Source organism: Myotis yumanensis, unplaced genomic scaffold (assembly GCF_028538775.1).
Source record: "Myotis yumanensis isolate MYYU_CA2020_CCGP unplaced genomic scaffold, mMyoYum1.0.hap1 SCAF_4, whole genome shotgun sequence".
Classification (NCBI taxonomy): domain Eukaryota; kingdom Metazoa; phylum Chordata; class Mammalia; order Chiroptera; family Vespertilionidae; genus Myotis; species Myotis yumanensis.
Genome location: NW_027223755.1, coordinates 78,441,876 through 78,564,941, shown reverse-complemented (window position 1 = coordinate 78,564,941; position 123,066 = coordinate 78,441,876). Strand labels below are relative to the sequence as shown.

At 43.1% G+C, this 123,066-nt stretch overlaps 5 protein-coding genes across 16 annotated transcripts in view; 1 reads left to right on the top strand and 4 right to left on the bottom strand.

Annotated features, from left to right (window-relative positions):
- Positions 1-21,591, bottom strand: part of LOC139008877 (cytochrome P450 3A12-like) — a 42,936-nt gene extending 21,345 nt beyond the window's left edge. Inside the window, exons 1-7 of the mRNA XM_070412616.1 lie at positions 21,418-21,591; positions 17,286-17,379; positions 15,650-15,702; positions 11,601-11,700; positions 5,120-5,233; positions 4,782-4,870; positions 3,063-3,211 (exon numbers count right to left, since the gene is read on the bottom strand). Coding sequence (XP_070268717.1) covers positions 3,063-3,211; positions 4,782-4,870; positions 5,120-5,233; positions 11,601-11,700; positions 15,650-15,702; positions 17,286-17,379; positions 21,418-21,488 — 670 coding nt within the window. The 5' untranslated portion in view covers positions 21,489-21,591. The remainder of the gene's footprint in view (positions 1-3,062; positions 3,212-4,781; positions 4,871-5,119; positions 5,234-11,600; positions 11,701-15,649; positions 15,703-17,285; positions 17,380-21,417) is intronic.
- A 12,089-nt stretch (positions 21,592-33,680) lies between these two features.
- On the bottom strand, positions 33,681-73,915 carry ZSCAN25 (zinc finger and SCAN domain containing 25). Of its 5 annotated transcripts, none has more exons than XM_070412612.1 (7): positions 73,866-73,915; positions 72,707-72,829; positions 70,565-70,981; positions 69,212-69,413; positions 68,542-68,633; positions 67,116-67,230; positions 33,681-34,573 (listed from the first exon to the last, which is right to left on the bottom strand). In XM_070412612.1, exons 3-7 carry the CDS (start codon positions 70,949-70,951, stop codon positions 34,314-34,316), a joined length of 1,056 nt encoding a protein of 351 aa, XP_070268713.1. In that variant the 5' UTR covers positions 70,952-70,981; positions 72,707-72,829; positions 73,866-73,915; the 3' UTR covers positions 33,681-34,313. The 5 variants fall into 5 exon arrangements, with proteins under 5 accessions (XP_070268713.1, XP_070268714.1, XP_070268710.1 ...); XM_070412613.1 differs by lacking the exon at positions 33,681-34,573 and adding an exon at positions 38,026-38,399; XM_070412609.1 differs by lacking the exon at positions 33,681-34,573 and adding an exon at positions 59,147-61,608.
- Positions 53,058-54,050, top strand: LOC139008387 (olfactory receptor 1f45-like). Its single transcript, XM_070411686.1, has one exon. The coding sequence runs from the start codon at positions 53,058-53,060 to the stop codon at positions 54,048-54,050; it is 993 nt and encodes a 330-aa protein (XP_070267787.1).
- A 2,744-nt stretch (positions 73,916-76,659) lies between the features above and the next one.
- On the bottom strand, positions 76,660-94,220 carry TMEM225B (transmembrane protein 225B). Of its 2 annotated transcripts, XM_070412629.1 has the most exons (6): positions 94,203-94,220; positions 90,901-91,111; positions 89,118-89,264; positions 88,178-88,315; positions 77,077-77,277; positions 76,660-76,841 (listed from the first exon to the last, which is right to left on the bottom strand). In XM_070412629.1, exons 1-5 carry the CDS (start codon positions 94,218-94,220, stop codon positions 77,108-77,110), a joined length of 684 nt encoding a protein of 227 aa, XP_070268730.1. In that variant the 3' UTR covers positions 76,660-76,841; positions 77,077-77,107. The 2 variants fall into 2 exon arrangements, with proteins under 2 accessions (XP_070268730.1, XP_070268729.1); XM_070412628.1 differs by having other exon boundaries at positions 76,660-77,277.
- Positions 77,209-121,805, bottom strand: ZNF655 (zinc finger protein 655). 7 transcript variants are annotated; one of them, XR_011471226.1, is made up of 6 exons: positions 121,703-121,805; positions 120,630-120,792; positions 119,468-119,553; positions 118,953-119,079; positions 112,239-117,707; positions 111,236-111,583 (listed from the first exon to the last, which is right to left on the bottom strand). XR_011471226.1 is itself a non-coding variant. In XM_070412606.1 (5 exons), exons 2-5 carry the CDS (start codon positions 120,763-120,765, stop codon positions 117,511-117,513), a joined length of 546 nt encoding a protein of 181 aa, XP_070268707.1. In that variant the 5' UTR covers positions 120,766-120,792; positions 121,703-121,805; the 3' UTR covers positions 111,236-117,510. The 7 variants fall into 7 exon arrangements, 5 of the variants coding, with proteins under 5 accessions (XP_070268704.1, XP_070268705.1, XP_070268706.1 ...); XR_011471225.1 differs by lacking the exons at positions 111,236-111,583; positions 112,239-117,707; positions 118,953-119,079; positions 119,468-119,553 and adding exons at positions 77,209-77,277; positions 108,338-110,416; positions 111,123-111,227; XM_070412606.1 differs by having other exon boundaries at positions 111,236-117,707.
- Between the last annotated feature and the right edge of the window lie 1,261 nt (positions 121,806-123,066).

Below are 123,066 nucleotides of genomic sequence, written 5' to 3'. Positions count from 1 at the left end.
TACGGAGACTCGAGCGCGCGGAAAGAAGCTGGTACCTGAGGACCTGGCTTTCTTTTTGAATCGGGAGGGAGTCACAAGCTCCCGACTGTTCTGAACTCCAGTTCCGGGAAGTCTCTGGGGACCCAGGCCTCATACGGGGAGAAACTGGACTGTCTGGCAGTGGGCAGAACTCGGAACTTGAGGGCGGCTTTCCCTCAGAGGTGCTTGCAGCAATTACCGGGACACTGAGACGCGGAGCCCCTTAGGGCAGGGCTGAGGATCAGCCATAGCTGCTTGCTCCACCCTGTTGATTGCCTGAGACCGCACCCCACCCAGGCTGCGGCAGAGGATTTTGCATATGAATGCCCTGACCCTTTGCAATCTGAAAATTACCTAACAAATTGCAGCTGGGCCAGACAGACCCAGAACTTCCAAGAGAAGGCCCAAGGCCCCACAGCAGCTTGCATTGCTTCACAGCTGGGCCTCATCTGGGCACCTCCAAACCCCAAAAAAGGAAGGGGAATCTGCAGATCTCTTCGTAGCTCCTGCTGGGTAGCCTCAGGCAGAGGCTAAATTAGCACCTCCTTAGATCCAAGAGCCAGTGTACCCAGTGGTCAAAGTGGGACCATCCAATTACAACTTCTCAGATCCATAAGGGACATACTCAAAGGGCAGACTCAGTGAGCACCAAAGCCAGACTGAAGCAAGTCTTGCCCCAGAGGGGTGTCTTCAACACAGAAGTTCTCCCACTACAGACACAGCTGATTCTCATGCCAATTGGCCTGGAGGTCAATTCCTCCCAGTGATACCTACAACAATCAAGGCTTAATTACAACAAGACTGTGCACAAAGCCCACAAGGGAGTGCACCAAGAGTGTCCACCTCAGGTAATTGGGGAGGTTGAGCCACTGGGGCCTATAGGTCATCTAGCACAGAAAGCCACTCTATCAACACAGGGAAGCAGCCAAAATGTGGAGACAAAGAAACAGGTCACAAATGACAGAAATGGAGGAAAGCAAACGACTGGATATAGAGTTCAAAACCACGGTTATAAGGTTTTTCAAGAATTTTCTGGAAACCGCCGATAAATTTAGTGAGGCCCTGGAGGATATGAAAAAAGACCAACTAGAAATTAAGCATACACTGACTGAAATAAAGAATAATATACAGAGATCCCACAGCAGACAAGAGGATCCCAAGAATCAAATCAAAGATTTGAAATACGAAGAAACAAAAAAATACCCAACTGGAAAAGCAAAAAGAAAAAAGAATCCAAAAATATGAAGATAGTGTAAGGAGCCTCTGGGACATCTTCAAGGGTACCAACATCTGAATTATAGAGGTGTCAGAAGAAGAGAAAGGGCAAGATATTGAAAACCTATTTGAAGAAATCATGACAGAAAACTTCCCCTACCTGGTGAAAGAAATAGACTTACAAGTCCAGGAAGCGCAGAGAACCCCAAACAAAAGGAATCCAAAGAGGACCACACCAAGACACATCATCATTAAAATGCCAAGAGCAAAAGACAAAGAGAGAATCTTAAAAGCAGCAAGAGAAAGAAACTCAGTTACCTACAAGGGAATACCCATACGACTGTCAGCTGATTTCTCAACAGAAACTTTGCAGGCCAGAAGGGAGTGGCAAGAAATATTCAAAGTGATGAATGCCAAGAACCTACAACCAAGAGTACTTTATCCAGCAAAGCTATCATTCAGAATTGAAGGTCAGATAAAGAGCTTCACAGATAAGGAAAAGCTAAAGGAGTTCATCACCACCAAACCAGTATTATATGAAATGCTGAAAGGTATCCTTTAAGAAGAGGAAGAAGAAGAAAAAGGTAAAGATACAAATTATGAACAACAAATACACATCTATTAACAAGTGAATCTAAAAATCAAGTGAATAAATAATCTGATGAACAGAATAAACGTGCTTATAATAGAATCAGGGGCATACAAAGGGAGTGGACTAACTATTCTTGCGGGGGAAAGGGGTTGGGGATGTGGGAAGAGACTGGACAAAAATCGTGCACCTATGGATGAGGACAGTGGGGGTGGGGGGTGAGGGCAGAGGGTGGGAGGGGAACCGGGTGGAGGGGAGCTATGGGGGGGAAAAAGAGGAACAACTGTAATAATCTGAACAATAAAGATTTAATTATTTAATAAATAAATAAATAAATAAAAATAAATAAATGTAAAAAAATAAAATAAAAATAGAAATACCATAGGGGGAGTGGGTAGGGGCTGGGAGGAGAAGGACAAAGGGTGTGTGGAATGGGAAATATCTATAATACTATCAACAATAAAATATATATGTATACACACACACACACAATAAAGGTTAAAAAAATTTTAAAGTACCATATATCTAAATTGACAAAAATGTTCTAATGATTAATATAATGATGGCTGTATATATCTCTGAACAACTTATACATATTACAAAGTAATTACCAATTAAGTTTAATTAACATAAATTACCTCACATAGTTTAAAAATTTTTTTCTATCCATGTAAATGAGAACTTTAAGAATCTACACTCTTGTTTATCTTATAACTGAAATTCTGTACCTTTTGAGCACCTTCATCTAATTCCCCCATCCTCAAATCCTGCCTCTGATAACCACAAATCATTTCTTGTTTTTCTGTGAGTTTGGGTAATTTTTTAGATTTCATATATAAGTAATATCATACAGTATTTGACTTCCTCTGACTTATTTCACTTAGCATAATATCCTCAAAGTCCATTGATATTGTTGCAAAAGCTAGGATTTCCTTCCTTTTTATGGCTGAATAGTATCCATTCTATCTATGCCACATATTTTATCCATTTACCTGTCAACAGACACTAGATGGTAAAAATGATGGAACTGATCTTTTAAATGGATGAATTTTATAGTCTGTGAATTATATCTCAAATGAGCTTCTATAAAAAAAAAGAGATAAGAGAAGGTTGGAGGGAAGGAGGGAGGGAGGGAGGGAGGGAGGGAGAGAGAGAGAGAGAGAGAGAGAGAGAGAGAGAGAGAGAGAGAAGGGAAAGGAGGTAGGAAATGAAGGAGAAAGAAAAATAGTAGTCCACGTACTTATGCAGAGAACGTATGGATCGAAGAAACTAAATTTTAAGAGCTTCTGGATATGTTCCACAAAGGGATCTTGTGGGTTGTTCAGGGAGTCGATGTTCACTCCAAATGATGTGCCAGTAATCACATCCATGCTGTAGGCCCCAAACACGCTGAGTAGAGAAATAAAGACATAGAAATTTAAAATCAGCACCTCTTTACTATCCTTATCCAACACATACAATAGGAAGGACATGTAAATTCATATACCCAGACAAAGACAGGTAAAGGGCCACACAACTGTCAAAACCATCGGCTGGATCATCTAAAGAATCTATGCTCCTGTCACAGTCAATCATGAGGTGTTTATCAGATGCCAGTCATGCAACTGGCCCTGAGCTGGGTTATGGGGACACCAAGGCAAGTTAGACCCACCTGTGAGCAATAGGAGATCAGTCAGAGGGAAGGAGACCCATAATCAGGCAAATTACAGTAGTGTGTTTTGAGTCTGGACAATAGTAGCCATACTGTGCTTGAGCAGGACCAAGGGTAGGTAATGACTCTTCCCAGTGGAGTCAAGAAAGGTGACATTGATCTGGGTCTTGCCTCACCACAGTGTCTATACTCAGAGCTGATTCTGCTTCAGCACATGACAGAACAGCAGCACCCTGGTCTGAGTTGCCAGGAATGCCATCGCTCCTTCTCTGCACTCCTGCTAAAGCTCCTGAGAGACCCACTGTCCTCAAGTCCAGTGATCTCAAGTTGCCTTTAGGGCACATGCATTTCTGTAAAATTTAAGAAATAAGAATGTTCCTAGTTTAAGAAATAACAATAAAAATATCACTCCAGAATCGATTTGGGGGAATCCCATAGGTAAGTGATCATATGTCTCCAGTTTTCCCAGATCAGTCCCACTTTACTCTGTTGTTCCTACATAGTTAAAAGTATCTTACTTTAGATAATAAATGGCATGCTTTCCCTACCCATAGTCTATACAGGACCTTCTTTAATTTGAGACTAAAGAAAGGAGAAGTGGTGGGAAGGTTTAATATTTCATATTTTGCTGATATCCTCACCAAGAACATGAAGGCGTTTAAGTTGTCCCAAGTTCCACATTGTAACTTCCCAGCCCCACCCACTGCCCACCAATATGTACCAGTGCCTTACCCTGCTACTATTTCAAACTCTCTACACCAGTAATGGTGAACCTATGACACACGTGTCAGAGGTGACATGCGAACTCATTTTTTTGGTTGATTTTTCTTTGTTAAATGGCATTTAAAAATATAAAATAAATATCAAAAATGTAAGTCTTTGTTTTACTACGGTTGCAAATATCAAAAAATTTCTATATGTGACACGGCACCAGAGTTAAGTTAGGGTTTTTCAAAATGCTGACACGCCAAGCTCAAAAGGTTCACCATCACTGCTCTACACTGAAAACTTTGGTACAATCATGTTTCTACTTTCTAAACTATGTATTTTTGTCTTCAAGAATATCCAAGGTGACAACTAAGCAGACAAATTAATCCTGGTTCATGTACACAGGAGAAGATCTTTCTCTCCTGGCTGCCCTGCTTTTTGGAGGAGCCACATCCTCTTGGGTAGCCCATTGGAGTTCTAACACCACACACCCACTTCTGTCTGGTCATTACAGTAATTCAGTGGGAATTGGGCTCTGGCAGGCAGCCTGGGGGGTCTTGGAGCAGAGCTCCAAATCCCAGCAGCTGGCCTCCTACTTACTCTTTCAAGGTGATGGGCTTGCCTTTCTCTGCTTCCTTCCTCAGGTTGCTGACCAACACATCTGCATACTGGCCAATGATGGGGAACATCTAGACACAAAATACAACACCATTCAAAGTTAACTATGAAGACTCAAGACCTAGCTTTCTTAAGCATGGAGCAGTAAGTGCTATCTTATAATGAATCTTATAATGTCAATTCTAGGATATAAAGATAAAAGACCATTATTAGGAAGCTCAAATTCAGCAGGCTACCCTTGGAAAGAAACGATCTTACTTTCTACCTGTCCCCAGATATATTATTTAAGTTTCAAATTAAGTATCCTCTTATACTCTTACCTCCCTGAGCTTTCCACTGGTGAAGGTTGGAGACAGCAATGTTCGTATTCTCTTCCAAGTTTCATCCTCAGCTATAGAGATGGCACTTTTCATAAATCCCACTGGACCAACGGCCTAGAGTTTAAAGCAAAGGACATTTTGCCCTGTGTAAGTTTTGGAGTTCTCAACAGTTGAAGAAAATTTGTTAAGCGGGCATCAATTATTCAACAAATATTTTGTGACTGTCTAGTTAATTGCAGGCCCTACGCTAGATATTCAATAAATACTTATCCCAATGCCTAGCATTTCATGAAGGTGCAGGAGACATCCAGTCACTTGATGTGGTTTCCAGCCTTTATATTCCAATCTCTTTCTCAAGGCAAATGACCCATGTGTTGAAGGAACTGCTCTTCCAGGAGAATAGATAGGAACAAGACCTAGTACATCCTTCAGAGCTGTGCAGGATAGAAAGGAATTCTTGACAGATAGACAGATAGCTTTAGCAAACTGTTTGCTGCCTCAGACCAGCTCTATCTTTACTTATATCTACAGCTTGAGAAACTTGAAAAGGGGATGTTTAATATGATAGCTTTTAAATAAAATAGTAGTTAACACTTAAAAGATAAGAAATCTATTTGCTATTCTTAAACATGGAAATCCCTTTCCCTTACATTTTCTCACCAGTGATAGAAGAAAAAAATGTAATTATATTTCTCAGGTTGAGATTGACCTATCAGACCAACCTGCTTGACTCATTTCTTCCATTTTTCCAACACTTCGTTTTGTTCTAAAATGTATATTCCCAATACACATTCATGATATTTTTTTTTTAATTAAATCTTTATTGTTCAGATTATTACATTTGTTCCTCTTTTTTCCCCCCATAACTCCCCTCCTTCCAGCTCCCACCCCACCCTCCACCCTCACTCCCCACCCACTGTGTTCATCCATAGGTGCATGATTTTTGTCCAGTCACTTCCCGCATCTCCCACACCCCTTTTTCCCCCAAGAATAGTCAGTCTATTCCCTTTCTATGTCCCTGATTCTATTATAATCACCAGTTCATTCTGTACATCAGGTTATTTATTCACTTGATTCTTAGATTCATTTGTTGATAGATGCATGTTTGTTGTTCATAATTTGTATCTTTACCTTTTTCTTCTTCTTCCTCTTCTTAAAGGATACCTTTCAGCATTTCATATAATACTGGTTTGGCGGTGATGAACTCCTTTAGCTTTTCCTTATCTGTGAAGCTCTTTATCTGACCTTCAATTCTGAATGATAGCTTTGCTGGATAAAGTAATCTTGGTTGTAGGTTCTTGGTATTCAGCACTTTGAAAATTTCTTGCCATTCCCTTCTGGCCTGCAAAGTTTCTGTTGAGAAATCAGCTGACAGTCGTATGGGTATTCCCTTGTAGGTAATTGAGCCTCTTTCTCTTGCTGCTTTTAAGATTTTCTCTTTGTCTTTTGCTCTTGGCATTTTAATGATGATGTGTCTTGGTGTGGTCCTCTTTGGATTCCTTTTGTTTGGGGTTCTCTTCGCTTCTTGGACCTGTAAGTCCATTTCTTTCACCAGGTGGGGGAAGTTTTCTGCCATTATTTCTTGAAATAGGTTTTCAATATCTTGCTGTCTCTCATCTTCTGGCACTCCAATGACTCTGATATTAGACCGCTTAAAGCTGTCCCAGAGGCTCCTTACACTATCTTCACACTTTCGGATTCTTTTTTCATTTTGCTTTTCCAATTGGGTGTTTTTTGTCGAATCTTTGGTTTGATTATTGTACTCCTCTGGTCTGCTATTGGGTATAATATTCTTTATTTCAGTCCGTGTATGCTTACTTTCTAATTTCTTTATCGTAGCATCGAGGGTCTCATTAGTTTTCGTGAGGTTCTGCACAAATTTATGGCAAGCCCTCAAAATTGCGATTCTTAGCTCCATATCCTCCATTTCTGTCATGTTTTTTTGTCTCCGCATCTTTTATGCTTTCTTGGTGCACCCCCTTGTGGTCTCTGTGCGCAGTCTTGTTCTAGCCAAGCCTTAATTGTTGTAGTTAACACTAGAGGGATTTGACCCTCAGGCCGACTGGCTATAGGAATCAGCTGTGCGGAAAACGTCTGTCTTCTGGGGAGGCGCTAATCCAGCCTTTGCCTGAGGCGATCGGCAAATGGCTGTGCGCGGGCTTTGGGCGGGGCGGGATCAACAGGGCGGGCGGAGGGAGCAGTTATGGCCACGCTCAGTCCCGTTCCCAGAGGCTCTGCTTCTCAGAACCCCGGCAGCCGCTGCAAACCTCGGAGAGAAAGCTGCCCTCAGGTTCCAACTGATGCCGGGTAATCCCGCTTCTCCCGTTTGAGTCTGGGTCCCTAGAGACTCGTCCGGATCTGGAGCCCAGAGTCTGAGACTCACTCCCGACAGAAAACGACAACCGCGCCCTCAGCCACCAGCCCGCTTTCGCGCGCACCTCGGTACCTTTGTATTTTCCACACTGCGCCGCCTCTGAGCCTCGATTTGCTGTTCTCTTTCCTTCTAGTTGTAGAGTCTCTCTTCAGCCAGCCTTCCTGTGGTTCTGGGTGATGTCCGTTCAGTCTTTTAGTTGTATTTTTGAAATGGTTGTTTGCGGCAGCGGTCTCCGGTGTTTACCTACGCCGCCATCTTGGTCGACTCTCATGATATTTTTTTTAAAAAACCTCACCAACTAGAAAAAGGGAAACTTCCTCAACTTGATAAAGAGCATCTACTAAACCTAAAGGTAACATCACATGAATGAGATAAGCCTGGAGTAACATCACCTGTTGGAGTAGGAGACTCCTGCCTCCATTGCCCGCCCCCAGAAAAAAAAACAGTTACCCACACACAAAAATAGGTCTAAGAGAGCTCAGGAGTTCACTCAAGAAAATCAGCAACAGAATGGAGCAAAAAAATCCCTGAGAATAACTGTATAAAGTGGATAGGGAAAATAGTCTTATTTTGTCTGCATCATCTCATCCCCCAGGCTGGTGCTGCTCAGTGCCAAGAGGGAAGTTCCCAGCCTGGGAGACTTCCCCTTGCTGAGAAAAGAGAAATAGGGTGAGTGATAATTTTCCCCAGCCTTTCAGGGCATTGTACAAATTATCTGATTTGGGATAGATGAGAAGTCCAGAGATAGTTAAGAACACAGAAGAGCAAGAACTACCAGTATCAGCCATGTGGCATGAGTGACCACGATTTTTTGTGTCCAGCTCTGCAGAAGACCCCAGTAGCCTTTGAGGCTGAGGAAACAACTGGGCACAGATGCTGTGAAACCCCTGGAAATGTTACTGCTGACAGTCCCACGGGTTTTCACACTCACAGATTCCAGGAGCCTGAATCCTGCCCAACCACACTCCACCCCGACCAGTGCTGCCCCAACTCGTGCCACCACTGAGCAGGATCTGTGCCAGCAGACAGCCCTGGCCTCTGTGGCTGGGCATGTGTATAACACTAGCCCAGTCCCCTGCAGATTCTCAGGTGCCTAGAGCCAGCTCTGACTATTAGTGGACTACATTGACACATATGCCCACAGCTAATCCCTGCAGCCACACACCTGCACACTTTCAGCCTCCACTCCATCACCAGCTCCCACTGCCCTGCATGTCTTAGGTAGCTGCTATAGCTACATGAGTATACACTGACTGCCCAGGCACTCTAATCTATTTGTGTGCCCACAGCTGGCCCCAACCCCTGCCACTGGAACAGGATCTCACCATTGGACGTGTGTGCCTGCAGTTAGCCCCAAGAATTTGCAAACCACTAAATTTGGCTGCCACTGTTGCCTGTCCCAGTCCCTCATCACCGGACCTCTTGATGCTGTTGAAAACCCCAACCGCCCTTGCAGCCACAATGGAACAAACACAGCTCTTGCTGTCAAGGATCATATAGTTGGTTATGTTGTGAACCCCTGCTACCTGGCCAATGTTGCCCATGAGACCTGGAGCCACTACACACCCCCAGGTGGCATCCTGCATCACTAGACCAAGGGTTACTCCAGTGTGCCCCAACCCATAAGTAAAGGTCTTTCCTTATTAAAGGTACTTTGTAAAGTCTGCAAGAAGTGACTGCTTCTTCAAATGCACAGACACCATTGCAAAACTACAGTAACCACAAAGAATCAGGGAAACATGACTCCACCAAAGGAACCCAATAAACTTCTAGTAACAGACCCCAAAGAAATGAGATCACAAATGGCTTTAACAAGGTATTAAAAATACTTGTCCTACCAAGAGGGGTATCTTGGCTGTGGAGATCCCCCTAAGGAGTGAGGGGTCCCAGCACCACATCAGGCCCCCCAGCCCAGGGTCCCCGTGCTGGGGAGAGAAAATCCTCATAATTTCTGGCTGTAAAACCCAGCAGGGATTGAGGCTGAGAGGGATGGAGGCTGCTGGAGTCCCAGGCAGTTTCTCTTAAAGGATCTATGCAGGAACTAACTCAAACTCCCTCTGAGTTCCAGCACATAGGCAGCAGAAACCAGAAGAGAAAAAAGAAAAAAGAATCCAAAAAATATGAAGATAGTGTAAGGAGCCTCTGGGACAACTTCAAGTATACCAACATCCAAATTATGGGGGTACCAGAAGAAGAGAGAGAGCGAGACATTGAAAACCTATTTGAAGAAATAATGACAGAAATCTTCCCCTACCTGGTGAAAGAAATAGACTTATAAGTCCAGGAAGTGCAGAGAACCACAAACAAGAGGAATCCAAAGAGGACCACACCAAGACACCTCATAATTAAAATGCCAAGAGCAGAAGACAAAGAGAGAATCTTAAAATCAGCAAGAGAAAAACAGTTAGTTACCTACAAGGGAGTGCCCATATGACTGTCAGCTGATTGCTCAACAGAAACTGTGCAGGCTAGAAGGGAGTGGCAAGAAATATTCAAAGTGACAAATAGCAAGTACCTACAACCAAGATTACTCTACCCAGCAAAGATATCATTTAGAATTGAAGGTCAGATAAAGAGCTTCACAGACAAGAAAAAGCTAAAGGAGTTCATCACCACCAAACCAATATTATATGAAATGCTGAAAGGTATCCTTTAAGAAGAGGAAGAAGAAGAAAAAGGTAAAGATAAAAAATACGAACAACAAAGTGACAACAAATACATATCTATCAAAAATTGAATCTAAAAATCAAATGAATAAAAAATCTGATGAACAGAATAAACTGGTGGATGGAATAGAATCAGGGGCATAGAAATGGAACAGACTGATAGTTCTCAGAGGGAAAGGGGTGTGGGGGATGCGAGAAGAGATTAGACAAAGATCTTATATGCATGTATGCATTACCTATGGATACAGACAATAGGGTGGCGAGGGCCTGGGGTGGGGTGGGAACTGGGTCGAGGGGAGCTATGGGGGCGGAGGAAGAGGGACATCTGTAATAATCTCAACAATAAAGATTTTTTAAAAAGAATATCAAAAAAAAGATAAGCTACACACTATGACTATAAAAGAATAGAAAGAGAAAGCCTTATGGAGATGGAACAGTTATGTATATTCATTTATGGCAGTAGTTACACAAATCTACACACATGATAAATTTTATAAGAAATGCACAAATGAGTGCACATAAAATTATGAAATCGGAATAACCTCTATAGATATAACACTGATGTCAATTTCCTGCTTTGACATTGTACTATAGTTATATGGGATACTAGAGGCCCAGTGCATGAAAATTTGTGCATGCAGGGGGGGTCCCTCAGCCAGCCTGTGCCCTCTTGCAGTCTGGGAGCCCTCAGGAGATGTCTGACCGGGCAGGCCAATCAGGGGACGGCGCAGCCAGTGAGCGGCTGGCCCCGTCCCCCATCACCTTGCTGCTGCCACTGCTGGTGGACTCCCTCTGCAGTAGGCAACTGGGCAGGCTGATCAGGGGATGGCACCACAGGCAAGCCGCCCCCCCACCACTGTCCCCTCCTTCTGCCCACTGGCACATGCCTTAGCTGGCCTGGTACCACCTGCTTGCCAGCCCCGCCCCCTGCTGACTGGTCATTCCACTGTTCAGTCAATTTGCATATTACGATTTTATTATATAGGACTAGAGGCCCAGTGCATGAAATTCATGCACCGGGGGTGGGGGGGTGGTCCCTCAGCCCAGCCTGCACCCTCGGACATCCCTCTCACAATCCGGGACTGCTGTCTCCTAACCATCCACCTGCCTGCCTGCCTGATTGCCACTAACTACCTTCCCCTGCTGGCCTGATCGCCCCTAACTGCCCTCCCCTGCCGGCATGATCGCCCCTAACTGCCTCTGCCTTGGCCCCTGCCACCATGGTTTTGTCCGGAAGGAAGGCAGGACAACCGGAAGATGTCTGGTTGACCTGGTCTAATTAACATACCACCCTTTTATTAGTATAGATTACTATTGGGGGAAACAGAGTGAAAAAGGGATATTCCCGCATTTTTTATAACTTCCTGTTAATTTATTATTATTTCACTATGAAACTTTATAAATAAATAACAATTTAATTTTTAAAAGAATAGATACCTACCCGCCGATTTGTGAAGACAGAATAACATTCTTTTACTAGGACTGTTTTGATCACTTCTAGATCAGTGATTGCCAACACAGGCTGCCGACCATCATAGAACCTATGTCAGGAAAAACAGAGCTGATTAAATTGAACAAGCCAGTTTCTGCAGCTGGAGCCACAACTGGAAGTCTAGACTTCCATTCTAATGCTACATCATTCATATTCCTAGAGATCATTGTTAGAAATAACATTAGAACATTTAAATCCAGGTGGTGTGTAAATGGGAATTTCTTATATCATTCTTTAAAATTTTTGTATATTTAAAATATTTCATTATCAAAAAGGAAATTAGTAAATAGATGAAGGCAGATAAATTACCTGGCAACAGAAAAAAATATGTAGAGCCCACCTACTCAGTTACTTAAAAATATACTTTGGAAGTTATATAAAAACTAGGGGCCCAGTGCACGAATTCGTGCACCTTTAAAGGAACTGTGGGCTGCAAGGCTGTGGTGGGCACAGGAGCAGGTCTCGGCTCATCCACCATGCCCCTGCCCAGCCCCTCCTACTGTGGCCCCAGTCCCTCTGCTGGCAGCCCTGCTCCCACGCACTGACAGCGCCGACCCCGCTAGCACCCACTGATGGCGTGGAGCAATTAGGGCCAGCACCAGCAGCGGGTGCAAGTGGGGCTGTGCCGTCAGCGGGTTCGAGTGGTGGCTGCTGCCTCGATCACCCCTCAGGAGCAGGGAGAGGTAAAGAAGCCCTCAGGGGTGATCAGGGCCCACAGCTGCTGCTCACACCTGCTGACAGCACCGAGCAATTGGGACTGGTGCCAGGCACTGACAGCAGGTGCAAGCAGGGGCATCGCAGGCAGCAGGTGCCCCTCAGGAGCAGGGTGAGGTGGAGAAGCCCTCAGGGCGATCGGGGCTGGAAGCCACTGCTCACATCTGCTGATGGCACCGAACAATCGAGGCCGGCTCTGACACCAGCAGCAGGTTCGAGTGCCTGGTGGGACCATGGTGCATGGGAGCAAAGAATTTTCAGTAACCACCAGAGGCTCGCCCCAATGACAGCGACCAGCGCCCCACCTTGGTCTGGCGCCCCCGCTCACCTGCTCCACCATCCACCACGGCTGATGCCCACCATGTTCTGTGTGCGCCCCCTGGTGGTCAGACCACATCATAGCAACCAGTTGTTCACTTGCTCTCTTGTTCAGCCGTTCGGTCTATTTGCATATTAGGATTAGAGGCCCGGTGCACAAATTCATGCATGGGTGGGGTCCCTCAGTCTAGCCGGCAATTGGGGCCGATCGGGGCCGTCTCACCCAATCCCAATCCCAATCAGGGCCGATCGGGGCCGGCCGGCCAGGGGGAGGGACCACGGGAGGTTGGCTATGGGAGCACACTGACCACTAGGGGGTAGCTCCTACGTTAAGCATTGCCCCCTGGTGGTCAGTGTGCATCATAGTGACCAGTCAACCAGTCATTCGGTCGACCGGACATAACGGTCTCTTAGGCTTTTATAATGTAGAGATAGATATAAAAATGCATATGACATACTATTAGATGAAAAGTGTAGACATAGCCCTAGATGGTTTGGCTCAGTGGATAGAGCATCAGCCCATGGACTGAGCAGTCCTGAGTTCATTTCTGCCCAGTGGCACATACCAAAGTTGCAGGCTCAATCCCCAGCCCTAGTCAGGGTGCATGCAGAAGGCAACCAATTGATGTGTCTCTCTCACATCGATGTTTCCCCCTTTCTGTCTCTCTCCCTCCCTTCCAATCTCTAAAAATCAATGGAAAAATTCCTCAGAAAAAGAAAAGTGTAAACATACTGATAACAAATATGTAAAAATGTGTTCCCAAATAATAATGACTTGGAATGCACAAAAAGATATAGTAGGAATATGAATGATTTCTTTGCCCTATATTCTAAAATTTGTTTACAATTGCTTAAAGGAAATATTTTAACTATTAAAGAGAAGTCCTTGGTAGAATCAAATTTGGAAATATTTAAAACAAAGGACAAAAAAATCAATCAATCAATCAAAGGACAAAGAGAATAAAAAAGACAAAAGAGCGTGTACAATTTAGTTAAAAGTATTTTCTTTCCATTACTTATATTTATTGTATATGTGGGTCCTAAGTGGGCCTCAGGCCCCATGTAGGAGACATCAGCCAGCAGCAGGACAAGCCACTTTTAACACACACACCACACAAAGCTGACTCTTTCTGGGATACATCCCAATCTGGCCATCTCCTGGCTGGTTTACTATAAGTTGAATTACATGAGGTCTACTATAAGTTTAGTAACACTGTCCTCTAGCATTTTATTTTTTACTATAAATCATTTCATTAACTAGAATATAATGGGAAATTTTCCACAAGTCTTACCTATTCTTTCTTTGACTCCCTCAGAGGACTTTCTAACGGTTTTGTGATCCATATAAAAATGGATGAGGACCCCTGCACTTAATTCCGCCCATTTCCAAAAAATCTTCTGAAGCTCAGAAGGCGTAAGTGGGTGTCAAGTACATTGAGTGTTGAAGCAGTGATATAAGTAATTGCGGCGGCACTTAGATTGGTCAGATTGATTGACTATATTTCTTGGATGATTCCCTTCTCCCCATCGTGTTTTTCAAAAACACCTGGGTGGAGAGACACAAGGTTTTGGGTAACCCTCTACATTTATGACCTCACACCAGCCTTAGAGTTTGTTACAATACAGGCAACATTCAGATTCTTGGGCCCCAGCCCTGACACTACGGATTCGGTGTTGCTGGGCCCTAAGTGTGCATGTTTAACACACTCTCCAAGCTGGTTCTTATACACAGCCAAGCATGAGAACCACTTTCTTTCTTTAGAGGACGACATGCAGACCTCACAAGTGGTCAATGTTGGGAGGGCAGTTGGAGCTGGGCCAGTGGTGACCCAGTGCTGTGTGTTCCCTCTACTCCATCACGTAGCCTTTCTGGACCCTGCCAACTCAGTAGAACCTTATGGTTTCTGAGGATTTGAAAGGGGATGAAACAGTACTGAGAAGCAAAGCCTTCCCCCCTTTGCTTCTAGGACACAAACACCATGTAAAGCCTCTCCTGCGGCTCTCACCACACCTCCAGCAGCTTCAAATGAGAACAGCCGCTGCAACTGACTGAAACCACTTTGTAAAATCCTTAAGTCCATCAGCCCACCAGGAAGCAGAATGGTTTGGAAATATTCTATCTCTTCAAAGTCAGTAGAATATGGTAGATAAAGCAATACTTGTATAAACTAAACTTCTATTGAGAAGTCTTGGTTTAAACATTGTTTTAAACCCAAACTCCAAACTTGTGGAGGAAGTAAAAACAAAGCCAAGCAGATATGGTTTCCCATTCTGTTTACCTAAACCCACAGCTTTTTCAAAAGTATATAACAAATCCAAATTTGAAATTAAAGAGTTGGGCTTTTATTAATAGTCAATTATGGTCTAGCTGGTGTGGCTCAGTGGTTGAGCATCAACTTATGCACCAAGAGCTGGTTGGTTCGATTCCCCCGGTCAGGGCACATGCCCAGTTGTGGCCTGATCCCAGTAAGAGGTGTGCAGAAGGCAGCCAATCAATGATTCTATCTCATCAATATTTCTATCTCTCTGTTCCTTTCCTTTCTTTTCTCTCTCTAAAATCAATAAGGACAAAAATTTTTTAAATAACATAAAACTATGGTTTATAATGTTTTTAAAGTCAATTATGTAGGGTTATGATGGAAATATATTAGAAGGGTCTGAAGTTATGCATTTCATGCAATTAAAGGAGACTGAATGGAGGAAAAATAGAGATGAGGGGAATAATGAGACACTGGACAGAAAGTGATGCCAGGAGTCCCTAGGCCATCAAAGTCAGGAGAGTATGATAACCTGCAACTCCCCATCTTGATTCCGAATGCAGCCTGGACACCTGGTGACATCTGGGGTCCTAGAGGACAAGCCTCTAAAAGCTTTACAATAGGCTTTGAGCTGAGATTGTCCTCCACACCAGGGAGGCCCTCATCATAACAGCAAGTCTATCCAATGGGAGTTTCCCAAATACTCACCCCCACATGTTTCCATACTTTTTAAAACAGTCCATGTCAAAATCCCATATACCCTGCAAGGAGAAACAAAATTAGATTATTAACCTAAATGTACTGAACTCTACCTCTAAAATCTCATAACCCCAGAATTATTACCTCCATAGCCACTCCAGAAGTGAAGCTGAGGGAGAGTAAGAGCGCCCTGCACACTCTTTGACCTCCTGGTCAAGCATCCTTTTCATTTATCTCATGAGCCCTCTCTAGAATCCCAGCAGAACTAAGAAGTTTAAGACACCAGGGACCTCTTTTAGTCTAGCAGATTTAAACACATCTAAGGCATATTTGCTGAGTGAGAAGTGAGTGACTGAATGAATGGCAAAGTGACTCACTCCCCAATTTTCCAGCTCAACACGGAAAAGATGGGGAGATGTCACCACTCCAGAAGGACAGAGCAAATTAAAATACCTTCTCTGTGCTTTCACTTCTATAATTAAAAAACACATCCTGTGGCTAAGTTTCAGTTGTGATATTTTATGTTTTAATTATGCAAAGGAAGTTCCAGAAATGTGGGTCTTGGGGTGCATCTTCAAGGAGTTGATCTGGGAAAGGTGGAAAGGAAATTGCCTTTTCAGAGGCAAAAAGTATGGGATTTTTTAACTCAATGAGGCCCTGAAGAACTCAGCTTGGAAAATTAGAATCTGAGAATCTGGTCTACAGGAAACAAAATCTGATGCAGAACACAGTTTGCATGTAAGGCTCTGCCTGCTGGCTTTATGGACATGAGCTCATAACCTTCCATGTAGGGGTCAAGCCCTGGGCAAAGCATCAGGGCTAGATCAACCACAAACACTTTGCCAAAATTCACAATCCTTATGTCACTGAGGTCATTCTATTCAGATAAAATAAATGCTCAATAATTTTGTCCAAACATCTCCTTTCTAGTAATTTTGTGTAAGCAAATATCTGAAGTCCATAGATAAACACCATCTTACCTCAGTTATATCCACTCCCTCTCAGATTCAGCCATAGGGTGCCTCCTTTGAGGGCAGAGAAGTAAAGCAAACAGCTCTTGTTCCATCTCTCAAATCCCCAAAGACGTCATGGGGAGCAAAGGGTGGGTTAGAACCATGGGAATAACTATCAGTTCTCTAGAGAATTCAAGTATTTATGTGCAAATTACTTGGTGACTACTTGGGTGCCTAATGCTCTGAGGTTTCAAAGCTATCCAAGAGGAGTCAAGAAAAGGCTACCTAGAGCGTATCCTGTGAGCAGGAAAGTCTGACTCTAGCACATCCGACTTCATGGGGCACTACCAGGCATCCCTTCATGCTTTTCTCCTAATCCTAAGTATGGTTATGTCTTCCTGGGAACCTGCACCTCCCAGAAAGAAAATGCTCCTCACGATGCTCACACGTTGGGACAAGGCGCGAGCTGGATCAGCTGAGAGCTCTGCTGCCCCACTGAGCCAACCCCTGAGGCTCCTGACAGCGGACACTGACCCTGGGGTAAACCTGGCCTGCGCAGGGCGGGGCCTATGGTGCCCTTCTGGAAAGTGTGAGACCTCAGAACTTCCTCCTGAGCAAGGCCCTTTTACTAGGGAACTCAGCTGAGATTTGGAACCATAAGAAGCAAAAGAAGAAGCGCAAACAGCACTCACCTTGCGGTAGCCCAGAACAGTTCCCATAAAAGGTAGGGGTGTCGGCCCAGGGATTCCCAGTTTCTTAAAAAGTCCATGTGTATAGGTCCCATATCTATAAAGTGAAAGAGAAAGCCAGGTTACAGAAGTATGGATTAGGTCCTGGGGCTGGCCAGCACTGACTCAGAACTGCAACAGTCAAGCGAGGGAGTGAACGTGTAGGTGATAAGTAGTAACAACAACTCCCACAGCAATAATTACATTCACTGATCACCTCTTTTCCCACTTCTGCTGTGAGATTCAGAGAAAGTAATGGTGATTAGATAAAATCAGTTGAACTTTCCTTGGACCCAACCCCAGAATGAATACTTGACAAATGTTTCCAAAGGAGAGTGCTCCTAAGAGGCTGAGGCTGGAATGTTTTCCAGGAGATTCACTCATGGCTATTTAGTAAGTTTGTTTGTTCATAATGTTGGAGATTCTAATTCTAGGTAGAAAAAGGGAAAATAATTTCTGCTCCAATGATGATATTTTGCTTAACTTCATCCACTCAGTAACTGAGAGTTACTGCAAGCCTACTGAGGCATTGTTCTTACAGTCTGCTCAGTCACATTTATGCTTTTTCTTCCCCCTATGCCCTGACCCTGTTTTAAGCTCTGATTCCTCTTAAATATATCATCATAAAGAGGCCTTAGAATAGCCACAGTGCAGGCTATTTCTATAGAATTAAAATTGTGTTCAGGGCTTTCACTGGCATCACAGAAATGTGAGTGCCTTTCAGCTACACCCAAGTCTCTGTTGTCAGGCAATTTGATTGGCTTGAGCTCTAGAGAAGGGTGTTGACCCCTATGTTTCCTGAATGAAACTGTATAAAGGAACCTATGAGTAAAGGCTCAATTTCCAAGCCATTCTTCCCCTCACTGCATTTGTTTCTTCACCCTGTGATGCTCACCTGCTAAGCACAGTGCCAGGCTCACTCATTTTATCAAGATGGCCAGTCAGAAAGCAGTTAGTTTACTGCTTCTGGGTCAACTACCTCAAAATTGAGGCCGGTGCTAACTATGGTAGGCCTGCCTGCATTTGATCTTTCATGTGTCATGTGTGGAGTTTCACAACTGAGGGTTCTGAATCCTTGCAAGCCTTCCCACTCCAGTATTACTAAGAGATGGAAGAGTGGAGGATGAAGAGAGGCTGAGGAAAGAGGCCGCTGGCAACCATTTTAAGGATGAAGTTGCTAGGCCTACAAGTCTCACCTCATAGAGGCAAATTAGAAAAGTATGGCTGGAAAGTAGGCTCTGTATAATGGTTCAACATGCCCTAGAAGCACTTTCGGCTAAAAGGCAGCCTTCCAAACTTCAGTACCTTCCTGTTGACAGTGAAAGATGTGCTATACAACATAAAGTAAGTACCCATGAAATGTTCCAGAAAGTCAAATTAAAACCTCGTTCCTCTTCTTTGGAGGTTAACCTTTAAGAAAGCATAGGTTGCCGAAACCGGTTTGGCTCAGTGGATGGAGCGTCGGCCTGCAGACTGAAAGGTCCCAGGTTCGATCCCAGTCAAGGGCATGTACCTGGGTTGCGGGCACATCCCCAGTAGGAGGTGTGCAGGAGGCAGCTGATCGATGTTTCTAACTTTCTATCTCTCTCCCTTCCTCTCTGTAAAAAATCAATAAAATATATTTTTTTTAAAAAAAGTATAGGTTTCTAACATTGTGTACAATTTTAATAATCTATAACATTGGATGAAAAAAAGCTAAAAAACATTGCATAAAAGGACCTGTGCTGAAGGACAGCAGAGGTACTTCAGTCAAACCCTAATAGGTATTTGGATACCTTCCTCCAGAAAGTTGGTGCAATTATGTGCACTCACTTTAAAACCTAGGGTACCCTTGGTTAGTCCCACCCGAGTCCCTTCCTTTGCCATGACAGTCATGGCAAATCAATTAAACCCATTTCTGCTTCTGAACTCTCAGCATGTTACATGAACTCTCAAGTGAGGCCAAGCAATTGAATGAGTCAGCAACATTGATCCCACTGAGTGATCTAGTCTAGAGTCTAAACTCACATGGTCCCATAACAACGCATTGGGTGAGCTGGGTGAATTCCTTGGTTTCTTTTCAACTTCCATCTTTTTGGTAGAGAAATGCTGCTTTGGGTTCAAAGAAAGGGGCTAACAATAAAAACAATCATTTTTATTGCCCTTCATCGTGTTGCCATAAGAGGACACCGTCTACTCTATAGCTACTGACGCATGGCTGTCCCAGTGTCTTCTAAGGCTACAGTGTTGTTTATCCAGTGGTGCCAGTCACTAGATTCTAGTGACTGACCCATTGCCACACAGACCACACAGTGTGACTTCGATGGTGCCCTGTCTCCAGATTTCAAGCAGATGAGATGCCTACACTGTTGCCCTCTTAATGACCTACTGCAGGCCCAGGACCTGGCGTATCTGGGGAAAATGTTCTCCCACTCCATCCAGAATGCCTCTCTTATCATCACTGGCTCACAATCTTGCTTACCTGAACTGTGAGATTAAAATAACTGGTTAGGCAAGTATATTTTAAAACATACAGATAATCTATGTTATAGAAGTATATATTTGTACAATGGACTCATATTCCTGACATTATTCTAGTAGGGTGAAGTTATTTACATACTTTTGTGGACATAAATCCTGAACCAACAGCCTCTTTTATCCTACAGAAAGAACATGCTGGAAATAGTCTTAGTAAAAAACAAATCTAATATTAAATAGAATTAAATTAAACATTATCAATTAATCTTAAAATGTTATCAGAGAGAAAATATGTTGCCACAATAAACTGTATTTATAATATTTCTTTCATAGAATTGAAACAAAGTATATATTTTCTATGTCCATGTCATCATGATTTCTTACTCTTAATGAAAGAGAAATTGAGATAGAGGTCAAATGGGACATAGAGGGATCGGTCCTTCCCTACCCACATGTCCAAAATGACTTCTCACTCAACCTGTTTCATGATGCCAGGAATCTCATGCTTGAAATTAATTCCTCTGCTAGATGGTTTGATTCATCCTCCTGCACTGTAAGTTAAGGGGAAAAAATTTTAAACCCAAATTTGCTTTTGGGCTCGTGCCTTTGCAGGCAGTTAGCAGATTTCATATTGGGAGAAATAAATCTCTATAATGATGCCAACCCTCCCCCAAAGACTAGAAGAAAAAGGTGAAAGAAAAGAATACAGTTTCAAGATTTCTGCTAAATTCCTTCTGCTCTAAACTTTTCTCATTTAGGGGTAATAGTTCTGCCAGTTACAAGGTGTGGGAATTGAGTATTAGGAGGCGAGTTTTAGGGGAGAGACAGAATAGAGGAAAGAGCTAGTCTGAAGAGAAGGGGGGAAGTCTCCAGGCCCCCCCCCCCCAGTCTGGGGTGCACCCTCGTACATGGTGTAAATTATACCAGGCAGTGGGAGGGAGGAAGCAGGTACAAACCTAGTGACACAAGGGCCATTCCTTGTACACATCTCTAGCAGCAGACACAGAACTGGAAAGGTGAAGATAATGAGACAAAACCCCAGGCCACTCCCTCCTGCCTCCAGGACCCCTGGAGCTGGGAAAGGGACAAGGACAGAAGCCGGTTGTTTTTAATCTGCCTCAGCTGAATTCTGGTTAATACTGTCTAGGTCCATGGTCGACAAACTGTGGCTCTCGAGCCACATACGGCTCTTTGGCCCCTTGAGTGTGGCTCTTCCTAAGCCTTAGGAATACCCTAATTAAGTTAATAACAATGTACCTACCTATATAGTTTAAGTTTAAAAAATTTGGCTCTCAAAAGAAATTTCAATCGTACTGTTGATATTTGGCTCTGTTGACTAATGAGTTTGCCGACCACTGGTAGGTCTACCCAAACTGTCAATTAGAAAATCACCCCCAAGGAGCAAGTAATGTCCCCAAACACTCTGGTCTACAGAAATTGAGAGTTGGAGGCAAATGGGACATTAATTACCCTTTCAACAGATCAGGGTGAGAGCAATAATGATCCCGTTGGTGTTTGTAGCCCCCACCGTTTAAGCAACTTCCCCGGTTGGATCTTTAAACCAAATAAGGCAGAGAGGGGCCTGATGAGCTCCCCAAGGCCAAGATTACAGAGGCCATGAGCCTGGACAGTAACTCACAGATAGAGGAGCACCAGGCTGGTAGCCAGGAGAACCCAGGTTCCTGTGGAAAAGCTTGGGATCAGGTCCATGGCCACTTTTGTTCAAGGTTCTCTCCTCTTGAGTTTTCCTGTCAGCAAGCCTTGTGTGTTACGCTCTGCCAGCCAGCCCGTGCGTGTGTGTGTGTGCGAAGCTTCCTGCCCCTCCCCTCCCAGCTGTGATTCAGCCCGACTGGAACGTTTACAGCTGAGAAAGTGGGCGAGGCTAGAGCAGCAAGCACTTAAAGGGCCCTCTGTGCTCCAACTGCAGATGCCCGCTCCACCTTGAAAGTCGGCAAAGCATCAGGGACACTCCCACTTTGACCACCCTTGAGTTCATATTCTGTGGGAAATCAATGAACTACTCACTCCGTTTTACCAGTAAGCCCAAATGTTACAGAAAACTCAAGTAAAGCCACTGGTCTTAAACCTTTAAACTGCCCTGGACTCCATGGCTGCCTGAACTAAAAAATACTTGAAATCCTTCAAACAATCTAGGTCAGCGGTTCCCAACCTGTGGGTCGCGACCCCTTTGGAGGTCGAACGACCCTTTCACAGGGGTCGCCTAAGACCATCCTGCATATCAGGTATTTACATTACGATTCATAACAGTAGCAACATTACAGCTATGAAGTAGCAACGAAAATAATTTTATGGTTGGGTCACAACATGAGGAACTGTATTTAAAGGTCCAGAAGGTTGAGAACCACTGATCTAGGTCTACAGATCTTTACCCATGCAGTTTTCTCCCCCGGTACCCCCTTGACGACTCCTATTCACCCTTCAAAACCTAGCTCAGACAAATTCTGCTCTGTTAAAGTCTTCATAGCCAACGTCCCTGAACAGATACAATCACTTCTTCCTCTTGGTAACCTCTAGTCTCTGCAGACAATTCTATTATTGTCCTCTATCCTCTGGCACCATTGTTGGTCTCCACACCAAGTTCCCTTATCAAATTGAGGTCTTATGAAGGACACAGTCTGGTATTAATCACCATTATATCACCAGTCCTTAGCAAAACACTTTACGCATAGTGTGTATTGAGAAATGTTGACAGAGTTGAGTTGGTAGAAGTGGTATTGCTAGGTCTTCTGCATGTCCTTTCCCTGTGGCCCTTTGGTGACCACTCATCTTACTAGATGCTTAATACAACAAGAGGACCTGGCTCTGCCTCCGCCATTATTATTGCACATTCAGGCTGATCCATCAGAATTTTGTTGATGAGGAGCTCCCAAAGGAAAGGCAGGACATGGATGAGATGGAGATGGCTACACCATGCTTATCAATTCATCCTGCTTCCTGTCCCACCCCCTGCCCCCAGAGGGTCCTGCAGTAGACAGGGAGTTAGACAAATTCATGACCAAAGAATGGCTCCCTCTCTCTCTGAAAGACCACAAGTTCAAGACCAATGGGTGTGAAGAGGAGAACAGCAGCCAGATGGCCACCACTGACATGACAAATGTCATACCTTAGCCAACACTGACATGACAAAATGTCACACTATGGGCAGCACACATAGCATGCAAGACTTCAAAGAGCTTTGAATGAGCTTTTTTTTCTGGGACAAAGAAGGTTAGAGCAGATGGCTTCCTGCTTTGAGCAGTGGGGGATTTTTTTTTTATGGGCACTGAGGAGCTGATAGGAGACAGCTTGTAATACTAGTCCGTGTCACCTGATGGGAGAGATGCAAGTACTGTGCATCTATAAATTCCACTTGCTCCTTATCATCACTCAGACCCATGTTCTGTGTCTGCTTGGCCTGAGAAACCAAGAAGTATGTCAACAACAAAACCTTAAAGGTTCCCAAAAATCAAAGAAGCAGGAGACATTTAAGCTGTGTTTGTGCACTTCCTTCTCTCTTTATCCTTTCTCACTTTCAGCCCTTCTGCAGAAAGTGACACTCTTCTGTCACCAATTCTTTAGGTCCCTCTAGCCCAGTGGTTCTCAACCTTCCTAATGCCACGACCCTTTAATACAGTTCCTTATGTTGTGGTGACCCTCAACCATAAAATTATTTCCGTTGCTACTTCATAACTGTAATGTTGCTACTATTATGAATCGTAATGTAAATATCTGATATGCAGGATGTAGTTAGGCAACCCCTGTGAAAGGGTCGTTCGACCTCCAAAGGGGTCACGACCCACAGGTTGGGAACCGCTGCCTAGCCAGAAATTCTCCAAGGTTGCATAAAACTGGTCTGAGTAAGTGGATGTCTCATTGGTAAAATGCGGAAAGTCCCAACTATCTCACCCACTTCCTTTTATTTATTTGGAAGCTTGTCATGCAGCCTGAAATTTCTACCATCACAGTTTGTCATCTTAGAGTTAAATTTTGCTCCAGGAGGCACCTGTTAAATTCCATAGATCCCACTGGAAAGTGTACTGTATGAATACATTTATCTGTCTGTGTATTGATTCAAGGCCAAAGTGTGTGAATGTTATGTGTAATTATATCATCAGGCTGTGGGCTACAAGCCATATAGTCCCCATCCTTGAGAGCATCCTCCCACTGGAGGGAGAAAGACAAATAACTGTGTGCAGAATGTGGCATACCTCTGGAATCTCTGAGATAATAGAGATTATCTCTGAGATAACAGACAGGTAGGAAGAAGGGGCTGTAAGCTGGAATATTTTATAAAGGACAAACATGAAAGGTTGGAGGATGATCCTGAGGAAAGGTAGAATTAATATATTACCTCAATGTACGGTTTAAGAAGTTCTTTCATGTCTCTCTTAATTGACCCTCATGACAACCCTGTAAGATAAGTAATGTTGTATTATTTTAATTCCCACTTTACAGATGTGGAAACAAAAGCTCAGGATGGAGGAGAGTCTTTCCCAAGAAATTAAACTATGAATCCAGGGCATGGAGCCAGGTCTTGTGATTCCAAATTGTACAGTGGCATGCTGGCTCCAATTCCAGGGACCTCCAGAAACAACTTAGCAGGTTCCATGGGATGACCTCTCCTTCCACACCGCCCAGCACACTTCCACTGTAGTTGCAAACATAGTACAGAGCTGGTTGTGACCCAAAAATGACATGCACATCCTTGTATACATTACTAAGTTGTGTTTTCACTGAACTGGTCTCAGCAGAAAAAAGATGTTGCAAATAATTCTGACATATCACAATCAGAATTTTCTAGGTTTCCAGGAAAGCAGAAAGTAAAAGGTGACAAAAGCAATGAATGAAAGGTAGGCAAATTTCAGAAGACCACGTGGAAGGGAATTAATAAAATAGGAAGTGTTAAAAGAAGCAAAAGATAAGCATCTCAGAATATGTTGCAAAAGGGGATAAAGTCTTTATGGTCTAACTAACCTAATCATTGATATAACCTCCTAAGGTGTTTTGTCTGACACTAGGCTGGCCTCATCCAGGAAATCCTCTACTAGGCCACCAGAAGAGCCTTGTAAAACTTGGATCTTGTAACATTTCACTCTTGCTCAAATCCACCAACAGCTCCCATCATCCACAAGATAAAATTTAAAGGCCTCAGGAAATAAAAAATATATATAACAAAAACTATAGCATCCCATAGAAATATAGGAAAGTAGAGTTAACTAATTGACTCCAAAAGAGCAATAAAGAGATGGAAAATGGAAGACAAAAAATAAAAAAACTAACCATTCTAGGAGTTTCACCATCTGTCCAGTAGGAGAATCAGAACAAAATAATAGAAAAAATAATTCAAGAAAATTTCTCAGAGCCAAAGGGTGGGAATCTCCAGATTACAAGATCAATATTTAGCACTGCCCAAAATAGTAGCCCCTAGTCACATGGCTGGTCAAATATAAGTATAAATTAATTAAAATTAAATGAAATCAGAAATGCAGTTCCTCAGTGTTCAATAGCCTCACGTGGCTGGTGGCTACCATATTGGACAACGGAGATGGAGAACATCTGCATCAGTGCAGAAAGGTCAATTGAACAGCTCTGTCCTTGAATAATGGATGGAATCAGGGCACCAAGTCACATTATAATAAAATGTCAGAACAACAGGGACAAAAAGAAGATTCCCAAAAGCTTGCGGAAAGGGTAAGGGGAGCAGAAAATAGGTCTCATACAAAGGCTTAAAATTTAGAAAGGCGCCCTAACCGGTTTGGCTCAGTAGATAGAGCGTCGGCCTTCAGACTGAAGGGTCCCAGATTCAATTCTGGTCAAGGGCATGTACCTTGGTTGCGGGCACATCCCCAGTAGGGGGTGCGCAGGAAGCAGCTGATCGATGTTTCTAACTCTCTCTATTCCTCTCTGTAAAAAATCAATAAAATATATTTTTACAAAAAAATTAGGTTTCATGAATTTGGAGTCTCACCTCTCCTATAAAAAAAAAAGAAAGAAAATGTTTGTGGATCTAAACAGAAGCCTGGACAAGAGCCTCCTTGCTGACCTTGACTAGCCATGTGTTTGAGTTCCAAATGAACCTCCTAACAGCAGGTGTTAGAAAATCCCCAAATGTTTGGCGGAATGACCTATGAGAATGGAAAAGTGGGCCTCAAATCCTCACCTCACCCTAGACCTTGCAGGCGACTGCTCCCTTCCCTGGTTCTACAGAGGGTCCTCACGGGTCCGCTGCTGCATTTGTGGCTCTGTCAGGCCTGGGAGTCTTCCCTGCTGACCTGGACCTTTCTCACTGGCACCCAGGCCCCAGCCTCACCCTCCACGCAGCCTTGATGAGAGTGCATGCTCACTGCGGTGGGGAGGTCCCTTCAGTCTTCCTGTGACTGCCACATGCAGGTCTATAGGCTGTCTCCTCAGGTCCTATTACAGGCGGAATTGTGTCTCCTCCCCCTGCCCCCAAAATCCTTATGTTGAAGTCCCAACTCCTAGTACCTCAAAATATGACTGCAGCTGGAGAAAGAGCCTTTAAAGCAGGAATTAAGGTTAAGTGAGGTCATATGGGTGGGAACTAACACAACAGGACTGGCATCCTTAAAGAAGAGGCAATTAGTACACAGACAGATACAGAGGGGAGACCATGTGAAGAAACTGGGAGAAGACAGCTATCTGCAAGCCAATCAGAGATCTCAGAAGGCATCAACTTTCCAACAGCTTGATCTTGACTTCAATCCTCTGAACTAACTTGAATAGCCTGCATGCATGCCCCCCACACCACACAGAGACAAAGATATGTAGTTAGTTTCTTTCAAGGTAGTTAGTTTCTTTTGCGTTGCAAAGAGCAGATATATGCTTAGGTGACCTTTGATGACCTTAGGCAATAAAAGTTTATTTCAAGTACACATGAAAATATGAAGAGACAGAGACGATCAATGATATTGGAAAAGATGTCTCTGGTTCAAGTGATAGATAAATGATGAATTAAGCAGCAACAATGACATTTAATTTTCCCAAAATAAGGATTCTTGTAGGTAGACAGTGCCAGGATTGGTGCAATGATGTCATCAAAAATAAAACTCTTTTACTCTTTCAACTCTGGTATCCTCAGAGTATCTACCCTGTGGCTGCAAGATGACTGCTACAGCTCTGAGTATCACATCTTCATAAGAAAATAGGAAAACATAGGAAGGGGAGGTGGGGGTACAAGGAGTTCTCTCCCCACACACTTCTTATCATGGGTTTCACAGAAGCACTTCAAAGATTTTTCTTTATGTCCATTGGCTGGAACTGGGTCACATGTCTACTCCTGGACAAATCACTGGCAAAGGCGATGATGGTAACACTCGGCTTTGACCCCTATTGATCTTGTCACTCAAATGAAATTTCTGTTGTTTTAAGCAACCCAGCTTGTGCTAAGTTGCTATGGCAGCCCTAGGACACTAACATATGTGACATTCAAACATGCTGTGACAAAAAACGGGGGTGGCGCTCAAGTAAGAAGCACTTCTAGTGGGCACCTTCTGAAATTCCTCCTAGACTCTAGGACCTAGAGCCTTCCATCAGAGAGCCACAGCACTTAAGTGAGAGGCATGCTTGTCATCTTGGAAAGTACCAGCTCGTTACAAAAGAGCTCCAAATAATGGGAGGAACTGCAGGTGAGGTAAGCAGCATGATTCACAAGTCATATTAGCAAAACAGGGAGAGAAGAAAGAAGGTAGGGAACGCCCTGGGGAGTCACGAGGGGAGGGGGACATACAAGAAGTCATGCACTCAATAAGCATTTCTCAGACACCTGCTCTTGCCTAACACAGCCTTGAGAACTTTCAAGTGGAATAATCATTAAAAAGTCTTTCCCTGTAAGAACTCAAAATCTAGTTAAAAAGATATGCATTGATTAATTTGATTAATTGTAATTTAAAACTAGAAACAATATTATAAATCAGTACGTTTCTATCCAGATTCCTTCATTCATAAAAAAATATATATATTTATTAAGTGCCTATTCTTTACCATTCTCTGCTTTTGGCATTTGAGGTACAACATGATCAACAAAGTTCCTACTCTTAAAGAATTTGCATTCTGGAAGGAAGAGGTAGATCATAAACAAACAAGAAACATATGGCACTCAGAAGAGCAATGATGAAAATAAACCACAGCAAGGTGATAGGAAGTGAGGGAGGGTAGCTCAGAATGGTTGGTTGGCCAAAATCTCTTTGTGCTGAGTCTTGAATGACAAGGAAGTGCTCTGAGAGTGTGCAGTAAAGGGTTAACTCAACATGCCTGAGTTGTCCAAACCTGCACATGCCATAGAAAGGATTGATCCTGACCAACTCTAGGAAAACAACCTTTATTAATAAGAGTTTCTTTGAATACCTGGTGCAATGGGACAAACCAGATAGTTTATGCCAACAGTGTGAACTATGGTGGGGTCTTGGGCCATGCTGTATCAGTCTGACCTCTGGGGGCTGGAGACTGAATAACTAAGGTCAGTCACATGGGCACTCAATAAAAAACCTGGACAGCAAGGCTCAAGTGAGCTTCCCTGGTTGGCAAAATATCACACATACTGTTACACATCATTGATGAGAGATTAGGGCTGTCTGTACAACTCCCACTGGGAGGGGAACACTGGAAGTTTGGGTCCTAGGTGCCTTTTACCTTTGCTGATTTTAATCTGTTGTCTTTTTGCTGTGATAAATCAAAAGCTTTACTGAATTCAGTGAGTCCTAGCAAATCACTAAACCTGAGTGTGGTCTTCAGTACATCTAACACAGAGAGAAACTAGAGGGAAAACATCCCATGGAAAGAGAATAGCTTTTGCAAAACCCTGAGGTGATAATACAAATGAGATTTAGACCAAGAATAACCAAGGGGTCTGCCCAGCCACACAATGATGTAGAGGAAGAACTAAATCTAGAACTTAGGTCTCTTGACCAACAACCAGAGGTTTTCCCCTGAAACTGCTTAAAATTGTAGAAATGGGGCAGGCTTAGGAGTCATACAGACATAATTTCTAATCTATCACACAAGGATATATGTTTTGTTGATTTTAGAAAGAGGAAGGGAAAGGGAAAGGGGAGAGAGAGAGGAGGAGGAGAGAGAGAAACATCAATGTGAGAGAGAAACATCCATTGGTTGCCTCCCATAAGGGCCCCAAGCAGGGATCAAACCTGCAACCTGGGTATGTGCCCTGGCTATGAATCAAATCCACAACCTTTTGGTGTATGGGACAACACTCCAACCAAGTCACACTGGCCAGGGCTGTTTTTTATTTCTCTGTCAAGCACGACGCCTGGCAAGAGCAAGAGAGGTTAGGAAGACATGCTTATCCAACTGGATGATAGTGAGGGTCTTTTATGTTCACTGCTTGCCTCCTGGCCTGCCAACTGCTGATGCTGCCCTCACCTCCCATTCCAGAGCCTTCTTTGAGCCACTTCCAAGAGCCCACAGCTCTTTCCATGGAATCCAGCACCGCTCTGGAGGTCAAAGTCCTTGCATGTAGATAACACAGAATTGCTAGCTTATAACAGAGGGTATGGCTAGAGGATGAAAGACGGAGCAGTAATAAATAGGGCAGCAGGTGAGTCAGCACTCCAAGATATGCCAAAGGGTCAAGACTGACCTTCTGGATCAGCTCTTTTCAAACAGAGGTGGAAAACAGATGTTAGAATATTACAATGCCAAAGGACAAGGCCTCCCATCAGTTTCATCCAGAAGAGCTTTATAAATTGAGGCTAAGCATTCCTTCTAAGAATGTAGTCAAGGGCCACAGAGAGTCTCTGAGTCACACAGTGACCTATGAACCTCCTATGCATTGAAGGCAGGGATTGGAGAGGAGGAAATGGCAGGTCAGATCAGACGTAAGATTATAGAGGAAATAAAGGCACAATTGGAATTGTATTATATTGGGAGGAAGTCATCTTGGGAGTTCAGACCCATGATCCCACTCCAATCTGCCATTCACTTATTTGACCATGGGCAAGACCCATCCACTCTTAACTTCCTGTCTGTAATATAGGGATGTTCCCAATGCCCAGGTACTAGGTTTCTCTGAGCCAAGTTCAGAATTTCCAAAGTAGCAGACCTAGAAAATAGAAATAGAAGGCAGGGTGGTGGCTAAGATCAGTAGTCAATGGGACATGTTGAAACTCAAATCAACTCACCAATGACAACACTATTTGATATTTTCCTACAGCATTGCCTCACTGGTATAATCCTTACTGAATATTTAAAACAATGACCTCAATTTGGCATGTTAATAGAATAGAAAGTGAAGTCACAAACCAAAATTATAATAAATATAGAATTTTATATTTGTTTATATATTTACATTTACTGGAGAACTTTATTTTTGTATGGTTTTGAGTTACAGGGTAGAGGGGTGGGGAAGGAGAATCCATTTCTATTACAGTAGTAGGGAATGTTACACAGTCCCTGCCTTCTTCCTGAGAAGTATTTGAAAATTTCTGGCTTCTGTTATTGCTAAAGTAACTTCATAAGCATTGGGTTTTATTGATTAAAGTCCTCAGATAATTTAATGGGTATGAACTTATTATGTTTCACTCAACTATCACAGGTCTTTCACTTTGGTGAATATAATTTTGGGGAATGCAAATAACAATCTTCTAAGTTCAACCTCATTGTATATATTCTGAGAGAATTGAAACTGCCAAAGAAATCTTGACTTTTAGTGGCAATCTATATATATAAAAGCCTAAGCGACCATTACAACCAAACGACCAGAATGACTGGAATGACCTGTCGACCAGTTGCTATGACGTGCACTGACCATGAGGGGGCAGAAGCTCAATGCAGGAGCTGCCCCCTGGTGGTCAGTGCGCTCCCACAGCCAACCTCCCGCAGCAGACCAACGGCCCACAGTCCCTCTCCCACCTCCCCCTCCCCGCCACCGCCGGCCGGCCAGCCCCCATCGGCCCCTGGTGCTAAACCATTCATAGAGGACCTGCTTCTGGGTTGGGGTTTCGTATGTAGCAGAGCAGCTCCCTTGCTGCGAGCTATTGAAAGTCAGCTCTCAACACAAGTGTTTATCTCGCTCCCATCCTCTCTCTTCCCTGGGGGCCGCCTGTCCACTGTGGTGGTGGCACTGCAGCGAAGGAAGGAGTGGGGGAGGCAGGGAACTGCACAGTGGCAGGGCACTGATGGCAGCAGCATCTGGCATCCGTTCCTTCTGCACCCGGCCCAGCAACAGGCACCTTTGGGCCCCAGGCTGGGACAGGGAACTGGTTGTGGGTGGTGGCGGGTGTGGCTCCTTTCCCAAGGGGGCCAAGAGCCGGCTCCCTCCTAGGAACTGGGGCCAACCTCCTGTGGTCCCTCCCTCCCTTCCTTCCCCCTGCACAAATTCATGCCCCGGGCCTCTAGTCACATAATAGTGTATTCCTTGAGTGAACTAAGTTTATACTCTCAACCTACCTGAACAAACCTGATTATAATAGGAACGTCCTAAGGTTCATGTGCAAAGTTCAGTTCATCGTTTAATGTTTAACAAGGAAAATGCCAGTGAGGTTGTGCTGTAGGAAAATATCAGCTAGTGTTGTCATTGGTGAATTGATTTGAGTTGCATATTGTTCCATCTGGCTACTGATCTTAGCCACCATCCTGCCTTCTAATCTCTTTCTTTTAGGCATATTATAGGATTTAAAAGACAAAAGCATAGAACTCAGCTTGAGGAGGTCACTCATTCAACAGTCACTCCTCCTCCCATTATATTTTTCCCTTATTGCAAAGCTGCTATATGTATACAATGACTAAAAGAACTCAATTTAATGCAACCAACACATGGGTTCGCTTACAACATTTACTTCTAAAGGAACCTACCTCCATCTGTCTTCTCAAGGACTCAGGTTCACACTGCAATCCAGCTATGTTCAAAGAATCTAAGTTTAAGTGAAGTACAATATAAAAGAAGTAAAAAAACATTGCTCTAGGGACAGAACTATATTAAACATATTAATGAACATATGAACAAAAAGCAGTGACTCAGGGCTGTTATTTTTCTCCACAGCAGAAATACAGTAATCAATTCAGGCAGTTACATCTCCAGATCCTCAGGTTTTAATAAAGCATCTCATCATCATGATAAGCATGATCAAAAATCCCTGAGAGTTGTACACCTGAAACTAATAAAATAATGTATGTCCATTGTAAAAGAAAATATCTGAGAGGAGAAGGGTTCAAGATGATTAGCATAGAAAGACCCTGAGCTTACCTCCTCCCAAGGACACAACAGATTTACAGCTACATAGAAAAAAAAAATTTGCCCTAACCGGTTTGGCTCAGTGGATAGAGCATCGGCCTGTGGACTCAAGGGTCTCGGGTTCGATTCCAGTCAAGGGCATGTACCTTGGTTGCGGGCACATCCCCAATGGGGAGTGTGCAGGAGGCAGCTGATCGATGTTTCTCTCTCATAGATGTTTCTAACTCTCTATCCCTCTCCCTCCCTCTCTGTAAAAAAAATCAATAAAATATATTTTTTAAAAATTTATTTGAACTAGAAGAATAGTGCCTTCACAATAAAAGAAAATGAGATGCATTGAGAATTACAGGAGGGGCAGAGATACAGCCTTGCCTGGGACACCACCCCAGATGCAGTGACCCACAGGTGGGAGAGATTCCTCCTTTCTAAAAAAGGAGCTCTCCCTTGAGGAATGAAGGGCTCCACATCAGATACCCCAATTCTCGGGGCTGACACTGAAAAAATGAGTCCCCAAAATGTTTGGTTTTGAAAAAAAAAAAAAACAGGGATTAAGACCAGGAGAAAAAGAACTGTAGGGAATGGAGAAACTGCTCTTAAAGAGCTTGCACACAAACCCACACACCCTGAGATCCAGCACAAAAACATGAGTGTGACAAGCTCTTAGGCCAAAAGAGAGGGAGCCCTATTTACTAACTTTAAAGAGTCAGCTAGAGAGGTAGTAACCTACAAGGACTTTATCCAGAAACAAAAATGCTAGTAGACACCATTTTTGTGATTTTATTTTAACCTGCTGATGAAAGAAATGATAGGCACCAATTCAATGGGAAAAATATCCTCTGGTGAGTATTAACCTAAATAAATACATACATACATACATACTGATAGGAGGGGTGGAGATGCAAAACTGGCTGTCCCACACCCACATATGGCAGTTGAGAATCAGGAGGGATATCTCAGCTGTGGAGGTCCCTGCTGAGGAACTAGGGGTTCTAGCCCCATATTGAGCTCCTCAGCCCAGAGTACCAGTGCTAGGAAGAGGAGTCCCTACAATATCTGGTTGTAAAAATCAGCAGGGATCCCATCTGAATGAAAGGAGGGCTGCTGAGAACCCCGAGTTCATCTTATAAGGCCCAAGCACAGACTCACTCACTCCTGTGAACAGACTTCAACGCTCACTCTAAGAAGCTTCAGCAAAAGACAGAGCTTGGAAATCACCAGGGCCATACAGGGAGAAATTGAATTATGAGGTTTCGGGGAGAGAGCTAGAGGGGCAGAAGCCATTGTTCCTGTGTTGAGCGCGCGCGCGCACACACACACACACACACACACACACAAGACAGAGCTTGGAAATCACCAGGGCCATACAGGGAGAAATTGAATTATGAGGTTTCGGGGAGAGAGCTAGAGGGGCAGAAGCCATTGTTCCTGTGTTGAGCGCGCGCGCGCGCGCACACACACACACACACACACACACAGCCTACAGGTTCAGGCTAATGCAAAATCAGAATCTGCATTAATCTGGTGAACACCCCACTTGCCCACCCTGGTAACTCCCTGAGACTCTGCCCCAACTGGAGCACAGCCCAAGCCTCTTTCAATGGCTGTGCCTCATAGGCAGTCAGCCTTGGCCCACACTGCAGACACTCGTAAAAAACTTGGACTATAAGGATAGTATAAGGTATTTATTGGTGCAAGTGCAGAGCTGATTTCCATTGCGTGTTTTGCAGAGGCCAATTATCATGCTGTAATTGAGATTAAACAAATCCTTCTCCATACTGTGAGATGGAGTGAGTAGCTTTAAAATATAGGTAGGATTCGGTCCCCTCCCTTTTCAGGGTGCGATTATTACTATAAACAAATCCGTAGGGGCTTCAATCCACAAAAGAAAAAACTGTTCTTAAGTTTGCTGCTGGTGGGTGCCATTCATAAGACTTTTACATAATGGCTTAGTCGGGGGAGGTCTTAGTAATGTTAAATTCTCTTTGCCTCTCCCAGGAGCAAGCAGTGATAGTAATTGCATTTAGGTTTTCTACTTCCCTTTCCTTTGGTGTTGATGCTAGACAGAAAAACCTCTCTTTAATTCTACACACAAAGAAGTAGTTTGATTCTGCGTCATATAAAAAGGGAAGCTGGGTGGGGACACCTATGTAATTATACTTTGCCCATATACTTACTATACTAGGCGGGGGATCAGCCCACGTAAGGGATTTTATCCAGGGAGGACTTCCCCATTAGCCCTTGGTGATATTACCACACAGCTGGTGACTGCCAGCATGGCAAGAAAGACATTTTCAGGCGTTCCTGGGGTTTTGGTCTCTTCACAAATTCGTTCAGCTTTCTGGACCATCTTCTTTATCACTCCCCAAGTCATTTCTGGGCTGTTCATTGTCCACTGTGTTCCTCTTCCACTCCTTATCTTCAGTGTGTTGTCTGGGGCTGCTGCTCTCTGTGGTTGAGGTAGCCGATTGTCTGCAGCTGCAAGTTGTGGCTCCAGGTGCAAGGTCCTCATTAATCCGGCCAGTTCCTCTCTTGGATCCATGTTGCAGTTTAATATTTCTTGTGGGAATCCACACAGGTTTGGAGAAATTTTCTAGAAATATACAAGCATATCCTCCACCAAATGTTAGCAATGGGTTGGGTCCCTTCCATAAACCAGACTCTGGATCTTTCCATTTAACTAGACCACTTTCCTTTGTTTTATTCTGACACCAGTGTAACTCCATGGGTGTCGTGCCATCAGCATCACAAGTGAAAAAATTTAAAGTAATTAAGACGTGGGGCAGCCTACCCACAGGTGATTTCTCCATCATAATCCCCCCTTTTAGTTTTGCAAGTTGCGATTTTAGCCGCTGATGTTGGCATTCAATAATGGCCTGTCCCTGGGAGTTATATGGTATTCCTGTAATGTGCTGAATTTTCCACTTCTTACAAAATTGCTGGAAATGACAGCTTGTGTAAGCAGGCCTATTATCAGTTTTAATAATTGTTGGAATTCCCATGACGGCAAAAGCAGCTATGCAATGATTAATAACCTGTTTTGCCGTTTCCCCTGTAGATGCAGTAGTCCATGGGACTTTTGAAAAGGTGTCTACAGAGACATGCAATGCCCCAAGGCGTCCAAAGGGAGTATAATGTGTTACATCCATTTGCCAGATATGGTCTCTTAGCAAACCTCTAGGGTTAATTCCTGTTAGGCCCTTGAGGTAGATGTAACATGCAAGTGGGACATTCTCTGATAATCTGTTTTGCTTGCTGTCAAGTGATTGAGAATTGTCTAGACTAGAGACTCTAGACCAGTGGTTCTCAACCTTGGCTGCACATTAGGATCACCTGGGAATCTTTTTAAAATCCTGATTTCTGGGCCTCATCCTCCAGAAATTCTGTTTCTTTGTTATGAGGGTGGGGCCACAACATTAGTAACAAAGAAACAGAATTTCCGGAGGATGAGGCCCAGAAATCAGGATTTTGAAAAGATTCCCAGGTGATTCTAATGTGCAGCCAAGGTTGAGAACCACTGGTCTAGACAACGTTTTGGCAGGCTGATGTAAAAGCTGATGAGACTCTGAGGCCTGTTTTAATAAAGCAACCAATTGATCAGTATGTGCATTTCCTTTAGTTAATGGGCCGGGTAATAAACTGTGAGCCCTGATGTGAGTGATACAAAAAGGATATTGTCTCTGTTGTACAATCTGTTGAACTTGTTTATTTATTTATTTTTTTAATATATTTTATTGATTTTTTACAGAGAGGAAGGGAGAGAGAGAGTTAGAAACATCGATCAGCTGCCTCCTGCACATCTCCCACTGGGGATGTGCCCGCAACCCAGGTACATGCCCTTGACCGGAATCGAACCTGGGACCTTTCAGTCCGCAGGCCGACGCTCTATCCACTGAGCCAAACTGGTTTCGGCTGTTGAACTTGTTTAAATAGTAAAAATAAACTTTGGTCACTGAGCTTTTTTTTTTAATTTTTTTTAATTAATTAAATCTTTATTGTTCAGATTATTACAGTTGTTCCTCTTTTTCCCCCCCATAGCTCTCCACCCGGTTCCCACCCCCCCCCCCGCCCTCACCACCCCCCTTCTGTCCTCATCCATAGGTGCACAATTTTTGTCCAGTCTCTTCCCGCATCCCCCACACCCCTTTCCCCCCCAAGAATAGTCAGTCCACTCCCTTTCTATGCCCTGATTCTATTATAATCACCAGTTCATTCTGTTCATCAGATTATTTATTCACTTGATTTTTAGATTCACTTGTTGATAGATGTGCATTTGATATTCATAATTTGTATCTTTACCTTTTTCTTCTTTTTCCTCTTCTTAAAGGATACCTTTTAGCATTTCATATAATACTGGTTTGGTGGTGATGAACTCCTTTAGCTTTTCCTTATCTGTGAAGCTCTTTATCTGACCTTTAATTCTGAATGATAGCTTTGCTGGGTAGAGTAATCTTGGTTGTAGGTTCTTGGCATTCATCACTTTGAATATTTCTTGCCACTCCCTTCTGGCCTGCAAAGTTTCTGTTGAGAAATCAGCTGACAGTCGTATGGGTACTCCCTTGTAGGTAACTGACTCTCTTTCTCTTGCTGCTTTTAAGATTCTCTCTTTGTCTTTTGCTCTTGGCATTTTAATTATGATGTGTCTTGGTGTGGTCCTCTTTGGATTCCTTTTGTTTGGGGTTCTCTGCGCTTCCTGGACTTGGAAGTCTATTTCTTTCACCAGGTAGGGGAAGTTTTCTGTCATTATTTCTTCAAATAGGTTTTCAATATCTTGCTCTGTCTCTTCTTCTGGCACCCCTATAATCCGGATGTTGGTACGCTTGAAGCTGTCCCAGAGGCTCCTTACACTATCTTCGTATTTTTGGATTCATTTTTCATTTTGCTTTTCTGCTTGGGTGTTTTTTGCCTCTTCGTATTTCAAATCTTTGACTTGATACTTGCGATCCTCTAGTCTGCTGTTGGAACTCTGCATAATATCCTTTATTTCAGTCAGTGTATGCTTAATTTCTAGTTGGTCCTTTTTCATAACCTCGAGGGTCTCACTAGATTTCTTGAGGGTCTCACTACATTTATCGGCGGTCTCACCAGTCTTTTGAGTGTCTTACTAACTTTATCGGCGGTTTCTAGAAAGTTCTTGAAAAACCTTAAAAGTGTGGTTTTGAACTCTATATCCAGTAGTTTGCTTTCCTCCATTTCTGTCATTTGTGACCTCTGTTTCTTTGTCTCTGCATTTTTTATGCTTCCCTGTGTTGGTAGAATGGCTTTGTGTGCTAGGTGTCCTATAGAGCCCAGTGGCTCAGTCTCCCCAATTACCTGAGGTGGACACTCTTGGTGCACCCCTTTGTGGGCTTTGTGCACAGTCTTGTTGTAGTTATGCCTTGATTGTTGTAGGTATCACTGGGAGGAATTGACCTCCAGGCCAATTGGCTGTGAGAGTCAGCTGTGTCTACGGTGGGAGAACTTCTGTGCTGAAGACACCCTTATGAGGCAAGGCTTACTTCAGTGGGGCTTTGGTGCTCACTGAGTCTGCCCCCTGAGTGTGTCCCTTATGGATCTGAGGAGTTGTAATTGGATGGTCCCACTCTGACCACTGGGTACACTGGCTCTTGGATCTAAGGAGGTGCTAATTTAGCCTCTACCTGAGGCTACCCAGCAGGAGCTATGAAGAGATCTGCAGATTCCCCTTCCTTGTTTGGGGTTTGGAGGTGCCCAAATGAGGCCCAGCTGTGAAGCAATGCAAGCTGCTGTGGGGCCTTGGACCTTCTCTTGGAAGTTCTGGGTCGGTCTGTCCCAGCTTCAGTTTGTTAGGTAATTTTCAGATTGCAAAGGGCCAGGGCATTCATATGCAAAAGCCTCTGCTGCAGCTTGGGTGGGGTGGGGTCTCAGGGAATCAACAGGGCAGAGCAAACAGCTATGGCTAATCCTCAGCCCTGCCCTAAGGGGCCCCGCGTCTCAGTGTCCCAGTAATTGGTAATCACTGCAAGCACCTTTGAGAGAAAGCCTCCCTCGAGTTCCAAGTTCTTCCCGCTGCCAGACAGTCCAGTTTCTACCTGTATGAGTCTGGGTCCCCAGAGACTCACCCGGAACTGGAGTTCAGAGCAGTCAGGGGCTTGTGACTCCCTCCCGATTCAAAAAGACAGCCATGTCCTCAGTTGCCAGCCCTTGCCGCGTGCGCCTCCGTACCTCTGCACTTCCGCACCTCCTCTAAGTCTCAGTGTGCTTTTCTCTTTCCTTCTAGTTGTAGAATTTCCACTCAGCCAGCCTTCCTGTGGTTCTGGATGATGTCCATTTTGTCTTTTAGTTGTATTTTTGAATTTGTTGTGGGAGGCAGCAATTTCCGGTGTTTACCTATGCCACCATCTTGGTTTCTCGGTCACTGAGTCATTTTAAACGAGCAGTTTCAATTCTATTTACTAAACCTGCAGTGTAAGAAGAGTCAAAGATAATATTAAGAGGCTCTTAAAAGTCCTGTAATGTAGCCTTAATAGCTTCTAATTCAATTCTTTGTACAGAAGTATGACTAGTTTGGATGACTCAGTCTAAATTCATTGTATGATAAGCAGCTTTGCCTTTAGACCAGTGGTTCTCAACCTTCTGGCCCTTTAAATACAGTTCCTTATGTTGTGACCCAACCATAAAATTATTTTCATTGCTACTTCATAACTGTAATGTTGCTACTGTTATAATCATAATGTGAATATCTGATATGCAGGATGGTCTTAGGCGACCCCTGTGAAAGTGTCGTTCGACCGCCAAAGGGGTCACAACCCACAGGTTGAGAACCGCTGCGTTAGACAATCCATCAGTAAAAACAGTTAATGCTCCAGGAATAGATTCCTGCCTAGGGGTATAATACAGAAATTGTAATAATTTGTCTTTTAATAGGTGACAACTTAAGTTCCCCTGAATATCCACTCAGTCCAATTTGCCAATTTAAATCAGTCTGAAATAACATTTCTAATTGCTTTCCAGTGAGGGGAAGGTAAATGCATTTGGGTTCTTCTCCTCTAAGCTGTCTGCAGTGCTATGGTGAAATATCAACTGAGCTGTAAGTTCTATATATGTAACTACAGTTTTAGAGGATTGATGTCCTAGGTGGACCCATTCAACAATAGCAAGAGAGTTTTTATTTTGGAAGATGACTCCAGTGGGACTATTTGCAGTAGGATTAATCTGTCCCAATAAAGGCAATTCAGGTAGTACTCGTGCCACTTGGACTAAGGAGATTGCCTGCTCAATTCTTTGTAACTCCTTTCTAGCTTCATCTGTCAATACTCAGGGTGAGGAAAGATTAGAGTAACCTCTAAGTATATTAAATAAATTTGTCATCTCTCCTGTAGAGATTTTTAGATAAAGTCTTAACCAATTAATGTCCCCTAATAATTTTTGAAAGTCATTTAAGGTTTTAAGGCAATCTTTTTGTATTTCCACCTTTTGAGGCCTAATACATTGGTTTTCAATTATGGTACCTAGATATTTGAAAGGCATTTCTTTCTGTACTTTTTCTGGAGCAATTTTTAAGCCCCATTTAGGAGGTTCCTTTTCTAATTGAGAAAACATTGCTAAAGTCTGTTCTTCCTGGGGACTCGCTAGGAGCAAGTCATCCATGTAATGGACAATATCACACTGGGAATATTTGTCCCTTAAAGGCTGAATAGCTTGAGCTACATATTTTTGACATAAAGTAGGGCTGTAGGGCTATTGGCCATTCCTTGAGGCAAAACTTTCCATTGATATCTTTTCATAGGCTCTATATTATTAATAGATGGCACTGAAAAGGCAAATCTTTGTTTATCTTGCGGTACCAAGGGAATGGTGAAGAAATGATCCTTAAGATCTACTATTATAAGAGACCAATCTAGAGGGATTTGTGAAGGCGCTGGGAGTCCAGGCTGCAAAGCTCCCATGGTATGCATAGTAGCGTTAACGGCTCTAAGATCATGTAACAATCGCTATTTTCCTATTGCCTTCTTAGGTATAGTAAATATAGGAGTATTCCAAGGACTATTGGAAGGTCCTATATAACCAGCCTCTACTTGTTCCTGTATTAATTCATGAATATGACTTGATTTCTCCTTGGTTAATGGCCACTGATTCACCCATATAGGTCCATTGTATAGGCTCAGCGTGGGGGTTAGGAGATTGAGCAGTGACCACTCCTAAAAAGGCTAATATTCTAATCCTTGTTTTCCTGTGTGTCCTGTGGCCTGAATGGGTTCTTTAATCCCCTGATTATCTTTTCCCAAACCTTGACCAGCTTGATATTCCATCTGAGTTATTAACTCTTGTCCCTTGCCGGTAATAACACAAGCTTGTAAACCTTCTAAAACGTCTCAGCTCCATAAATTGACTGCAATTCCAGGGACTATATAGGGCTGAAACCATCCTGTTTGTCCTTCCTCATCTTGCCACTTTAACACTGCAGTGCTGCGTTGCGTGTTATCAGGGACTCCAACGCCCGTAACAGAGCCAATAGCTTCTACCATGGACCAACTTGGAGGCCAGAATTCTTGACTGATAACACTAACATCTGCTCCAGTGTCTACTAAACCTTTAAACAGTTTTCCCTCTATTCTTAGATTAATCATAGGATGGGTCTTGCTAATTTCCTGTATCCAATATATATCTAAGCTTCCAAATCCTGGTGTTCTTCTCTTCCTATTTGTAACTTCACCTTGCTGAATATAAGGTAAAAGCAGGAGCTGAGCAACTCTTTGTCCTGGAGTAATTAGCATAATATGTTTGCATTCTAACATTACCTTGATTTCTACCTCATAGTCTGAATCTATGACTCCAGGAAAAACAGTCAGTCCTTTCAGACCAGCACAGGGGGCAGTTGGGGGCGATTAGGCTGGCAGGGGGGCAGTGAGGGGTGACTAGGTGGGGGGGGGGGGGGGCAGTTAGGGGCGACTGGGCCAGCGGGGACGGGTACAGTGGGGGGCAACCTGGCCGGCAGGGGGGGCAGTAAGAGGTGACCAGGCGAACAATTTTCACTTTTTCCTAAGACTAAACCTGACATTCCTGGTGGCACCGGTTCCCAAATTCCTGTAGGAACAACTTGTCTAGCCATATCAGGGATCAGGGTGATTGTTATTGTACTATTGAGATCTAAGCTAGCACTTCCTGGAGTGAGTTGAACAAGGGAATCTACTGTGGTCCTGGCCGGGTGGAACTTCCCCTTATTTAATAACAGGGCTAGGAGAAGCCCCTCCGGCCGTTTCCCTGCAGCTGGCCATTTCCTATGTCTTGATTTAATGGCTGGCCATTTATATGAAATTCAGATATACATTGGTTGGCCCAGTGATTTCCTTTTTGACATCTGGGACATAGACCTGCCTTATCTGAATTGGGAGGCGGAATGCCACGCCTTCTCCTAGAGCGCCACTTTGTGTCCTTTTCGGTTGCTTACATTCCTTTTTAAAATGCCCTTGCTGTCCACAGTTGAAACATGATTTGTTTCTCGTTGTAATTGCAGCAGCTAATAAGCTTGCCTGAAAAATGCCTGCCCCCACATTCTGACATGCTTGAATCATTTCTGTAATGGTACTATTTTTTCTTAGAGGTGTTAGACATTTCTTACAATCAGCATTGGCATTTTCACAAGCTAATTGCACCCACCCCCCCGCCGGCCCAGTCACCCCTAACTGCCCCCCCCCACCGGCCTGGTCGCCTCTTACTGCCCCACCTGCCGGCCTGGTTGCCCCCAACTGCACCTCCCACCAGCCCAGTCACCCCTAACTGCCCCCCCACCTAGTCACCCCTCACTGCCCCCCTGCCAGCCTAATCGCCCCCAACTGCCCCCCCTTCCGGCCTGGTCACCCCTAACTGCATCCCCCTGCCGGCCCAGTCGCCCCTAACTGTCCCCCCCACCGGCCTGGTTGCCTCTTACTGCCCCCCTCTGCTGGCCTGGTCACCCCTAACTGCCCCCCTGCCAGCCTGGTCACCCACAACTGCTCCCCATGCTGGCCTGGTCACCCCCAAATGCCCCCCTGCTGGCCTGGTCACCTCTAAATGCCCCCCCTGCCAGCCTGTCACCCCTCACGGACCCCCGCCAGCTTGGTCACCCCACGAAGCCTGCTGTTCAGTCGTTTGGTCCTACCTCACTAACCCCCCTGCCGGTCTGGTCATAGGCAGCCATCTTGTGAGGGTGTGAGGGTTAACTTGCATATTACCTCTTTATTATATAGGATTTGGGAATTGTGGGTTAGCTACCTGTATAATAGGAAAAGCAAGTCTATCCTCTATTGTCATGTCCTTTAATCTTTCTTGGATAGCTCTTTGCATAGGTGATCCTATTAGTGGCGATTTAAATGTTTCAGAATCAGGACATGAAGGCCATTCCTCCAATTTATCTTTATGCTTCTCTTTAGGAGTGGAGGGTGCAAAGGGAGGAGGTCTTTCTTCTCTAAAAGGCTCTAGCAAATGCAATACCGTTTTCCACAAGGAGAAACAATTTGGAGGCAAGCTTTTCCCTTGCTGCTGAGCTTCTTTCAAGTTTTGACCTATTTTTTCCCAACATACAACATCCAATGTACCCTCATCAGAAAACCATGGATTATATCTACACTAATAAAAGAGAAACATGGTAATTGGCGTACGACCGCTACCCTTCCCATTGGCTAATCAGCGTATCCTTATGCAAATTAACTGTCAGCCAAGATGGCGGCCGGCAGCCAGGCAGCTGGAAGCTAACAGGAGGCTTGCTTGCTGTGGACTCCAACGTTCCCACCGGCCTCTGAGCTTCAGTTGGAAACATAGTAACATTTATAGAAGATAAACAAAACTCCAGAAACCTCCTGTCAGTCAGCCGGGATCTCAGAGCTGGAGTCGCAACATTGTTTCAAATACAGAAAACAAAGGTCAGAAACCTGCTTTCAGCTGAGCCTCAGAGAGAAAGCCGGCTCTCAGCTCCAGTGACAGCCATAGAAGGTAAATAAATGCCAGAATAAAAAGAAAAAAAAAAAGGAGAGGTTTGGAGCTTCAGTCGCCCGCCAGCCTGAAAACGGCCCTCAGCTCCTCACCCAGGCTGGCCAGGCACCCCAGTGGGGACCCCCACCCTGAAGCAACAAGATGGCGGCTAATTTGCATACTGAAGGCAGGCGGCAGCAGGCAAGGCTGTCTGCGGTCTGGGATCCGGATCTGTTACCCTGCCGGGCGGGATCAGCGGAGCCGTGAGGCCTCCCGGCACCAGGATCAGCGTGACAGGGGGCAGCGCCCAAACCCCCTGATTGCCCTGCCGCTCTGTGTGTGACAGGGGGCAGCGCCCCAACCCTGATCAGCCCTGCGGCTCTGTGGGTGATAGAGGGCGGCGCCCCAACCCCCTGATTGCCCTGCGGCTCTGTGTGTGACAGTGGTGGCGCCCCAACCCCCCCACGGGCCCTGCTCTATGTGAGACAGGGTAGAGCCATGCCTCCCCATCGGCCCTGCCCTGAGTGTGACAGGGTGTGGTGCCTCAACTACCCGCCCCCCCCGCCCACGGGCCCTGCTCTATGTGTGACAGGGTATGGAGCCCCAACCCCCCTGATGGGCCCTGCTCTGTGCATGACAGGGGGCGGTGCCCCAACTCTCCAATCGGCCCTGCTCTGAGCCCGACCAGGGGCTGCACCTAGGGATTGGGCCTGCCCTCTGCCACCCAGGAGCAGGCCTAAGCCAGCAGGTCGTTATCTCCCGAGGGGTCCCAGACTGCGAGGGGGCACAGGCAGGGCTGGGGGACCCCCCTCCCACCCGAGTGCACAAATTTTTGTGCACTGGGCCTCTAGTTCTATAATAATCTGTAGAAACTGTAAAAGAAGATCTTCTGACACTGCAATTCCCTTATCCTTGAGCATGCAAGCCAAAAGTCTACCAGAAAGTCTCTCCCCTTTCAACAAATTCTGCCCCATTATGATCTGGCTGAAACAAAAGAAATTACAGGAGCACTTACGGATCCATGGGCTCCCGCAGCTAACACGAGTTTTGCACACAGTTCATCTTCTACTACCAATCTGGTGATTTCCTTTTCCACTCTGGTGAATTCTTTTTCTCCAAGTCCCAGTTCAAGGGCACCAAATGTGAAGCCACGGCCCACGTGGCCTCGGGTTCAAAGACTTGGAGAAGAGCTAACGTGCAAATTAATACACAAGAAATATAAATTTGGAAATTACGGGGGAAGCCAGTTGTGATCTTGATACAAGGGACCAAGTTCCACTAAGTCTCTGTTCCCATCTGCTTTTATTTACTATAATACACAATTGCCTTTTAGGAATGCAAACAGACATATCAAAGGTGGTGTTTGATAAACAGTAAGATTATTAGGTTGGGGGAGTTTGCTTTAGGCCATTGAGTCAGCAGTAGGTAATAAAATGCAGATATTCATCCCTGTGAATATCAAAAAGCCCCATTTAGCCTTCTGACTGGACTTCTCGCATTTATATTAATTACTGTTGATCTTGGTTCCCAGCAACTATGCATGGTGCCAGAGGAGTATTAGACTTATCAGGAGTATTACTTCATAAGTTTATAAAGTCTAATCACTATGCCGTACACCTGAAACTAATACAATAATGAATGTTAACTGGCAAAGGACTTAAATAGACATTTCTCCTAAAATATACAAATGGCCAACAGGCACATGTAAAAATGCTCAACAGAACTAATCATTAGGGAAAGGCAAATCAAAACTACCATGAGATACCACCTCACATCCATTAGTATGGTATACATATTCAGATAGATAGATAGATAGATAGATAGATAGATAGATAGATAGATAGATGATAGATAGATAGAAAGAAAGAAAGAAAGAAAGAAAGAAAGAAAGAAAGAAAGAAAGAAAGAATATCCACTCCACCTCCCTCCCAGTTTATCAAGTAATTACAAGGTTTTACTTATCATGACTAAGAATGCCCTAAACAGGCAATGCTACCTTCAGAGTGAACTGCCTGTCCTGATGAGGTATTCATACATTCATGTTCTGAACCACTGTGATAGAAATAAAAAATGAAATTATTTACAGAGGGAAGAAATGAGCAGAAACAAAAAAATCCCTTTGAGGGAGGAATCTGGCATCACTTCATTACTGGAGACCTACCACTGAATTTACGGCCTTTGAATTTGTGCTGGTGTTCTGAGTTTCCTCTAGTAGAACAAAGGTTTAGCTCCTTGACTATAAATTCATATGTAGAGGGATCCAAGTCATAATGCCCCTACCATCCTCATATATTCTCTCTGACACTGTGGTCTGTGACTCTCCCAAAGTTTCACATGTATTTTGTATTTATTGATGTTCCCTCTGCAGATTTACTTCTTTGTGCCTAATAAACTTCAATAAGAAAAAACAGAAAATAGTAAGACTTGGTGAGGATGTGAATGAATTAGAACCCTGTGCACTGTAGGTGAGAATGCAAAATGGTATATCTGCTATAGAAAACAGTATAGTGGGTTCTCAAAAATTAAAAATAGAACCACCAAATGACCCAGAAATTTCACTTCTGGGTTTGTACTTAAAGGACTTGAAAACAGGGACTTGAACAGATATTGTACACCCATGTTCATAGCAGCATTATTCACAGTAGCCAAAATGTGGGAGCAACCAAAATGTCCATCAACAGATGAATAAATAAACAAAATTTATGATATCTATACAATGGGATATTATTCATCCTTAAAAAGGAAGAAAATCCTGGCACATGCTGCAACACTGATGGAGAACATTATACTAAATAAAATAATACAGAAGATGAAAAGTGTTCTGGAGATTAGAATGAATGTACTTGAGCCTAGCCAGTGTGGCTCAGTGGTTGAGCACTGACCTATGAACAAGGATGTCACTGGTTCAATTCCTGGTCAGGGAACATGCCCAGGTTGTGGGCTTGATCCCCAGTAGGGGGTGTGCAGGAGGCAGCCGATCAATGATTCCCTCTAATCATTGATGTTTCTATCTCTCTCTTCCTCTCCCTTCTTCTCTGAAATCAATATATATATATATATAAAATGAATGTACTTGACACTACTGAACTGTATACTTCAAAATGGTTAAGATGGTAAATTTGGTGTTATGTGCATTTTATTACAATGTTTTTAAATGATCATCAACATGAACACTGAAGTTCTGATCTGATTGAAGAAACAAGATAAATTCCCTGGAATGCAAATTAAAAGTAAGAAAATATTAAGATTTTCCCTGTAGACAAAAGTAACAAATTAAACCACTGAAAGCAATAACTCCCCAGTAGAAAAACCCTAAGGAGATAGTGTGTCTGGAGCTCAGGAGAATTGGGCCCAACCAGACCCAAGGCAATTCCTGCACATTTATTTTTAACAATGCCCTTTAGGTATTGCTCCCTAGAGGCCCAGGATAGCCCTGCAAATAAACTAAGTGTGAGGCCCACACCCCTCTCCTTGACCCAACAATTGGGGAATGGAGCCCTGTTCTCTTAGCCTCCTTGTTCACCCTGTCTTCCACCCAAAGGCTTGCTCCTCATCTTGCTTTCCATTGGGCCCAGGGTTTTGTCTCTGGCTGTAGGCGGCTTGTGAGCCGTCTGCCCTTCCTTAGCCAGAAGAAGCAACTCAAGAGGAGGTAGTTTCCTTGGGCAGGATTGGCAGAAGTCAAACCAACTGGACAGGTCAGTGCCAATGTAGGTACTGGAGGAGACACTCCTCTCTCAACGCCCCTAAATATTTAAGCCTAAGGACCTCTCCTCCGCCCCCACTTCTCAAAGATAAGCAGAAACACAGACCAGTAGGGGACTTGGAAATCATGCAGTGATCCAGACCCTTCACTTTACAGACAAGAAAGCAGAGTACAGACTTACTAAAATCACATAGGATTAGATTCCTGGACAACTTCTCTCAGCCCCTGCCCTCCTTCCTGACCATAGAGGCCTTGCCAGCAATTCAAACCTTATCTAATGCTTATCTTTGGCAGAGAAATCTGAATATGTTTGCTGGCACTAAGACAGGCTCAGAAAAACAGCAGTTGACTCCCTACAGTGGCCTAATTTTTACATCATCTTGAATGTAAGCAATTTAGCAGGAGAGAAAAAAAACGAGCAAAATTAAACCTCCAGCTGTTCCCATTACCTTCCAAATTAACATTTTACTTGGTGAATGTACAAACGTTCTGGCATAGATGTCGTCTGTATGTGCATGTTATCTATGTTCTGCTTTGAAGTCTGTGTCATGGACAAATATCAATAAATCAACCCATTCTTTTAATTTTAACATCTGTATAGTATTCCACTGCATTGAAACATCATAGTTGCAAAGATATTCTCCTATTGTTTTGAACCTTTGGTTGTTTTAAATCCTTTTTAAATTTAGGAACAATGTTTCAACAAATGTCTTTGAATAAATTATCTTCTTTTTCCATCTGATTTGCTTCCTGCTCTAAAGTCCTCAATGTAAAATTCCTACAATTATATACATTTACTTAATCCCTGTAAAGCTCTGTAAATTAGATAATACTTCCTACCTCTTGAGACTGGGGTAGAATTTAAAAGCTAATATTTAAATACTTAGTATACTGACTGGTATAGAGTGTATACTTATTAATTTATTCCTAATAATAACATATCTATACCCTTATTGGAAAGCATGATCATCTGAGTATATTTAAATCTTTCTATTAGAATCTATTTATATCTTACAATTCCTTTATTTATACATACTTTTTTGAACAAATATTTATGTTTTCCAAGTTTAATTAAAATCCAAATATTCAATTTTATCATAAGGGCAATGAAACCACCCTTTTCAATTCCTTTTTTGAGGGGTGGTTATTTATTTTTTATATGCCAGTAAGCAATTTACTGATTTTTATGTGATATTATAGCCTGCAACTTTGCCCAGCTAACTTATTCTTAGTGATGACTTCACTTATTTTAATAGCTTAGTTATAAGACACTTTGCATAACAGCTATGTTTTTATTTCTTTTTTCTTTTCAGGTAGCCATTAACAGCATTTCTAGTGAAATATTAAATAAGGAATGATAACAGAGAACACCCATATCTTGTTCTTCTTTTTAGGAAAAAAGTTTGTTTTCAATAAACATGCTGTTGACTCTTGTTTTTAAATACACAGTTTATCATATTAAGAAAAACACACCTAATGTTTTCAGAGTTTTAATCTATAAAGTGATGATAAATTTATCTGGATGCTTTATCTGAATCTAATTACATTATGTTGATATTTTGTTTGTGATAAACTAAGTTAATAGAGTTCTTTGAGTTTAATAGCTAATTCTTTTAATATGTTGATTTTTTCATTTGCAGATATTTTATCTGGGGCATATGCACCTATGTCTAAAATGAAATTGGTCTAAAATGTTCCTTTCATTGTCTTTGTTTAGTTTGGATTTAAAATCATATTTGCCTCTAAAAATGAATTTTTAAAAATGATAGTAATAATAATAGGCATTTTAACTGGGTGCTTACTATATGCAATGCACTGTTATATGCACATTATGGGTATTTTCTCATATAGTCCTCACAATAACCCTGCTAAGCAGATATTATTACTCTATCCATTTTACAAATTATTGTTATAATTTTCTTTGTTTTTAAATTTATTACTAAGTTAATTATTGGTTCTTGAAAAGTCAGAAAATTTTCTTCATTTGTGTAAAATGCCCTTTTATTTTTTTTTATTTTTCTTTAAATTATTTATTAGTTAAGGAATTACAAATGTGTCCACATCCCCCCCTCAAATGCCCTTTTAGAAACTATTTTATATTTTTTCATATTATATTTACATTCTTTAATTCTTTTCACACCTTTGGCTACTTACAAATATATAAAATATCCCCAAAGGTTTCTCCCAATCTCAAAGACATAGGTCACAAAGAGGACAATTTAGAACAGTTATCCATTCATTCAACAATGGTATAAAAACTATACGAGTTTCTCGTATAGTCCAGGCATAGTTCTAGAAACTGGGAATAGAGTAATACATAAAAATAAAGTTCCTGTTCTAATGAGCTTATGTTCTAGAGAAACAGAAGATAGATAGATAGATAGATAGATAGATAGATAGATAGATAGACAGACAGACAGACAGACATTAATAAAGGACTAGAATAAAAATAAAGGGAGGGACAGAGATAGAAGTACTATTTTAGATAGATGGTAGGGGAAAACCCTTAACAGAGACGATATTTGAGCAGAAATCAGAATGAAGTGAAGGAAGAGAATTACAAGCAAATGGATAACAAGTTAAAAGGCTCAGAGGTAGGAACATGCTTGATGTGTCCAGAAACAGTGAGGAGGCCATTGTGGTCAACATACAGAAAGTGAGGGGCAATTGGAGTGAGATCAGGGAGAGGGCAGAGGTGTGAGTCATCCATTGCCCCGTAAAATTTGGCAAGGTCTTTGAGTTTTGTTCTGAGATGAGAAGCCATTAGAGGATTTTGAACAGAGAATTGACATCGTCTGACATATTTCTTAATGTTCACTCTGGTTGCTATGTAGAAATTGTTGGAGGTTTGACAAGGATATAAACAGGGAGCCCATTTAAGAGACTACTGCACTAATCTGGAAGTAAATAGTGATTTGGGGGGCATGAATGTAGCAGACAACACAGAGAAAGTGGTCCCATTTTGGATATATTTCATAGGTAGAGATGACAAGATTTGCCAATATACTGGATGAGGACAGTTTTTTAAAAAGAGGAGTTAAGGATAGTGCCAAGGTTTTGGCTTGGGCAATTAGAATAAGATGGGGATGACTAAGGAAGCAGTAGGTTTGAGGACTGGAAGACCAGGGAGACAGTTTTGGACAAATTTGAGATGCCTGTTAGACATCCAAGTGGATAAGGAGAGTAGGCACTTAGGCATAAATAAGTTTGAGGTTAAAGGGGAAAATCCCAAACTGGAGATAGAAATTTGGATGGTATTTAAAGCTTTGGGAGTAATGAGACTACTTAAGGAATGAGTGTAAATCAAGAAGTCAATGGGGCATCTCAACAGCTAGAGATCAGAAGAATGAGAATGAGCAAAAGACAAAAAGAGCAAGTAACCAGTAAGGTAGGAGAGATGCCAAAACAAAACTGTGCTTCAAAACCAAGTGAAGAAAGTATCTGAAGATGGGTCAAGTGCCAAACTATGCCAACTCTGGCTCGTTGGTTTCGGTAAAATGGAGCCTGAGAACTAACCTCAGAGGTAGCAATGGCAGCCTTGACAAGGGAACTTCAGGAGAGAATGGAAAGAGGGGAACTGGAGAGTGAGTCCTGACCACATTTGGAGGACTTTTGTGGAAGGGGGGAGTAGAGAAATGAGCTAACAGCTAGAGGAAAATGTGGGTGAAGGGTAGATTTTTTTTTTTTAACTGGGAGCTGCTTGCATGCTGACAGGAATGATCCAGAAGCTAGGGGGGAAATCTTTCTGGTTTTAAGTTAGATTCTCTTAGCTTTATTTTCTTGAAATAGGAGTACTTGGGAAAAGTATTTTCCTAACAAGTGAGAAATAGTAACAAGAAAATTTTCTTCTCCCATATCTCTGGGGAAGTGGGAAGATTGCAAGGAAAAGAAAGATGGAGTCACCCTGATTTCAAAGGAATATAATCAATGAAGGGTCAGAGCTTTTGGACTATACATCCTGCGGCTCCCGTTCAAAAGCTTTGGTCAGTCTCAGAACCTACGTGCAGCCACACAAACGAGTCCTCTCTCCTCAGTACAGATGATCCTCTTCCACCACATCCCTGCTCTATATTCCCTTTCTCCTGTCCCAACAATGACCACTCCAGGAATCCCTGATCCATTTACCCAGATGCTCCAAGTTTAAGTTTACCCAATAGCATTTTTTTATATGTATAAATATTTTTATTGATTTCAGAGGAAGGGACAGGGAGAGATAAAAATATCAATGATGAGAGTGAATCATTGATTGGCTGCCTCGAGCCCCCAACCTGGGCATGTGCCCTGACCAGGAATCAAACTGTAACCTCTTGGTTCATAGGTTGATGCTCAACCACTGAGCCATACCAGTCAGGCCAGTCGTACTTCTTAAAGCAAAATTGAAGGAGCACTGCTTTGAAATCAGACTGACCTGGAATCAAATCTTGATGTCTTTGGGGAAATTATTTAAACCCTCCCAGTCTCAGTTTATTCATCTATATAATAATAATAATAATAATTATTATTATTATTATTATTATTATCTTACAGAGGTTGTTGTTAGAGTTAAATTAAATACATGCACTTGCCGAGCCCCATATTATGCCATACAGTAGGTACTCAATAAATGTCACCTCCCTGGTCTAAGGGCTATTTCCTATGTGAAAGTTTTACATTTGACTAGAAGCTTCTTAGGAGTGAGAAAAATGTTCTTTATTGTTTTCTTTTCTCTCACATAACCCAATAAAGAGCTCTTTTAGTCAGAACTGATCAAATGAAGATCTCAACCATATTAAATGTTTCCCTTCATTTTTACTTTTCACCAAATAGATTTTCATCCTCTTAGGCTCCTGCATTTCTATCTTACATTTGTCCTTTACTCAGATTTCTGACTCTGTATCACCAAACACTTGAATCCCTAAAAAAAAAAAAAAAAATCAAGTTGCCCCATCCAGGTGGCTCAGTTGGTTGGACATTGTCCCATACACCAAGAAGGCTGTGGGTTCAATTCATGGTTAGCACATATGCCTGGTTGCAGATTTGATCCCCCTCTCCCCGCAATTGGTGTGCGTACAGGAAGCAATCAATGTTTCTCTCTCTTTCTCTCTCTCTCTCTCTCATCAATGAAAGGATATCCTTGGGTGAGGATTACAAAAGCAGGGGGGGTGGGGGGAAGAAATCAAATCAGTAAAGCATTAATTCAAAATAAGTCATTTATCTCCCATGCTAAGGAATAGCTCTCAACACAGGTGAAGACCTCAATTGGGACCTGCTGCATAGCCGAAATCTCCATCTCCCCCCATACCCTCCCCAAGTGTACTGGTAAGTTCCTTTTCTCCAAGCAGGCTCTACCTCAGCAAAAAGGCAGTGTGGGTAATGTCAGCCTCCTAAGACAGTTTCCCCCTTATTATTCCCTGCCCAGTTTCCAGATGGGCCATCACTGCACTGCCATAGCTTTTCCGCCATCAGTGGTTCCCCATCACTAGTTGGCACGCTAACTCAAATTCTTTCTTTCTCCCCTCCCTCTTTCTGATTTATATTCTTATAGGACCCAAATTCTCACTATATCTTGTGAAGCAGTGAAAAATAATTTACATTATATCTAACAAAACTTCATCTGAGCTTGCACTAAACTATTTTGAACTCCAATTTAGCAGGGTCCCCATGTTGCCCTGCTTCCAGCTGTTACTTTGGGCAATGTTATACCTGTGATTTATCTTTGTTATCTACAGGGGCAACTCTCACCCTCCAGAGGCGAGTCCCTTCCTGGATAAGCCCAGACAGAAGGGCTGGCTGAACTGTCCCAGTCAGCAGGCTCTTCTGTCTAGGTTTGCCCTGACCTACTCCATCCCCAAGCATCATCACCAGGAGCAAGGTGACCCAGAGTCAGTGACGAGTGGCAGCCAGAGCACCCTGAGCCCTGGGCTCTCTGTGTGTGGGGAGACAAAATATTCAAGGGAGTTTATATACAAATAACACCCTCAGGTTCTACATATGCACCACTGTGGCTCCAAAATTCTGTTCAGAAATGGCCTTCAGGTGGTAATCTTATCAGGATTAGGAAGAAACTATATTTCCATATCTTTTTTCTTAATATTGAGACATTATTTACTCATATCAAAGAAAGTATGATGGAAATTCAAGGGGCTAAAACACCCTCAGCAACCCCCTCATTGTTACCACCACTGAGTATCTGGCTATATGTCACAAGGATTCTCTTTAGAGGGATGGGAGATGGGGTTCTGTGGGGTCTAGGATCAGTAGCATTTTGGTGATGAAATTATTAAAACCCTGACTTTGGGATCTGTTGTAGCCATAGGACTTTCCTTTGAAAGGTGAAGAGCCTTCTTTGGGGTTTGTACCAAATGAACACACAGATGTGGCCAGCTGTGAGTTGAGGGATTATTTGAAGGAGGGAGGGAGGCATGGGCACTTGCACTGTCGTTATAGCCTGTGCCTGGTCTGGATCTCCCAGCAGGACTAGTTGACCATGGAGAAAGGGAACCACACGAGTGCTTCTGAGTTCATCCTCCTAGGGCTCTCCAGCCAGCCTCAGAGGCAGGAGCTGATCTTCGGGCTCTTCCTGGTCATGTACCTGATTGGGGCAGCAGGGAACTTGCTCATCATCCTGGCCATTGGCTCAGACTCTCACCTCCACACGCCCATGTACTTCTTCCTCAGTAACCTCTCCCTGGTGGATTTCTGCTTCATCTCCGCCACAGTCCCCAAGATGCTTGTGAACATCCGGATGCAGACTCAGTTCATTTCCTATGGTGGCTGCCTAACTCAGATCTACTTCTGCATTTTGCTTGCCAACATGGACAACTTCCTCCTGACAGCAATGGCTTATGACCGCTATGTGGCCATCTGCCACCCTCTGCATTACTCCACTATGATGAGTCTGCAAATCTGTGCCCTGATGCTGGGGAGCTCCTGGCTTATCGCTAACTTCCACTCCCTGCTACACACCCTCCTCATGGCTCGACTGGAGTTCTGTGCCAGCAACGTCATCCCTTACTTCTTTTGTGACCTCATTCCCCTGCTCCAGCTCTCCTGTTCCAACACCCAACTCAACCAGCTCATGATTCTGCTGGTGGGAGGCTTGATCGTCCTCATCCCCTTCCTTGGCATTCTCGTCTCCTATGTCCACATTGTGTCTGCTGTGCTCAAGGTCCCATCTGCCAGAGGCAAACAAAAGGCCTTTTCTACCTGTGGTTCCCATCTCACTGTAGTCATCCTCTTCTATGGGACTATCACAGGGGTCTACCTGAACCCCTCATCTTCCCATTCAGCTGACAAGGATTCACTAGCTTCAGTAATGTATATGGTGGTCACTCCCATGCTGAACCCCTTCATTTACTGCCTCAGAAACAAGGACATGAAGAGAGCTCTAAGGAAACTGTTCAGTGTAAAGGCTTTATCCTGTGGGCTATGGACAGCAGAGTTCCCCCTCAGGATCTTTGTGCTGGGAAGAGGAGAATGAATCCCAGGGACAGGCTGCACATACACAGGGCAGGAGGAACACAGACTTCATTATCCTGGGTTGTCACCATGGCTATGGCTCCCTAAGTAATTTGCTAGTCCAAAATTTCTTGGGGCCTGGCCATGTAGTTCAGTTGATTAGAGCATCATCCCAATACATCAAGGTTGTAGATTTGATCCTCAGTCAGGGCACATACAAGGATTAACCAATGGCTGCATCAATAACTGAAACAAGTCCTGGCCAGTATGGTTCAGTTGGTTGTGCGCAACCAAGGCACCGAAAGGTTGCTGGTTCAATCTCCAGTCAGGGCACATGCCCAGGTTGCAGGCTCAATCCCTGGTAGGGGACATGCAGAATTTCTCTCCTCTGGAATGCTCATTCATGTTTCTATTTCTCTCTCCCTCTCCTTTCCTCTCTCTCTGAAAAAAAAATATCAATTGCCAAAACCGGTTTGGCTCAGTGGATAGAGCGTCGGCCTGCGAACTCAAGGATCCCAGGTTCGATTCCGGTCAAGGGCATGTACCTGGGTTGCGGGCACATCCCCAGTGGGGGGTGTGCAGGAGGCAGCTGATCGATGTTTCTCTCTCATCGATGTTTCTAACTCTCTATCTCTCTCCCTTCCTCTCTGTAAAAAGTCAATAAAATATATTTAAAAAAATATATATCAATTAAAAAAAAATAACTGGAACAACAAAAAAATTGATCACTCCCTTTCTCTCTCAAATCAAATTTTTTAAAAATTATTTTAAATAACAAAATTTCTTGGCCCCTGCAGACAACCCAGACTACCAAGAGGGAGATAAATTCTCCCCTAAAGACAGAACCACATGAACAGATGCAAATTCGCTTTATCCACAGACTTTCTAAAGACGGCTGAAAAGGCTACCTATTCCATATGAAAAAATCAACTCAGAAATCTGTGACCTGTGCTGATGCCTTTGCCAAAGGGGTGCTCTCTGAAAACCCCGTCACCCCCACAGTCCTCAAATACTTAACCCTATGAATCCCAATTTCCAAACTCCTCCACTCAACCCCCACTTCTTCAGCCAACATTCCCACATTCTGGGTTGAACCTAGTTCTGGGCACAGATTGGTCATTCTCCCCAAAGGTGTCCCACTCTTGGCCTTGGACCCTGCTAGATGGAGTTCCATGGCTGAAGATGCTTGAATTATCAATGCCTATAGTGACTGTTTTATTTGAGCACCTAAGCAGACCTCATACTATCTTACTTCTGTGTTCTCTTAGGAAAGAAAGGTCTGCCATCCACATAGTGGTAATGAGAAAAAAGAGGCTAGAGTTAGAGTTGATTCTCTGTGTATGAAGAACATAAAAGGAATAAGCCATCATAAACTTTAGGAATATGTTTCTCCATAAGTTGACCTGGAGAAGGAGACAAAGAGGAAAAGCCTCATAAAATGAGTTTATGGTTGGAGAAGTTGTATTTGGCTTCCTGTCAAATATTCTATGTTGTACGAAGTGAGGTAGAGCTGGAAAGAACATTACACAGAAAGTCCTAACAACTGGCTTCCAGTCCTGGCCCCTCCCATTACTAGCCATTTGACTTCAAGCCATTTGAAATTTACCAGTCTACCAAATACACCACACTTTCTCAGTTCCTACTCATGCTATTCAGCAGGCCCATCTTGCCCATTTCTATCAAAATTCTAGTTGGACCAGATAAAATAGGATGCCTTCATGAAGCCACCTCGAGTCTTCCTAGCCAAAAGAATTTCTCTCCTCTGGAATTCCATATAATTCAAATCCTATTACAACCCTTTTCATACTTTGCTTTGTATGATCCATGTTCACCCCAACTCCACTCCAAACAGGACTGTGGGTCCTTTTTAAATTTTATAAAAGGTCCTGTTCATGTTAATGAACTCATCCTCAAAAGACTATCACAGTGCTTGATTTAAAATAATGACTCAATAAAAGTATGCTGCTATAGATTATGATGAAAATGACAATGACATTCATGACAAACACTGGAGAAAGAACACTTAAGGGCTTTCTCCCCATGACTTTACCTTAGCCAATACTTCTATATCTCCCCATCCTCCTCTAAGGAAGAAGAGTTACCAATCTGGTTGGTCTGAGCCCGGGGAGTTCACTGGCTCATATCTTATGAAGGGCAGTGTGCCCTGAAAGGTAAGCATCCAGAAATGAAGCTCCCTTCCTTCCAGCCTGCCCCTGGTTAGTCCTCTTCTATCTGTGTCTGGCTGGAGTCCCCACTTGGGGTCCAATCAACCACACACACAATGCCTGCACACACAGGTCCTCAATTCAGATCTGGAGCAGAGAGAGAGAAGTAAGGTAGGCCTAGACTATTTTCCAGCTCACTTTTTACCAGTGATCCCATGATGGAGGTTACTGGGTATAACTCAGATACTAACAAAGTGGTACTTTGGTGCAAAGTTTGCTATTGTTCCTTAATTAGATTGTCTCCTTGGAAGCCCCAGTTGGGATGATTGCCAGGGCAGAATTTATGCTTCCCTGAGTCTCTAACATAAAACCACAATGAAAGTAACAAAATCTCACCTCAAACATGTAAAAATGATGTGTAGAAAAGTTGATGTAAACATGGAGGTCTTCCTTTAATATACATCCTATATAATAAAAGGCTAATATGCAAACTGTCCCCTCAACAGGGAGTTCAACCAGGGGGTGAGGCCAGGCAGCCAACCACCTGCGGCCCCTCCCCTGATCAGTCCCCCCACCCTGTTCAGGGGTGGGGCCAGCTGGCCAACCACCCGAGGCCTCTTCCCCTGGCCAGCCAACCTCCTGCATTCCCACCCCCCACCCTCACCCCCACCAGCCCGATCTACCCTGATCGGGGCAGGCCAGTCGGACCCCACCAGTGCACGAATTCATGTACCAGGCCTCTAGTTTGCTATAATGGTGAATAATACAATAGTTTGGTTTCAAGGTAAAAAAAAAAAATGAATAAGAGAAAGAGCAGCAATAAATAAATATGAAAGACCTTCAACTGAGCTTGCTTATTGGTGGATTGTGAGAAGACTTTCTGGCTCTAAAGAATTTCTGGCTCTTCTAAGGAAGGGCATAGGGTAAGGAATTCTCTTGTGGCAAACACCTTTCAGACTGACTCTGATCCTGGCCCAGAAGTTGCTTGCTGAGAGGTAAATAGATAGGAATGTTCTCTTCCTCAACCTGAACATCGGTCAACTGTAAAAAGTTCAGCTCAGCTACCCTTACAGACTTGGCAGCATAAATCCTTCCTTTTCCTCCAACAAATCAGGACATTCCTTTTCTTTATCAAGCACAAAACAATTACGACTTAAGATACTTCCCTAAGAAGCCATGGTAAAATAAAACATTCAAAAGAAAACAAAAGGGACGTGTTTTTTTCTTGAATAGAGATTCCGAACTATCTAGAATCCAGTCCAGTCTTCTGTTGAACCTAGTTTCAGGACTGGGACTGATTCTCAGTCACAGAGGTTGTGTTCTTTCCCACACTCTCCTCTATTATTTCAGTGGTCTCTCCACCAATGTCCTCAACACCCTCTGAGTCCACCATCTATATATTCTTGGTAAAATGAGAAATGTGAGTCTGGTTACACCCCTAGATCTCTAAGTTTTTAGTTTGATACAGAGAGCAGAGAACAATATTAAATAATGCCATGGGTATGCAAACAACAAAATTCAGAATGTAAGAAACTACAGGATAAAGAACCCAGCTTTCCCAGTGAATGAATTTCAAGAAGAAAAAAATAGGAGCTACTGATTATTAGACTTAGAAGACAAAACAACAAATTATAATTATGGATCTTGGATCTTAAATCAAAGGTTCTAAAAAAAAGTATGTGGTTTTTTAAAAAATATTAATTGGAAATAAGGAATTATTAACTTTTTAGGTATAACAGTATTGTGATTATTCTTTTAGAGTCCTTACCCTTTAGAGGTACACACCAAAATATTTATAAACAACATTTGGGATTTGCTTCAAAGTACTTCAGTAGGGGAGGAAGATGAGGAGAGATTAGAGATGAAGCAAGATTGGCTATGAGTTTATACCGATTAGAATGATGAATACATGAGGACTCACTTATACACATCTGAAATTTTCTATTATAACAAATCTCTAAATAGAAATATACAGAAAATAAAATATTTGACATTTAAAAATAAGGCTACTACATTTTCATGGGGAAAATTCTCTTTTGAGACATCGTCCATAAGCTTTGGTCTCTAAACAGACAGTAGAGCCCAAATGGGAAGACAGCAAGGCCTGACTTTATCCAAGCTTCTCTCAAGAGATTCCAACTGGCTAAAAACCCAGAGACTTCTCTGGCTAAGTGTATGATCAAAGAGAATCTACAATTTAATTCAAGTAAACTGGAAGACCACTGATGTACAACCCCCAGTCCGTGGTGGCCACATGCTTTCACCCATCTTTGGAATACGGACCTCCTAGAGAAAGTCAAACTCTAGGCCAGGTCAGCCCGCATGTCTATAGACCAGAAGCCAGAGGCTTCCATCAGGTTTGGCTGCCAAGTAGCTGTAAGCTTTGCCTGGTTTGTCTGGGAAACAGGGAAAAAACAAGCCAATTTTGCATCTGGACCCCGATGTCGCTAAGTAGCAGCAGCCTGGAGTCTGATTGTAGATGTCTCAGATACATCCTGGTTAATGTAGCCTGGAGTGGACAGCTGAGGGGCCAGAAGGTCATTTGCTCAATCAAAATTAAACACCCTGACTATCTGCCAATAAATGGATAAAGTAATGTGTTTCAAAATGGACTGAGTGCCCTAGCCAGTTTGGCTCAGTGGATAGAGCGTCGACCTGCAGACTGAAGGGTCCCGGGTTCGATTCTGGTCAAGGGCATATACCTTGGTTGCGGGAACATCCCCAGTAGGGGGTGTGCAGGAGGCAGTCGATCGATGTTTCTCTCTCATCGATGTTTTAACTCTCTATCCCTCTCCCTTCCTCTCTGTAAAAAAAAATCAATAAAATATATTTTTTAAAATGGACTGAGCATTGCAATTCCTTGTATTGAAGTCATCACCATTTATCTTATTTACAATGGAAAATGGGGGGGAAAATCCCAGTAAAAGCATATTAAGAGGCATCACGAGACAAATTACATCTTGTAATTACAGTACACAGTCAAAAGACTAATTTACTCAGCAGACAGCATTCAGAGGCACAGAATTACAACACTGCAGTGCAGTCAATGTGAATTATGCGGTCTCCAGAATTTCAAACAGAAAGAAAACCCTTTAGTGATGGCAAAATAATATTAAAAAAGCTTAAACACATTTACAAATACTGCATTTTCTCATTTTTAAAGAAATGCATTTTTTAAATGCCTACATATTTATTTTTCCTAACTTGGCACTCATGCAAAACAGATTGCTACCATCTCATCACTTCCAGTTGGCACTCAAGACCCCAAGCACCTCAGATGACAAGGATCTAGATGCACTGAGGACAGAGATTATTCAGTAACAAGACATAGGTGGCAAATGCATTTCAGGGCAAGAAGCTGACAGGACCAAGGCATAGGCTCAGATCCCAGGTCCAGAGGGTTCATGGGAGTGTCCATGCATTCCACCTTGGGTGGTTCTGAAGATCAAATACATTCACTAAAATGTAAGCTCCACAAAGTCAGGGATTTTCCGATTTTATTCACTGATATATGTCAAGCACCGACAAGTGCTTCTGGCACACTGTTGGGCCTCAATAAATATGTGTGGAATTAATCAAGTGAGAACACAGAGAAAAGCATTTTATGTACTGCAAAATGCCATCAAATATAAAGTATTAATACTAGTTCACCTTTCAGACTTAATTAGATCTTTATATAGAACTGAATGCTTTTAAAAATACTCTCATGTTTATTCAGTGATCAATAACAAAATATTAATTTCCTAATAAATGTGTGGACAGTTGTTATAATACAAGGAATGGAATGGGGCAAGTTTACAGATGAGGGTAGAATGTTTCAAAGAGAGCTACAAATAAAGTAAAATAAACGAGGCTGCCTGAGTGATCCTGACTAGGGAGGGAAAGATCCAGCACCCAAGCAGGAAGGGCAGAATGAGTGAGTACAAGAATGAGTGCTTCTTACACAGCACTCACCACAATGTGACTTAGAACACGATAATGGTTTTGTGTGTGTTTCCAGTGCTAAATCAAAAGCTCTGGAAGAAAAAGGTTTCATCTGTCTCATTCACCGTCTTCCCAGTGCCAGGCATATAATAGGTGTTCAATAAATATTTGTTAAATGGAAAAGAGAGTCGGGGGAAGAAAGTAGATAAGAGTCCGTACCCTGGCAGGCAGGATACAGACCACAGAAAAATTAGTTCAAGCTGCCAACAATGGACAAAATTTTGTCTTCCCTACCAGACTTGCTCAGGAGGTAGATATGAACATCCCACTGAAGGAGAACCACCTCAACATGAACTAAAACTCAGAATATTGTTTCCCCAAAAGACGGTAAGAAAAACTGTTAGCACTACTTGGGTAAGAGATAGGAGAGGCTGTGCTCTCTGGGAACTCAAAATGAGCCTGGCCTTGCCCTTTTCCTTTTGAACAAATGGGTCAAGGTGTCTTTCTGCACCCCGTAACCCTCAACACCCCTCCAAACCCTTCAGTGAGTGAAGGTGAATAGCATCCTCCAGAACGGTCTCCCTCCATTTGGTGGTCCCAGAAGGTCCCGCCTTGTCCAGCACTTTGTATTAGCCACAAGATGCATTTCCACAGAGCACCCTTACTGCACGGGAATCTCCTGGCGATGCTGAGTTTTCTGGTGCCGATTGAGAATGGACCTCTGGTTGAAGCTCCTCCCACAGGCAAGACAGTGGTAGGGCTTCTCCCCTGTGTGAATCCTCTGGTGTCTGACCAGCCGCTCCCCTTTACTGAACCGTTTACCACACACCTGGCACCCATACGGCTTCTCCCCGGTGTGGGCTCGCCGGTGCACGGCCAGGTTAGCGTTCCTGCTGAAGCTCTTGCCGCACTCGCAGGTGTAGGGCTTCTCCCCAGTGTGCGTTCTCCGGTGCACCTGAAGATGCTGTCTCCGGCTGAAGCTTTTCCAGCAGTCCCCACACTTGTAGGGCTTCTCCCCCGTGTGACTCCGCTGGTGGACCTCAAGGTGGTGCCTCTGACTGAAGGTTTTCCAGCACTCACTGCACACATAGGGTCTCTTTCCCAGGTGGGTTCTCTGGTGCTTCATGAGGTACTCTCTCAGAGTAAACCCTTTCCCACACTCGACACAGCCATAGGACTTTTCCTCTTCATGGGTTCGCTGGTGTCTTACGAGATTTGAGCTCCGACTGAAGCCTTTTCCACACTCAGGGCACTGAAAAGGCTTCCAGAAGGAGCTGTGAGTCTTGAGGTCATCAGGTACAGGTAGGATGCCATGCTGGGGAGGAGGCCCTGGCATGTTTCCCACAGAATTACCAGGCTCCTGCTCACAGGTTCTTCCAAGCTCAGGGCTCTGGAGAGCAGCTTCCCCAAACCTCTCTGAGGTCCCCTGAGCAAGCGCCCCCTTGAGGTCTGCCTGCTGGATTTTGGCCTCTTTTTCCTTGCTCCCAATGCCTACAGGACAAAGGAGATACATACTGATTCTGTAACAGCAATGAAAGTAAATTTATGTTAATGCAGAATGGTATGGTACAGCCACTGTAGAAAACAGTATGGAGTTTCCTCAAAAAATTAAAGATGAAACTGCCTTTTGACCCAGCGATCCCACTTCTGGATATATATCCTAAGAATCCCGAAACACCAATCAGAAAGGATATATGCACCCCTATGTTCACAGAAATGTTATTTACAATAGTGAAGATCTGGAAGCAACACAAATGTCCATCAGTAGAAGAGTGGACAAAAAGGCTGTGATACATTTACACAACGGACTGCTACTCGGCTGTAAAAAAGGAACTCTCACCCTTTGTGACCTCCCGGATGGACCTGAAGATTATTATGCTAAACAAAATATCCAATCAGAGAGGACAAATACCATATAATTTCACTAGTATGTGGAATCTAATGAACAAAATAAACTGACGAATAAAACAGAACCAGAGGCATGGATACACGGAACAGACTGACAAATGTCAGAGTGAAGGGGGATGGTGGGGACTCGATAAAAGAAGATGAAGAGATTAGCCAAAGAACTTATGTGCACAGCCATGGGCAAAGACAACTGTGGTGAAGGCTGGGGGGCGGGGGGAATGTGAGGCATCTGTAATTTTTAAAAAAGATTAATTTATGTTACAACTAATTCCTTCTTTTTTTCATATGACCACTATCCTCAATATGTTTTATATTCTTTGACCCTAAAGCCAGACTTTCCTTTACTTCTTTCCACCTGTCATGGACTGAATGTCTGTGTGTCCCCCACCCCCCACTCCCACCCCCACCCCAAATTCACAGGTTAAAGCCCTAAGCCCAATATGTTGCTATTAAGAGGTGGGGAGAAACCAGAGCTTCTCTCAACAAACACAGAGGTCATGTGGCCAAGATCCCTCATAATGAGACTAATCCTTATAAAAAAGAGGAAGATATACAGATCTCTCTTCTCCCCTCCGCACTCCCTCTCTCTGCCAAGAGGACAGTCAAGAAGGGTGCTGTCTGCAAGCCAGGTAGCCAGCAAGGTGTCTGCTGAAACCTTGATCTTGGGACTTCCCAGCCCCGAGAACTGTGAGAAATAAATGTCCATTGTTTAAATCACCCAGTCTTTTTCTTTTTTTTTTAAAGATTTATTTAGTTGCTTTTTAAAAATAATTCTTTATTGTTGAAAGTATTTCATATGTCCCCATTTTTCCCACATTGACCCCCTCCAGCCCACCCACCCCCACCCGCCCAGGCCCTCACCACCTCACTGTCTGTGTCTAGGGCCATGCATATATGCATACAAGGTCCTTGGTTGATTATCTCCCCCCTCCTCCCACCTCCCCTCCCCGCTACCCCCCACTTCCATCCAAGATTCTACCCTCTGTTCCATGCTTCCATGTCTCTGGATCTACTCCGTTCATCAGTTTATTTTGTTACTTAGATTCTACATATGAGTGAGATCATATGATACTTGTCTTTCTCTGACTGACTTATTTCACTTAGCATGATACTCTCCAGGTCCCTCCATGCTGTCTCAAAGGGTAAGAGAGTCTTCTTTTTCACTGCTGCATACTATTCCATGGTATAAATGTACCACAGCTTTTTTATACACTCATCTCACCCAGTCTTTAGTATTCTGGTGTAGCAGCCTGAACTAAGACAACTTCCATGCCTTTTCACAGAGTAGTCTACCAAATTTTAATGTCTTCTCACTTAACTTTCTAATTCAGATTTTTTTATTTCCTTCAAAATCTAATTCAACAATTTCCTCTAAAAAAAAAACACACCCCTGCCCTAACCGGTTTGGCTCAGTGGATACAGGGTCGGCTGTGGACTGAAGGGTCCCAGGTTCAATTCTGGTCAAGGGCATGTACCCTGGTTGTGGGCACATCCCCAGTAGGAGATGTGCAGGAGGCAGCTGATCGATGTTTCTCTCTCATCGATGTTTCTAACTCTCTATCTCTCTCCCTTCCTCTCTGTAAAAAATCAATAAAATATATTTTTTAAAAAAAAATATATATATATATACATATTTAAAAAAAACACACACACCCTGGTTATTCTCTCACCGTGGGTCTCTTCAGCACATATGTATTCAATTAGCACTTTGCTTATTCTGCACTTACTTATATATGACCTCACTGTAAATGCTACTTTATATTCATCCAAACGTTTTGCCTTCCTCAATGATTATAAACCTGCTTAATGAAAGGTGCTTAATGACTGCTGGATGAACAAATGAACCCAGTTTGTCATTGACATTCTTATACCAGACCACCTCTACCATAACATCTTTAGTAAGACTGAAATGCCTATGAATGCTACTGAAATGCCTTGCCCCTTCTAGAAGTCCTTCCTCTGATCCTTCTTACACTCTCTAAATTAACAGAACAACTGTTTATAGAAGAACAGAGGAAGGGGAAGAGAAAAAAGATGAGAAAAATTAATAGGAAGCCAAGAAGCCAAGAGAGAAATGGCAAATGGTGCTTAAAAGGGAAAAAAAAAATCCTTTTAGGCAAGTCATTAAAAGATTTAAAAAAAAAACAACACAGAAATTGCCCAGCCGATCTGGCTCAGTGGTTGAACGCCGACCTACAAACCAGGAGATCACAGATCGATTCCCAGTCAGGGCACATGCTCGGATTGTGAGCTCGATCCCCAGTTAAGAGACATGCAGGAGGCAGCCAATAGATGATTCTCTCTCATCACTGATGTTTCTCTCTTATACCTCTCCCTTCCTCTCTGAAATCAATAAAAATATACTTTTTACAAAAACAACAAAGAAATTACATACTTCCTGATTTGATAAAAATATGAAGAACACAGCTATCATCTCTGATGTATTTTGTTTCATAAACTTATCAAGAAAGTTAGTATACAAAACATAAATGTAGCACTCAAAGAATTTTCATAATGAACACAATCTCGTAAACAGCATCCAGTTCAACAAACATTACCAGCCCTCAGAAATTCCTTTCCCATCGCCTTCAGTGACTATATACTGCCCTCAGGGTATGTGCTATCCAGACTTTTATCACAATAAAGTATATCTGCCTGTTCTTGAACTCTACATAATTAATTCACACACTGTTTCTGGCTTCTGCTCAACAGTATCATGCTTGTAAGATTTACCCATATCATGGTGTGTAGCTGTAGTTACACTACATTCTTTTTCACTGGTGTATAGTATTACAGTGTAAGAATATATTCCAACCTATTTCTTCATTTCACTGATGTTCATTTAGATAGTTTCCAATTTTTGAGGTGTTCTAAATAGTAAAATTAAAACTAAATGCAATACATGTCCCAGAGAAAAATCAGATTTGTTGTTCCACTTATTTATGCATTGATACCAGGAATCAAATCTGCAAGCTTAATGTATGGGGAAGACACTCTAACCAACTCAGCTACCCAGCCAGGGCCTTATGTTTATTTTCTCAGGCCTAATCGTACAAAGCTATCACTGCAAGAGCTGTAACTACTTGGGAATGAATCTCAGGAAGACCTGAAGGTTGAGATGGCTAGCAGATGGTATGCCTGGGAACAGAATTTCATCTCACCCAGCCTCAACATAAATGCTTAGGAAAGTGTTTGGGTTGTTCTGAAACAATGAGTGGATAAGAGGACAAACATACAGTCAGAAATGGCCAGTAAAAACCCTCTGGGAACACGAGGGCAGAATCCTTCCCCTACAGTCACATCACTCGCAGAGGTACATTCCCGGCAGGAAGTAAGACACTAGAATGATGGTACCTCCATTTGAGACATGCTGCACAAGGCCCTGCACTGGGCAGTTATCTCTGAGGGTTTCCACATCCTCCACCATTGAGCAATCTTACATCTCTTTCTCATGGTGTGACAACCTTGTACTGGACCCAGTTCTCTTGAGCCCCTTCCTCTAGTGCCCCTTACACTACTCCATAATGAGTATTATTACAGGTACTTGGGGTCTTCATAGGACTTAAGATCATAGAGGCAAGCACCTTTATTTTTAACTCTTCATTGTGACTGAGTGTTGGCCACATAGTAAATGCCAAATAAAGGTTTTTGGGTGAATAAATGAATGAATACTTACTGACTCATAAATGAATCCTATCTAATAAAGAGGGAATATGCTAATCGACCCTCACACCATCACAAAGATGGCAGCGCCCACAGCCAATAAGGAGGGAATATGCTAATTGACTGCCTCGCCCTCAAAGACAGCGGCACCCACAGCCACAAGATGGCAGCACCCCATCCCCTCAGCCCCGCTGGGGCAGCAGGTGTGTGGCAAGGCCTCCGGAGTCCCCCAGTCCCCTCAGCCCCCCAGCCGCCCAGGGCCTGCCCGAGGCGCAGGCAAGCCTCAGATGTCAGCTGCCCAGCCGCCCAGGGCCACCCAAGGCTCAGGTGACCAGGGCCAGCCGAGGCTTGCACTGCCAGCAGTGGCGGCAGCAGCAGAGGTGTGATGGGGGCATTGCCTTTCCCTGATTGCCGGGTCGCCTCCCACCCAAGGGTTTCCAGACTGTGAGAGGGGGCAGGCCGGGCTGAGGGACACCCCCCTCCAGTGCATGAATTTTCATGCACCGGGCCTCTAGTTACTTAATAATACTTATACAACTAATAAGAATATCTAACACCATGCTTGCCAAATTTATTATCTCATAATGCCAAGAAACAGTGTTCTAAAGGGGGAAAAGAGAATTAGACAAAACAAAGGAAAGGCCAACCACATTTCTCTTCCTGTCCCCACTGTGTTCCCCATTCAGCCCATAGATTTTCCACACTATTCTTCACTTGCAAGTCCTCAAGCCCCTATAGTACCCTCTGCTGGCTTTCCCAGCAGGGCCTTTACCCTGCTAACTCTTCCCTCCTGCTACTCTGCCTTCTATGAGCTTTTTTCATGTTCATGACGACCAAGTTCTCCCAGCTCTCACCTCAGGTAAAACCCAGCCACCCCATGAGAGAAGCCAATGGAGGCTCTGCTTGCTCAGTGACACAGGTGCACTCCAACACCTCCTATCTCTAAAATCCTACCGTGCTTCCTCATGCCCTCCTCTAGACACTCTACATGCTCCGAAGGTTTCAGGTATATTAGTTCTAACACAAAACTACTAATATGGGACCGACACAGGGGGCACTCAATAAATATGTGCTGAATGAACGAGATCAGAGGTCCCATCTTTTGCTGCTTTTCTCTTGATCGCAAGCCCTCAGTACCCTTCAAAGATGGACACAGATTAGATGCTCAGAGGATCCTAATGACCAACCTGTCTCATCACAAACAGAATAACGACCTTGTGTTTTCTTGCCCTTGCCTGCTCCTCTCCTGACACAGGAATATGCCTCGCCAGTTCTCACAGCCTTGGTCCATGTTCTTTCTCTGGTCCTGTTTACTCACCTCCATGAAACCCCCTTCCTTTGTCAGTAGCACCAGATTCTGAAATCTGGGGCAAGGTTGTAGCTTCCAAAATGCCTGTTTCTTACCTGTGGGATGGAAACTGTCTTACCTGAACAGTCCTGTGGTTCCACGTATTCCCCAAAGCAGTCTATCTGGGCTGGGGTCACATGCCTCCACTCTTCCTCTGGGAAGGGCAGAGCCATATCTTTAAATGGTCCCAACCCCTGAAACAACAGGAGACTGCTGTGAGTAAAGAAATGATCCCGAAGTAGGAGCAATCCAAAAACAGAGACCACAGGGGCCAAAACTCTAGGAAAGAACAGAGCAAAAGATGGAAGGAACCAGTGTCCCTAGCTGGCTTTGGGAGCAGAAGTACCTGCCTCTAGACAGTTTAATGACAGAATAATGGACTTGTTTGAGCCATTTTATTTCTGAGTTTCTGCTGCAGATGCTCAGTTTGTACCCACTAAACACAGTATCCAATTTCTACTTTCCAATCTCCTCCACTCAATCATCAAGCTTGATCAAGCCTGAGAGCTGCTATTTACCCCTTCAGCTCGAACTAATTTTCCCTCAGAAATAGTAAACATTAGGCAAGCTCTGTCTTAATAATGCCTTGTTAAAATAAATGCATTGCCATTCATGATACCATAAAGAACTATTATGGTAGACAAGGAGGGTCTGACCAAATTAAAACACACTGCTGTCATTCTGTATTTTCTCCAAACTTTGTTCATAGAAAACAGAATAGGAAATGACACAGGCATCAAATCTTACCCAATTCTGCTTTAGCTAGATCAGACCTGACTTACTTCTCTTTTTTTCTTTTTTTTTTTTTTGCCAAATGACATTTTCCTTCTACAATGAACTCTTCACTTTAAGACTCACTGTCCCTTTCAGAAAGGTGCCACACTGGAAATCCCTCCTCCCTCGTAATCTCATGGAAGATACTTACACTGTGGCAAGAGTGCCCCATCTTTGCTCTAGTTACCCCGACTCACGGCAGGCTAAGAAGTGCAAACAAGACCAAAACTCCTGGTTTTGGCCTTAAGTAGGGGCCAGACAGACCACTCTGCTCAGCACTCCTGAGAGGCCCCAACCCTCAGTCAGCTACACTCCTGCTGATGTGGGGGGTGGGGAGGTCCAGAGGAAGAACAGCAGCGAAGTGTCCACAAAGACTATCCACAAAGAGTTACTGATCTCCTGACCAACCACCACAGCCTAGATCAGGCCTATGGGTTTCTATCAACAATGCCTTCCTCCTCACTATTAAAAGAGTAATAATGGGTCAATTAAAACAACTCAGAGACTAATACAAACAAGGGAATTGAGCCTTATGCCTGGACCATAAGGTATAGGCTCAGTTCAAATTAACAACTGAGGTTGGTGAAGTGGAGAACAAAGCCCGTCAGGACAAGAAAGGTAGAATAATTCCACTTTATGGTTGGAGGCCTGTTGTGCAGAGAAATCCTGGGGAAAGTGAACCTCATTCAAAGCTACATCATGATCACCAGAAGGGCAGAGGCACAGCTCACCTGGGACCCAGCTGTGAGGAACCCAACTGCCATCTCTTGGTCTCTAGTGTTCACTGTGGGGAGGCCAGGACCAGCCTGAAGAATTGGAACAGCTGAGCAGATAGAAAAAAACATGAGCAGGATTAGTGCTATCTTACAGTTAGCTCATTCAAAGGTGTCCACTGCTGATTCACAGAACCCCAGAACCCAAAGACTCCAGACAGATAGGGGTCAGGGTGTACCCTACCCTGTTCTCAGCTGAGAAAATGGTCCCAACGCAATACACCCTGTCCCTTCAGGACTATGGATGCTCCCTATGCTGGAAATAATTCCCTTTGAGATTCAGTAATACAATAAAGTCACACATGACTTTTAGGGATGTGGTTGGTCTGCTAACTTACAAGTATCTCTACATGTCAGCTGCTTATTTCCTGACGGTTTCTAGAAAGGATGTGAGAAAAAGGAGACAAAGGACAAGAGAGCATGATCCCAGATACTGCCTGATAAAATCAAAGAGTGAAGGTATTTCACTTCATCTCTCTCCTACTGAAGTCAAGGAAGTAGCCGGAAAAACTCAGAATTACACCTTGCACGTAGTTTATCAATTGCTGGGTTTGTAAAGGAAAGGGGGAGGGAGAGGGCACAAAGCACCCCTTCCTGTGCCCTTACTTCCTTACTGTTTGTGTCTTACCCGGCTCCTGGAAGGCCTGTGTCGCAGCACCAGGGTCCTGATTGAGCTGCTCCTCGGTGCCTTGGTCTAGGCCTTGAACACCTTCCCCATGGGGCATCCCCCACTCAGGCTTGACCTCCACTGGTCCCAGGTGGACACCTGCTTCCCAAGGGCCTCTGCAAAGTGCTGTCTCCTCCTGCTCTCCCTGCACGTGGCATGGAACCTAAGAACAGGCCCCAAAACCTATTTAGAATGAGGCCTTGTTATGAAGGGAGTTGAGTAAAACCTAAAGAAAGAGCCAATAAAAGAATCATTCCAACTTCAGGGGAAAGGGACAGGTGGCTCAGCTCTTCGCCAGGACATCAGTGAGAAGGTGAAAAGGAAGCTAAACTCCTTTCTCAAGCTCTAAGCAACTTTTATGTATCCATGCCATTTTATAAGGGTCCTGTCTGCCTCACTATAGGTCAAATCCTACCATAACATCACAGAGAGCCAAAATATTGTCTCGCTACTAGAAAAAAAATTCCCCAGTTGCAGATGATGAAAGTAAAAAAATACAAAGCCTAAACTCTGCAACAAATTAGCTAGTGAGCTCGGCCAGCGTGGCTCAGTGGTTGAGAGTCCACCTATGTACCAGGAGATCACAGTTCGATTCCCGGTGGGGGCACATGCCTGGGTTGTGGGCTCGATTCCCGTTGTGGGACATGCGGGAGGCAGCTGGTCAATGATTCTCTCTCATCGTTGATGTTTCTATCTCTCTCTCCTCCCCCTTCCTCTCTGAAATCAATAAAAATATTTTGTTTTAAATTAGCTAGTAAAAAAGTCGCTCTCTTCTTTCCCAAAAATCAGGTGGCTGTATTAGAGAGTGACAGAGACATGACCAGAGTCTAAGGAAGCATCTGCGGTGCAGTTACTTGGTGTCACCAGACCACGACCACAGAACCGCTATGTGAGCCATCTGAGCCGACGTCCCAGACGTGGAAACAGCACCATTACAGACAACTCTTCTCGGTAAGAATATTCACCAAGTAGACTTCCCTGCATTCCCACATCAGCTCTGCCTAAAGAAGAATGGGTCTAGGAGGGACCTTGGAATCCACAACTGCCTTTTTTGAGTCTGAGGCTCACAGGAACATCTGGTCAGGTTTCTGCCCTGATGACCAAAAAAGAATCCCTGGGAATGGCTTTTTTTGCTGTAAACTCCACTGCTACTCTTCACCCACCCCACCCCCCCAAAAAAGTACATGTGGGAGTACAGGAACAGAGAAAGATTCTGCACCTCATCTACTCCCACGCTTCCACAAACCTTCCAATTCTTTAAATCTCCTCTCTCCACACCAACAAAACCAGACCCAAGACACCCTTCTCACCCACCGCCTTGGCCTCCAGTGCTCTCTCTGTGAAGTCCTCCACCATGGCCACTAGGGCCTTGCCACTCTCTGGGCCATGCTCCCGAATCCAGGCATAGAACTCCCGGGGCAGGATGGTCAGGAACTGCTCCAGCACCAGCAGCTCCAGGATCTGCTCCTTGGTGTGCAGCTCAGGCCTCAGCCACTGGCGACAGAGCTCCTGGAGTTTCCTGAGGGCTTCCTGGGGACCAGTTGCCTCCTGGTAGCGGAACTGCCGAAACCTCAGCCGAAAAGTCTCAGGACTAGGATCCTCCCTTCCCCTGCCCCATGGCAACTCTTTCTCCAATTTTACCACAGGAACACCCATCTGCTGCTGAGGGACTTCTGCCATCCCTGGACGCTCTTTAAGCATCTTCACACTCTCATCCAAGATGCTGAGGGTCTGTTGGGAAGACATGGACAAATGAGACATGGACCAGTCCACCTCAGTTGTCTCTACATCAGTGAATATTCTACTGGAGAACATGGCAATGACCTTCTAGGACAGCAGTCGCCAACTGGTGGTCCATGGAGCACTGGTGGTTCGTGAGGTCTGAAAGTTGGCGACCACTGTTTTAGGAGACATTTTCAAGAGACTGAACATATGTCTTGAAAAATCATGTCAATTCAATTCAGTTATTTGCTAACCACCTAGTATTAGCTGAGAATAAATATAAAATGTATAGGGTTTAGCCCTAGCCGGTTTGGCTCAGTGGGTAGAGCGTCAACCTGCGGACCAAAGGGTCCCAGGTTCGATTCTGGTCAAGGGCATATGCCCAGGTTGCGGGCTCGATCCCCAGTGGGGAGCGTGCAGGAGGCAGCCAATCAATGATTCTCTCTCATCATGGATGTTTCTATCTCTCTCTCCCTCTTCCATCCTCTCTGAAATTAATTAAAAAAATATTTTAAAAAAATAAAATAAAATAAAATAAAATGTATAGGGTTTAGCTTTTACCCACAAGTACCTCAGGATCCCATTAGGGAGATAACACTCTCTATATATAAAAGGCTAATATGCAAAGTGTCCCCTCGGAAGTGCAACTGGAAGGTGGATTGCTCACTGTGATGTGCGCTGACCACCAGGGGGCAGCGTGGAAGGAAGGCCCCGATCCGCAGCTGGAAGGCCCCGATCAGCCCCTATCAGCCCTGATCGCAGGCCAGGCCTGGGGACCCTAGCTGTGCATGAATTTCATGCACCAGGCCTCTAGTCAGATAATGGTATAAGATGGATGATAATTACGTCAGTCACCTGGGCTCACTCTTCCAAAACTAAAGGACATAAACATTCAACACATATATATGCCAGACCCACAGAAACTAGAAATACAATAGAAAACAAGACAGACAAGATGCTTGTCCAGTGCAGCAAACAGAAAACAAAACAATTGTAAGCAAATAAATTAAAATTACAAATAGGATCTGTTGGTAAGACAAACAGACAACGACCACAAATGAGACACAGACCAGTCCATCCCAACTGTCTGTTGGGATAAGTTCTAGAAAGGAAATAAGTAGGGTTTTCTGTTACTGGGGGACAAACAACTTCAAGAAGGCTTTTCTGAAGAGATAACACTAAGGTTGAGACCTGAAGGATGAGAATGAGCCAGTCATTCAAAGAACATTCCAGGCAAAAGCTTTGAGAATAAAAATTACTCTGCATGTCAGATAACAAGCCAAAGAGCAGTGTAGCTTCAGCAGAGTAGGTCATGGTCAGAGCTACACAAGTAGAAACAGAGGCATGCAAAAACCAAATTATCCAGGTCCTGGGCCACAGTAAGAATTAAGGGCTTGCCCTAGCTGGTTTGGCTCAGTGAACAGAGCATTGGCCTGTGGACTGAAGGGTCCTGGATTCGATTCCGGTCAAGGGTACATGCCTGGGTTTCGGGCTCAATCCCCAGTGGGGGGTGTGCAGGAGGCAGCCGATTGATGATTCTCTCTCATCACTGATGTTTCTATCTCTCCCCCCCTCTCCCTTCTTCTCTGAAATCAATAAAAATATAAATAATAAAAAAGAATTAAGGGCTTTACTCTTATTTCTTCTTTTAGTAGGGAGCTACATGTTCTACAAAGGTCATTTTGCCTGCAATGTAGCAAGAACAGAGAGATAAAAGAGGGCGGCAGCACTTACTGTGGTCCAAGCAAATGACAGGACTTCGATCAGGATGGCGGCAAAGAAGCAGACAGAGTCAAGACATATTTTGGAGGTAAACCCAATAGATTTACTGGTTGGTGGCTTGGGTGTGTGCTCAACCTAAAGACAACAGAGCAACATATATACCATTATTATAATTGATTGAATGAGTTCTAATTTGTGTAGCTTTTACCATTTAGAACGCATGTGAACACATACCCTCATTTAATACTTACAACAATTCTGTATAGTGAGTACTACTTCCCCTACTTTTCAGATGCATAAACTAAAGATGTAAGAGGTGAGATGGCTGGCCAAGGTCAGCATCCCAAAATGAGAAACATGGGAAGCCAAAAAGATAAAGGTAAATGTAGGCTCAAGTACTCACGAGAAAAAAAGAGGCTTGCACTACACTGGAGAATGAGTACTGTTTAATTCCACTGTGGGGCAAAGGGGGTGACTTAAGCTGGGGAAACAGACCTAGAACTCCCAAGCAGGTAAGGGGCTCGGCTTTTAGAGGGAGGGAAGGTCACTATAAATGGAGCAAAGAATGAGCCACTGGTAGGAGGCAGATCCGAAGCTTCTGCTTAATATCCCATCAGGTGTTAATGTATTAACCTGCTCTTCTTAAATCTACTTTACATTTTCAGTCTATTCATTTTCTCTCCTGCATCAATTGAGCTTGCTCTTTCATGACTTTCTAGCCATTGCATTTATCCCACGATAGCGCAAATGTTTACCAATGTGTCCCTACCAGATTCCCTACCAGAAGGCAAGAAAAATCCTCACTCATCTTTTATTCCTGACCCCTGACAAACAGAACGCGCCCCGTAACTATTCGCCATCCTACGTGCTGCTCTACAATAACTACTTTCCCGTTTCAGAGAGTTACGCTTTGGTGCCAGGTCTCGGGTTCGTGGACCACGACCGCGCGTTAGGCCCACCGCGGCCGGGCGGGCGGGATCAGCATCCCTCCTACCTGAGCCAACCGCGGGCGTCACTCCACCCCCGCCGCCAGGCCTAGGTGCGCGGCGGGCAGCTCCGAGGAGCCGCGCCTCCCGCAACGTCAGCCCCGCCGCGGTCCCCGACCTGCACCACCGCACGGCCCCGGCGCCCCGACCACCACCGCGCCTCGTGGCCCCAACGCGACTCTCACCCAAGGCCCCGCAACCGCGCCAAGTTCCCCAGTGCCCTCCGAGGACCGGAAGTAGGCGAACGCTGTCAGACAGGTGCGTAAGGGGAGGGTCTCTTCCGTTTCCTCTCTAGGACTCTCGGAGGTCGGGGCGACTCGATGGTCGTTCATCCCCAGGCACCGTCCAGGGGCCCGTGGGACCGCGAGGGGCTCTTTCCCTGGCTACCTGGTTTCCTCGGGGCTCTCGGTCGCCAGGCCCCTTAGCGCCTCCATGCCTTTCCACCTGCTTCCCCTCTGTGGGGAGGGCTTTGCAGACGTACACCAGGCACTGCGCCTCCCTCTCGGTCTAGGGCAGTGGTTCTCAACCTTCCTCATGCCGCGACCCTTTAATACAGTTCCTCATGTTGTGGTGACCCCCAACCATAAAATTATTTTCGTTGCAACTTCATAGCTGTAATTTTGCTACTGTTATGAATCGTAATGTAATTATCTGATATGCAGGATGTATTTTCATTGTTACAAATTGAACATAATTAAAGCATAGTGATTAATCACAAAAACAATATGTAATTATATATGTGTTTTCCGATGGTCTTAGGTGACCCCTGTGAAAGGGTCGTTCGACCCCCAAAGGGGTCGCGACCCACAGGTTGAGAACCGCTGGTCTAGCGGCTTTACAGCCCAGTGAGTCAATGGGTGTTTATTTCGCCTGCCCTGGTGCTGGATTTAATTGTCCTCTACTTTGTGATAACACTTTTCTGGTGAGTTTTCTTCATAGCCAGACTTTTGCTTCTCTTTCTGCTTTTTCCTATAATGCTCTTGTATTGATACTGCTGTTTCACTCTTCTTTTTAATGAGTTTGATTTTTCTGGATCACAGCTATTTGCAGATGGATACTGAGGAAAGAGTCAGGTAGCAGAACATTCCCAGGTTCTCGGTATGAGGGCTTTTTCTTCCACTGTTACATTGAGGGATACTTTCTTTAATATATAGTTCCCATGTCGCCAGGATTCCTCTGGTTCTTACATCCTAACAGTTCAAAGGGGCGGCGTGTACTATCGCTCATTTCCTCCTATTCTTCATCAGTCATTGCTATCAAAGGATACTGTCATTTGCCTTCCAAGGTGGTCTCCTCTCTTTTGCAAGTGGTGCTTCCTAAAACTTTCCCTTTATAGACTCCCATGCACATTCCATGCCTTCTCTGTCTCCCTAACACACATGTCCCATGTTTCTCCTCTGTCCTATTCGTAGCTATTCCCTCTCAAAGTGGGTTCTTCTCAGACACCTGAAGGTTACTATTTGCTAGTGAGTTTTGGAATTTGCTACCACTACAACCCCTATATATTGTCTGACCCACCCCCACTGTACCCACCATGCCACTCTTCCAGTTGTGACTTCCCATATTGGCTCTGTTGGTGTAGGGCAGTTTGGGCCACAATTACATATTTTAGTTTGCAGATTTTCTCTATTCCTAGTTTAACTGATAATTATAGTTCCTATATGGGTTTTTTTAGGAACATAAGCAAGATGACTGGAACTAGGCTGTCACCATATCACTATAAGAAATTCCCAAGATACCTTTTGGAGAGAAATATAAGAAACTAAAAAAAGCCGAGACCGGTTTGGCTCAGTGGATAGAGCGTCGGCCTGCGGACTAAGGGGTCCCAGGTTCGATTCCGGTCAAGGGCATGTACCTGGGTTGCGGGCACCTCCCCAGTGGGAGATGTGCAGGAGGCAGCTGATCGATGTTTCTCTCTCATCGATGTTTCTGACTCTCTATCTCTCTCCCTTCCTCTCTGTAAAAAATCAATAAAATATATTTTTAAAAAAAGAAAAGAAAAGAAACTAAAAAAATATAATTAAAACACCTAGTGGCTGTTTTTCAGGTGTATATGTCTTAGCTCCTCTGTTTGGGTGTAAGCCTCTAGGGAACAGAAACTGATTCTGATACCTCTGCACACCCCCAAGGTGCACAGCACAAGGTCAACCTTTTATGACCGCTAACAGTCACAACAGATCCCACTTGACTCTAGCTACGTCCATCACATTTCTTCAGAAAGATGTACAGGGCTCCCGGTACTTGTTTTTGAATTTACACTACTTAAGTTCTAAGAGCTTTCCACATGTGTGTTCTTTTGAGAGGGAAGTGGGGAGGCAGTTACTTAGGATCACTTTTCTGGCCTCCCCATTGCCCCAAAGGATTTACCCCCAGTTACCCCCACCCTAGCTGGTAGGCTGAGCGCTCCTCAGTCTGTAAGCACCATCAGGAATGTGAACAGGGCATGTTAGAGGTGCACTCAGGAGGCTTCTGACTCTGGTGGAAGGATGGAATGCCAATACATTGCTTTATGTTTTCCTCGGGGGCATAGACTCATTAGGCTCAGGCTTCCAGACCTTGGAATTCAGTCCTGGGGATGTTTTCTCCTTTAACCACTCCAACTCTTCCTCCCAACACATACTTACGAAAAGTTTTCTGGCCCAGGCTGGTGTGGCTCAGTGGTAAAACACCGGCCCACTCACCAAAGGGCCATGGGTTTGATTCTGGTCAAGGGCACATACCTGGTTTGCAGATTTGTTCCTGGCCTTGGTCCAGGCAGGAGGCAACCAATCAATTTATCTCTCTCACACCTCTCTCTCCTTCTCTCTCTCTCTCTCCCTAACCCTCTCCCTCTCCCTCTCCCTGCCCCTCTCCCTCTCTCTCTCTCTCTTCCACTCTCTCTAAAAAGTCAGTGGAAAAAATAGCCTCTGGTGAAGATTAAAGAATTAAAAAAAAGGAAGGAAAAGTTTTCTGTACCAAGTCACACTTTTGTATGGGGAAATCACTTTTTCTTTTTAATATAACTCAAACACCTGTAGTGGTTACATTCTGTTTGGTTTTTGTCTTATGAAAGATCATTTCACTTAATCATTTTATAATATAACTCCCTCCCCTCCTGCCCTCCAGGCTGGGTTTTTGAGATATGGATTAACAGACAGTAGTCCTTCTTTTATTGAAAACACCTGCAAAAAAAGAAAGAATGGAAAAAAGGAAGGGAGAGAGGGTAGGAGGAGGGAAGGAGAGAGATCACTCAAGAGACTCAGAAGAATTCAAAAATCCCAAAAAAAAAAAAAGTCAAAATGATCAAAATAGAATCACTGTATAGGGAAGCGGAGCATTCATTTGATACACAAGAAGCTTATTAAAAGTAGCAGAGACTGGCAGAGAAGGGAGTGCCACCCACACACGTGCACTCACACAGCTTGATGGTTAGACAGCCTCTCCGGGACTAGATAACTGTCTCTTCCTTCAGCAGCATCTCCTTTTGCATTGAGCTCAGTCCTCCTCCAAAACTCTCCAGAATCTCCAAGTGTGGGCTCTCTTGAGTCTCCCTGATACTCTGGGAAATGTGTAATAAATGGCACCTATGGCAGGCTTCTTGAAAGAGGCAGATGACACCTAGGGAACAGCAAAAGTTTGGCTCAGATTATAGAGGATATCATACTTCATTCCCTAGAGGTCAGAAACTCCCTCCACTAATGCAACCCCTTCTGGTGTGTACCTGCCCTCCCTAAGACTCCCCTCCAATGTGGAGCATTATAGAGACAGAACGAGAAACAGAATGCACCAGAAGACAAGGCATACAAACAGATGGATGAACTCACAGAACCATGGCCAGTGCTGGAAATAACAGTTGCCTAACCATTAGTAGATGAGAAAACAAGGTTTCAGAGACCACAAAATCCAGGCCTCTTGATGCCCAACTTAAGGATCTTAGTAAAATAAAAGAAAGGAAAAAGAGGACTGATGTTCATAAGAATAAGTGGAGATACCTTAAATGAATGGTAAATACTGTATTAATGTTAACACGAAAATAAAGGACAACTATTTTCAACCTTATGGCAGACTAGATACACTCCCACTAAAAACAACAAAAGGTCTAAATAAAATATCTCTTCAAAAATGTCTTTGTATAGATCACCAACTCACACCATACACAAGAATAAACTCAAAGTGGATGAAAGACTTAAATGTAAGACATGAAACCATAAAAGTCCTAGAAGAAACCATAGGCACCAAAATCTCAGACATCTCTCATAGCAACATGTTTACGGAAACATCTCCTAGGACAGTGGTCGGCAAACTCATTAGTCAACAGAGCCAAATATCAACAGTACAACGATTGAAATTTCTTTTGAGAGCCACATTTTTTAAACTTAAACCATATAGGTAGGTGCATTGTTATTAACTTAATTAGGGTACTCCTAAGCTGGCCTTTGCTAAAAACGTCCTCAATCTGATTGAGGTACGTTCACTGAGGTCAACCCCTTCCAAATCTCCCATCCACACTCGTCTTGTATACTTGTTTCATCTACCTCCTTCCATTCATCCTCTCTATATGTCCAAACCATCTCAACATACCTTTCTCAATCCTCAACACCACATCTTCTTTCACTCCACAACATTCCCTGTACGTGCGCTCCCGCACGTGGTATTTTGTGGAAGAGCCACACTCAAGGGGCCAAAGAGCTGCATGTGGCTCGCGAGCCGCAGTTTGCCGACCACTATCCTAGGACAATGGAAACTAAGGAAAAAATAAACAAATGGGGCTACATGAAAATAAAAAGCTTCTGCACGGCAAAAAAAACAACACAAAAAAACATCAAAATAACAAATGAGCCCACTACATGGGAGAACATATTTGCCAACGATACATCTGATAAGAGGTTAATCTCCAATATATATAGGGAACTCATACAACTTAACAAAAGGAAGACAATCCAGTTTTTAAAAATGGGCAAAAGACCTAAATAGACATTTCTCCAAAGTGGATATACAGAAAGCCAAGAGACAGATGAAAAAATGCTCAAAGTCACTAATCATCTGAGAGATGCAAATCAAATGACAATTAAATATCACCTCACACCTGTCAGAATGGCTATCATCAACCAATCAACCAACAAGTGTTGGCAAGGTTGTGGAGAAAAGAGAACCCTAGTACACTGCTGTTGGGAATGCAGACTGGTGCAGCCACTGTGGAAAACAGTATGGAGTTTCCTCAAGAAATTAAAAATGGCCGAAACCGGTTTGGCTCAGTGGATAGAGCGTCGGCCTGCGGACTGAAGGGTCCCGGGTTCGATTCCGGTCAAGGGCATGTACCTGGGTTGCGGGCACATTCCCAGTAGGAGATGTGCAGGAAGCAGCTGATCGATGTTTCTCTCTCATCGATGTTTCTAACTCTCTATCTCTCTCCCTTCCTCTCTGTAAAAAAATCAATAAAATATGTTTAAAAAAAAAAAAAAGAAATTAAAAATGGAACTCCCATTTGACCCAGTATTCCACTTCTAGGAATATATCCTAAGAAACCTGAAACACTCATCACAAAAAGTATATGCACCCCTATGTTCATAGCAGCGCCATTTACAATAGCTAAGACTTGGAAACAGCCTAAATGCCCATCAGCAGATGAGTGGATAAAAAAAAAACTATGGTACATTTATAGTATTAATAGAATACTATACAGCAATAAAAAAGAACTCTTACCATTTGCAACAACATGGATGGAACTGGAGAGTATTATGCTGAGCGAAATAAGCCAGTCAGAGAAAGACAAGTATCACATGATCTCACTCATATGTGGAATTTAATGAACCAAATAAACTGATGATCAAAAATAGAACCAGAGTCATACAAGCATGAACAGACTGTTGAACCTCAGAGGGAAGGCAGGGGAGGGTGGGTGGGCAGAGGTCAACCAATGAACTTGTATGTATACTGGTATATGCATAATGCATGGACACAGACAACGGGGTGGTGAGGGCTTGGGGAGGTGGGGAGGACAGGAGCGGGCTGGAAAAGGTTAACGGAGGAAAAAGGAAGACATAGTAATACTTTCAGCAATAAAGATTAAAAGAGAAAAATGTCTTTATAAATGCATCATCAAGCTGGCATCAGAGCAAAATTTTCTTAGAAGCCAAAACCATAATAAAAATAGGAATTAGAGTGTTAAGCAAGGACACAATTAGCTTTCACCTTGAAGAGACACACTCAACCCAGGTGACTCTGATTTACCATTCTGTTGGCCATTTGGGGCACAAAAAATAGCAGAAAAAGCCTTCTCAAGAGGAGAATCTAATAAAAGTCTGTCATATGAAACTGGAACTTCAAAGTACCTGTGCGGACCAAGAATTCATAAATATAGGCTAGTTGTTAAGTGCATTCATAGATAAACTCACAATATTTATGTATTTTGTTTGTGATCATAGGCTAATTATGCACCTGTGTGCCAGGCAGAAGCAATGCAAATCCTTTTTTCAGGAAACTCTAAAAATATAGGACTATTCAGGTATTTTTATTTCTTCTTGAGTCAATTTTAGTAATTTATATATTTCTATACATTTATACATTTTTATCTAAGTTTTAAAATTTATTGATATAAAATTATTCAAAATGTTTTCTTAATTTGTGCTGCATCTGAAGTTATGTGCTTTTTTATTCCTAAAAAATTGGTTTGTCAAAATTAATGAAATATGGTTGAACATTAAGTATCTTTGAAGTCTCCTTCCCCCCACCCCACCCCTTATCTGGCTCTTCCTGATACCTTCATCTTTTCTCCCCTCCAGAGCCATTTATTATGAAACTTATGATGACAGTATTTACTACAAACATATACATTCTTAAATAATATATTATTTAATGTGCAACCAATTATGAGAGTGTTTTTGTAATTCACTATTATTAAAAAGCATAATAAAGAATGTATTTCAAGCAGAAGGATAATGATCTTAGATAAAAGGTCTAAGAAGGTTTGATGAGCAACTAAATTAGTAAATATGTGGTTAAATTTAAACAAACAAATATTAAATGCATAAAATGTATGGATTTTTAAAAAAACAAGAAATTAAAACATTGGACAAAATGGCATATAGCTTGAAGGGGTCCTTTTATTATTTATGTAGAGAATAACTGTTGATTATCTTTCAACTTTGTTAAGTAAGCATTTTAAAATGTCAAAAATAATTGTGTGTTTGCTTAACATTCTAATTCCTATTTATATGTAAAAATGACTATCTGCCTTTGGAACTAAAGAAGCTAGAAATATAGTAAGAACTATATACATATAATTCAATCAATCCAAAATAAGTAAGAGATTTGGGAGTAGGGAGGAGGATAAAAGAACTGAAAATACAAATTAAAGTGACAGAAAAAATACAAATATATCAGTAGTCACAATAAATGTAAGTCGATTAAATGCTCTAGTTAAAAGACACCATTATAAGACTAGATGAAAAAATTCAGTTAAAAGCTATTTATAAAAGATATCCAAATCATAATGACAGAAAAAATTTTAAAGTAAAAGGTTTTAAAAATATAACAGGTAAATATTAACCTAAAATATAGAAGTAGCTACAGTAATATTAGATAAAACAGACTTTACAACAAAGCATTACTAGAAATAAAAAGGATAATGATAAAAAGTTCAATTCCCTAGTAAAATATAACAAGTCTAAATCAATGGGCTTAGATCCTGATTTTAAAAGTTTAAAAAGGAGTAGCAGAATAAATGCAAAAATTTAGGGAGGGAAGTTCAAAATTAGAAGTAAAAATTAATTAATAAAAAACAAACATCAAATATGAAGGTTCAATAAAGCTAAAAGCTGGTTCTTTGAAGACTAAAAGATGGTAAGCCTCTGACAAGATTTAAACAATAAACAAGCTTGGTCTGATGTTTATTAAAAAGATAAAAGATTGCATTCAACATGAAAACAGACCTCAAACTAGGCTATAAAGCAAGTCTCAATAATCCAAAAATATTAGGATTATCTAGACCATGATCTCTCATCAAATTGAAATTAAGTTAAAATAATAAACAATAAAAATTCTGTGCTTCAAAATTTTTAAAAATTTCAGGGATCAAAGAAGAAATCATAAGGAGAACTAGAAAATATTTGAAATATAACAACAAAAAATACTACACATTTAAAAGGGGAGCTGCAAATAAAGCAATTCTTAGAGGGGAATTCAAGTGTGTGTGTGTGTTTTGGAATCAAAGTTTTAAGTGCCTACTCAGTTGGTTGAAGCTTCACCCATACACAAAAATTTTGTGGATTCAGTTCCCAGTCAGGGCACATACCTAGGTTATGGGTTCAATCCCCAGTTGGATTGCATAAGGGAGACAGCCAATTGAAGCTTCTCTCTCACATCGATGTTTCTCTCCCTTCCTCTCTCTCTCTCTCTAAAATAAATAAAAACATATCCTCGGGTGAGGATTTAAAAGGAGAGAAAATGTCAAGTTCCAGCTCTAGTCGGTTTTTCTAAGTGGTGAGAGTGTCAGTCCACAGACCGAAGGTTCAATTTCAGTTAAGGGCACGTACTCGGTTGCAGGCTCGATTCCCACTCCTGTAGAGGCACGTGCGGGACGCAACCAATCTATGTGTCTCACTCACATGGAGAGTTCTCCCTCTCCCTTTCACTCTCTCTAAAAACCAGTGGAAAAAATATCCTCTAGCCCGACTGGTGTGGCTTAGTGGTTGAGTGTCAACCTATGAACTGTGAGGTCAGTGTTCAATTCTGGTCAGGGCATGTGCCCTGGTTGCAGGCTCCATCCCCAGTAGGGGGTGTGCAGGAGGAAGCTGATCAATGATTCTGTCCCATCACTGAAGTGTCCCTCTCCCTTCCTCACTGAGATCAATAAAAATATTAAATACATATTGTATATATATATTTTTAAAATATCCTTGGGGGAAGATTAACATCTCTGAAATGAGGATGTATCTTATAAGCTATAGCATCTTAGAATTAAACTTGGCATCAACTTTTCTTTCTCAGTGCTACATAAAATAAGGGTGTACATAAACATTTAAGAAATATGGCTACCTCTTAAACTATATAGTGGAAATATGGGTGTGCAGTTTATTTTTAATCACTATTTAGTACTTATATCTTACAGTTATATTATAAACTAGAGTCCTGGTGCATGAAATTCGTGTATGGGGGAATTTCAGTCTGGCCTGCACCCTCTTCAATCCGGGACCCCTCCGGGGATGTCCAATTGCAATCCAGGACCTCTGGCTCCTAAACGCTCACCTGCTTGCCTGCCTGATCATCCCTAACCACTCTGCCTGCCTGCCTGATGCCCCTAACCTCTCTGCCTGTCTGCCTGATCACCCCTAACTGCTTGCTTGGGGGCGGGGGCAAGCCCAGCGAGGGGCTGTCTGCCTAACTGATAACCCTTAACCACTGGCCTGTGTACCTGATCGCCCCTAACCACTTTCCTGCCTATCTGATCACCCCTAACCGCTGGTCTGCCTACCTGATCTCCCCTAACCACTTGCTGGCAGGCAGGGCCAGCCCGGGGAGGGGCCGTGGTGGTTCTGGTCTAACAGTTGTTATGGTCGTGATGCCATTGCGTTCTCTGGCCTTTTGTTATATAGGATATTCTTTATTATATATTCAATGTATAATAAAATTGAGTTAAAAATAGACTATAATCATGCCCTGGCTAGTATGGCTCAATTGGTTGAGCTTCATTCCATGCACCAAAATGTCACCAGTTCGATTCTCAGTTAGGGCACCTGCCTGGGTATGGGCTCAAACCCCAGTAGGGGGTGTGCAGGAGGCAGGCTATCGATGTGTCTCTCTCACACTGATGTTTCTCTCTCTTTCATTCTCTCTGCCTCTCCCTCCATCCCTTCATTTCCCTTCCTCTCTCTCTCTCTCTCTCTCTCTCTCTCTCTCTCATCAATAAAAACACATTTTTAAAAATAGATGATAATCATGGGTCAGGTTAACATAGCAGGCAGAGACAATAGAGACAAAATTGGGACTATAAACCTAGATGGCGATGGTATGTAAAGATAAAGAGGGTATGCTGAAACTGGTTTGGCTCAGTGGATAGAGCGTCGGCCTGCGGACTGAAAGGTCCCAGGTTCGATTCCGGTCAAGGGCATGTACCTTGGTTGCAGGCACATCCCCGGTGGGGGATGTGCAGGAGGCAGCTGATCGATGTTTCTCACTCATCGATGTTTCTAACTCTCTATCCCTCTCCCTTCCTCTCTGTAAAAAATCAATAAAATATATTTAAAAAAAAAAAAAAGAGGGTAGGGTGAGGAATAGGATCTTAGATTTCAGGATAGAGATAGAGATAGGACTAGAAAGCCTTAGGAACCAGGATATTATGAATAAGGGAGAGTATGAAAATTTGGAAGAGTCTGATTCTCAAGTCAAGTAGGATAAGAATTGGAAAGGACAAGGATGGAAGGTAGGGTTGAAGCTCTAGAGCAGTGCTATCCAGTAGAACTTTCTTTTTTTTTTTTTTTTTTTTTTTTTTTTTTTAAATTTGGGAACAACATATATTTAATACAACAAACATACAGTATTTCACTTAGGCTTAAAAAAAATCACAGTTAAAATATTTACTTTTTTTTCCTTGGAAATCTGAAGAAAAGCATGCAGTGAAAATTAAAAATAAATTAAAAAAACAAAACAACAACAAAAAAACTCACCATGAATTTTCAGAAAATGGATGATAATTCATGAAAAAATAAAATTAGTTTTATTTTAACTGATAAATTTGCTATAATATGACCTCCTTTTATATAATACATATTCTACCCAATTGCTACCTTATACAAGGCTACAAATATCATAGGCATTTAGGTACTGTAAATAGCTACAAGCTACATCTCTGTGAAAAAACAAATCTACTGGAAGAATAAAAGACTATATTCGTGTTAGCAAAGCTCTTTTTAAAGTAATAAATGTGGATGGGTCACTTCAGTTAAATCTATTTTTTGAACTGGCTGTGTGTGTTTTTTAAGACAATGGCAGCTTTAATAAAGTGGCAAAATTAAGACAATTCAGTTTATAGACCATTAGGCTTTATACTTGAAGATACACTGTGAAAGACAGATCTTCCCTTTGACAAATGCCATTTTGATTTTTAAAATGAGATTAAGCTTCAAAGATGTACTACTGGGTACTATGTGCTCAAAATCTACCTCAGATGTTATACATCTAGACTTAAACAAAAGCCTGCCCTGGCCGGTTGCTCGGTGGTTAGAGTGTCGTCCTGAGGACAGAGGGTCAAAGCAACCAATCGATTTGTCTCTCTCACATCAAAAGATGCATGTGCCACAGTCCTGGGCCAGGTAGTCCGTGGCTCTCCCCTCGCCTGTGGCAACAGCTTCCTGAGGAGCTTTTCCTTTCCCCTGAGAACTATTTTTTTGAGAATTAACCCCTGGTCAAGCGTCTTGAACTTTCTGATCCTGTTCTTTTGTTTAATCAGGCAACTTAGTCAAGAATGATCCTAGATCTTTACCTGCTGACAACTTATTCAGCCTTTACAGTTCCTCACAAAGAATAAATGCCCCATGCTCCCCACTGTTAGAGATACCTTTCTTGGTGCTTTCATGTATATATAGTATTATCACCAACAGCAGCAGCATTTGTTCAACAGATATTCTGTGCCAATCACTGTGCTAGGCAAGTGTTAAGTACTTTCTCTAACTGACAAAAATCTTTGCAGGGAAGATATTACAATCTTCATTTCACAGGAAAAGAAAGCTGAGTGGTGAGGTTATGAGTCATGATTATTAGGTGACTCAAAGGAAACGAATTAACTGCCCAAAGTTACTTGGTTAGTAAAAAGTGGAGAAATATTTGGAACAGAAGCCTCCCAGCAAACCCCAGCCACTTCCTACTGTAGTTAGCGTGAGTTTTGGTCGTGTAGGATCACAGGGTCCCTCCAGGCAGAAATTAAGCTCTATCTTTTCATCCTCCAGTATTCAGTACAGGCTCTAGCTTTGCACAGAGCAGTGTCTGTGAATACTGGTTAAATTTGTGGGATCCTCGTTTTATCCTCTTTCTACTAATTTGTGTGGTGAACCGCAATCTACCCAACTCTCATTTCCCTCTACCCTCTCCCTTCTCAGGAATGTTTATATGTAAGCAGGTCCAGATCAGCTTAAATGTCACCTCGAGGAAGACTTCCTCAGCGCTATACTCAGTGCTAAAGATACAATGGCGACTGCATTAGCACTACACTCAGCCCCCTGAAAGCAGACCAGGTCTCCTAGCACCCTGTGCTTTTATCATAACACTTACCATATTGCTCTAGCATTGTACTTCCCTCCCACCCACAAGATTGTCAACATCTTGACTCCTGGTAAGTTATTTGTTACTGTGATGGTTAATTTTATGCTTAATTTTATATGAGGCTACAGTACCCAGATATCAAATATAATTCTCCATGTTTCTGTCAAGGAGAGAGAAAGAGAGAGAGAGAGAGAGAGAGAGAGCCTGGAAAATAAAACAGGTCAAATAAAATTTGATTAGTTTGAATCAATCTGACTTACAAGGAAGAAAACCACTGCAGACATAATGTCAAGACTTCTACCTTAAGAGTTAGAGACTTGTACAGTTCAAGTACTGTACAGAACAACTGGTTTGCTAACCTGAGAGCTCATTCCTCCTGATCCAGTGCAAAGAACAGAGGAACTGAAGGATAATGCAATTTCTCATGTGTTAACACGTTAGCCCATGGATTGCATATAATTGGCACTGTGATTAAACCTTCCTCTAGCAGTCAGAATGGTGCTTATCCAACACTTTAAATGCGTAATTCTTACAATCTGGCAGGGAAAGGCAGATGGGATTGTCTCACGTTTCTCAAGACACTCTCAGAAAGAGAACTTGGTCCTTCTGTCTCCCATCTTCATCGTGATTATTTAACATCTACCACACACAGTGGAATTATACAGATTTTAGACTTGGAGAGAATGCTTAGACTCTTTGACAACTTGGGTTCTTAAATATCCAAGGTGAATGAGGAAGTTTTTATAAAAAGTGACCTGGAAGAAACTTTCTTGTTAACGAATAAATTTAAACTTCTCACCCAGAGCTGTCTGGGCACCTACTAAACCAGGAAATGCTTGAATAGGTATGGATGGATGATGCTGGCTAGAGGATAGGATTTAGTATTTGTGACTCTTAGAGGCAACCACTTCAATACACATGTATTTCCTGTGCATTGAAAAGAATGGGAAGGTAGCTAGGCCAAGATTTTAACTTATTTCTTTAAATGAGACTGATTCATCCAGCTTTTCACTAATATTGATCATTTCTCTGCTTTCCTTCTAGAAGAAGAGTGAAATGATACAAGCAAAAAAAAATTGTCAAGCTATTGCCAAGCAACAAAATTGACAGCATCAGGCAATAAGAGATGAAAGGAGAAGGGAAATGAAAATCTGCAAATCCACAAACTAGATAATCCACTCCAAATCCAAAATCAGCATCATTCTTTCTAATAAGTAGTTTCTCAGTTATATATTCTTATATGTAATCTAATTTTATTAAAATTGTTATTCTACTTGCAAAGTCTTAATTTGGCTCCAAGTTTTCTTTTTATGTCATTTTGAAAGATTTTTCTGAAAGATTTTATAAGTAAGTAAATATCTTTTAGTTTTCCCAAACAAATAAAAGCCAACTAACAAGTTTCCTGTGGGTACTTATTTTTGCTGCAGGTATGCATTTTTGTGTCCCTGGACCCAATTCCAGTTGGGAGGGAGAGGGTGGGGTGTTCCCACACCAACAAGCAATTCTCCTACACTAGCAGGATGTCTGAAAATTGAACTCAATTCTGACTCTATCTACCCAGAGATAACATCAGATTCCACAGGTTGAGATATCAGCCCCACAAAACTTGGCCACTCTTACTCCCCAGACTTCCGACACCAATTGCAAGCCCAGCTTATTACCAGTGCTTCTGACCCACCAGCTACAGGTCGGAGGCTACCACAACCCTCTTCTCAGACTTCAGGCGCCAGTCTCAAGTCCAGGTGGACCGGCTTCGGGCAAATGGGGTCCAACCCCAGTGGGTCCAGGGATCCCCAAAGGTGTGGACGGAGTCGGCGAAGAATGAATGACATGGAAACTGGATCTCCAGCCAGGTTCTGTCACCAGGTTCTTTAGCCAGGTTCTATCCAGGTTCTTTTGCCATGTTCTGTCTAGGTTCTCCAGTGAAGTTCTGTAGCCAGGTTCTGTCCAGGATCTTTTGCCATGTTCTCTGGCTAGGTTCTGGTTAGGATCTCCAGTAGAACTTTCTATGACAATGGAAATTCCTGTATCTTTACCATCCAGTAAGGAAGCCACTAGACACCGAATAATGTGGTTATTGAGTATTTGGAATGTGTCTAGTATGACTGAGGCACAGAATTTTTAATGTTACTTCATTCTAATTAATTAAAGTTAAATAGCACATGTAGTTAGTGATTGCCGTTTTGAACAGCGCAGCTCTAGAGCAAGGCTCCTGAAACCAGACCGAGGGCAGGGAGAGGGGCACCAGTTCCAGGACACTCACCAGCCACTATGAACAGAAGGATACCAAAGCCCAGGACATAGTAAGGCCACTGCACGGAGAACTGGGGCGGGCGGGGCTGCATCCTCAGACTCTGGATCTCCAGGGCGTGCAGCAGCAAGGCCAGGAAAGCACAAGCCCCTGCAGGGTCACAGGGAAGTCCGCTTAATCTCCTCCTGCGGTTCTGCCTTCACTCCAGCCTTTCCTCGGACTTAATTCGAAAGAGCCGTGTGGCTCCTGCACGGAGGCTCCTTTCTCTTGCTGGCACACCTTGCCCTCTCAGAGCCAATAACTTCCACCCCACATACCTGTCTTGCCCTCTTTCCCAACTCATCTCAAAGCCCGTGTGCCTCACCTCCCTAATCAGAAATCCTTTTCCTGGGTGCCCTCCGTGCTCATGACCTCAGCTGACTCAGCCTGGGCCCTCTGGGTGGGAGGCTTTGGATGAAACTCAACCTGATTCTCCCACCATAAGCCTTCCAGCCCCTTCATCTCACGGCAGGGGAAGGCCTTGGTCAACCTCTTAATGTCAGAGGTTCCAAAGGACAGAGATAGTCCCTTCCATTCATTCATCTAAGAAACATTTATATTTTATTTATATCAGATATTTCAATTACATTAGAATTCTATTCTAGACTCTAGGCCAGCCACTGGGATAGAGATTATGGTAAAAGGCCACCAGACAAATGACCCCATTCAATGTGGCAAGGACTATGCTAGCTGGAAGTATGAAGAACTGAAAAGCCCCAAAGAAAGGGGTCATAAATACTGAGGGGGCAGGTATGAGGGCGGGCTACTTCATAGAGAAGCCCACAAAAGAGAGGGGCCTTCAAATCCTCTCTCCTAACATCGCAGAGACCACTCCCCTCCCCTTAACTCCCCACCTGCCTTTGGAGCCCTCCCCAGACCCTCCCCATGGCCTGCCTGCCTGCCTGCCCCACACCTGTGAAGAAGCTGATGGAGGCTGGTAAAAAAGTTTGCTTCCAGGTCCTTGGAAAGAGCTGAGATGCAAAAGACACCATGGTGAGGGTGGTGAGGAAAGACAAGACGACTGCAAACAGCAGGAAAACTCGGCCGAGGATGATGTAAACTGCAGGGGAGGGAGAGTGGGCAAGTGCTGGGCAACCTGACCCCAAAGGGCAGAGCCCACGAAGCCCCCCAGATCCTTGGCAGGGATGGCCCCTGGAGCTCCCCAATATGTGGTCTGGGACCAGGGTTCTGACCCTGCCACTTTGGCCCCAAGAATGCTCTGGCCCCATTGTGTTCCCCATGACATGGAAGTAAACAAACAAAAAAATTTAGATGGACAAATGGTGGTTTTTAAAAACAACATAAAATAGCCCGGCCAGGGTGGCTCAGTGGTTGAGCATCAACCCATGAACCAAGAGGTTACTGGTTCAATTCCCAGTCAAGGCACATGCCCAGGCTGTGAGCTTGATCCCCAGAAGGGGCATGCAGAAGGCAGCTGATCAATGTTTCTCTCTCATTGATGTTTCTCTCTATCCCACTCCCTTCCTAAAATCATTTTTTTAAAAAAAGTATTAAAATAAAACCCTGGTGATAAAATTTGTTACACAAGGAAACATGAGGAATCACATCTGTATTGATCACACTGTACAAGTCACTGGTGGAAAGTCAAGATGTTCTGAACGCTGCAGGAAACCCCTATAATTATCCCGGTTAATAGAAGTAATGAAACAGACCCGAAATAACAGAGCCAGAGTCTTAAAGACAGGGTGTCTTATTCTCCTACTGTTGGCATGATTCAGACCCATGTTAAAATGAGTTTGTATCCATTCCTGAGCATGCAGAAATGGACAGCTGGGGGTAGAACAAAGAGACAAAGGTATTGTTGAAGACCCAGAGTTCTAGAATCTACCCTTGGGTTAAAACAGTGCTTCTAAACCAGAGACAACCCCCACCCGCCATGGGAGATATTTGGCAATGCCAAGAAGTAATTTTGTTTGCCACAACTAATGCAGGGAGGATTCTACTGGTATCTAGTGGGTAGAAGAGGGGCAGGGGTGTTATTAACCTGTAAGAAACAGGGGAGCCCCCACATCAAAGATTACCCAACCACAAACGTCAGTAGTGCCAAGGTTGAGGAACCCTGGATCAAAGAGCTCACACAGTCTGGCCTTTCTTCCCCAACGTGGCTCTTCTTTCCTATCACCAGGAGATAATTCCTTGGTCTCCCAGAGTCGCCTCTTTTCCAAGACAGACACCATCATGAAATTTCCAAGTTCCTTATAAAACATGGTCTCAAGTGCCTCCTTGATAATGTGGTACCCAGGCCTGAGCACAGTATCTGCAGAGCTGCCACCAGAGACGGACAGGTGTGTGGCCAAGGGGACAAGTGGAGGCTCTGCTCACCAGGCTGCTCCCCCGACTAGGAGTGGTGCCTAAAGGGTGCTGCCTGGATGGGCCAATGGCAGCCTGAGAGGTGGGAGAGCCTCACAGAGGAGGGCAGGATCCCGCCCCCCCCTTATCACATGTTGGGCCACTCCTTTCCCCAGAAATAAACTTTGTTGCTCCTGACACGTTGGCTCCTGACTCTGGTGTCAGCCTGGCATTATTAACCCCCTCCCAGCCGCCTACTCTCCTTTAACCCCAAAGGAGTGGAGACTCAGAGAAAAATGCCCTTATTATTATAGCCTGTCGTCTGCCACCCCCAGTTCCTGCAACGGCCCCATCTCTCCCCAGTCCCTGCCTCCATCCCTCCTTACTGGATAAGGGTCGAGGCTTCCAGCACTTGATATGAAAGCAGTTCTCAAACAGGCCACTGTAAAACACTTCCCGGGACTCCTCATTCACAAGGCGCACCCAGAAGGGGAAGACGGTGACCAGCAGTATGAGCAGGTAGCCCAAAGCAGTCAAGGCGGGGGCTATGGCCCATGTGAAGCCCTTTATGTTTTTGTCCTCTAAAGTCAGTATCACCTGTGTAAGGGAAAAGTGAGGGCAAGAGGTGGGCGCACATACTCCCAGTACTCATGTGGTACAAGGAGATAGCATCTAAGGAAATGCGAGCACATATGTGAGGCTCAGTGAATGCTGATTTCTTTGCCTCAATAAACTTGACAGTCTTACAGACCTCTTCAGTGGACCTAAAATAACATAGACCTTTTCTGCCACTGGGTCACTGGATGATGACCTTGGGCATGTAGGGTCCCCTTTTCCACCTCTGTAAAATGAGGAGGTTGGACTACGCTGTCCGCAATCTCTCCTAGCTCTAAAGTTCTAACCATTCAATTGTTATTACCCACAGAAGAACCTCTCCAACGCCCTCTTCAGTCAGCTGTTTGCCTTTTGAGATTTCAGAAGGAGGACCAGGGGGAGGTAAGACCAGGTCTGAAGTGCCCTTACTCAGTGACTGGCCCTTTTGCTTCAGGACACTGGGTTTAGATGGGAAGGGGTCCACCTGGCCAGGAGGAGCCGCCTGCAGAAAAATGAGCAGATCATATGCACAGAGCAAGTTTTGCAAATAGTTTAAAAGTCTCAGAGACCTTCCTGAAGCCCCAGGTATCCTCTAGGCCTGGAGGTCAGGCCCTTAGTTAAGGATCCCTCATATCTTCTCCTTGACCACCACCTGTCATTAAAGATGCCTTCTTTTGCCCTGTGGCTCCATGATTGAGCGTCATCGACCTATGAACCAGGAAGTCATAGTTAGATTCCCATTCAGGGTACATGCCAGGGTTTCAGGCTCCATCCCCAGTGTGGGGTGTGCAAGTGGCAGATGATCAATGATTCTCTCTCATCGTTAATGTTTCTATCTCTCTCTCCCTTTCTCTCTGAAATCAATAGAAAATATTTTTTTTTTTAAAGATGCCTTCTTTTGAATGAGCACCTGAGATGTAGACGATAAGAACTGGCTGGACTTGGCTTTAGAAGCCCTCGACTGTCATCCCTGCTCTATCACTTGCTAGCTGTGTAACCGTGAAGCTTGCTGAAACTCTCAGGAGTTTGGGTCTCTCATTTGGAAGAGGGAGGATATAATGCCCAGTGGGTCACTGGGAGGGCCAAATGAAACACTGCGTACTGAAGGGTCAAGCACAGTGCTGGGACTCAAGTGCTTGGTTAAAGGGGAAGGGGATGGGCTTCTCCTAAAATTCAAATATTCCTGTTGAAAAAGGGGCTAGTGGCCATTCACAGTCTAAGGGAAAATGTATTCAACTAGTCTGCGTTCTTCTCTGCCTTTGCCAAGCCTGGCAGCCCTGAGGAATGAGTTTTCCCCAAGGTGGAGAGGAACATGGGGAGGAAGGAGAGGAGTTGAGTAGGAGCTCATGGTGCTGCAGGGAGGGAGGCCTGGTCAGAATGTATCCAGATAGCACTGTGATGACCCTGCCCACTTGGTAGTGCAGAAGGGAGGCATCAGGAGGTGAGAGAGACACATGACAAGGGAGATGAGGGGCACCCTCAGGCAACAGAACAGCTCTTCTTTCCAAGTCATGCCCATAGCCAGGCCTAGAGACTCCTGTATAAGCCAGGCAGTGCTTGGCAGCACCAAGGATTCAAGCTGTGCATGATGGCTACTGAAGACAGGGTCCTCAGAGTGAAGGTGCTGCTCTTACCTCTCTGCATCCTGTGCAAGCACACTTGCTCATGCTCACGCATCAGGGCCTCTCCATGGTCCCCAATACAGACACCCCTCACTGCAGCTGGGACCAGGAGTGTCTTTGAGGCTTTGAGAACTGTTGATCACTATAGAAAACAAGTCTAGCCCTGACCGGTTTGGCTCAGTGGATAGAGTGTCGGCCTGCGGACTGAAGGGTCCCAGGTTTGATTCCGGTCAAGGGCATGTACCTTGGTTGAGGGCACATCCCCAGTAGGGGGTGTGCAGGAGGCAGCTGATCGATGTTTCTCTCTCATTGATGTTTCTAACTCTCTATCCCTATCCCTTCCTCTCTGTAAAAAAAAAAATCAAAAAAATATTTTTTTTTTAAAAAAAAGAAAAAAGAAAACAAATCTAAAGGCAGAGGACAGAGGTGTGGGTGCCTTCCCACCCAACTATGCTGTTTATAAATGTTTAATGCTTTGGAAACATTCTAACGGACTTTCTCCTCCTTTCTGTCACTTACCAGTTTCTCTTCTCCCCACCTGAAAAATTGGATCCTTCCCTCTCTCCAAAGCTACCCTTTTGATCTCCCCTCCACCCTCCAGGTCTACTGATGAGTCAGTCGCCTGAACTTCAGGGCCTCGGTTCCCTTTGCTTTACAATTATGAAATAGGTGGAACCAGAGTGTGCTGAGTCCCAGCTATAAAACTCTCCAGGTAGGAGTCATGGCTACACATTGACCCCCATGTTCTGGATGAGATGGAGTACCCTGGACATTTTCAACTGATGGTCTGTACCCCTTCCTGTCTATTCCCAAAAACCTCAACTTGTTTAAAACTGACCTGAGCAGCCCTAACCGGTTTGGCTCAGTGGATAGAGCATCGGCCTGTGGACTCAAGGGTCCCAGGTTCGATTCCGGTCAAGGGCATGTACCTTGGTTGCGGGCACATCCCCAGTGGGAAGTGTGCAGGAGGCAGCTGATCGATGTTTCTCTCTCATCGATGTTTCTGACTCTCTATCCCTCTCCCTTCTTCTCTGTGAAAAATCAATAAAATATATTTTAAATAAATAAATAAATAAATAAATAAAACTGACCTGAGCATTGTCCCTATTTCAGTCATCCTCTCCATCGCCCACACTATAGCCAGGAGCTCATGCTGGCTTCTCCCTTTCTCTCCTGCTCCCAGCTCATCAGCCTTCCTTGTCTTCTCAGTTTTCACAAAATTTCCCAACCATGCACCCTTCCTTCCCCGACACCCCTCGTGTCTCCCTCTAGTCCTGGAACACCTCCCCCCCAAGCATCTGCAGCTTCCATGCCTGGGGTCCTTCCCTGAGGGTGCCCTCTCTGCTCCTCCAGACCTTCTCAATCCCACCTCTTCTGCAAAGCTCAGCTTGATCCTGTCTGTCCACTCCATGTAGACCTCCCAGCTACCAACCATTATCCATTCCCTCCACAAAAATTAACTGTGCACTTACTGGACGCCCCATGCCCATTTTAGGTCAATGGGAACAATACAGGATGGGGTGGGGGGAGGCCAGGAATTTGCAGGCTCTTGGTAACTACTGCAGAGAGAAACAAATAAACACATTATATTGACACAGTACTTTCCTCTCCCCAGCCTGGGGTTACCACAGGCCACCCAGTGTTCCACCTCCTGTCTGCACTCCCCACCCCACGCAACCCCTCTTCTACCCCCAACCTTGTTCTCCAGTGAGGTGGGCCTTGTTCACCTTTCTCTGAGGATAGGCCAGGGTTCCGCATGCATATGAACAGCCCTTAGTGCTGAGATTGGACAATTTTGGAAATGCACTGATATAGGCCAGACTCGACCACTGACATTTTAATATAGAGGGGATTTGTAGAGCCCTTTGTACTGGTGAAGAAACAGAGAGCAGGAGAGCAGGCTCCACTGGTCCAGGATCCCACAGTTAGTCTGTGAGGACCAGGGACCAGAAAAACGCGTAGCTGCCTCTCCCACTTCACCAGCCCCTACTGGCCAGCAGTTCAGCTCAGTGATTTACAAATGTGAAATTTAATGGAACCCGAGATTTTCTCAAATAGCTGTGTTCATGTGCATGTGTGAGAAAGGGAGAGAGAATAGCAGAAGGATGGCCATTTTTTATTTTGTAAGGGCATACAAAAAAAAAACAAACCTGTCATCTACTATCATTGACTGTTTTAATTATTTTAAAAGGACCTCAGGCCCTAGCCAGATTGGCTCAGTGGATTGAGCATCAGCCTGCAGACTGAAGGGTCCCAGGTTGATTCCAGTCAAGGGCACACGCCCTGGTTGTGGGCACGATGCCCGGTAGGGGGCGTGCAGGAGGCAGCCAATCAATGATTCTCTCTCATCATTGATGTTTCTATCTCTCTCTCCCTCTCCCTTCCTCTCAGAAATCAATAAAAATATATTTAAAAAATAAATAGAAGGACCTCAGACACTGGAAGCAGAAAAGCTTCGTACTCCTCCGTGAGTCCAGGAACAGCATCTGAGAACCACGGGCTTGGGGAGAGGATCCTCAATCCGGGCTCCCTCTGGGAGTCTCCCTGAAACAGCCTGAGTGCAGCCCGGTCACCTCCCCAGGCCCTGTGCACCCCCAGAGACACCTGGAAACTGCTGAGGGGTAAAGAGGTGGGCGCATAAAGGAAACCTGGGTTGGAAGAGGGAAGAGACCAGGTGGGAACCGTCTGGACCTTGGAGAGGAAGGCCTTTCCTCCCGCTGTCAACCTTCCTCTGCCCAGACCTTCCGTGACCCCAAAGTCAGTGACATTTTCCAGACCCAAAGATGGGCCCCAACCAGGCCATCCACCCCCAGACACCACCCTGTGGGCTCAACAGCTCAACGAGTTATGTTTAGCCCTGGGGAGCAGAGGGTGTCTTCTGCGTGTCTGCCCCCTCCCCACCCGTGAAGCTACCTCCACTCACCCTCCACCGGTTCCCCTTCCTCTTCTGGGCCACCGTCGGGGTCTCCCTGTCTCGGGGCTGGGCTTCCCTCCTTCCCTCCAGGGGGCCCCAGAGCAGTGGGACCAACCCCGGCCCCATCCCCCCTACCCCCACGCTCGTCTGCCCCTTGGGCTCGAGGTCCAGGCTTCCGTTGGCCCCCAGGCCCGCGCAGGTAAGCTTGGTCTCCGGGCAGACTTACTCCTCTCAGATCACCAGAATAAACCTAATACTGTACAACCTAAGTAGAGGTACTTTGGAACTTCTTTTAATGATTAAAATATTCATGGTAAATAAGGGCTCAGACTTTTTTCCCTTTTATTTTATCAATCAATTAGATATCACACTATTCATTGCTTTGCAAACCTTTTCCTCGATAATTACATGATGTTGAAGCTTTACCTTAAGTTATGATGGAATTTTTGTTAAAGGAGTTTGAACAGTAGCTTTTTTCTAATAGGAAATCTTGAAAATTACTATTGTCTTTAAAAAAAACAGCTATAAGTTCACTATTTTTTTCCATCCAAATATGAAAGAAATATGTATTTCTCATAAGGATAGTAAATATGTGTGTCGCTAGGATTCAGTCAGAGAAGCAGAGCCAGGGAGATGCACACCTGGCTCATCTGCTGATTCGGGCCAGTGAGGTGAGTCAGCAGATCAGCAATGAGTATGCGTTACAAAATAACTGCTGCTTTTCTTCTGCCCTCCAAATCTCCCACATCTGTAGCCCATATGAACTGAAGCATACAAGAAAAGGAATTCTGGAAAATGCAGTTCAAGCTACCCAAGCTGACACATAAAGTCATGATACGTCATACTGAGAAATTATTTGGCTTAGAAAACCTGCACATTTATTTTATTTTTTTTATTGATTTCAGAGAGGAAGGGAGAAGGAGAGAGAGAGAAACATCAATGATGAGAGAGAATCATTGATTGGCTGCCTCCTGTATGCCCCCTACTGGGGATCTAGCCTGCAACCCAACCTAGGCAAGTGCCCTTAACAGGAATTGAATCTGGGACCCTTCAGTCCACGGGCTGATACTCTATCCACTGAGCCAAACTAGCTGGGGCAACCTGCACATTTATTAAGTGTATTTGTGTCACATTAAACAAAGAGGTTCAGTAGTCTGCAGGACATTGAGGAGTGATATATTGTCTCAAGAAAACCCAAAGCCATTTCTATCTACAGTTACAACAAACAGGACAGATGAGATACAAGAAAAGCTATTGGGTTCAAGCATCACATATCACTTTCCTGACCTAGGAGTCTGAATCCCAAACTCCCTGATTCGTTCGTCCCTGGAATAGTCCTAACTCATTCCATTTTCAGCAGATGACTAGAGATTTGAAAAGCAAACCGTAGAACCTGCCTCTGATGGAGATCCTCATATCAAATGAAAGTAGTACTAAGGTTCCACTTTAGTCATCAGCTTTAGTGCTGCATTGTGCCCCTTTTGTGCTCTTCTCTGACACACAGCTAGGTGTTTCCCCATATCCATCATTCCTCCAAAGTGAACCTGCTGAATAAGGCAGGAACTGAATTTAAAGGTTTTCATATACTAAACACAACTATGAGATCTGTCCACTATGTGGACTTTCAGGTCTTAATATAAATAAAAGCTGAACTAGGACTGAAGGCTGTCCACACCCACTACACCCCAGGGTGAGTTCTCCGATGTTCAATAGGAGCTGAACTCCAACCAAAGGTGATACCACCTTCATTTCATTCACAGTTTCTCACTTGTATGAATTTCCAGATGATCAATAAGGTATTAATTATGCTTGAAGGTTTTCCCACATTCTTTTTTTTTAATATATTTTATTGATTTTTTTTTTTTTTTTTTTTTTTTTTTTTTTTTTTTACAGAGAGGAAGGGAGAGGGATAGAGAGTTAGAAACATCAATGAGAGAGAAACATCGACCAGCTGCCTCCTGCACATCTCCTACTGGGGATGTGCCCGCAACCAATGTACATGCCCTTGACCGGAATCGAACCCGGGACCTTTCAGTCCGCAGGCTGACGCTCTATCCACTGAGCCAAACCGGTTTCGGCATTTCCCACATTCTTTACATTCAGAGGTTTGACCCACTGTCAGTCTTCTGATGCTGAATGAAGTGAGAGTTTCCACATTCACTACATTCATAGGGTCTCTCTCCAGTGTGAATTCTGTGATATTTAATAAGGCATCAACTTCTACTAAAAGATTTCTCACACTCATTTTAATTGTAAGGAGCCTCCCCAGTATGGACTCTCTGATGTTCAATAAGGTGTGACTTACGACTGTAAGTTTTCCCACAGTTATTGCATTCATATGGTTTCTCTTTGGTATGAACTTGCTGATGTTCTATTAGATTTGAGCTCTGACTAAAGGCCTTACCACATTCAGTATATTAATAGGGTATTTCCCTAGTATCGATTCTCTGATGTCAAATAAGACTTGAACTCCAACCAGAAACTTTTCCACATTCATTACACACATAAGACATCTCACCTGTTTGAATTATCTGATGCTGGATAAGGTGTGAGCTGCTCTGGAAGGTTTTCCCACACCCACTACATTATAGGGTTTCTCTTCAACATGTATTCTCTTTGATGTTGAATAAGGTTTGAACTGTGGCCAAAGGCTTTTCCACATTCATGATACTCATAATATATTTCTCTTGTGTGTGGATTTTTTTTCATGCTGAATTAGGTATGAGCCCTAGCCAGTTTGTCTCAGTGGATAGAGCATCGGCCCACAAATTGAAGGGTCCCAGGTTCGATTCCAGTCAAGGGCATGTACCTGGGTTGCAGGCTCCAGCCTCCACCCTGGTCAGGGTGTATATGGGAAGTAACCAATCGATGTGTCTCTCTCACATAGATGTTTCTCTCTCTATGTGTCTCTCTCTCTGTCTCTCCCCATCCCTTCCACTCTCTCTAAAAATCAATGGAAAAATATCCTTTGGTGAGGATTAACCAAAATAAAAATGCTAATAAGGTATGAGCTCTGCCAGAATAATTTTCTGCATATATTACTGATCTGAGATTTCTCTTCAGTAAGAATTTGTGGCTGTTGGTAAAGTCTGCAATATTTCCAAAGTTTTGTCCATATTCAAGGGCCTGTGTTTGTTTTGTTCACATTCATCTCCTTCATGTAGCTGCATCCCTACTGCAGCAGTTTTCTACTTTATAATTAATTGATCCTCAGTCCAGGTCTCTCCATCTGATGGAAAATATAAAAAAGGTAAATGTAACAAGAAAAATTCCTGGTGGGAAACAGGGTGATCAAAGTTTTACAAAAGTATTTGATGCAAAAATGTGGGAAAAATGGCCCTGCAATATGAGGAAAAGATTGATACAAATTGAGATTTGGAGAAAGTGGTGGGGAAGCTAAAGTTAAGATTTATATAGGAAGTAGCCAACCAAACAGACATAGTGGGATTAACAGAAAAGAAAAGCATCGCTTGAGGGAAGTATATGTTCGATCATAGGAAGGGTGATGTTGGAGAATATGTGTGAGGAGAGGCAGGGACTGCAGAGATAAATAAAAGAGGAGAGCCTCACCTCAGGGGGTTCTGTCCACATGGTACCCTGGCCATGGATTGTCTCTGCTGTAACAGAGAAGACTGTCTTCACATAATCAGACACCAACACCTTCCTCACTCCTGCTGAGTCTCTCTTTCTCTACACACAGATGCTGCTCACATGCTCACACATGAACACAGACATACTCAGACCTTATATGCACCTTTATAAATAATACAAATTGGGAGGATTTGATAAAGGTGAGTGGGGGGAAGATTAGGAGGGGATGTTGTTGAAAATATAATACATAGTATAGAGAAACATTTCCAAATCTATTTCAACTGAGAGAATATACAAAAATAAATTATTTACCCTAGCTGCATCTAAGGGAGACATGATAGAAAAACATCTCCCATTTAGTTCAATACAAATAAGTTTTGCTTATTAAATAAGTAGGGCTGACTGAGGATAGAGAGGTTGTTTTGCAGATACTAGAGAAAGCAGGTCCTCTGCTTAGAGGGATCTTTCTGGAAGAAGATGGTGCTGAGGAATTTCCAATGCAGCATTTCCATCAGCAGTGGAAGCCTAAAACTTAAGCAGCCCTGACTTTATTAGGTAATGGTCACTGCCTTTAAGGAATTTAACAATTATTTGTGATATCATCACAGATCCATATTTACACTTATTCTCCACCTCCAGATAACCCCTCTTCCTCTGTGCATGCAATCTGGATACCGGAGGGGGGAGGGCTACACATTTTTTTCTTGTGATGAGAACTTTTAAGATCTACTCTCTTAGCAATTTTCAAATATACAATATGGTATTGTTAACTATAATCACCATGTTGCACACTATATCCCCAGGACTTATTTCCCTTATAACTGGAAGTTTGTTCCTTTTGACCACCTTTATCCCAATTCCCACAACCACCACCCTCACCTCTGGCAACCACCAATCTGTTCTTATGAGTTTTGATTTTTTAGATTCTACATATAAGTGAGATCATACATTATTTGTCTTTCTCTGTCTGACTTATTTCACTTAGCATAATGCCCTCAAGTAGCAGAATTTCCTTTTTTTATGGCTGAGTGATAATTCATTGTATATGTATACCACATTTTAAAAATTTATCTTTATTGGTTTTTTTAAAAAAATTTTTTTATTGATTTCCGAGAGGAAGGGAGAGGGAGAGAGAGACAGAAACATCAATGATGAGCGAGAATCATTGATTGGCTGCCTCCTGCAAGTCCCACACTAGGGATCGAGCCTGCAACCTGGGCATGTGCCCTGACCAGGAATTGAACACATGACCTTTTAGTTCATAGGTCAACAACCAACCACTGAGCTGGGCAAAATTTATCTTTATTGTTGAAAGTATTACAGATGTCCCCTTTTTATGTATACCACATTTTCTTTACCTTAGGTCATTTCCATGTCTTGGCTATTGCAAATAATGCTGCAGTGAACATGGGGGTGCAAATATCTTTTTAAGGTAATGGTTTTGTTTCCTTCAGATAAATACCCCAGAGTGGAATTGCTGGATTGTATGGTACTTGTCTTTTTAATTTTCTGAGGAACTTTCATACCATTTTCTATAATGACCATACCAATTTACCACCAACAGTGCCTCACACACCTACCCCAACCAGGGCCAGGGATCAAACCTGTAACCCAGGTATGTGCCTTTGATAGGTGTGCAGGCCAGTGCTCTAACCACTGGGAAACATCAGCCTGGGCTAGATATAACCAGTTTTGATGAAACAGAAACAGTGTGCTGTGTTGAGAAGTGAATGGCAATTACAAAGATATTAGCAACTGGTGAAGATTTTTTTGTAAGAGATATAACAGTGAAGGGAACAAAGCAACTGTAGCCCACATCCCTCTACTGCTCAACTAGCCATCAAGTCTGGCAAGTTTCCATGTAAATGTCTCTTGCATCTGTTTCCTTCTTCGTAGCCCAGGTCTTTTCAAAAGCTTCATGAAAGAGGCTGTCCTGCACTGAGTCTTCACACATGGGATCTTGAGACATGTAGGGTTTGATAGGCAGAGAATGTAGGAAACAGCAATGCATGTGAGTAAAAGGACACACATGCACAACAGTGGGTAGTACAGTGACTCCTGCATTACCTTGTGCAGACACGCCATTCTTGCTGGGTTTGTCTTGGGGGAACACTGAGGTAAAACTTTTAAGTTGGGTTGAGGCCACTGTGGAGGACTCATTGCCAGCTTATGAAGTATAGACTAAAAATATGAATAATTTAGTATTTTAGGGAGGTGAATATGGGTACTTGACCTCTTATAAAGACTAGCAGCAAGGAACCTATGGTAAGGGTCTATTCTATCTTCTCTCATCTAAAACCCGACTCCTTTCTTACTCTAAATCAGTGGTTCTCAACCTTCCTAATGCCACGACCCTTTAATACAGTTCTTCATGTTGTGGTGACTCCCAACCATAAAATTATTTTCGTTGCTACTTCATAACTGTAATGTTGCTACTGTTACGAATCGTAATGTAAATATCTGATATGCAGGATGTATTTTCATTGTTACAAATTGAACATAATTAAAGCATAGTGATTAATCACAAAAACAATATGTAATTATATATGTGTTTTCCGATGGTCGTAGGCGACCCCTATGAAAGGGTCGTTCAACCCCCAAAGGGGTCTCGACCCACAGGTTGAGAACCGCTGCTCTAAATTCTTTCAAGGACAAACTCAAGACTTTCTAAGGCTTCCTGGGCTCACACTAGTTCACAGGGATCTCCTCTTGTAAACTTCTACATTATTTATTGTTCTATGACCTCTCACAGTTAAGTATTCCAACTCAACTCTAAGCTCGGGGGTGGCTAGGGGTTAGGTGGGTTTATTTTCAACTTAGTTTCAACATCTCATAAATAATAATTCAGTAAATACTTGCTAAATGAAATATTAGCCTAAAAACACCATTAGAACACTGTATGTGTGAAAGAAAATCTCCCCAAACGTAAGCCATCTCAAAGTCCATGATGTGCAATATCTAAGCCTTTGTCCTCCAATTAACTAATCAAGTCCACCTTTTTTAATAGCCAGACATATATACCAGATAATAGTGAGATGGAAGATTGAAATTAAAATACAGATATTTATAGTTTAACTTCATCTTCCATCAGCAGGTTGCTAGCTTGTCTATTATATTACATAGGCAGGCACCCTCTTGCAGTTTATACCTTGAGTGGAAAATGTATCTTCCCTAAAGGTGAAGGAGAGCTCTTTTCCTGGTACTTGGGGTATGGGACATATTTTGCTGGGTTCATTCACTTATTTACCCACACAACATTCACTGAGCTTCTCCAAAGACAAAGCAAGTTAGCAGGCGCTGGAATGATAGCTCTTCAAGACTTAGTGCTATGATAGTGCTCCTGCAGGTTTTTGGTTTTTTTTAATATTGTATTGGTTTTTTACAAAGAGGAAGGGAGAGGGATAGAGAGAAACATCAATGAGAGAGAAACACTGATCAGCTGCCTCCTGCACACTCCCCACTGGGGATGTGCCCGCAACCAAGGTACATGCCCTTGACCAGAATCGAACCTGGGACCCTTCAGTCCGCAGGCTGACGCTCTATCCACTGAGCCAAACTGGTCAGGGCTGCTCCTGCAGGTTTGCTCGACATAGAGAGGAAACATTAGTTATAGGCTTTGTTTACATGTAATAGAGCTTTAGGAAATAAATAAATAAATAAAAATATCAGTAGTCTTGATAAATAAATACCAGAACAATTCTAAGTGTAAGGTTAATCATGTCCATCTGATGTGAGGCCATGGTTAGGACAAAGTTTAGCCCTAGCTGGTTTGGCTTAGTGGATAGAGCATTGGCTTGCGGATTGAAGGGTCCCAGGTTCAATTCCGGCCAAGGGCACATGCCTGGGTTGCGGTCTTGATCCCCGGTAGCAGGCATGCAGGAGGCAGCTGATCAATGATTCTCTCTCATCATTGATGTTTCTCTCTCTCTCCCTTCCTCTCTAAAATCAATAAAATATATTTTTTTAAAAAGGACAAAGTTTAGACAAAGAAAACCAGTTAGGTTAGCTCCTCACTCTTGCTCTTTTTAGGCTATTGCTCAGGGGATGGAAACAGAGACTCAGGGGACATCTGCTCAGGAAGCTTCTCCAAGGGCTCTGTCCAATCCCTGGTGCTGCTTCAAGGCCAAGATCGTCTCTAAAAATTCTTCAGAACAGGACACAGGGGATGAGCAGTCACTTCTGGAAAGGGGAGGAGAAGGGGTCAGATATAGGGAAACGGTAGGTGAACCTTTCCCAGGAGAGACTCTCAGACCAGGAAAAGGTCTGAGAAGCTTCATTCTCTCTCCAGGTCATCTGGGTCCTGCTGTGAGATGGCCACCAGGCTGGCAGCACCGCAGGTGGCCTGCAGCCCCAACCCAATTCCCTGTGATTCCCCCCCACGCCGCGCCCCTCCCGCACAGCCCTAGTCCACCACTGCAGTCTGAGCTTGTCACAGGCTGCCCCACTCTGCTCCCTGGGTTGCTGATCCCCTACACTCACTCAGAAGCCTGGAAACATGGGTCCTTGGCATGCACTTCTGGGTCCCATCTAGGCAGTTCAAAGGTCTAATCTGGTCTAATCTTGATCGCGGGTTCTCTAGAGGCCGCTGGGGAGCTGGTCCAGTACCACGTGGGGGTGGAGACCTTAAATTGGTGTTTGTCCTTCCCCCAGGAAGGATTGTAGGTGGTTGGAACAGATTTCTCTATTTGCCCACGATATCACTAAGTGGACCAAGGATCTAAATTTGTTTCCTTCTTCATCCCCCCTGTATGCACCCCATTTGCCTCCTCCGCTTGACTCCTGCAGCTTTACCACCCATCTCACCTCCTCCTTCAAAATTACAGATCAGGTGACCTGCTGAGCCCAAATTCAGGTTATGAAGGCCCTCAGTCCTCCTTTCCCTTTGTTCCTTCAACCCAGTCCCTACCTGTTTTGCATGGAGTATATAAACAAACAGGAGGAGCATGCTAGTACCAATACCAATATGAGGAAGAAAAACCTCAGAGAGGTCCAAAGACCCTACTGCGCTTGCAGTACAGATTTGCCCATGGCACATTTGGTATGTTGAAGCAGGAAAAGGGATTAAGGAAATGAGTTATGATAAGGGTAGATTCCTGCTAAACTCAGAAATAACAGCTACCAATTGTGGGGCATTTAAACTGATATCATCTCATTAATCCTCACAACAATCCCATGAAGCTGGTAATTTTTACTATCTTACATGCCAGAAGCTGCAGTTAGTAAGCAAGGAGGCAGCATTTGAACCCTGGTCTGCTCAAATCAGAGCCTGGTGTCTAACTGCACATAGGAAGGTCAATGAAGAAAGACTGGGTGAAGATTTGTAATATGAGCAACCGCAGAAAAGAAAAAAGACAAGACACTTGTAGTTATGCCCAAGTTGTAAATTTATAAACATGAATGAAATACAAATACTAGAGGTTAACCATTTTCTATAAGTGGAGTGAATAGGATGCATCAACAAAATAAAAATATTCCAGCATTATTTTCTTGTTGACTTATACAGGGCACCATCTGATTTCTTACTGAAATCATTCTTACAGTCTTGGATTAAACAATAGTTCCTTTATGCACTTGTATTTTGAAAATGTGAACTCATGAATTTTAGACAAGACAGATGTCAGCTTGCTGACTCCAACAGGGAGTGCCTGTCAGGAGGCAGTTCCTACCACAGACGAGGATGCCTGATGTTTTCACTAGTCATATTTAAGTTCTCCAAATCCAGGGCATCTCATCCTGGACAATGCCAGTCCTACACTGTTAAATGCTTGCTCATTAATTCCCTCCATCTTCTGTCTAAACATCTGTCTTCTATTTTTACTAGTTTTTATAATAGTACTTATATTAATAACTATTTGGCACTTAACTATATGACCAGTACCTTTTACATTATCTCTTTAATTTTCATGCTATTAGCCACATTGTATAGACAAGAAAACTAGAGAGACTAAGTAAAATTTCCAAAGTCACACAGCTAGTAAACAGCAAAATTCAAACACAGGTATGTCTAATTCTGAAGCTATTGCTTAGACAACTAATCTGTTTATTTTTACTCAGTAGATGGTTTCATTCATTTGATTAGGTTAACTGTATCCTTTGACTAGCACTGAATATCATAGTGTCTGGCAAATGTATTATTGAATGGACAGGTAGTTACATTTCTAGTTGTGGGAATCCCATTATGCTTCGCTGAGATGACACCCCTAGGAGTTTTCATTCTTCAACTTCATCAGTTACCCTCATACTATTTGCTAGCGTGAGGCATTTCTCCAGAAAGCTCATATGTTACCCTGAAAATGCCATTCTCTCATTTGTAGGCCTTCTGACATAATCTCCCTTGCCTGAAATGCTCTCCTTGCTCTTCTTCCAGTGTACCACATATCTTTCAAGTCTACCTCTATCTGGATACTCTTTTGCTCAACCCAGAACCTAGGTATCAAACTTGATTTTCCTAATAACTGCTTTGTTCCACTGCTATAATGTAACCAGAGGTGACAGAAAATCTTGGTAAGAATAAATGTCCATCAGCAAGTTCTAATTAGCAGCAAAAATTAAGAGCACATTTGGGCATTGAAAATGGAAATGTAAATCTAGTGATGGGAATGGAGGGGACTTGGCAGGAAACAGGAATTTGGGACCTTTGATCTGTGACCTGTCCCAGTCAAAATTGTCTAAGCCTGTTCATGGGGCGGGGAAGGGTCTCTGACTAGCACCAAAAGATATTGGGGTATTTTCTCCTAGTATCCCAGAGCTTTGAGAGCATTTAGGATGAGTTGCAAACTAATAACTGTGAGTCATTGGGGTATAACAAGGAATGAAGAGCAATCAAAGAAAACGTCCCTGGTTGGTGTCTAATACCAACTTCACGATGATGCAAAGTTTTGGAGTCAAACACACCTGACTTTGAACTTGCTATATGATCCTAACAAGTTCTTTAACCTCCCTATACCTCAGTTCTGTAAAATGAAGCTAGTTCCCTTGCAGAGTTGTGAGGAATAAGTTTGAATATGCACATACACATATGTACATGTAGGTGGGTGGGCAGATATAAGATAAAATTAGGTGTCCCTCAACTATTAGATTTCTTCTCTGACCTCTCCAGCATCAAGACTAAAAAAATTAACACAAACTCATATTCTATTGGACCAATTAAATATCAGCAAGCTTAAACTGGCAAGTTACTTTTTTCTAATTTTTAAAAATGTGTTTTACTAAAAAACTCACACACACACACACACACACACACACACACACACACACTCTGCCTAATTTAACTGAAACTTCAAATGATTTCCTCTTATTTTATGTACTGACACCATCTCAATTGAATAATCCTTTAATTCCTAAACATTCAGACTTTATTCCTCAAGAGTTCTGTGGAAGAGCAAGTACCAGTATACAGGAGAACCTACTCTTGTTATGAAGCAAATATCTGTAAGGAACTGAGTTGCAGCCAGAAAGGTAATTCCAAAATTTCCAAATGCTTCCAGCTAAGGCCTTCAGATTTTATTTGAAACAGATTTGCAGAATATCAAACACACTTTTATTCAAGCAGAAGTAAAAAGCACATTCCTAAACCAAATGCATACAAGTGATGTTTATACATTCTGGTATTTAAGGATTGCTTCATCCTCTGTTTCATAATCCCCGGAAGTGACTATTAGCTTCTATACATGAGTATACACATTCCTTGACAGGGGAAAAAAAAACATGCATTTCCATTTGATTTTACATTTAGATTCCTACCTTGCCCTGATTAGATCATATGCTTGCTGATGACTAAGAGGTAAAATATACTGGTAGAACTATCCTAGAGGTTAGCCATAAAATGCTTATAGGGCAAGCAATACATTTTTATATATTTGTTGAGGATCCCTCATGAATATTATAACTTCTGAACTATGAAGGCCTCAACTGCTGGAATGACAACTAGAATTTTAAATAACACTTGTCTTATTCACAAAATATTATGAAACTTAAGATGGAAAAATATAATAAAGTGCTCTGACATCATCTAAGAATCATAAACTGTTGCTAGGTGTTATGATGGTGATCCTGAAATCTGGAGCCAACATCTGTGATCACTTTTATCAAATCAAGAAAATCATGTTCTTGTATATGGCCTATAGACTCTAGTAAAATACAAAAAAAAAAAAATGTGATAATGAATAAGTATACACAATGCCCCCACACTTCAAATACTGTCCTAGATTGATGAGGGGATATTGAGGGTGGAAATTCAAATAGATAAGAAAACAATCTTAATGGTTAAAATTTTACCAGGAACAGAATTACCAACTCTCTTGAAATATTCTCTCTGGAGATATTATATAAGAACAGCAATATCTTTGTTAGAAGGCTGAGCTCTCTGCCTTATGAAGCTCTCTGATCTTTTAGTATATGTTCTTTATGTTTTGCCCTATCAAAAACAAGCCCGAGCATTTTGCTGGCCTTCAATGGAAGTATATAAAATATTTCTAAACTTAGACATGCAGAGTAGATGCTGAATGAATGTAGCCATAACACTAGGAGTCCTTATCATCTCTGTTAGTGGGCTATGGATGCAAAACAAGGCAGCTAAGAACTTGGGCATCACTTGAAATTGTTTAGCTGTCTGTCATAAATTCAAGGGAGACAGAATCTTTCATACTCATGGGTGAACCGGATGTGGAAATCCAATTCTTTTAAAGGAAGATGCTTTACTTTGGGAAAGAAGACACCAGAACAGTGACATCAAGTGGGGATGGCATACCTGCTGGTGAAAAGCTTAAAACTAGGAAACCATCATTCAAAGGCGCTTAAGAGAGTGGAGAAATCAACAGGAATCCAGTTGTTGTGGCTAGAAACAAATAGGAATTAGGGTCTTCAGAAAAGAGCAGGCCTAATAGTCTGTTTTGGAGAGAACGTGGGTGGAGAACAGCAGAAAAAACTAAATGAGCTACCTTCCAGATGCTGATATGTTTTAACATTGGTGTAATTACAGTATCTTAGGGAAGCTGAGAACAATACATACCAATTTCAAGAAAAACAAAAATGTTTATAGGCCACATTAAAATAAAAATAGCTTAAATGAATTCCATAAATAAAGTATACATAGTTACTTACAACATCTATTATATTAAAGAATGCCATGAGAAAACAGTACTGCATTCACCATGTCACTCCTCAGGCTAGATTCTTCTGCAATGAAAAAGATCGGGACTATATATTAATGATTTCATATACAAATAATCAACAATTGTCCCTTCAATATTTTGATGTTGAGTAAAGCCTGAAATATGGCAATAAATTTTTTCCATTTGAGTTATATCAGATTCTGGTCTGGTGTAGATATTCTGATGATGAAAAAGACTTGAACTCCTATACTCAATGGCTTCTCTTGGGTATGGATTCTTTGATGTTGAATGAAGATTGAAATATGACTGAATCTTCACACACACACATTTATTACATTCATAGGCTTTCTGCATGGAATGAATTTGATGCTGAAAAGGTATTTTCTTTGACTGAAGGCTTTTTTCACATTCTTTACAGTGATGGGCTTTTATTCCTGTATGAATTCTCCAATGATGACTAAGTTATGAACATAACATGAAACATTTACCACATTCAATTTGTAGGTTTTCTCTGGTATGGGTTTGCAGGCATCAATTAAAAGTTTAAAACTAATAGCTTTCCTACATTCATCACATTCAGAAAATTTCTCTCTCGTGTGGATTCTCCGATGATGAAAAGGTTGAGCTGACTGAAGATTTTATCACATTCAGTACTCACAATTTTTCCCTGGTGTGAACTCTCAGATATTGAATGAGGCCTGAACTTGACTAAATGTCTTCCCACGTTCATTACATTCATAAGGTTTCTCTTTGGTATGAATTCTTTGATGTTGAACAAGTTGTGCTCTCTGAATGAGGTTCTTTTCCCATGCATCACAATCAAAGGCTTCTTCTCTGGTAAGGACTTCTCGCTGCAGGACAAGATCTGAGCTATGATTAAAACTTTCCTCATAATCATTATACTCAGAGGATTTCTCTTTCCTGTGAATTTTGTGATGCTGAATAAGGCATGAGGTTTGACTGAAAGCTTTCCCACATTCATTACATTCATGTGGTTTCTCTCCTGTGTGAATTCTTTGATGCTGAATAAGATGGGAATTCAATCTGAAGTCTTTTCCACATTCAGTACATGTATAGGGCTTTTCTCTGAGACTAACTCCTTGATGTTTAGTAAAGTTCATCCCACATTCATATTCATAGGCTTTCTCTTCACAGTGAACCTTCTGATGTTCGACTAGGAATGAGGTATGGTAGAAGTTGCTGCCACATACAGTACACTTACAGGGCATCTCTCTGTGAATTCTCTGATGTTGAGTAAGGTGTACACTACGACTGAATACTCTTTCACAATTGCTACATTTATAAGATTTTGCTTTAGTGTGAATCCTCTTATGCTTCATTATGCCTGAGCTCTGACTAGAGGACTTATCAGATAATTCACAGGACTTCTCAGACATTTCACATTTATAGGGTTTTTCTCTAGTATGTATTCTTTTATGTCGACTAAGACTTGAGCTCTGACTGAAAGATTTTTCACATTCTTTACATTTGTAGGGTTTCTCTTTAGTATGAATTCTCTGATGTCTAGAAAGAGCTGAGCTCTGATGGAAGATTTTCTCACATGCATCACATTTATAGGATTTCTCAGTGGTGAAAATGCTCTCACATTTACTAAGGTGGGAAAGATCCATTAAGCTTTCTTTATATTCACTGTTCTGAAAATCCTGTGTTAGATTTACTTGTTCATGTTTCTCAGCAGCTGAATTCTGGTTGAGGCCAATGTCATACCTATCAATGTCATCAATGTTCTGTATTCTAAGATCTCTCTGGTCTGTATCAAGGGTAGATTCCAGACTGAAGCTTTTTTCAGGTTCATTACATTCATTGTTTTCACTGGTGAAAGTTTTCTTGCTGATTGTTATTTGCCTAAACTCTCTCTCCAGGAATAAAAATTTCCTTAGTATTTCCTGAAGCCTTTCTAATCTGTCCTCAGGTTTATACACATCTCTAGTCTCAGGAACTTGACCGGCATCCTTTTTGAGTCTTCCTACTCTCATTTTGCATGAATGTACTTCTGAAATTTTCTGCTTAGGAATCAACAGCTTGTTCTCTTCTCTGGTTCCTCCATCTGATGCAATATATAAATAGAAAATGCAAATGTAATCTGTACCCTATGCTTAGAAAAAGAAAACTCAGAGAGGAAAAAGCTAATATAGTATCTATCAGGATTAAAGAAGTTTATTTACTCTAAAACATATGCATAAAATTTCAACAGCAGATATAAGGGCATGAAATGAAAGTGTGGTAGGTTCTAAATGGTTCAGGGTGTGGTAGAAACAGAAGATACTTTCAGCAGAGTAAGAAAATCAATTAAGGTATTTCAAAGGAGAAAATAGTTCAAACGAATTATAGACAAGCAACTTGAATAGGGACCTACTACAACTTGTGGATGATTAGGGACAAAATAAATGCAAAGAGTTCATCAAAACTGAAGGGAAGCCCTGGCCAGTGTGGCTCAGTTGGTTTGGCATCTCATGCACCAAAAGGTTGCCAGTTCCATTCACCGGTCAGGGTACATGCCCAGGTTGCCAGCTTGATCCCCAGTAGGGGGTGTGCATGAGGCAGCTGATAATGTTTTGCTCTGACATGGATGTTTTGCTGTCTCCTTTCCTTTTTCTCTAAAAATCAATTAAAAAAAAAAAAAAACTGGAGAGAAAAGGAAAGAGTTCTCCATTCTGGGATACAGACAGAGCTCTCCATTCTGATTGCCAAAGCAGCTACAACTTGGCTCAACAACAGTACTAATTCCATCTGATTGATTCTGCCTTACTCACCTGAGCAGTCATCTCTTAAGACTTCTCTATTCTTAGTTTCCAAATCAAAGACCTGTAGATCTTGTTCCAGCTGAGAGATCCCATCAGGCTTGAAAATTGGAAATCCTGCTCATAGAGAAGGAAATGGGATGTGGCAATTTATCCCCAGATACCATACCAGCCACTTTTTCTCTTAACTTATGGTCAACAGAGAAAGTAAATTCTTAGAAGACATTAGGAAGATCTGGAGTGTGAGAGTGGCAAAGATCCTCTACAAGGAACTCCTATTTGTGCTCTATAAAGAAGTATGTCAAGGAACAGGTTTATGACTTTTGAGAGCAATAGTGTTCATTTAAACATTACTTAAACAGAATTTATGCATGGGATAATTTCACAGAAATTATCATTAGCACTCCTCACCTGTTGCCTCTAGATCAATCTTGTATTAGACCTGGTCAAAATTGAGGTAATCAAAATATAACCTAGAGAAAAGTGGATATTTAAGCATCTGTTGTATGGTGACATGAACCATAGCAACAGAATCAGTGAAGGCTGAGTAAATATTCTTAGGATAAATCTTAAGAAACAATTCATTTCAATTCAAATAAGGAAACAAAGAATAATATGACACATTCTTACCCATTAGGAGCTTACACTCTTGTTTATTAAACAAACATTTATGGGATGCCCTCTCTATCCAAAGTATGTCAGGGATAAAGGGCTCAAGCCAATGAGGCTCATTCTCTCAAAGACCTTATACTCCTAACTGCAGAGACAGGTATAAACAAATAATTATAATATATAGTGAGGAAAGTGCATCTTCACATAAAATGGTCTTCCTCCGGCTTGCATAATGGACTGCTAGGATCTAAACTCTTTTAAAGTGAAAGTAAGAGGCAGTCTGCTTCTGAAGGGCCAGAACTATTATAGTATCAAAGGGGCATTTTACACATGTTCAGCCCAGAAAGCTTCTAGTAGCACACATACAAGGTCTTAGCTCAAGCCTCTCATCTTCAAAAGCCTTTCTCTTCACTTACTGAATGTCTACAAAATTTATTTGTTCCTCTTATCCTTATATGTCACTATATAATGAAATTTACAGATTTTTTACTTGGTTTCAGGTATCAACATCCCTACCTGATTGCAGGGAACTTGTAGCTTGTATCTTGCAGGGACCATGTAGCTTGTATCTTGCATTTCTTTTGATTCATTTACTTAAAAGCTACTCACTGAGTGCCAAGTTTGTGTCCAAGTATCAACATACAACAAATAACCAATGTTTTTAAAAGGGCATTGGACTTAGAAAACATAAACTAACAGCTGCCCTCTTGGGATTCTGTGTGAGAGTCTAAGAGCAGAGAGATCAGAACAAATATAAAAAAGATATGTCTTTTATTTACTGTGTTTCTAAATTCCTACTGGGCATTAATAGAGTTCTTTTGGACATGTATTTAGTTAAGGTCCTCCATGTCAAATGAAATAGTTTTGCAAGTTAAAAAAAAGTTAGTGTGGTATGAAGCAGCAACTATTCTGTTCAGAATTCTGATAACATAATTTGCAAATTCTACTTTAGAGATATTTATTAAGATATTTTTAAGTATTTGACAACTGAAATTTTGGCTCTTTATATCTACACTTAAATCACATATGCACAACAAAAAAGATCATCTCGATGTGGAATGAGAGGTTTGATTTTGGACTTGCGTTTAAGGTAATGTAGAAACATATAAAATGCTTAACAGGCAATTAGATATACAAGACTGAAGTTCAGAAGAAAACAGAGTTCATGATATAGACTTAAAGTCACCTGTATCATCAAAATATTAAGCTATGATTTACTAAGTAGGTGGTAGGTACAAAGTACCATACCCATGAGCTATACAAGCTCGCACTCACTTAATAGTCACCATACCTTTATGAGGTAGTCACTATTATTACACCCATTTTACAAATAGGAAAACTAAGATTCAAAGAGGTTAATTAACTTGCCCAAGGCCACAAGTGGTTCCAGCGGTTCTCAACCTGTGGGTCACGAACCATGAAAATACATCCTGCATATCAGATATTTACATTACAATTCATAACAGTAGCAAATTACAGTTATGAAGTAGCAACGAAAATAATTTTATGGTTGGGGGTCACCACAACATGAGGAACTGTATGAAAGGGTCGCGGCATTAGAAAGGTTGAGAACCACTGACAGGACATAAACCCAGTCTTATTTCAGAACCTGGCTTTTAAATAATCCACTACTAAAAAATGATTGTAAATGAAATCCATTCCTTCCTCCAAAATATGTATAGAAAGAGAACAGAAAACCAATATGTTGATAATGGAATAAATAGTAAACATAATAAGAGAACAGAAATAGTGATTGGAGAACCAGGATCCAAAAGACTTGGAATCATGAATGTTTTCATTAAGAGGGATCTAAGAGATCTTTAGTGCCAAAGAAATAAAAAATCTTTTTATAATAAAAATCCAAACTCTAGGCACAGTCAGAGCAATATTCAATTTGAGGAAATTGAACTTGTAAAGAAATAATTTGAACTCTCCTAAAATTTTTATTTGTATTAAAAAAATTGGTCTATAGCTCATATCACTTGTCATTTTCAAACAAACATTTGAGTAACTACCATGAGCCAGGTACTTATAAACATAATCTAACTTAGTCCTTGGCACAAACCAAAAGGGAGACACTATTTTTCATGTGTGGTTTTTTAAAAAATATATTTTATTGATTTCTTACAGAGAGGAAGGGAGAAGGATAGAGTCAGAAACATCGATGAGAGAGAGACATCGATCAGCTCCCTCCTGCACACTCCCCACTGGGTATGTGCCCGCAACCAAGGTACATGCCCTTGACCGGAATCGAACCCGGGACCCGTGAGTCCACAAGCCGACTCTATCCACTGAGCCAAACCAATCAGGGCTATTTTTCATGTTTTATAGATGAAGAAAATGAGTGTGAGTTTAAATATTTGCTCAATGTACCACAGCTAGTAACTGGAACACAAATTTAATTCCACAGTTTATATTCTTTCTACTCTACCACACTAAGGGTCTCAGAAAGCATTAAGACAGGTTTTCCTGCCATTGGTCTAAATGTCTTTTCCTGCCCTGGCCAGGTAACTCAGTCAGAGTGTGGTCCGGATATGCCAAGTTTGCAAGTTCAATCTCCAGTCAGGGCACATAGAAGATGCAACCAATGAATGCATAAATAAGTGAAACAACAAATCAATGTTTCTCTTTCCTTCTCTCTCTCTCTTTCTTTCTTTCTCTCTCTCTCTCTCTCTCTCTCTCTCTCTCTCTCTCTCTTTCTCCCTCTCCCTCTCTCTCCCTCCCTCCCTTTTGCTCTCTAAAATCAATAATAATAAATAAATGCCTTTTCCTAAATTTAAGTCAAAACTCTGTGCTCTCAAAAATAGCATTTGCTTAGATTTTTTGTAGCTCAAGCCTCTAATCTAAAATTACTTAATTTTTGCCTGGCTGGTGTGGCTCAGTGGTTGAGCGCTAACCTATGAACCAGAAGGTCACGGTTTGATTCTTGGTCAAGGCACATGCCCGGGTTGTGGGCTCAATCCCCAGTGGGGGACATGCAGGAGGCAGCTGATCAATGATTCTCATCATTAATGTTTCTCTCTCTCCCTCTCTCTTCCTCTCTGAAATCAATAAAAATATATTTTAGAAAAATAAAATAACTTAATTTTTTATTAAAATCTTTTAATTTTTAAATTTAAACCATGACCATTTCCTAATTAGATTTATTTTTACTTAATCTGGTTTTTTAAAGTAACATTTAAAATATACCTCAGAATTAAAAGGTTAAGGGATAAAGCAAAAAAATAAAATATACCTCATTATTTGGTTTCCTGCCTAAGATTTAGCCATTTGGAAGCTTCATGCCTTTCTTCCTGATCCTTAACAAATACACAAATAAAATGTCTCCTTAGAAATATTGTTCTTGTGTATCTTCTATAATAATAAAAGTGTAATATGCTCATTAGACCGGAGGTCGGACAACCTTCTAGACAAAGCCGGGGCTGCTGCAAGGGAAGCCTGGGTCCCAGGTGCCAGAGGGAAGCCAGTGGCGGCAGCCAGGGTAAGGAAGGCCTACTCTTGCAAGAATTTCATGCATCGGGCCTCTAGTATACTTATAATGGAATATATTCCCAGACAATTTTACGTCTTGAATGTGTCCTTTCTGTTCCCAAACTATACAAACATGCCTATCTGTTCAATTTATCATAGCCATTTTTCATTGTCATCAGAGTACAGCCATGAAAATATAAAAAACACCATATGTGGTTTAACTAATTGCTTTAAGACACAAAATAGTGAAAAAGAGCATGGGTTTCATAGTCAGTTTTGATTCCAAATTACGTGAATTACTAATTTCTCTGAATCTCAGCTTCCTCAGGTATAAAATAGAGTAATATCTGCTCACAGGGTTACAGTAAGGATTCAAATATATATCGCTCCACCGCTTCACGCCTACATATGCAAATTAACCGCCATCTTTGTTGGCAGTTAATTTGCATATCTTGCTGATTAGCCTATGGGAGGCGTGGCGAAGGTACAGTCAATTACCATGTTTGTCTATTATTAGATTAGATAGGATTATCTAGGAACATATTGGTTGCTTAAGAAATAGTATATAGCTGTGGCAATAAAAACATTCTATACAAAATCATTTTTGTCCTGAGGACATTAACTTCAAAAAGTTAGGGGCTATGTGCCAAACATTCCTGATTTATCAACTCACTTATCATGAACTAGAATTCTGATAAACGTGTCATCTAATCAGGCATCACCACTCTATCCCATTTGCAATGCAATCCAGGCCTCTTTCCCAGTCTTAATTTCCAGTACTTCATCTTAATTTTAAGCACTAAGTCATATATAACATTCCTTTGGGTATGAACCTCAAGCCAGTAACTCATACATTGTTAATAGAGTATGCTTCTTTTTAGATTTGGTAATAAAAATTATGTTTTTACAAACTTTTTCGCTCTTTTACTCAACTGTTCATACTCTATATTTTTTTGTTTTATTTGTTTTTGTTAATCCTCACCAGAGGATATTTTTCCATTGATCTTTTAGAGAGTGTGGAAAAGAGAGGGAAAGACAGAAACACTGATGTGAGAGAAACATTGGTTGTCTCCCTCATGCACCCCGACCAGGGCCCGGGCCAGGGAGGAGCCTACAACCAAGGTACATGCCCTTGATGGGAATCAAACCCGGGACCCTTTAGTCTGCAAGCCAATGCTCTATCCACTGAGCAAAACCAGAGAGGGCCATACTCTGTATATTTACTAGAATATAGTCAAAGCACTTAACCAAAGGACCAAAGTTCTGATGTCTGTGACAAATACACCTCAGAGCTACTGCCATGGGAAAAAAGATGTGAACTGGCTGCTAAGTCAGGGACTGAATTATAAGAGTCCTTATTTTATAACATCAACATTGAGCTAAGTTAATTAAATGTATAACTTTAAAATTCACATGGAATTTGCTGAACCCACAAATATGAAAGGTCTTCCCAAGGACTGTAGAAATTAATTACTAAGGAGAGGCTCCTATCACAAGAGCAAATTGAATATGAGGATTTCTTGTGTGTATTTGTGCCCAGTATGTGTATAAGTATGCATGTGTGTCCTGTGTGTATGAAGAGATGCGAGAAAATGGAACGAAATTCAGTTAACTAGCATGCTGTGCTATTAGGCTAATTAAGCTAAGAAGTTTCTTTACTCCAAAAAGTAGACAGGTTAACTGTTGGAAATTATGTAATTATTAGATGAAATTTATAGTATCTTGCAATTACATATCACTTTACAGTATACAAAATTGTTAAATATACATTCAATCTGATGCCCTGAAATAAAGAAACTGAACTCTTTTGCCTTCCCATCTCCCCTCCACCAAGGACAGAGCTAAGGAACACTTAATCAGAAAAGGTCATATAAATGTATCAATCTTGTCTGGCAACAAATAATAAAGGGGACAAAGTCAGGACCTTGGAGGCAGCCACAGGGACTTAAAAGAAGACTAGAATGTTAAATATAAAGAAAGCCCAGGGGTCACAAGAGAATTAAGCATCGGAAGGAGCAGGTCCTGTTCACTACAGAAAAGGAGGGGGCACGCAACAAACGTTCCACATTCTAAAATAAAATGAAAACATCATAACTGAAGAGCTGGAGTTGAACTTTGTGGTTTCTCAGAACACAAGTAGATGACCACCAATCATGGCTTCTGAATGAACTCAAAATTCAGGATACAAAATACATCTGGTGGCAACGGAGAGTTTCCTTGGCCCTTTAGAAATTTAACAAAGGTCTTTTGAGGAGCTGCAATTTTACAAAGTGGTGGCATCCTGGGAGCATCTATTCCATCAATCAAATGTAATATCTTATAATCGTGGAAAAGGAGTTTCCGAGCGGGGATGAGCAATATCGATGGGAAGCCGATACTTGGGCCATCTCTTGGAGATTCCTGCTGAAAGGACTGCAAGTGTTTCTCCAGAGAAAGCACTTGCCTGGGTATGACTCAGGGCCGGGCAGGAATTCACACTATGAATCCGGGTGGTGGGAAGACGGAGAAGTATGCCTATAAAGATCAAAGAGCCAGGAATGGAAAACACGCTAAAACCTTCCCAGTTGGCAGGCTGCCTCCCCACAGAGAAGAAGACCTCTTTAATCCTGAGTGTAATCAAGGAGACAAAACAACAACCCTAGATGCCATCAGCATAGGCAAAGCAAAATGAGAGAGAGAAAAGAAAAACCGTCATTAAATTCACACATAAATAAAAAGAACAAAAGCAGAGACGGCAACAACAAAACAAAAACAAAAAGAGAGAGAGAGAGAGAGAGAGAGAGAGAGAGGAAAAGGAGCAATGCTCACACCAAGGGGGCTATCAACAACCCCCCACTGACGCTTCTCCACAGCACCACAGGTTACCTAATCTGGGTGGCCTACTGTACAACCCATATGACAAAGGAGAGACTTGGTTTAAATCTGAGACTTCTGCTGCTAGGAATGAGGTTATTAGGATTACCATCTGGGTGACTCACTGAAATGTATGCACAGTGAGTCTTGTCTTTAAATGAAGTCTCTCAAATCCTGCCTGCTTGAAGATGAATTTAGTAATCTCTCTTGTAAGAGATTACTCAACAAGAAGGATTTAAGCTTATCTTTTAAAAAGGCATTTCTTCTTCCAAAGAAAATGGGAAACTCGGATACAAAGGCACTGAATTACCAGGAAGGAAAGTGTCTGGTTGTAGGTTGGGAGGCCCTAGAGCAGCGGTTCTCAACCTGTGGGTCGAGAATAACCTTTGGCGGTCGAACGACCCTTTCACAGGGGTCGCCTAAGACCATCCTGCATATCAGATATTTACATTATGATTCATACAGTAGCAACATTACAGTTATGAAGTAGCTACAAAAATAATTTTATGCTTGAGTCACAACATGAGGAACTGTATTTAAAAGGCCAGAATGTTAAGAACCACTGCCCTAGAGTCTCTCTCATATAAAGTAAAAATTAAATTAAGTTAAATTAAAATAAAAAAGGGAAGGTGAGAACTTAGGCAAAGCACAAGCAAGCTTCCCTTTTCTAACAGGGAACAGATACCCCATAAAAGCAGGAACCATTAACTCAGAATAAGGAGTAGAATGTCTCATCTTGAAACCCCCAAAGGAAAACCACTCCCAGAGGAGATGACCTTAAAGATAGAGGATTCAGAGGTTCTTAGACCTGGAATCTGAGCCAAACTCTACTTTCTAAGAGACTTCACACCTACTCAGTAAAGAAATCCCAATAGGTCAACTGAATGAATAAAAAGAAGTCCTTACCCAGTGAGACCACGTTCCCATAATTCTCTAACATCACTTCTCTGTAGAGATCCCTCTGAACAGGGTCCAGGCATCCCCATTCCTCTCGAGTAAGGTGCACAGCCACATCCTCGAATGTCACAAACTCCTGAAATAATACAGCCTGGCTGCTCTCGGGAATAAGGCCACTACAGCATCATGGCCAGAGGATGAAGGAGATGATATAGAGTCTCCAGTGTGTATTTATGTTGGGGAGGAGTGAGAACAGATTAGAATCTAGGGAATAAATTCCATAACCCTTTAACAATAAGCACCCATCAAAACACCAGGGATAAAGAACAAACAGTGTTTTCCAGTGGTGTTGAGAAGATGGGAAGATGATCTGTGTGACATCCAGGTCTCTGAAGAGGATCAGTTCTGAAACCAGAGTCTGTTAACTGAAAAAGTTCTAGGCAAGGTTTATGGATGGGGTGAGGGAAGGGACACACTCAATCAGCAGCAACAGTCCCTGAGGAAAAGGAGGTTCCTCAGCTCACCTGGTACCTGGCTGTCAGGAGTGCAGTTGCCTGGTCTCCTGGGCTTCCCTCGTGGGGAAGAGCAGGCACCTGGGGAACAGGTGGAGCTAAGGGAGGAGAAAGGAGCCAAGAGTGAGAGCAGCCCTTCCCCAGGGCTCCCTTACAGAAGAGAGCCAGTAGGACCCTTCTTCCCGTCAACATTCTAGTAAAACCAATGAACATTTATCAAGTATTGAGTGTGTCTACTCTGCTCCTTCTCAGCACTTGCACGCCCTACTACAAAAGTTCAGACCCATGAGACGGGATTTTAAGCAGTGTACCTGTTTTGCAAATGGGCAAAGCAAAGCATAAGAACTTACGGTGACTTGTCAAGAGCCATGGTTACCTAACAGACCTCTGACCCTTTCCCAGACACTGTTCTATAATCACTAAGCTTTCACCTTGTGAATGGGCACTGTCTCTGCAACTAGCGTGTAAGGCACCTAAGAATAAGGAATGGCCATTTGTTTCCTCACAATCCTTTCCACACTCCCACATGCCCACAGCACTCTACAAACAGTGTTGCTGACACACATTATTTCACTGCAGTTGGCTACAAGTATTCCGAGATAAGATTACAGGACAAAGGAAGTACAAGACAGATCAACCTACCTATATAATACATAAAAGTGTTATTGTATAATCAACAGAAGACATGTATACACTCCGACAGGCTCAACCAAGGAATTCCATGGGTGCTTTCTTGACCAAAATTAGTCACAAACACTGCAGTTGCAACAGAATGGCCTGTGGCAAAGCACGAAAGGTCATCCAGGAGGGAAGACACTAGGTGAAGGGAGGAGGGGGAGGGACAGCCCTGAACCTAAGAGGAAACGAAAGCCAAGCAAGGATTGTGAGATGCCGCAAAAACAGCACATCTGAGAAACGGTGGTGGATGTGGCAAAGGGGACGAAGCAAAGGTGGTATAAACAAAAAGCAGCTGGAGCAGCGTGAGGGACTACCATTCTGCCTGTTAAGGGAAGACAGGCTGTCCTTAATGGAGGGGCCCCGGGCCGCTCCCTCCCAGGCCTCCCTCTAAGGGGCCATCTTCTCGCTGGAGTTCCTGGCCGCCCTCTCTCACACCAGGCCCAGAAGCGCCCCCACACGCCCGTGCCCCTGGATGTCAGTGCTCTCTCCGCCTTACCCCCAGGGAGTCCCTGCTCCATGTCCGTGTCCTGCAGGAACTCAGGCTCTGGGGACAGGCCCTCGGGCTGGGTCTCCAAAGACGGAAACTGGGCCCTTGGTGATCCTGCTGCTTCCTGGACAGACAGTTCCTCCATCCCTGTTCTGGAGGGCAATGACCATCACTGTGGGGGGAGAGTAGGAGAAATGGTTTTAGTACGTTCAAATAGCCTGGAAGTTCCTATCCTGAGCACTCAGCAAAGCACCTTATACACTGCAGATACTCAATAAAAAAAAAATAGTTGATAATGATTAAGCACCTAAACAACGAATTGGTGGTATTTCCAAAAAAAAAAAAATCAAGAAAGTACAATTGAATACAGTAAAGATTTCCGAGGAAAGTTTAAAATAGTTGAGATTTACAAATTTCTTTCAAGGCTCAAGTCTGTACCCAGAGACATATGCTCCTTAGGATTACTCATTATTTCTTTAAGAGCAGGCCCTGGGGATTGCTCGGTAAACACTCGGTCGGCCCCCTTTCAATGACTACATAGTCTTGACTAAGAACGAACTTCCACTGTGGGGATCAGGCCCTTCGCTAACCCCGACGAGGCAGGCAGGCCCTTCCCCTCAATCCTGCCAGTCACCCCGGGAAGAGCTGCGGCCCAAGCGGACCGGACGGGCGGCCTTCAGAGCCGAGGCCGCCGCAGGGTTCCGCGCCCCTTCCGCGACCGGGCTGTCTCCGGCCGCAGCCCTCAGGCCGGCCCCGGCGTCGGGTCGGCAGAAGGCCTCTCCCGGCGCGGCCCTCCTCCCGCTTCTCCGCGGGGGGAAAACATGGCCCCCCAAAGGCGAGGCCAGCACCGTCACCCGGCTGACGCCGAGGCACGGCCACCGGGTCCTGACAGCGGGGTCCTCCGTCCGCGGGGCAGAGCCGGGCTGAGGAGAAACAGGCCCTCGCACCGCCGGCCCGCGCGCTCCCGGGGACGGAAACCGCCGTCGGCGGGACCCGCCGCCTCCGCCTCCTCCCCGCGGGGGTGGGGGCTAAAACACGGGGCCGCCCCGACCGCGACCCCAGAGTGGCTTCCGGGGACTCACCCAAGTGCCACAGTGGGCCCGGCTGCCGTCCTGTCGCAGACACCTTTGCTCGCGGCCGCCCGGGCCTTTGGGGAGTCGCTCTACGCCGCTTGGAGGGCGGTGCTTCTCGGTGGCACTTCCGGAGGCGGAGTCCGGCGGCCGGTGCAGAGGGCGAGGCCCCGGATGCGGGCCCCGGAGGCGGCCGGCGGGGGAGGTGCGGGGACCTCGGAGCTGGCTGCCGCGCCTCCTGCCCTCCTTCCCTGCCAGCCCCCGGCTGCCTTTGTAGCCAGGGCACCTGTCTTGGCGGTGCTGCCCCGGCTGGGAGAGCGCCCCGCAGGCCCTCCCCTGCCCGGCCAGCCCTCAGACGACCTGGCGATGAGGAGGAGGACTTGCTGGAGTCAGCCAGTCGGGAACTAGCACAAGGGCACAGAATACTCGCTAAAGAGAGGATGGACGACTGTGATGGTAGGAGGTACACAGAAAATCGAGGATCGGGATCTACTGAGGTGCTCGGCGGAAGTGGGGGCGTTGAGCCAGTAGCAGTGGAAGAGAGAAGCTGAGAATGGGAGAGAGCCACATTCCTGGGGGAAAGATGGACTGTGCAGAGGAAGGGTGGGCAGAGCAGGGAGGACTTGGACAGAGAGGCCGGAGGCCGAGCAGAATCCCCTGAGGCAGCGGTTCTCAACCTGGGGGTCGAACGACCCTTTCACAGGGGTCGCCTAAGACCATCGGAAAACACATGTATAATTACATATTGTTTTTGTGATTAATCACTATGCTTTAATTATGTTCAATTTGTAACGATGAACATACATCCTGCATATCAGATATTTACATTACGATTCATAATGAAGTATGGTAGCAGTCATTTCAGGTAGAAGCTGTAGTTTAACTCTAACCCTGCTGTTTGGTTTCTGTACTTATTTTCCTGCTAAAATAATAGAAAAGTTATTTTGGTTTTGTGAATTATATAAATCACCCCATTCGATTAAATACCCTATTGATTGTAATGTGGATATCCCATTGGTTGTGGTCATACTGGTCTTAGCACATTTTCCTTTACCTGGGAAGGACAGCACAATTATCCCAAGGTCAGAGGGCTCCAGTTAACCTGTCCCTGTTGACTCAGTGTTCCGGAGACCCAAAAACTGTATTTTAGATAACATGCTGCTTCTGCTCTGTAAACTGCTTTTTTGCAAACCAGGTTCCTCATTCCAGACCCAAGGGCTCTAGATAATGTGTTTCTGTCAATTCAGTGATCCGGGGACCCAAAACTATAATTTAGATAACATGCTTAAGTAAACTGTTTCTGCTTCCATAAACTGCATTTTTGCAAACCAGGTTCCTCATTCCAAACCTTGGGATGTAATCCATACCTTTGTGAA

Bases quoted from the DNA above. Each gene is read 5' to 3' on its own strand.
- LOC139008387 (XM_070411686.1), top strand. From the start codon at position 53,058: ATGGAGAAAGGGAACCACACGAGTGCTTCTGAGTTCATCCTCCTAGGG.
- ZSCAN25 (XM_070412609.1), bottom strand. From the start codon at position 70,951: ATGCTTAAAGAGCGTCCAGGGATGGCAGAAGTCCCTCAGCAGCAGATG. The intron at 69,414-70,564 runs GTGGGTGAGAAG...GCCTGTTCTTAG, and splicing joins GAGCACTGGAGGCCAAGGCG to GTTCCATGCCACGTGCAGGG. The intron at 67,231-68,541 runs GTGAGCTGTGCC...CTGTTGTTTCAG, and splicing joins TCCTCACAGCTGGGTCCCAG to GGGTTGGGACCATTTAAAGA.
- TMEM225B (XM_070412628.1), bottom strand. The intron at 88,316-89,117 runs GTGTGGGGCAGG...GTGACCCTGCAG, and splicing joins CTCCATCAGCTTCTTCACAG to GGGCTTGTGCTTTCCTGGCC. The intron at 77,278-88,177 runs GTGAGTGTCCTG...GCTGTTCCCTAG, and splicing joins CCTTCTGTTCATAGTGGCTG to GTGTCATCTGCCTCTTTCAA.
- ZNF655 (XM_070412603.1), bottom strand. From the start codon at position 120,765: ATGGAGGAACTGTCTGTCCAGGAAGCAGCAGGATCACCAAGGGCCCAG. The intron at 111,228-120,629 runs GTAAGGCGGAGA...CTCTATGAGCAG, and splicing joins GGAGCAGGGACTCCCTGGGG to GATTTCCAATTTTCAAGCCT. The intron at 110,417-111,122 runs GTGAGTAAGGCA...ATATTGCATCAG, and splicing joins CTTAAGAGATGACTGCTCAG to ATGGAGGAACCAGAGAAGAG.